Here is a 121,140-nt window from a genome sequence, read left to right as displayed (position 1 = left end):
ACACGGTATTATCCAAATCTAAATACTGTTTTGGTGTGCTGGAACCATTTGAGGTAGGTAGTGTGCTACTAAAACATTTGTAATGGAAGTTGACTGTCTGCACCTTTTGGTTTGGGCATCTCACATGGCTACATAAAAACAAATTTTACTCAAATGACATATATTATCTCAAAAATTACACTTACCTTTTATTGTCAGTGTGCTGAAAAAACTATACATTTATATCAGTAAACTGAATTAAATTAAATAACTCCATTAAAATAAAATTTAACAAAACAACACTAGCAAAAAAACATTAACAAACATTTTCTGTTTAGAAAAATACTGGGTCAGAGTTGTTTGCTTAATCACTTTCAGACTTACACATCACAAAATTGTCCAATTCCCACAAGCTCTTCCTCACACTATCTGGAACATTTCGGTATATACCAACCTTCATTTTTTTACACTTTGACGAATTACAAGTAGCCAAAAGTTGGTCCCGCTTCATAATGATTCTGTTCAAAATAGAAGGTGGCATCCCAAGTTTTTTTTGCCATACTTACTCTTGGTATCAAAGAATTCGCATCAACTTTCAATATTATTTTCAGTTTTTATTCAAACTATAACGCCTTTCGTTTAATTGGTCCTCTACTACTGGTAGATGCCATTATGCACAGTTTTTCACAACACTAAACGTTTATTATGCTTGATAACTTTGAAATCACCCCTAAAAAGATCGTAAACTAAAACCCCTTATTTGCGGATAATCAATTATTGTTTATTGAGCACGAAACAAATTGTAAAGTACTTGTAAAATATTTAAAAACTCAAACAGGTCAATGAATATTGGCTGGTGGTAACTTGGTTTGCTGTGGATTCGTTACATGGTATAACTGTAACAGGGAAAATGGAACAGCCTCTTAGTCTATACGAATGCAAGCAGATGATTGGTCAAAAAATACACTTGTGACAGCGTGTGGCACGGATTTCGATGGTCATGTGCAGTACAAATTATTTTATCGTAAACTTTTAAAAATTAACAATGTATAGAAATTTAAAGATAAAAATTATTACTTTATTTTTTTCCACAAACATTGAATGTTATATGCGAAGCATATATTAAAGCAAATGTTAAGAATGGGAAAAATTAACATAGAGATGTATGGAAGTTAGCAAGGGAATAATTTTGTGAACTTGATAAGCGGAAAAACTTATTATACGAGAACGTCTTAAGTGAGTTTTACTGTATGTCAGTCATTTAAAGATGTCAATTCGTTAGACTATTAAGCATGAGTAATAATGCTGCTAGAATTATTATCAGTTATCTGAGATCTACAATATGTGATTTGTAAGGATAACCTTTCTTGTTTATTGCATTTATATCGTTATGGCGTAAAATAATGGTGTAACTCTAGGAGCCAGTTATCTTATATATAAAATTCTCGTGTCACAGTTTTCGTTGCCATACTCCTCCGAAACGGCTTGACCGATTTTGATTAGGGATGGGGCGACCGAATCCAATATCCGCCGAATCCGCCGAATCCTAGGGATTCGAAGGTTCGGCGGGTCTGATATAGGATTCGTCAAAGGATTCGGTTTTTACTATTTACGGGGAAAAAAATACAGTAAAACTCGCTTACGAGGTCCCGCATGGTAGGTTTTTCCGTATAAAGCGTTTAAATTGCCCGAAGGCTCGTCATTTACGCCATTAAATGTGTGATATAATGTCCGTTAAAAATTTTTCTGAAACTTCTTGTCTCAAATAATGGCACACGTAAATATGAAGAAAAGACAAATGAACAACAACATACGAAGAAATATGGATGATGTACCATAACTACAGTACAAACCCAATAGTTATTTTAAGATAATTACCATAAAAAGAACTAAAGAATCTTTGTAGAATACCATAATTACTACAGAAGCATGTTAGCTACCATATTTGCACTATAGTTACCGTAACAACTGAGATGTATATTTACCGTGATAGTAATGTATTATTTATTTATGACATATTAAATTAAAGAACATTGTTAAAAAAAAAAAGGATGTTGTGCTGTTACTATTTTCATAATGCACAGAAAGTTATGACTTATTTTAATGATACTATTATTTATAAAGTCTTATTATTTTGATTGTTATTATTATTATTATGAAATTTTATTATTTAATTTGTATATTGTTCGCCCGCAAAAGTTATTTAAATATAGTTTTTATTAATTATGTATATCTACGAGAGCTATGCTCTATGACCTGAAATGGACTTATATGGACAGTCAATTGAGTATACCCCTCTAAGGACTAATGAACTTAACGAATAAACGATGATTTTATTCGGGGTATTACTTAAAGAAATTTTCATTGTTGGAAATTTTCGTTTTAAATTTACCGCATTTTTGTGTTTTCAATTGTATTAATAAGTGTTATTTACGGTATTTATATTGTAAATTACGCTAACCGATTTTGGTTTCGGCCAATGAGAGGCCGTGTTTTAGATGTGAGGCGTCTAGAACGTATTAATTAAGAGGTTGGTTGTATGAAGGCGTCTGATGCCGACGCAAAGGCGCGAGGCCTATTTTAAATTTGAAATATAGCTAGCTAGATTATGCCATCCGACACTCAGGATGAGCTTAAACGACGTATAAATAAATAATGTGTAAGATTATAAGGGCATATTCTGACGGATATGTTATTAGGAGTGAAAATCTGTAAGTAAAGATCTTGCATTTTGTATCGCCCATAGACATACCCAGCTGTATGTAATTTCGTCGTAAATAACTCCGATTTGACTACAAACTGATTAGTTTTCACGTAAAAGGTGTCAATTATCCTGAACTACGTCATGAATTATTAGTTCCAAGATTTAAATTATTATTTTATTTTGTGATACCCAGAGGTGAAATGGGAGTACAAGTTTCGTGTCTCTACCATATAAACTGAGTTAAGCCAAGGCAAATACGAACCCAAATATAAACATAAACAGTAATCATACTAATTATTAATTGTGCTATGATTTCAAACATTTTCTGGTATGTAAGAATGCGTCCGTAAAAACATCATTTGATTTATTTTCTGAACATACACTAACGAACTTTTCTGATCGATTCATGTGTGCTACGTATTTTCCTGATGTTTTAATTTACATAAGCGCATATCCACGAGTCATGTTCAGTATCGTTAGGATTGTTTTTCTGTGATTTTTTTTATCTAATTATATTAATATTGATTTTTATCTCTACACATATGTTAGTTGTCCCTGATGAATAGCAATTTTTATTATTAATAAAAACCTGAATTCTATCCCTATGTGTTGATATATGTTACCTAGCTACCTGTGTCCAAGAGTGTGTGTTTTATGATAAATAACATTTTTTTTTTGCATGTTTCTAAGGGTCAGAGTACAAGAGCATAACAGTACCATTGACACATATATATATGTCTATATATATATTTTGAAAAATAGATGACAGCCAGTGTATATCGTCCCGACAACACACACACAACAAAAGGGTCTATATATAAATAAACGAGTACTATTAATGGTACTGGCACCAGCAGTAAGAACACACCGAAGAAGTTTAGCAGCAGTATAGTATAATGTTAAACTTTGATATGTACGGTTGGCACATGTTGCTAAGAAATAATGCGATCCGAAAGAATGCAGTACTACTACGAAAAGTGAAAATGGTATTCGTGGATTTTTAGGTTATGGCAGTCTCTTTTCAGTAATATCGGCCGAAAATTAACGAGCGTACTGTATCGGAAGTCGGCAGAAATGCCGATTCAACTAAATATTGGCAAAATCGGCTTCTTCAATACAGCTCTACATTTAATGACTTGAGTAAACATACTTCAGACTTCAGGATATTGAAAAAGACTTTAATTTCCATGTAGGTTTATTGTGTGTATGTTTTTTTTGCAAGTGTAAATTGAAGTAAAATGTTTTTATTTTTATTACTTTCAATTGATTAAACTTTAATGACCAGTTACAGATATTTATGACACTAATTTTGAGGTTAAGCAATTTTACTAAAGCATTCCAGCCAAGCAGGTTGCCAGCGAGAGACGCTTCTCTTTTGCTGGAAACACTATCTCCAATCGTAGAGCTAATTTAACTCCTGAACGTGCAGAACAAATTATTGTTCTGAATGATAGATTAAAGAACAGAATTTAATACTCTGTGACAATCTCTCTCAGAATTATTGTGCTGAAAAGTTGAAATGTTGAAACAATGTGAATGTACTTTTCAAACAACATGATTTTTGGTGCTAAGTTTGTTGAAGCTCAGTAAGGACTCCAGAAAAATTGACAAGGGTGAAATTTTTCCAAAGATATGTTACATTTACACAAACATATACTTGGTTATGTTAGTTGGATGATATCAGTTACTAATGAACCAATGGAAACAGGTAAGATTCAATGAAAAAAAATGTTATTTTTTTTCTAGCAGTGCAAAATGTAAACACACTCTGTAAATAGTTACCCAAAATTAATAAGCCCACTTCATTTTAATACTTTATTCAAACATGATATTAAGTTTAAGATAAAAATAATTTCTCAAAAGTGTAACTGTACCACAAAAGTTCGAGCTCGGCTCGAAGTAAAATTCTTAGGCTCGCAGACCTCTAGCTTATTTATAGAAAAAATCCTAACCGCTAATCTGTACTAAAACTGAAATTTCTCAAGAAAAAATTGTTGTCTTTATATACACTTATACCAGAAATGTACCAATCTACATGTGATAAAGTTAAGGGACTTTTAGTGCAAGCAGAATACATCTCACTTACATTAGATATGTGGACATCATGTATTAAAAGATTCGGGTTTGGGTTCGAGATTCGGCAATTCCAGTCGAGGATTCGAGTTAGGATTCGGATTCGAGGAAATCAGGATTCGCCCCATCCCTAATTTTGATGAAATGTTTTGTGCTTATCCGGTATCTATGAGAATCGGCCAACATCTATTTTTCATCCCCCTAAATGTTAGGGGTAGTCCACCCCTAAATTTTTTTTTTTATTTCCAGTTTTTGGTAGGAAATCACCATGGCAACGGCTGTTGCTTTGTTGATGCTTCATTCGTCTCTATGGCAACGGCTATTTCATTGTTAGTGCAGTCCTCATCACCGTTGAAATTTTGCAAGTACTTTAAATATCAAAAATTGCCCTTTTTTTTCAAGTATATATATTTTACAGACTTGAAACTTCACAGTAATGTTCCTTATGTTACGCAGGATGACATTTTCCGAAAATTAGATCCCATATCATAGGTGGTTAAAACCAGGCAACAGTGGGTACTTTGTCTGCATGAGAACAGTATTTTGCATTGTTCATGCCTTCTGCGTCTCCATGGCAACAGGCATCGCGCGGCAGTGGCGTACCCACAACGAGGGGCATGTATTATGAGCGGCGCAAGAGTGATCCTGATCTGCCTGTAGACTGCCGTAGCGAAGTACGGGTACATTAGTTTTATGTTGCGTGCACGAGTCGGGAAACCATCGGTACATTATACAGCATTGTAATAAATTTTCACGGAATTTTTTATTATTTACCATTACTGTAAATGGGAGATGTGGCATAATTCTTTTTCCATTAGTATAGCCATGCGAAGCCGGGTCGGGCAGCTAGTTTTTAATATAATAATTAATTATACTATTTCTTCTTGTACATGAGATGTACATTCACATTCTTTCATTCGTATGCTGAATAGGTGATAAAAAATCTTAAAATGGTATTTTGGAGTACTGCTTATTCTTGATTAAATTGTTAAGGCTGTATTGCAATAATACATATTGTAATTTTACTCTGGAACGACTGATGTAATCATTTTTTACTTTTATAGGGAGGCAGGGGCAGCTTCAGGGCAGGGCAAGCCTAGCATGGCCCCTCGCCAGCTGCTTTACTACACCGACGCACCTTTAAAGTAAAATGCTACTCTTTAAATTGTAGAACCATGTTCATTAAATTAGGTACATAAACACAATGTATTTGGATTTTAATCACGTTAAATTCATTGTTATTGTTAAGTCTTTTTTGTACTTTTTAGATATAAATAAATTAGTAAAACCATTGTCAAAATTTAAGTTCCTGGTTGGTTTGAACATATTGATTTAAAAAGTTTATTGAAAATTTTCTAGCAACCCCTGTGTCTGGGAGTTATTCTAAAGCCCAAGGGGGCTCTCCCCTCAACACACAGTAAAGCCACTCGTCAAAATATAAAGGCCTCACAAAAGTAAATGGCCGAGGGACCTGCTAAGTCTGGGGCCGCCACTTGACCTGCTGCCAAATATTAACCAAAACTTGAAAAACCAATATTATTATTATTTTTTTTTAAAAGGAGATATCTGTGTTATTGTTTTTATTTTTTGTGAAATATGTTTATTAAACAAAGATAGCAGATTACTGAATAAATATGTTACTTAAATGTTCCATGATACTGATTTCTTCCAAAGTGTAATTTTGAGTGATACACGTTACACTTTTTCAGTATAATGATTTGGAATAAGCATTATAACTTTTCAGAACAAATAAAATAAACTTGTTAAATATTTATGCATTTGAAGATTGTTCTAAGTTGTAATATAATAACCTTATAGTTTAAAAAAAAAACCTGCTTTTATTGTTGAATTGACAAAAAATTAAAAAATAAAATTTAAATTTATATTTTTTGTCCAACAGCCAAATAATGCACCACAACTCTGTATAACTAAAAATGTGGGGTGCTTGACATCATTTGTCTTAATTTTCTATAACTAATTTTAGGATATAGTCATTATCCAAATGAAAGAAGAGAGCGTCCCACACTTTTAGTTATACAGATTTGTGGTGCATTATTTGACTGTTGGAATAAAAACATTAATTTTATTTTTTAATTATTAGTTCAATGATAAAAGCAGGTTTTTTAGTTTTTTAAACTATAGTATATGTTTATTTTTTTTTTAGTCTCAAAATAAAATAAAAGTTTTGAATATGAGTAATTGAAACAAATTAAAAATACTAAATATGGGTGATCAAAGTATTTATTTGTTACAATGAACTTAAAATTAGTTACATATTAATGATCACGTAATCTAGTCATTTCAGCTAATGCACCATGCATCTTAGAGCAATCAAGTTCTTCTACTTGGAGACTTAACGTGACTAAGAGCTACATAAGCCTGTCGGGCAGCAAAGAGAGATGATTCCAAATAAACAACTGCATAATCTACAGTGCAGTCTTGCATTTTATGCACAGTAGGTGCCCAACTCAGTATTATTGGCAACATTTGTCTTTCAACAGTACCATAGGGGTATTTGGCTGGAAACTGAATGGCTATTGGTTTAATTATATGTGCACCATCTGTGCCAAAATCAACATGGACTGATGAATTGTCCGTATCATTCACTTGATCATGCCGAAGAGTGACTAGATAATTTCAAATATAGTACACATATTGCCTTTAACAAATCCTGGGCACATTTCCCACCATAACCCAACCTCAGAAACACACTAAATCAAAACAAATATATTTTTGAAATTTTTGAATTTTAAGGGCATTAACCCCTCCCCCCTCGAGGGGGAGAAAGTTAAACCCCGGGCACATTTTCCACCATAACCTGACCTCGGAAACACTAAATTAAACGAACATATTTTTGAAATTTTGGAAAATTATGGGTGTTATGCCCCTCTTACCCGGGCACATTTTCCATCATAACCCAACCATTTGGATGCCAAATCAAAAAAGCACAGAGTTTTAAAATGTTGGGTCTTTAGCCACCCCCCTCCCCTAGGGTAACAGTCAACTCTCATTGATACACCAAAAGCCTGGTTATTACTCATAGCTCGAAATTAGTGGTTTTTTTATTCTGACCCCCCTCTCCCTTAAAATTAAGGTCTTAAGTTATCAAAATATTGTATTGATAGAGGTTCTTTATATGTATGCAAAGTTTCAACACATTCTGATGTCGAAAAGTGGGTAAAAATTGAAAGATTTTATTAGTACATAGTCCATTTATACATACATGTGAAGCTAACAAAAGCATGGTAAAAATGAGTAATAACTAAGCCTGTGCGAATATCAGTATTTTAGTTCGAATCGAATTCGAATACGAATACCAAATTATTCTCGAATACGAATATTGAGTTCGAATAATTGGAATGAGAATTGAAATCCCATAAAACATGTTATATCACATCACATTACAATATGATAACATGTACATATTTACTGATACAATGTACGTAGAATCAAAAAACTGACAGTACTTAAAATTTTAAGGTTCTCCAATTTTATAATTAGTTTGTATTAAAAAGAGTCTTGTCACATCACTACATATTAGCTTATTTAAATTTTTGTGGAAAAACACAAGCTGCTCTACATTTTCGGGGAGTAGACTCTCTCTTCTACACGTCACAATGTTGCCAGCTGTTGAGAAAAGTCTCTCACTGCACACTTGTGTGGCAGGTATAGGCAAGTACTTTCTTGCTACCACAGCTATGTTTCGGAAACAAGTGCGCCCCTTCTCTGACCAGAAACTGAAAGGATTTTCATTCTTTGGGATAGAGGGTGCTGCCAGATATTCGTTTACTTCTCCTTGGATAGTTTCTTCGTAGCTTGCAAGAGTAGACTGAGCTGCTGTTGAAGGTTTCACGTATGCCCACAGAGATGACTTCTTAATAGGAATTTCACTTGTAGCCTCACTTGTCTCAGTTATAGTTTCAGCTACTGTGTTCAGCTTACACAGCTTACATACCTCCCTGCACAAATTTTCAACCCATTTTTTTTTTTTAATTTTCATCCTCAATTAGTGAATCTTTGAACCGTGGATCTACCATCATAGAAAACACATTTACTTCACAATCTTGGTACACCATGTAACGTGATCGCAAGCTTTTAAGTAAGTTCTTGGCAAGAAATTTTTTTTTTTGATGCGCGGGACAGGATAATTGCCTGAGCTGTCACTACGCGAGGAATTTGGGAAGGGTGGGAGGGAATGATGGGGTGGGGGGTGGGGTTGCCGTCTGCATCCGGTCATTTACTGTGTATTATCCTATTGCAAAACATTGACGTAGCATGTTAGGCTTTTGGAGTCTTTGCTGTGAGTATGCGGCCAGATGTTTTCCACATGGTCTGTACAATTTTCTTTCTCTTCGCCGTCACGTTCGGAACGAAATTACAGTGCCGACAAACCATGTTTCACCCTCTAATCTGAAAACTGTCACCTATAACGTCCCGGTTGTATGGATTTTACAGACACGTATTTATCTTTAAAATAGATTTAAACTGTCAGCATACTGATAAACGACCTGACGACATGCTGCTACATAAAATACGTTAGTTATCGCTCCGAATTACTGTGTTCAAATGGGCTTTACGTGGCCAGATGTAGTGATCCCGCTCAGCCTTTATCGTAAATGACTGAATATTCGTTTTTTCAAAGTGTTAGTATTCGAAATCGAATCTAATACGAATAATAAACTATTCGTTTTGATATTCGAAAATTCGAATATTCGCACAGGCCTAGTAATAACCTAATAACAACTGGAAGATTAAAAAGAAATTAATCTTTTTTCAATATTATTTTTTATTACGTAAATTGTGCTACTAATTTCATGCTAAATAATTACTGTCATTGAATTTAATACTTAAAAGATTGGGTATTTGTTATTAGAGATAAATTTTGATTGAAAAGCTGCTTCAATATTTAATTTGCACTTTGGTGCTTTGTGGTGTATTAACCAGAATTTTAGTGTTATATGGTGTATTGACATGCTTTTCGGTGTTATTTTGGTTTTATCGTAATTCACCATATACCTAATGTTATCCCTACGCATACGACCATCTTCTCGAACATGAGTGGTGAAATTGTACATGGAAAGGTTTCGTTCCAGCATAACAACTCTGCCGAGGGTTGTCTCATGTGCGAGTTCATCGTTCTAGTCAAGCTCGTGGACAACTGGAAGCCTGAGGGTTTTAGACATAGGGCCCCTGGTGAATCTCTTGCATCATGCTGCGCTGAGACACGCTCTTCCACTGCCCCAGCTCCACTTGACGTACCAGGCGTTCTTCAGACCTATAGGAGATTGCAGTTTGAAAAAAAAAATTATCTCATGGATTCTGTGTCCACTAGTTAACCAACAACTGCATGGGTAAAGTGGGTACCTAGCTCTAAGGCAGCACATTTGGTTAGTCTGAAAACATACAGACTTGTACTTTTACAAGCATTTCTTTAAATTAAGATTTTTGCAATGCTGCTTCAGTGCAGTTATGTGATTGTGTAACATTTAATTTTTAGAAATAAAGGGTTTTAAATTCAGCTTTACTGAAGCATACAGTTTTTAGCCAACTATGTGAAAATAATTTTAATGTTCTACACTGAAAACTATCCACGAAGTCATTTAAGAGAAATATTCTTAAAACTGCACCTACATGCAGTTGAAAATTTTGTTCAATGTAGTTTTCTTGATCTTTTAATGTTAAAATTTTACCTAACCCCTACAGCCATGTAGTTTGATTGGTTGAATATGATATGAGTTATGACAACTTTTTATCTGCAGTGAGCAAAATTATGTATTTACAATTAAAAACAGTAATTCTAATACTTTCAAAACCAAAATAATATATGTGAACATAAATTTATAGGTGTTATATAAAATTTATTTTATGTCAGTATCACACCAAATGTGAAATATAATTATTTTTTATTTTTATTTTTTTTTACTTGAGCCTCTAAAGAATATTTCACAAAATATTTTAAAAAGCCATTAAAATTTTTACTCATCATTCTCAGCTCTCCAGCTTTTACTTTATCTCTCTCTCTCAAATTACTTTCAGACTGTTCCATAATATATAAATATAGTGATGGAAATTCGCACACTCTAATTTATTTATGGGCCCTGAGTATGAAAAATTTTGCATCAGTTTAGAGTCATTATACCTCCTAAAAGAAGTATCAAACCTTTTTTTGTTTTTTTCAGAAGGTTTTTGATAACACCAACCATTAGCTTAAAGACAGAAAAAAAAAAGAGAAAAAAAGGGGGGGGGGGGGGGGGGGGGGGGAATTCATCACTTCCTTAGTAGGCAAAGAATAAAATTAACCTTCTGAATACCATCCTAAACATTTTATGGAAACAAGTTTTGAAAAAACTAACCCTTTCTGCAAGTGGTGACAAAATGTCACAACAAAAAACTGATTACTCTCTTAGTAGACACAATATAGAGCTTGTTCAAAATATTTGTAATACTTAATATTAAAATTTTTTTTGTATCAAAAACATTTAATGCTAACTGCAAATGTTATTGCTAGGAGCAAAAAAATTTGTTCAGTGCTTAACTTAAAAGGATAAAATGGGTATGTTATTTCCATGGAAGTTTTTTGTTGGATACTGCCCATAACCATGGTCGTAACTATTCTAATACCAATTTATGGTTGTAACTGTAATAACTGATCCATTGTCTGTTCCCGCTCAAACGTACACATAGGCTGATTGCAATGTTGCCACATATGCACACTGCCTTGAATTTTTTACTTAGTACATACCTAACATTTGAGGTTTTTAGATAAAGAATTAGACTACAGATTTATGAAATGAACTATTTATTAGAATAGCAAAAATGAGATAATTAAGATTAATTAAGCTGCATTTATGTGCTATGTGGTGTATTGACTTCCATTTCTGTGTTTGGTGGTGTATTGAATTTATTTCATGGTTATTTCTGTTTTATTGCTATTCAACATATAATCTTGCTCTACCCTAAATCTAACAAGTATGGAGACCCCTTTTATTGAGAATGTTTTAGAAATTGTACCGATATTCTATTGCATTTGATATAATACAACCAAAACATTTTGGTTGCACGGAATGTGCGAAAATATACCAAAATTGGAATATTTAAGAACATTATAGGGTGCTTTGTACATAAAGTTTACAGAACATTTCAGAAGTATGACCTTGGACTATACTTTCGCCTGTAGGCCAAGTCAAAAGGGAATTTTGTACACACAGGTATTGGGTATTCTATGCTGTATGAAGATGCAAAATGTGAACACCTTCTCTGTTGATTCAATGAAAGATATAAACTACTCAAAATGCCAACACAGATGAAGTGATTGAAGGGAGTTATGTATGTTCACTAGCTGTGGACTAACCAGGCACTGCTCGCAAAGCTGCAATCATATTGCAATCTCAGATTCAAACTTTTCACGCAGGAAGTAGAAACTTGAATGATTCCACTGTTTGCTGAAAAAACTGTAGAGTGGTTATTTCTATTTCAAATGTCCTGTTCATTTTGAATGTTTGGCTGTGGAGAACTTTCATTCAAAATTTAATTTTAAAAATACTAAATTCAAAAAATTAATAAATGTAAATTTTACTAATGTGGGTAGTAAAAGGTGTCCACACAAAATGTAACCTAATATTTGACTATTAAATGTTATCTTCACCACATCTATAGATGTTTTGTAATCTTGAAATATTCCAAAGGTCCACCTTTTTATGGTTAGGAAAGAACAAATACATAGTACTATAAACTATATAGATTTATTTTACAAAACAATAAATATACATAATATTATAAATTTGTTGTACGTATTACTAATACATGTAGAGCTGTTCCAATACCAGATACTCGTGTCGGATATCGGCTGATACCAAGGTATATTCACATCTTTGATATTTTTTTAATACTTGCTATGTTTATTTGTATAAGTTTAGATAAATTTTTCATCTTTACTAAATTATTTGAAGTACGTACATGTTTACAGGCCAGTCATTAAAATTATTACTCGGGCACTGTTTAAATATAAATAAATAGAAAGATTTTTACTAGGGATGGGACGAATCCACATTTTGGTCGAATCCGAATCCTTGTTCGAATCCTCAGTGTTTGTCCTCGAATCTCGAATCCCTGTCCCACACTAAACTTCACCACATGTTATTAAAAAAAAAATCACACATTTATTTTAAAAAATTACATAGACCTATGTATTAAAAAAAATCACATGTGTATTCATAAAATTATAAAATAAGTGCATAATGTATACACCTGATATAAAATAGAGACAAATAACCTCAAAAACCACACACTTAAGTTTGCATCTGTCTAATTCTCTGTTAAATTAATCCTTCCTATGTTTTCAATAAAATACGTTTGTATAACAGACACCATTTAAAAAAAGACGTTTTTTCTGTAATGTTATATTATTGAAGGTTGGAAATGATTGAGTAGTTATGCTAATTGACAAAATGCAGCGTAGTTTATCTTATGTTTGTGCTATTTCCGTTACCTTAATAATATAGTTTAGGTATACAATTTTCAATTACTACCGTATTTACTTGTGTATAGCGCGCCCTCGTGTATAGTGCGCACCACAGAAAAAAAATTATAATATTTTTTTTCCCATAAATAAATTTTACTAACATTTTGTGGTACCTGTTAAGTAATTACTTATGAAACAAATGATTATTTACATTGATGTGTGGTGATGTGTCAGGAAAATACTTAAATTAAATACTCTTCCACCTAAAAGCGAAGCTTTTGTGGCAAACTGTACCATCTGAAACGGCACGAGCAAGCTAAACTCTGCTGTGTAGATGGAAGATGATAAAGCGCTGTATCGTCACAACTGGTACGAGGACGGGAGGGAGTGAGGGAGGGAGGGAGGGAGGGAGGCAGGCAGGCAGGAAGGGGACTATGACCATCAAGTAACCTTGACAGTTGACAGGACTAAACACCACCACTCCCGTCACGCTACAATGCTAAGCTGGCGCGGAGGACTAGATGACTCACAGGTAGCTGCTGGAACGAGGAAGCGAAGGAAGTGGGCGGGGGACTGGTGAAAACATGCTTTCTCTCTGTCTCTCTCTATCGCTGGAGGCGACAAGTGGCGAAGTGGCATTTTCCCACCTGGCCCTGTTACTAGCTGCTGCACTGGCTTTCTGTAGAGGGGGAGGTCTAAAAATAAACAAGAGAGACCTTGATGTGCGAGCTTGCGCGCGCACGTGTGTGTGTGTGTGTGTGTGTGTGTGAGCAGAGTGATTTACAGCAGAGGGGGAGGGCCATATTAAAAGGGAATGCAGAACGAGATAGAGAGAGAAAATGAAGAGTGATGGAAGAGTGAGCGTTGAGAAACGCACTCTCCTGCAATCTTTCCCTTTAAACATCACCCATCACCCGGCAGTTATGCCTCCCCCGCCTCCCCCCTCAACTTTTTTCCCCTGTGTATAGTGAGCATCCTTGATTTTTTTTCCTTTACTTGAGGAAATAAAGGGCGCGCTATACACGAGTATACACGGTAAAACTCTTAAAAACCCACCTCGAATCCTCGAATCCATAGGATTCGGTATATTCGACGAATCCAAGATTCGAATATCCCATCTCTAATATTTACCAAATAAATAAGTAATGCACAATTTTCAATAAACTTGCTTGAAAATTATTTAAAAATTGATGTTATTTTACATATTTATTTTAAAATTATTGTTACGATTTACCAGGTTCGTAAATGATAGTCCAATTAAATATTTTATTAAACACAGTTTTATTTATTCCCACTATTTACATTACTAGCAAATAATCTAAAAAATGCCAATTAATCAATTGTACTTAAAAAATGTTGCTTCCCCAGTCACTCGTTTTTACACACCACACACCTCGCTGGGCCGCACCTCTGGCGCAACTCTCGCCGCAGCACCCCTCACGGACCTCCGTTGCAGGACTCCGTCGCCGCACTCCACCGCCGCCGACGCACTTGCATTCGCCGAGGATTCGCTCGACGCCTCGCTCGGAACTTCGCTCGGGACTCCACCGTGCCCGCGACACTATTGCCTGGAACTGAACTCTCTGCCCTGGAACCTTCGTCCAGGGACTTCGCCGCTCTATCGCCCCGAAAATCTGCCACGGGAAAACTCCCGACTCCACTCACTCACTCCCTCCCTGCCCTGGAACCTTCATCCAAGGACTTTGCCACTATCGCCCCGGAAACTCCGCCGCAGGAAAGCTCCCGCCTGCACTCCCACTGACTCCTCTCCGAGGCCGCCATCCTCGTCTTATATATCAGCCGCCATTTCCAGAACTCACGAGCACTGCCGGGGCCAGTCGCGTCATTGTGCACCGACCCGACGGCAGAAATCTCTCGAAACACATGTCGGCGGCTCGCGTAACTCCGCAGCTGTGAAGTGTCAGGTGTCTTAGCTATCAGCGCTGCGCGGGGAGCGGAGGGAAGGAGGGGGGAAAGCGACAATCCTTGTAATCTTCTAGGCGTGTGTGGCGCGTCTGATGTTGCGATAGCCGCCAGCCAGCTCTGTACTTGCACGTGTGCCGGCCTTGCTCACGTTCGTAACATTATGTTACAATTATTTATTCATATAGTATGGCCAGTAAATGTTTATTGTTGTAACGGGTATCGGTGGTTGAATCAGGGTAACGGAAGTAGTATCGCAACAGCTCTACTTACATGTAAATTATTTTCCAAGCAAATCCGTGGAGTCCTGCGTCAGAACCCGGTGAGCATTCATGTCACGCTGCACATGCACACTCTCTGCAGATCAACAGTCGATCAGTGCTTGTGAAGTTGAGTCATTTGGGGTGTTGAGAGAGTACCCTGAGAGCGATGCATGTAAGGAACTCAAGAGGGGTGGAGATAACTGCAGCACTGTGATTGGTGGGCACTGAAGGGTGCAGCTGAAGGTGTCTTCGTGCCGGATCTCACCTACCAGCCACTCTCCAAAGGGCAGCGACCTTGGGTAGACACAAACCGGCGACCAATGCAGTCCTAAAGAACAGAATCACGACATGAATCCTCCAAAATAACCACAACTAAGTTACATTATGGCCAATTTCCTTCTGATTTATTTTTACATTTTCAAACAAATTCATCACAGCATAAAAAAAATCGCTATTTTCGGAGGTTGTATCATCAAAAAATGACTGTAAAAGGGTGACACAGATTCTATGTAAAATAAAGTTAATGTGTGCTTAAGTTGCAAAACTTACTAAATTCTTAACATAGAAAGATTTTTTCTTTAATAAATTAATACTGAACTCTTCTCATTTGATATTAATGATGTTTTTTTTTTTTTTTTTACTATCTTGTCTTTACAAATCCACACAACTTGAGCAGCATGGCAATGCCGAGGCCCACCTGTGCATGACAGACAGTCTGGGACGTGCTACTTGGGCAGTCTGCGAAGCTCGTGGGTCAGCCACACCATGAATGAGAGAACCAGCAGCGAGCCAGACTGGTGGCTGGCAGCCAGCGGCACAGGCACGTACGTCAGCAGTGTGGTGATGCCCAGGCCCACCTGCGCACGACAGAGTTAAGTACTTTCTTATTTATTTTTAGTGGTGCACCGATGCGGATACCGATGAATCGTAATCGGCGATTATGGGTACATACCGATTAATCGTAATCGGCGATTATCTTAACGATTACTTTGCCGATTATTTACGTCCCGGCGTAATTAAGTAGGTTTTTACCGTGTAATATTTTGTTACACATTTTAGGACGAAATACCGTAATATTTATATATATTACAAAATTCATGTAACTCCGTCATATCATAATTGCAGATATTTCGTTAAGTTTAATAAATCTCATTGCCTCGAACAATAAAAAATACATTTTTCCTGCACGTTTATTTACGTTTCGTCTTTTGTTTGTTTAGTGGCCTTGTTCATTACCTATAGCCAGAGACGTAAAATAGATGGCACACAATCAAAATACCACAAACAGTTGCAGTGGATTCTATGACAATCGATCTTTTCGAGTCGTAGTAGCGGTTCAAAATCGTGGTCCCGATACCTTCTAGAGTTTATCACTGCATTTTACCAGCTAGGTCATTTTACCAACTCGTTATAGGCGTCTTTGGTAACATTATCCGTTGTTGTGTTATTTGTATGTGACGTGAAAAGTGAAAAAGTATTTATAATTTTATATATTCAGTCAACATAAATAAAATAACATGTGCTAGAATTGGTTTTTAGTCATTTTTATATAATTATAGTGAGATGGCAAGTAGGGAGAAAAAAAGTGAAGTGTGGAAACATTTTTCTATAAACTCAAGTGAACAAAATAAAGCAGCATGTTTACATTGTTAAACGGTAATTTCTTGATGCAACCTTATGTGATAGTCGATAATAATCCTAGTTTTCCGCAACAAAAACTTACCCATTGTAAATTACAATTATTAGACTGTAGTTCAAGTTGTTTACAATAACAAATATTTAAATAGAAGTTAATTTAATTTACACTTTGCAAAGACTTAATAGTGTATTCTATATATTTTTATACTGTTATTATAACTGTATTCTCAATTTTACCTAATCTTGTTATTAAATTCACATGGGAATAAAAATTTTTGTGTGCATTATTACACTTAAAAAAATTTGTTCATTATAATCGGTAACTGAATCGGTATCTGCCGATTATTGCTCTCATAATCGGTAATCGAATCGGTAATCGGTAAAGTCATATCGGTGCACCACTATTTATTTTACCTATCTTTGCTTTAAGTGAAAATAGAGTAAGCAAATTTATATTAATATAGTTACTGGCTCAAACAAACTTATACAAAAAGGAGGTTTGTTTCGGAAGACTATATAAAAAAAATATTTTCACGGATACCAGTCTAATTTTCACTCTAGTACTAATATTACACAAACTATCTAGAATTTTTTAAATACAACTAATATTGAAATAAAATTAAAACTTGAAAAATTTAACATTCAATCTTGTTATATAGATATGGTTTCAAATATGCAATATTATGTGACGACACGATATGCAAAACTTTTCCAAGATACAAGTATTCCTCAATACACATGTATGGGTGACACACAGTTGCATTAGGTTATAAATAAATAAATATATATATACACACACACACACACACATATGTGTGTGTGTGTGTTTTTTCAATCAAATAAACAAAACCTTTAATAATACAAATGACAAATTAAATAAATATTACAAATCAAAACAACTACCTATATCAGACTAGTCAAAAATCAAAGATGAGAGACTCCACCTTCAGGAACCACTAGGAATTATTAGCAAGTTGGTACAAGAAAACGGTTAAATCAAAAATGTAAGCTGAAAGTAAATTAAGTATTCATTATCATGAAACTGAAGGTGTCAAGCAAATGGATAATTTTGGATACTAAAAATAAATACATAAAACACTTTATCTCAAAAACTAAAATATGGTACGAACCAGGATTTTACAATATTAATACTTGTACAATCTTTTGTCCATGGGAACCAAAGTTTTTCACTATATTGATGGTGTAGTCAACTGCAGAGACAGACTCAATTGATGTGTATATCAACACACAATCTTCTAACTGCTGAATCTGAGTTCACTGATCTCAGTCAATACACTGACACCTCGTGCTGGCAAAAAGTCTCTGGTTCAAACTCAAACTGTTGACACAAACTTCTGGTCACCGATGAAAAGTCTCTAGTTTATCCCTACAATTTATACTTACTCATGAAGTTATATTTATTAAAAACCAGCATAGGTTAGTTATTTATGCACATACTCAACCACACAGTACATTAATTTTTTTAACCCAAAATTCTCAAATAGGTTACAGTACATTTTTTAGAACTACAAATCGGCATAAAATAGGTGACCCACATTTATAAAACTAATTGTAACAATAAAATCTTAATAAACAAACATATTTTCTTATTTTAGCCCTTAAAAAATTTAATTATTAAGACACTTAAAGAAAAAAAAAGAATTATGGCACCATAAGCTAGTCTAGTTCCCTCCATGTTCAACATTATTTTAAAATTTTATCCTGCAATAGAGCCTCCAGTCATTCTTGTGACAAATTAAAGTAATAGCTTCTGATCGTGGCTTCTGTTTATTAATTATCACCATATCGGTTAAAATTTTCAGAACTTAAAGTAAAAAAAAGAGAGAAGAAATAAAATTAACTCAGTTGTGACTCCTACCCTTATTGCCAGCAACCCATATTATTAATTTATTATACTAACATGTGTCGTATTTCTCACATCCGCTGTAGATGTTTACATTAAACAATGCTCAAAAATGGTATGAGTGATGCTTTTTGTAGATACGGAGTGTAGTTTTTCAACTAAGTGTTAAACAGGCTCAAATAAATGGCATTAAGTGACGCAGTTTTCGTAGGCATGATGAGCAGTTTTTCAACTAAGCTCTTTTCAGCTTCCTAGGCTAACAAATAATTCCTGAAGGCTTTTAAAAATTCAAGAGTTTCTCAAGGTAATCCCAGCACCAAAAAAATTCCAGACCTATTCAAGGTTTCCCCGAAATTTCTGTCGGGTGGCCATCCTGACACTTAACTGTAGTTTGTCAGTTAAGTTATCATTTCTCCCTTCCTTTACCATATTTACCCGCGTATGGGTCTCAGATTTTAACTGATTTTTCTTTAATAAACTGTACTGTTACTAGAGTCATGCGAGTATAGGCTTTTTAGGTCGAGTCGAGTTCGAGCAAGTATTCAAGAAATGTTTCGAGTTCGAGTTAAATTCGAGTCGAGTAGTAAATTCCATAAATAATAAATAAATATCCATTATTTATATATAACTGTCATGTTTAAAGACCAGCAAATATCAAGGCCTTATACAAATCTCGGGTATGAGGATTCTCATTGCTGCAAATATTTTCATGGTCTTTAATAATTTCGTTTGTTTTGAAAATGCAGAGTATTATTTAAATTTACTTGTTAACCAAAAAAAAGTATAAAGGCATGTTTAATCACCAACACCGAGCAAAATGTTTTTCAAAACCATAGCATAAGTGCAAAAGTATATGTCAACATTCTTACCAGTCACCTAGCTGCAGGGTATATTAAAGATTTCCACTGTTCCAGGAAATTTTTGTAGCCATACAATAAATATCAACTTTTTTTTAGAATAGTTATACTGTATTACTGTATATGTATATTTTAATATACATGCCTAAGCCTGAACATAACTCAATATTTAAAAAATAAAAAAAAGACAGCAACATTTTACTATAGGAATGATCATAATCAACATTTTTGTAAAAGTCTTTCATGGAGAAACACAATTGTTCAATGTGCTCTGGAGCAAGGTTTTCTCGACGTGTGGATAAGAAGAATCTCGTTATAAAGTACATCAATAAAGCCTTAACTTTTATACTTAGTAATGAAAGTACTTTGAAAGTTACCGTATTTACTCGTGTATAGCGTGCCCTCGTGTATAGTGCGCACCACGATTTTTGCAACAAATTCCAAAGAAAAAAAAATTCCGTAAATAAATTTTACTAACATTTTGTGGTACCTGTTAAGTAATTACGTATGAAACAAATGATAATTTAAATTGATGTGTGGTGATGCGTCAGGAAAATACTTAAAATCTGCTGTGTAGACGGAAGATAATGAAGCGCTGTATCGTCACAACTGGTACTTGGGCGGAGGGAGGGAGGCAGGCAGTAACAGAGACGCGCGGAGGATTAGATGATTCACCGGTAGCAGCTGGGACGAGGAAGCGAAGGAAGTGGGAGGGAGAATGGCGACAACATTCTCTCTTTTTTATTTTACTAGCTGCACTGGCTTTCTGTAGAGGGGGAGGTCTAAAAATAAACAAGAGACCTGCGAGCTTGCGCGCGCACGTACGTACGTGTGTGTGTGTGTGTGTGCGTGTGTGTGCGTGCGTGTGTGTGTGTGCGAGAGACCAGGTTGTGTGCGTGTGTATGTATGTGTGTGTGTGTGTGTGTGTGTGTGTGTGTGAAAGAGAGGCCTTGTTGCTTGTGTGGGGGCTTGTCAGAAACGTCACCCGTCACCCGGCAGTTAACGACTTCCACTCCTCCCCGCCTCACCCCCTCAATTTTTTTTTCCCCCGTGTATAGCGCGCATCCTTATTTTTTTCCTTTACTTGAGGGGAAAAAAGTGTGCGCTATACACGAGTATATACGGTACCTTTAAAACGTAGTATTTTTGAATTATTAAAAATAAGGTATAAGGGGATCAAATGTTACTTTAGCTTGGAAGCAAATATTTGTAAAACAACAAGAATTTAAAAAAAAATTACGGAACTTAATACAGTAGCCTAAATTCTAGGCCTACACATACAAAATTATATCTCGAACACAATATGACAAATGGGTTAAACTATTTTGCAGATATGTACATTTATTGGGATAGAATTCCCTCGTCATCTTCTAGGCGAAGTCTCTTGCGACCAGCAGATAAAGATGACTGTTCCTACAGTTTATTAATTTTTTCGCGATCTTTTATTATTGTTGACAGTGCAGTGGGCACCAAACCAAACGACCGTGCCACATCTGCATTTTTCCTGCCTTTGTCAACTTCTTTTAAAATTTCCACTTTTTCCTTCAAATTAAACTGCTTGCGTTTCAAATTATCTTTTTGGCCATCCATCCTGATTAAAATACTGTTCAATCGTGCCACGTCAAACATAAACAAACCTCTCATCCATAGATAACCATAGCTCCGCACTAGTAGCGCGCGTCGCGAGCATGGCTATGCCAGACAACATTCCTATCTTCATGGCAAAACAAAGCGTGTCGGCCATGTCGTGACACCAAACAGTTCAAAAATTAACCTGCATAAATTAACATTATTAGATTTTCGATTTTGTATATAAGTTAAAATATAATTTTTTATTTAACGTTTGTATATGCGGTAATTGAAACTTTTAAAATGTGCTCTATAAATAACCAAAAGATGGCGCAGCTAAAAACATTTGTCTTGAAGAGGGGCGAGAGAGCAATTGATTGTTTAGATCGTCTCGTGCACTAAAGCGTGTGATCCATGGAGGAGGACGAATGGCGCATTATACTGTGTTTGTTTACGTTTTATACTTGTTAACGATTCTTGAAAGTGATAAAAATTAATCATAAAGTACATTTATATTAATGAACCCCTGCGCAAACACAGTAACTATTACGTAAAATTTTCCTGATAACTGGAAAAGAATAGTCGTTGTATTGAAAGGTAGGATATGTTTTTAATGTTAAAGTGAAATATTTTTACATTGTTTCCATTGGTGTTTTGAGCGGGAATTTAAAATGATATGTTGAACTGAAAGATACAATTGGTTTCTTTTATTTACATGCGCAAACAAGGTTAGTTAACACGTAATTTTAAATATTTTTATACTTAGGCCTAACCAAAAAAGTCTGAAAAGACATCATTAAACTCTAACTCGACTCGTGAGTCGTGAACGGCCATGCCGAGTCCGAGCACTAATTAAAAACTCGACTCGAACTCGAAATTTGAGTACTCGCAGGTCTCTTACTGTTACCAATATGCGAAAATTTCCATTTTCGGTAAAACAAATTAACACTGTATTGTTTGGTTGACTATGTGCTTAAATAACTAGCATGTGTTGGTTTTTAATAAAATTGTTACAAGTAAATGTAAATGGTTTAATTAAAATATCTCAGCAGTGAGTGTAAAGCATCAGGAACTGCACCATTAGGCTACGTCTGCCACCTATTGTGCGGCTACCGGCAGGCAAGTGACATGGCACAGCAAGAGGGGTTATCTAAAAATAAACCAACAGAGAGAGAGAGAGAGAGAGAGAGAGAGAGAGAGAGAGAGAGAGAGAGAGAGAGAGAGAGAGAGAGAGAGAGAGAGAGAGAGAGAGAGAGAGAGAGAGAGGAAGGGGAAGGGGAAGGGAGTGCATGCATAAGAGTTACAGAGTTTATGGTTCTCCCTCCCATTCTCATCGTTGGAACTGGCACTGTATACAAGTACGTATCACGCCTATCTCAACAAGTTTTTGTGATGCAAACATTGTCCAAACATTGTTTCGAGATTTTGTTTTCTACTGCAACATTTCATTCATGACAAAACTGCTGTAAAGGGTGTGCTTGTTTTTATTGAAGAAACTGACAAACAAATTGACAAGGAAATAGCCTGCAGTCTTTTCTCTCTTGAGGAAGATGAGAAGGGAAACATGGGTATAAAAAAAGCATTCTTTTCCTTTGTATTTTTTGTTAAGTGCTAGGATAAAGGGGGAGGGTGGAGGAAGGGCCATAAAAGACGAAGAGGGGAAAGGCGAAGGACAACAGTGCTGTTTCTTACTCATTAAGATGAGATACGGACCATAAAGACTTCACTTGTATTTTACTGGAGACAGTTAGGTATCTGGTGCAACTAATATTCAAGGGTGACACTTACGGTAAAAAGTGTTACTTTTTTTTTGCCCAAAAATAAGGGTGCGACCCTTCTGCCAGTAAATACGGTATTTACATTTGCATCACGTCTGCAGTAAATGTTGTATTAAGATAACACTATGCATTACACAGTTTCATCAGAGAAATCTTAACACTCGTAGAATCAACAAAACGGGTGATCGGCTAGCAAATGAGGATGAGACACAAGCGAATGGCTGTACATTTATGGTCATAAAATAAGGGTTCTCATAACTCGGGTAGTCTTCCAGTTTTCATAGTCTCAAGAGTGAATGATCAGTGTCACTGGAGAACTGACCTACCCAATCTCTAGTTCTAGTTGATGTGTTAAGTTACGGAATGTTTGATAGTGAAGCCCCAGGTAAAGCAACTCAACCCAAATGCACGAGAACAGGAAAAGGCGAAGGGAACTCTCACCTGGGTCCACATCATGACAGCGGCAGCAGTAGCTGCCAGGTGCGCGCGTGGGGGCAGGTTCAGACGCCGCGACCACGCCCACATGGTCGTCACCAGAGCCAGCGAGGTTGTGCCCTGCAACACGACACAAGACTACTGTAGACGAGTATACCAGCTCTCTCACCTGGGCATGAGCTGCAGGACATTTCCGGGCAAGCACGGTGGCTGCCAGTTTCTTCACTTTCCACCAATGTGCAAATGCCTTGTAGCAAGTGAAAACTAGGTACTGTACTCATTTTAAGTGAGTATATTTACCTTTGCATGTCTCATACTTCATACACTATACAAGATAACATTTCACATGGGGAAAAAAAATTATGTTAACCACATAATTTTTGCATCCGATGTTTTTGTGAGAAGAATTAGTGGACTGCAGCAGGGTGATACAAGTAACTACTCTCTCCCAAGTCTCCCAGGACAATGCTTGTGTGGAACGGCAGCCTGCTTCACCGCAGCAGTCAGGGTTCTGACCATCACCGTCACTCCTAAACCTCACAACCACGAGTCCAGCAAGGGACGAGACATGAGACACGCTCGCACTCACCAGCACGCGGTGGTCAAATTGCACGGTAGTTGGGTTCTCTGTGAAGTTGCGCAGGGCAGGCGAGAAGGCCAGGATGTCTTCAGGCACCCAGTGCTCCGCCATCTTGGGGAAGGAGTTGTAGATGAGGCCAGCATCCAGTCCTGCCACGAATGCTCCTGAAGGTATGCAACACATGCATGCTCTGCTGCACTCGCTCTGACATGGGCAGCGCCCGAGATTGAGATTGAGTATTGACACTAGTGGTGGACTAGGGCAAGCCTGGGAGTGGGTACCCATTATTCCATCGTCAATTGGGATGTAGGAGTCCAAATTATAATGGAATTGAGAAGTTTCTCAGAACTTCATACAGATTTATTAAAATTATTTTGAATAGTAAGAAATTTTTCTCTGTCAAAGTATAGGCAAGTCTAAATTAATATTTACATATTGAAGCTTTTAAAAGTAATTTAGGGATGGGTCGGGTGGGTTCCTTGGTTCCCCGGTTCTAGGCAACCCGGACCGGAACCGTTTTCGGGTACTGAAAAGAAAGGTTCTTTAAAGTTACGAGGTTAAGGTTCATTTTCAGTATTTCCACTACACTTCAAATTTAAAGCACAACCGTTCGGCATAATTATTGTTAAGACGTGTTACCATGATTTATTTAATGGTGTTTTCCATTACGTTGACGTCGTCCCAGGTGCTCCCGTGGCTCGCACAGGTCGTTATGCCACCTCGGTGCCTCACCGGTCGGCGTGTGTGGTCGGTGGTAGTGTCTCGAACGGGTGTAGGTCGATTGTCATGGAGAGCGGAGATCGACTCGAGCCCTAACGGGACCTGCCTGTACGCGCCAGTTGGCCTTCACCCCTCGGCGCGAGCAGATGTGTGCGACTCGCGGAGTTCGGCGATCAGTGTTCGTGTGGGTACCGAGAACGTGACAAGTTAGTCGTGTGTGTGGTCCAACCACTCCTGCCTGCCACGTGACGACGTCACGACCACCAAGAGACGGAGTCTTGTTCTGTGAACTAGCCCACAGCAACCACCCCTGTTAAAGGTTAGTTGGCGCCCTCAGACACCACCCAACCACGCATCAACATCGGCAGGACGACAAATGGCGCCCATCTAGGTGGCTCACCAAATTGCAAACAATTTAGGCAAAGAAAACCCGTCAAAACTACGGCAAAGCAGTCGAAAGGCGAGCCAGGACAAAGGGGAGGAAAACGCGCGCGCAGGACAAAGGGCGCGTCTGACCAGCGCCGTTAACGGGACCCAAGGGCAAACGAGGTCACCTCACCCCCACCCCAGCAACGTGCACGCTAGAAAGGAGCACCGGCCACCACTTTCACCTCTCCGGGCCGCCGAGCGCGCACGTGCACCGAAGAAGCCAACTTCGGCCGTTCGGCACCCGAGCCTAACCGAGTGGAACCGAAGGCAGCCGAATCGGCACACTCGACCGCGGACCGCGTTCACGGACACATCCCGTCTCCCGGGGCGGCCAGCCACGTTCCACGAGAAGCAGAGAGATCCGGACATAGCCATCGACATGGAGGGATTGTGTGAGGGCTGTTTTAGACCCTTTCCGGAGTCACTCGTAAATAACGAGAGTGCTCAGTGTCAGTGCGCGTGCGGCCGTGTCCGCGTCAAAGAGGAGCAGCCGGGAAGTGCCGCAAGGGATACAACAAACACGCTTTGCGCAGCAGCGCGCTGTCGCGCGCAGCCAGGCGAGACGGCCCGATGCCTACAGTGCGGGGTCACAAAACACCGCGCGTGCGCTGAAGTACGCGAGTTCGTGCATTTTCGTGATGGGTTGTTCCTCTGCGTCACCTGCGAGAGCACAATGATGCAAGCGTACCACGCACAGCTGACTCCCGCGCCGCGCGCCGCGAGTGGGCCGATCGCACTGCCGGAGTTCGCGGGTCACGCCCACGAGGACCCAGCCATGTTCTTGCGGGTATGCAAGGAAAAATTAGCACGCCATCACATCGCACCAGAGGAGTGGACAGAACGCGCCAGCAGCCAGTTGCGCGGCGACGCCCGAACCTGGTGGTCTCAGACAGGCGATTACGACACCGCGTGGACTGATTTTGCATGACGCCTGGAGGCACGCTTTGATGACTCGCGCGCACGGGCCTGTTGCATGAACGAGTTGTTCTGCCGAGCCCAGTCTAGCGGGGAAGGAGTAGAAGCATTTGTGGGAAGCTGCGGCTCTACCGACGTCTAACACCCCGCGGTAGGATACAGGATGTGCTACCGAACATTGTCGAGCTCTTGACGCCCGAGGTACGGCCTTTCGTGCGTACTGCAGTGGAGAAGGGACTAGACGCTTTCCTCGCCCTCGCAAGGGAAGTAGAACAGGACCTCAAGGCAGCACGAGACGCCCGGAGCGTCACGACGCCCCAAGTCCCACAGCCTGGAGGACACCCTGGCCGTGGTGCGATATGTGCAACCCCTCCCACCAAGGGAAGCTCAAACTCTGTCCAACTTGCTACAGGAGGGGGGAGGGGCATCGCGTCCGAATCAGGGCGGCCAGGCGCCGCGACAAGCACGGGCAGGCAGCCAACGTGGCGGCCCTTCCAGTGAACGTGACGATCATCCGCCACGCTGCCAATACTGCCCGACGCCCGAACACCACTGGCATAGAGAGTGCCCGACCAGAGAGGCGCGGTGGATGGCGTCAAGGGGAGGAACCGCGCCGTCGGGAAACTGCAACAAGGGGGCGACGACGCAGTTGGCCGCCGTCCCCGGACCTCACGCCCTGCCTCCGCCGACACACCGCCTCACCTACCACTCGCCAGTGGAGCGGCCCACAGCACCCGACAACGGACAGCCCCACGTCGCCAGCGAGCGACACCATTCACCAGGCGTCGCCGGTGACCCGACCCACAGCTGGGGGGGCGAGAGACGCACCGTCTCACCTACCACTCGCCAGTGGAGGCGGCCCACAGCACCCGATGACGGACAGCCCCACGTCGCCAGCGAGCAACACCATTCACCAGGCGTCGCCGGTGACCCGACCCACAGCTGGGGACCCCAGCCAAGCACCACCGCGCCTGGGGCGGATGGGACCGAAGGCTGGAAACCTCATCCGCATCCCTGTCTTGCTGGATGGGAGGCCGGTGGAGGCGTTGGTGGACACCGCGGCGACTCACACCTATGTTGCGGCCCACCTTGTCCCTGATGCTGAAGTGACACCTGAGGCAGACACCATTCAGCTCGCAACAAAGGGATCTAGCACGGTCACGACTGGGCGTGTGGAGGTGAGTGTCGGCATAAGGGACTATGTGACCAGTACGTGCGCACTCGTAGTGCAGGACCTCAGGGATGAGCTCATCCTAGGGTTACCCTGGCTAGTCCAGGAGGATGCTAACATAGAAGTCGGGGCAGGTAGGATGCATGTCGGGACCCAGGGGCGCTGGACCGTGTATGGGTTGTCACATCACCGCCCACCTACCTGGACGGATCCTACCCAGCTGATAGACCTACGCCACGGCGAACCACCAGACTATTGTGCCCTTCTAGACAAAGCCCTCAGACAGCAACCGCAGGTTTATACGTCAGCTGATCGGCTGGGCCGCACGAATATTACAGAACATTGTATACCCATGGTACCCCATGTTCCTCCATTCGCCAAGCCAGGGGGTTTCGGTCCCCGCGAGCTCACTGCCATCCAGGAACAAATCACAGAAATGCTGGGGGATGGGGTAATAGAGCCCAGCACGTCACCATACAACTGTCGCATAGTCATGGCCAGTAAGAAAGACGGCTCCCTGCGTTTCTGCATCAATTTTAAGCCAATTAATGACCTAACCATCCCGGCACCACCCCCACTCATAAATCTTACAGAAGCGCTCACCAGCATGGGCGATGCCCAGGTGTTTACGTCACTAGACCTGAAGTCCAGCTACTGGCAGGTGCCAGTTCGGCCTGAGGACCACCCCAAGACAGCCTTCACTGCACCCGATGGGCGCAGGTTTCAGTTTTGTGCCATGCCGTTCGGGCTGATGGATGCCCCTGCGACCTTCCAGACCATGATGGTCCGCGTCTTGGACGGCTACATTGGCAAGTTTGCAGCGGCCTACCTCGAAGACGTGATCATATGGTCACGATCGTGGGAGGATCATGCACATCACCTCGCATTGGTCCTCGAACGGCTAGCCACGCACGGACTGACGTGTGCGCCGCGGAAGTGCCATGTCGGCGCGAAGGAACTGGAGTTCTTGGGGCATATCGTGAGCGCGGACGGGTGTTGACCCCTGCCAGATCAGCTGGCCCTGATAGAGGGGAAAGAGCCTCCCCGTACCAGAAAACAATTGCAGAAGCTAATGGGACTTTTAAACTGGCTCAGGTCATTCATTCCAAACTTCGCCACCATCACCGCACCAATGACGGACCTCCCGTCACCCAAGAGCAGGTTTCGATGGACGGACGCGGCAGAGCAGGCCCTCGCCTGTGTCAAGCAGCAGTTCAGGGAGTGTCACACCCTGTCACGGCTAGTGCCCGATATTCCCCTATTCGTCCAGACAGACGCGAGCCAGGAGGGTATGGGGGCAGTAATCTACCAACAAAAAGCTGGAGAAGAGAGGCGGGTGATCGAGTACGCCAGTGCCAAGTTTGGCCCTGCAGAGCGGCGGTACCATGTCAACGAGCAGGAGTGTCTCGCGGTGGTGTGGGCACTCAGGCGATACCGACACTACCTCGAGGGGAGACGCTTCACGCTCCGCACTGACAGCCAGTGCCTGCAGTGGCTGAACTCCGCCCAGGGAGGCAAATCCAAGTTCACGCGATGGGCACTGATGCTCCAGAACTTCGCTTTTCGCGTGGAGCACGTCCCTGGGCGGGAGAACCAGCTGGCGGACGAGCTCTCCCGTCACCCGGATGCCAACACTGTGTTCAAGGATGATCAGGGATGGGACGACTTACTTCCCCCCTGCAACCCCCAGACGGGGTCTACAAGTGAGCCCCCGCCAGCAGCGCTATACGCCACTACGGCCGAGAGGCCCCGCGACCCTGCGCCAGCTACCCTAGGCAACCTCATGGAGATAGTCTGTCTCGCACAGAGCCAGGACTTGGTCAGTCAAGCAGACCTCGCTAAATGCAGAGAACACGAGCTTCCCCACCTACGTAGTCTTGACGGGGTACTCCAGAGCCGTGTGCCCGGAGACATGAGCTCGTGGCGCACGCACGTGCCGCCGGCAGGACGGAAGGCTGCCTTGCATTTTTATCATGATCACGACCTAGCGGGACACCCGGGGGCCGACCAGACCCAGCGGGCACTGCGGCAGTGGTTCCACTGGCTGGGCGTTGCAGGTGACATCCACGATTATTTGCGAGACTGCCAACCATGCCAACAGCGCAAGGCCCGTCGGCCTGACGGGGTAGAGCAACAGTGCCCCAGGAGGCCCCATGACCCATTTCACACCGTGGCTCTCGACGTAATGGGCCCATACCCCCGCACATCCCGCGGGAAGCGATTCTTGGTTGTAATCACGGATACTTTCACACGCTGGGCAGAAGCGTTCGCCGTCACCAATGTACGAGCTGAGACCATCGCCACTCTCCTCGATGCCGAAGTATTCCCACGATATGGGTTTCCCCGAGTGCTGCTCACAGATAATGGCACACAATTCAAAGGCCGGCGCTGGAAGGCCGATTGTAAGCGCTGGGAGGTGGAGCACCACACGACACCCACGTACCACCCAAGAGCAAACCCGACAGAACGCCGCAACCAGGACATCAAAGTCCAGTTGCGGCTACGTCTGGGGGACGACCACACCCAGTGGGATGTGCTCCTCCCCAAGATATTGTACTGCCTCCGTCGCCGCCGAAACGTGGTAACCGGCTACTCCCCTGCGGAGTTGCTTCAGGGACGGGATCTCGCCCTCCCAGGGGAACTCCGGGTAGCGGGCGCTGCTGAACGAGTGCTTCAAATGCCTTTCGCCGATAGACGGGAGGATGCACGCCGGAATCAGGCACAGTTTGGAGCCACTCATACCCCTCAGACCACTCACCCACCCCTGCCATTGGAGCCGGGGCAACAGGTGTACGTCCGATGTCACCACCTTTCCTCCAGAGGCAAGAAGTTTTGCGCAAGCCTGGCCCCTAAATGGTCCGAACCCCGTGAGGTAGTGAAGCGACTCGGGCCTACCACCTATGCGGTCACAACACGGAGTGGAAGAGCCGCCAAGGTTCACCGAGATGATCTCCGGTTAGTTCACCCTAAGGTTGGTCCGTGACACCTGCACAAAGGTCCACAGAGGACAAGAAGGACATCAGACAAACATCAATTCCCCCCATCACCTCTCGCAGCGACATCGGACACAGATCATGCAACCATAGTATCACCAAGCCCAATGACACCAGCCACAGGTCAACCCCTCCTGTCACAGGCCATGCAGACGGCGAATGTGCACCATACTTGCTCGTCGCCCGAGCCCCAGGCAAGCAGGGCCACGATGCCCGAGCCCCAGGCAAGCAGGGCCACGATGCCCGAGCTGGAGCATATGATGAGGCGCTTGGGTTACTGGGACTATCTGGGGTTAACGGCATCTACCGTTACCCAGGGCATGTCCCCCCCCCCCTAAATGGCCAGCGAATGTGAGTCTGGAGAGATCGACATTTTCGGTGCGGGTTGACAAGCCTGAGTCCACAGGGGCAGACCAGTGAGGCGACGGGCAACCCAGCCAGGACGGAGGAGTGACCATCGTCCCTCTCGATGAGGCCGACGACACAGGGAAAGCACCGCCTGTACCCAACCAAGCTGAGCCAGACGCCACGTCACAAACTCAGGTGGTGCGGCGATCGACCCGGCCTCATGTCCCCCCTGTCAGGTTCGGGATAAATGAGGGGTACCAACCACCACTAGGGGCCCGTGCTGGGGGCTGCACCAACCCTAGACAGAACCTTTTCCCGGATGCACACCACTGCTCAGTGATGAGGTTGCTACCGCATATCGCCCAGCCCAACTCCACTACATCTACCAACACCTCTTCGACACAGTGCACTCCAGAGAACTTACAGTGTACCTACGGAGGAAATGCCCCGAGGCAATGCATGTGATGGAGGCTTCGAGGGGCATAACGGCCTCGGTGAGGGGGGGGGGGGGGGGGCATTTGACGTCGTCCCAGGTGCTCCCGTGGCTCGCACAGGTCGTTATGCCACCTTGGTGCCTCACCGGTCGGCGTGTGTGGTCGGTGGTAGTGTCTCGAACGGGTGTAGGTCGATTGTCATGGAGAGGGGAGATCGACTCGAGCCCTAACCGGACCTGCCTGTACGCGCCAGTTGGCCTTCACCCCTCGGCGCGAGCAGTCGTGTGCGACTCGCGGAGTTCGGCGATCGGTGTTCGTGTGCGTACCGAGAACGTGACAAGTTAGTCGTGTGTGTGGTCCAACCACTCCTGCCTGCCACGTGGCGATGTCACGACCACCGAGAGACGGAGTCTCGTGCTGTGAACTAGCCCACAGCAACCACCCCTGTTAAAGGTTAGTTGGCGCCCTCAGACACCACCCAACCACGCATCAACATCGGCAGGATGACAACGTATAATCGTATAAATAATAAATAGGTAAATAAAACATTCCGCATATCTAAAACAGACGTTACCGTACGTACATATCTCAGGTGTGACTCAATGCGCTTAAGAAAATTGATGCATCACAGCGAACTATGTTCTATATTATATTTAGTGCCGGGATAGCTTTATTCTGTATGTAAATGTAGCACAATACTGATAATTGGAAAATTTTCCGAAATTTCCGTCTTGGTCATATTTATTTATTTATTTATTTATTTATTTATTAAATTTGTGACATGCACACCAACAGCCGAAGCTTTGGAGGTGTGCACAGAACAAGTAATAAAGACACGACACATACAAACGAATAAATACAACATAAACAGGATAATAAAAGACGACACATACAAGCGAATAAATACAACATACACAGGATTTTAAAAGACGACACAATAACAAACAAAACAAAACAAAACAAAACAGCAACTGAGATAATCTTAACTAAATGATCTAGAATGGGAAGAATAAACAGGATTATAAAATTACTCAAAATATTAGGGTAATCATAAAAATTAAAATTTAAAGTTTTTAATAAAATTTTCATATTTATTGAAATTTGAGATAAGTCTGTAAATTAAATCATTATTATTGTGTAAGTAACATAATAGAGATCGAAGGCGGCTTTTGAACTGCGGGACTCGAATACCAGAGTTATCAAGTAAGTATAAGCAATTAATTTTTGAACTATAGTACTTAAACACAAACAGGGCATCCAGATGGATGCGACGATTTGAAAGAGATTCTAATTTGGGTAATTGATGGTGTCTAGAACTAATTATTTTGAAAAATTTATTTTGTATGGATTCAATTTTGTCACTATCGGTGGTGTTAATACTGTTCCAGATAACTGAGCAATATTCGAGTTTACTTCTGACTAAGGACAAATAAAGAGTAAGAATGGATTCAATATTAGATGCATAGTAAGTTATATAATTTATTAAATATAAGGTTCTACGGGAAAAGGATACTAAAGAATTAACATGTTGATGAAAGAATAGTTTAGAGTCAAGAATAACACCAAGATCTTTTATACTAAGAGATTTGGAAATTTTTGAGTTGTCAAGAAAATAATCATATTTAACTGGATGAATTTTCCTTGTGAAAGAAATAATTTTTGTTTTATCTTTGTTAAGTGAAACTAAATTCATTTTACACCAATTATTAATTTCAGTAATATCAGATTGAAGAAGCAGACAGTCATTTAAGGAGGAAATTTCTCTGGATATTTTAAGATCGTCAGCAAACAGAAAACCAGTAGTATGATGAAGAACTTTAAAAATATCATTGATATAAATATTGAATAATAAGGGAGATAAAGTACCCCCTTGAGGCACACCAGAAGTAGCATGATATAAAGTCGAAGTTTTTTTATTAAGTGAAACAAAGAAACATCTATCTTTAAGGTAACTAGTAAACCAGGTTATATAATTATTACAGAGACCGAAGTTAGAAAGTTTAGCTAGTAAAATGGAGTGATTGACAGTATCAAAGGCTTTAGCCAGATCAAAATAACATGCATCAACCTGCCCCCTTGTTGTAACTTTATTGTATATAGGATTAATAAATGAGAGAAGATTAGTAGAAGTTGTCATACTATTTCTAAAGCCATGCTGATTAGGAGCTAATCTGTTGTTTATTGGGAAGTTAATATGTTTAAATATTATTTTTTCAAAGATTTTAGTAAAGCCATTTAATAATGATATAGGCCTATAATTAAATACACTGAGTTTACTACCCTTTTTATGTATGGGAATAACCTTAGCTATTTTCCATTTAGTGGGAAATACTTGTGATTTTAGACTTGTATTAAATAGATGCAACAATAGAGGCATTAGAATAAAAGAGCAGCCTTTAATAATGAAATTTGGTATACCGTCAGGACCAGTAGACATAGTTGGTTTTAATGATTTAATTCCCCATAAGACCTGGCTTTCTGATAAGAGTGATACAGGAATTGAATCGTGAATAATATCGGGATCAATGATACGAGGGTGGTTGGTGGATGGTACATATACACTAGCAAAGTACTTAGCAAAGACATTAGAAAGAATACCTGGATCATTACAGATATCACCATTGACATTAAGAGAATGAGATTCACTATAACCATTTTTCATAACATTGACATATCTCCAGAATTTTTTAGGGTTATTCTTAACCTTATTATTGATACTACGATTCCAATTACCGTATATACTCGTGTATAGCGCGCCCTTTTTTCCCCTCAAGTAAAGGAAAAAAATAAGGATGCGCGCTATACACGGGAAAAAAAATTTTTGGGGGGGGGGGGGGGGAGGCGGGGAGGAGTGGAAGTCGTTAACTGCCGGTGACGGGTGACGTTTCTGGCCAGCCCCCACACATACGCACAAGCAACAAGGCCTCTGTTTCACACACACACACACACGCACACGCGCGCGTGCAAGCTCGCACATCATGGTCTCTTGTTTATTTTTAGACCTCCCCCCTTTACAGAAAGCCAGCTCAGAAGCTAGTAAAAAGAGAGAGAGAGAAAGAGAGAATGTTGTCACCAGTTCCCCCCCCCCCCCACCCCCCGGCAACTTCTTTGCTTCCTCCATTCCTCACCGGTGAGTCATCAAGTTCTCCGCGCCAGCTTAGCAACGTAGCGCGGCACGCCTCCCTCCCTTCCTTCCTTCCACGTACCAGTTGTGACGATATAGCGCTTCATTATCTTCCGTTTAGACAGCAGAGTTTATGTATTTTCCTGACGCATCACCACACATCAATTTAAATAATCAGGTACCACAAAATGTTAGTAAAATTTATTTATGGGGGGAAAAAAAATTTCAATTTTTTCTTTCTTTGGAATTAGTTGCAAAAATCGTGGTGCGCGCTATACACGAGGGTGCGCTATACACGAGTAAATACGGTAGTTTTATCACGCTTAATAAGATTTTTAACTAGTGCTCTATATTTAGAGAAAAGAAGGTAATACTGAGCATTATTGTTTCTTTTATAGAGTTTATGAAAGTGTTTTTTAGATTTTAAGGCATGAATTAAATCACCAGAGAACCAATAAGGATGTTTAGAGGCCTTACGTGTGGATAATGGAATGTGAGTATTGATTTTATCACAGATACAAGATGTAAGTTGATCTACAAGAGCATCTACATCAGTGGTATTATAATATTCATCCCAATTGTGGGTTTTTAGAGAGTTATATAGGCTTAAGTAATCACCAGCTTTGTAGTTTCTGAAAATAGAATCTGGAGTAAAATTGTGTGAGGTCGCCTCAATAAGTAGTTTAATAAGTAGGGTAGGATGATAGATATCCTCTTTGACCAGAGATTCAACAGCTTTTTCAACCACACAATGGGATAGATTAGAAAGACAAAGATCTAGAAGATTATTGGAAGATTGTATTAGTTTGTGCTGAATTAAATCCAAATTAGATATGAAATCAAGTAGGCACTGAGCCTTGGATCTGACATGTGCACGAGCAATATTGAAATAGTGATTACCTTTCCAATCTATCCCAGGTACATTTAAGTCACCTAAGATAATCACATTATCATGAGAATTAACGAGTTTTTGTTCAAGAGCTTCAAAATACAATGTGAATAGATTAGGTGATGTAGTTGGAGGAAGATAAATATTACCCAATGTTAAGTACTTATTAAAAGCAATTTTAATATTAATCCATACGGCTTCTACTCCACGATAGTCATATAATTGTTATGTTTTTGTGAACATAGTGACTAACTTGCCATGGATTACACAACTTATCATACGTTTTAACTTATAAACGGTAAACGTTATTTTACCATTCCAGAATTAAACCATATGGTTTTAAATGTACAGTCAAACCTCTCTGAAACGACCCCTCATGGTTCCCAGGAATAGGGTCGCAATAGAGTGGGGGTCATAATAGATGTTTATAGAAATTTTCAGTTGATTTTAACCTCCCCCCCCCCCTTTCCCAAACCGCTACTCGCTAAGAAACCAGCTGTACAATGGCAGGATGCTGTCACTCACAATGCTAGACGGCTTTGCTTTAAAACCACTTCAACCTTCATGACAAGTCCGTCGCCCTACAGGCCACCTCTAAAGAAAATATGTCAATAGACATTTTATTTTTACTGGTTTGTTTACATGTACGTTTTCTGCTTGCCGTAGTTAAATACACTAGAACCCCGATGTCACGAACTCGTGATTTTACGAATACATTCTCGGGAACCGTCAAAAAATTTTAAATTTTGACCAAAATGTGAAACTCAGAAGAAATAAATTTAAAAAAAAAACGAAATGAAAGATCATTAAAATCTGTTAATTTTAACACACAGCACATTTTTGTGTCGGCTTTAATACTTCCAATAATGTTCATGTAAGAATAACAAAAAAATAATGGCACATTTCCTTTAAAAATACGGCAGCAGTAGCTTGTGCAACGTAAGTGGGAGCGCGGGAATATCGTCTAGACAGGCTGGCGGCAGCACAGGCGGCGGATGCATGACGTCATACGGCTTACTTCTCCTTCCCTTGTCCAGACTTCAAGGTTCATCCCTCCCAGGCATACAAACCATCGTGTCTCTCTCCCCCTCCTTCCTCAACTTCCTTTGGCATGTGAAACTGTCAACATCCTTCCTCCCCTTCTCCAAACTGCGTGCAACGAAAGCAAGGTTTGTATAGTCCATTTCTGGTAAAATGAAAAATATTTAAGGGCCCCCGCGACAGCCATTAACCGTTGATTGTTTTGATACAATTTGTTTGTTAGTTACACAACATTATTTCTGCTGGAAAATCACTGAAACTTCAAAATTTATTTAATGGAATAATTTAGCAGGGCCGCAAAAGTATTCATTTTTGCAGCAAATGAACTATACTCGCCCTTCCTGCCGGACAACATTCTCGGCGCGTGACGCATGGCAACTACAGTCGTGTGCCACGCACAGCCACGAAAAACCTACGCGTCTGTAAAAGCATTTAAGAATTTGTTAATGCCCAACTGGTTCTATTGAGATAAAATGACTAAAATGCATGTTTTCGAAGTTTTAGGTGTAAAAAACCAGTTACAAATTTCTTGAAAGTATCATAGGGAAATGCATTACACCTTTATCTTTATTTTTCCGCCATATAATGTTACTGTCACCACTCAAATTTCACAGTTATCTGACGGGAACGAGATGACTGCGCGCCAGTTCAGAGCCTTGCACTTAGAGGTTTTACCGCGCTAGAACTACCATTGAGCGTCGCTCTTATCATCCCGCTTCACTAACACACACGCTGACCAGACGGCGCCCTAAAGCTGATTAGAGGAAGCATGTAGAAATGCAAGGCAGGAAATTTTTCCAGCTTATCAACCAGGACCCGGGCAAGTCTTGACTATCAAGCTTTTCACATTAAAATATAAGAGACTTGTATTGTGTAATTTCGGTGTTATTTAGCGTTTTTTCTTAAAAATCACTTCTTTCGCATTTTCCATATAAATTCGCGGAAAATTTCGCAATTTCGCGATTCACCATACAATCGTGGCCCTAGTTATTGCTCGCGCGAGAGGCGAGAGGCGAGACGTGGAATGTTAGCAGAAAGATAAATGCGGGGTAGACAGACGGCAGCCAGTGGCGTAGCATTTTTTTTTATGCTGGGTGAAGCGACCTTTTTCTATCAACCCACGGGAAAAGATAATTGCTTGAGCTGTCAAAATAAACATCGCTGCGGCAGTTAAAACAAGTCGAGGCGGGCGTGCATCCAGTCGGTCGCTGTGTATTGTCAACCGATAGTAATCAAAATCAAGAGAAATCCAGCAGATAGCTTTGCCTTAACTGCGTACCACACTAGACACTCGCAAAAAGCTAAACGTAAACACGTTGCCACAAAAACCTTTATCTGCACCCTGCCGGCAAAGGGACGTGGAATGGGGGTTGTTAGGCGCTGACAGCGGTCGACAGGAAGCACTCGGCAAGAGAAACGCAGTAACACGCTACTCACCACAAGAAACTTATTTTCTGTCCAATTTTCTTCGGATTTTCGGCATTTTTTTCACGGTTCCTCGAAATGGTGTTGTAATAGAGAGGTGGTCGCAATAAATGGGGTCGCAACAAAAAGGTTTTACTGTATGTGAAAATTGAAGTAAACAATTAACAGTTTAACACCATTTTAGATGTTACTTTAACATGATACTTATTTTACCGTAATTTTTCAACACCATTGTGACCAATAATACCGGGAGGTAGCCAGAACTTCGACATTTTGTTTTGGCTACTGTCGTGGTTTAGGCGATAAATAATTTGTGTTATTGGCACGTAAATTAATAAAGGAAGTAATATTTTCAGCTTTGTGCATGAGGAGTTTGTTTCGCTGCAGTAATGTCGTCTGTGTGGGAACATTTTGTTCTTGATGCAGATGAGAAGTTTCCTATATGTGAACATTGTATAAAATACTACAGATGAGACAGTAATTTTTTTTTCTTTTCTTAAAGACTGATTATCCTCACAACTAATGAGACAGGAACCGGAACCGGAGAAGAACCGAACCAAATTCCAAGAACCGAAATGGAACCGGAACCGAAAATATTACAAAACCGACCCAACCCTAAAAAAATTGAATATATAATGTAGTAATTATTAGTTATCAACATTACATTCAGCAACTCTAAGTATATACAGTAGAACCTCGATGATACGTTCCCGTTTCATACATTTTCCCGTGTCATACGCCGATTAATTTTGGTCCCGCCGAAAGTTCTATATTTACAATGGTTTACTTTCCCGGAACATACACTTATAAAATCTTTAATTTCCCGTTTCATACATTTTTACGAAGCGGAAAAGTCCTAAAATTCACAAATTTTTTTGTTATATTCCTCCTGATAAACTACGTTTTAATGCTTTTATTTCGAAAAACATTCATTGTTTATCTTTGCAAACGTAAGAAAATAACTTTATCGCACCATAGATATGGATAGTATCGGGAAGACTGTGCACTTCGCTATTAGCATCTATGGCCAGCACCAAGCGAGACTAGTGGCGCGAATGATTATGAAAATGGTGCACGCGATTTACCAAGGCACGGATCTCATATTTTGTGCATTCATTAATCTTTGAACTGAATATACTTGTTTGTTATTGTTTTCTTACGATCGGATTGTTTTATATTTTACGTTTCTCAAGTTAAAATTTTATTGAAAATTGTTCTGTTGCATAAAGTTGTTTGTAAAATGAAACAAACCGGCAAAAATTTCTGTTTTTCTTTTTACAATAGCCTAATTTTTTTATTTCTAATTTAGGCTTGGTGACTTTTCCCCTCTCCAAGAAAGGACTGCTTTACTTGATTATGGACTGTATTTTACATTTCTGGTAGTTTTATTATATGTATATATAATGATGAATTCATATCTTTCATTAATATGATGCAATTATTTACACATTATGTATTTAAGTTTAATCTGACATTGGGCTGGTATGCTAGATTGAAATTTTTTTTTATTATTGCCATTCCCTTTTCATACACTTTCCCGCATCATACACCATTTTTGTGCCCTCCGTTGAAAAGTGTATGACAGGGGTTCTACTGTAATCTTTAACACATGAACAAGTGTACTTTTTGACTGAGTAACACAACATATTCTACTAAATAAAATAAACCCCTGTGATTTTAAGGCTGGGTTTATAAACTATGCAATAATTGCAATAATGCAACAAATGCAAGATGTATAAGTTCAATAACCACATTTTAAAATACTTGTTTATAAACTACGCAAAACGTAACAATCCAATGCAAGTATCACCCAACTTTTAACGTCTCGTGTTCCAGCTTGTATTTCCGCCTTCCATATTCGAAGTGAAGTGTTCCCAAAACATTATGTGCATGATAAACATGATGTTATCGCGTGGTGAACTTTTGCACAGTAAAAGAAAATAACACTTTTAAATAATATTGCAAATTTCATATGTTTTTATGATAAACATGAGTGAACAAAAGAAGCCCAGAGAAGAAATTTGTTTCTGCTGGTTTAAGATTTCAAGTTGTTGGGTTGGTAACGTCTTGCGACTTAGGTACTTATAAACGACCATGATTTTCTTGCCCTTATTGCTTGTTGCGTTACTGTGTACTTTCATTCCTTCTGTAGTACAAACCCGGCCTAAAGAACCAGTGTAGCTAGCCTGCCAGGAAAGTGCTGTGCGAAGACAAGAGAGAAGGAAGTACCAGAGACGGCGGTGAGGAAGACGGCCCCCTTGCAGGAATGCGCGAGCCATCGGAACCTGCGCGCTGCAGCACTCACGGGCCCGGACATGGTCTGCGCAGGCAGCACCAGCTCCAGACCGGACCACAGCAGTAGTGTGTACAGCACAAAGGCAAGGGAGAGGTGCGTGGCTAGGCGGTACTGCGACACGCGCGGCACTTCGCTGGGCGCCTGGAAGCGGTCCTCGAGGCCAGACTGCACCATGTACCACCCCATCAGGCCCTACGAGCAGAGATCGCACAAGTCTCTGGCACTGGTGTTTCCCAGCATCACGAGAGTGGCAGCATGTCACCCTGTGGTGTCGTACCTGCAGAAGGATGAGTGCACCAAAGGCCACGACTCTCTTCTTGAGGGGTGGAGTCAGCCAGCCCTTGGCCCAGAAGGCTGCGGCCGGCAGCAGGAAGGCAGCTCCGATGGCTCGTCCCCACATCCTGTGTATGTACTCCATCCACCAGATGCGTTGGAATTGCTCCAGGGTCATTTCCTGGTTCAACCTGCAACACAGCCACGTGCTCACAACCTGCACGCTGGCAACACGGCCATGTGCCAAACACACACTGCACATTCGTAACTAGTTGTGCAACATCACCAGCCCATACTGACTAACACTACAGAAGCACGCTACACCTCACAGATTAGATAAAGGAGTTGAGCTTATTTCGCCAAAGCAAATTTTACACAGCTGTAATTCACATGGCATTGAAGAGTTAAATTGCTAAACAAGTATTATTATTTTAGGATAAAAGTGTATTTTCTTTGGATAGCAGCATTAAAAATTTAAAATTGTAAAAATAAATAAATTTTAGGCATGTCAAAAATGCTGCTTGTAAATCCAATTCTTAACTAAAATTTCACAAGCCGAAACCAGGGCTTGCTTTGAAAAAACTCTTTCATCAGCTTCACTTTGTTGCGAGTGTTTAGGCCACAGCTTGTAGTATCTGTTCCATTGCAAGTATTTTTGCAGTGGCTTGTACTCTCCGCTCAGTTACAAATGTTTGTGCCATGTCTTGTTCGCTCTATGCACAACATACTGAAGCCAATTTCTCATCCATGTTGTTTGCTTTATTACTACAGTAGAACCTCTTTAAGTCAAACCTCAATAAGTCTAAAACCTCCCAAACTCGAAAAAAAATGTTGTGTTCCCTTCCATTCAAGCCCCAAAACCTTTTTGCTCGAAATCTCAACCCTCTATTAGTCGAAATAATCAGTGAGTCCCTCCAAGCCATTTTGGTACAGATTTTCCCTCCATAATTCGCAAAATTAAATTTGACCTCTGTATCTCGAACATAGCAATGTTTTATTTTACAACCTTTACAACTCGATTATTTGAAACTTATTACCTCTATAGTTCAAAGAAAAATAAGTTAGAGACTTTAAGAATTTGTCGACAATGTAAGTACACCATTGTTTCTTAGAAATCAATTTAGGAGTATACAATAAATAGGATTACCACAAATTTATTACTCACGTGTTTGCTTGCTTGGTGTCAGGTATTTAATTTTATTATTTTTGATTTCATTTGAACTTTAGCGAAGCAAGTCATTTGTTGTCGACTGTTACGACTGCTACACATTAATTTGTACAACAGTTTACAAATAAAATTGTTAAAACATGAGTGCTGTGAAACGTAAACTGAAAACTTTGAGTCTTGCAGAAAAATTGGAAGTTCTCAAAGCTGTGAAGAGCTGTCAAAAGAAGAAAGATGTTGCTGAACAATTTGGCCTGCCAATGGGTGTCTACCAGATCTAGTAAATGAAATTCCCTAATGTTTCCAGGTATAAAACGGAATTTTTCCAGGTTTTCTGTAACACAATTACGACATTCCACGAAACTGGAAAAAACTGCATAGTAGTACATTCACGGGTTTTCAACTCACTTAAATAAGTAAAAAAAAAAATTACCTTCTTTCAGACGAGGCCAAAGTGACTCATTTGATGACAAATAAAACATGCTGCTACAAATATTTCACACACTTACTTTTGCAAAAACATTAGTAAAAGGAAGCTCCCATCAATTTTGCAGTGAATCAACTTTTGCGTCTATTGCACTTTCTTCAGACCGAGCCAAATCCAACACTCGAGCCTTCTTCAACTGCAATGCCTTGATCTCCTCTTCAAGTCTTCTTTTTTCTGCCTTCTTCTTGTCTGTAGCTTCCTTTCCTTTTTGTTTTGTTTGCAGGGCTTCCTTACGCCTACAACTAGCATTTCTTACATACTGTAACATGGACTTGGTGATATCAACATGCTTTACACCTCCAGAACGTCGAACAAAGTCATACACTTGTCTTTGTGCAATCTATCAGTGTTTCTTCCTGCAAGTTTTCAGTTAGCAGATTAGAATTCACTGAAAATCCTCTATCCAATTATGCATTTCCATGGGAAAGTACCAACATCATCCTCACAAACTTTAGTAGGCCTGTTTTGGCAGCTACTGCATGTGCCTTAAGAATGAGCATCCACAAGAGATCAAGGCGCCCGTCTTCTCGAGAAAAAGACGAGAACAGTGCTTCAGAATCTTGCGAGGAACATACCAACTCATATGATTGCTCAATGTTATCAGCTATTTGTCCTGATAGCCACCTGTTTTGAAGACAACATTCTAAACTGTATTTCAAACGCTGTTTCCTCACATCCGAATTTAAAGCCACAGACGGACATAAGCAAGTAATTCCCTTGGTAAGTTTGTACTTCAGGGGACTTTTGCCTTGAAATTTTTTTACCATAATCTTTGGATAAGTCCAAACATCATTTTTCAGTAACAGGACAGACTTTTTTGGTACTTTCTCTTTCTTGATGGTATGGCATACTGCATAACCCAACTTGATATTGTTACAGTCAATAGATTTTCCTGGTTATCTACATCCAATCGAGATACAATGCGTTTCTCCTTAAAGCAATTCAGTACCTCTGCTTTCACAAAATTTCCTGCCAAAGCTAATAAAATGTCTACCAGTTAATCATAGAGAAAAGGTGCAATGGGTGCTTCACTTTGGAACATTGTAAGAAACAATTCCAGCTCTGATGCCAAAGAGTGGAAGAATGTCAATTTTACTTCTAGAAGATTATCTTCAAGAGCACTTTTCATTACACTGAAAGAGACAGATGAAATAGAAACTTCACTAACAAATTTCTTCAGGTGGGGTAACTTTTTCATGGCATGCTCAGCAACTGCAGTATTCATCTTATTGCACAAAATTTCTTGGGAAAAATCTCTGATCCAGTTATTCTAATGTAATCTGCCCTCCTTGCAGGTACATGCTTAAACAAATAGTAACTGTGCCTCAAAAAACTAACTACGTCCCATTGTGTAGCAGAAATTCCAGTTTTGAATGCACCATGGACCGTATGAAGCCCACAGCTACCAATTTCTAGCAATGATGGCGAATCTTCACCAAAAGTGTCTGTGATACGTATTTTCAAAGCTAACAAAAATACCCTGTTTACGTTGAGGGTATCCATAAATACTTAAAATGAAATGCACCTGTCGGTATAATCCGAACGTGGGAAGCACATGCTGCAGCACGTCACGTCAGCAGGATAACAGACCAGCTTGAACCAGTTTGTATCACGTGATTTAACGCCACTTTCGAATCCGATGGTAAATAAAAGAAAATGTACGTGGGAACTGTTCGATATTTGCCATTCAAAAATAAAAATGGGAGGGGATACACTTGATGCTACGTCAATGCAAGCTGATCAATAAACAATAAACGTATTGCCAACTACAACATGCCAAACAAAAATTCCCTGATTTTTTAAAAAAATCCCTGATTTTTCCAGGTTTTCCAGGGTCGGTAGACACCCCGAATCCAATATCTGCCCGCCAATACCACATCAAAATTACAGCCTATGGATCAAGGTATCATTAAAAACTTGAAATCATTATATCGGAAAGAAGTTGTCAGGAACATGTTGGATAATATGGAAGAAAAAAAGAATTCCACTATAGATGTATTGCAAGCCATGAGAATTGTTGATAAAGCTTGGTCAAATGTAACTGCGACTACTATAAAAAACTGTTATGTACACTGTGGTTTTTCATAGTCGTCAACAGAAGAAGCTGAAACCGAAGATTTTTCTATTTCACCTCCTGCAGAATCAGAATGGAATATAGTGGTGTCTGAATCAGGTATAACCTTTGAGAATTTTGTTAATGCGATGATGGAGTTATATCTGCTGGGACATTATCTAATGACGAAATTATTGATTCAATAGCTCAGAAAACAGACACTAATGATTTAGATGACATAGAAGACTCGAACAATACTACATACACTCCATGGGTTTCCATCAAAGAGGCAAGAACCGCATTGAATACTTTGTGGAATTTTATAGAGCAAACCAGTAACTCTGAAGAACAAGAATTTTCTGCTCTTTATACCTTAGACAATGCTATAGACAGAGAACAACAGAATTATCTAAAGCAAAAGAAAAAGAAGAAAAAAAAACTATTTTAATGCCATATTTTTTTCATTTTAAGGATGTTTTGAAATAATGTTGATTTATAATAAATAAAAATATGTTTGTCACTTCTGCAACTTGAATTTTTATTTATTTTACCTCTTTAACTCAAAATCTATAAGAATGAATCTCAACTTCTTTATGTCGAATCAAAATCCGCCTAAGTCGAAATCCTCCATAAGTTGAAAACTCTATAACTCAAATTTTTTGGCGTCTCCCTTCCAGTTAGACATACAGAGGTTCTACTGTAGTTGTCCCTAGTGCACCTTCCCTCCAATTAGAGGGTTTGTGAATTGCATCCGACTGCAGTGGACGATATTTATAATAAAACTGACAAGTCATAAACATTTAAAAATAAATATTAAGATTTTTGTTTCATAATTTTTTTGTAACTAGATATAATTAAATTTTTTCGTCAAAATAGAACTTTTTAAAAATCTAGATCCTGTTCATGACATTCTGTTGTCACTTGGAGAATTTGTAAATGTCTTAATAGTATAAATAAAAATTTACAAAAATTTCTCAATTTTTAAGTTTATGTTTTCCATGATTTATTACAAAACCATTTCATTAATTTAATACCCGTACTTCCCTATATGTTTTTGAGGTTATACAATAAAAAAATTTGCATTATGATGTGATGACATTGGGCACAATCTTGGTTGCTCCCTTAAGGCTCGGTCTCATAGCAGATATACAATGGGAAAAAGTGTTCATTTTGCTGCACTCTTAGCACAGATTAGAAACATCTTAAATCATCCAATTAATTATCTACAGAAAGTAGATATTGTTGACATTGGCTGCATAGTAAAAGTTAGCGGCTTAACTGTTTTTAATAAGTTTTAAAAAATATTATATTTGTTCATTTTTTAATTATCAAAAAATGGTTTTATTTTACAATACAGCTATAGGAAATATTACGACGATATTGAATATATATACATTTGTGTACATTCGATAGATAGTTTGCTTATAAACAGTATTTCAAATATTTATATTTAGTTCCGGCGTTTGCCTCAAGAATGCGCGACCCCGAGATCTGTTCCCCCACCACCGGTAATATCCTTCCCCTCCGCGCTCCGGCAGAGCGAGAGCTTGGACTTTCGCAAGGGATGATTAGGGGGTGGGGTACCACCCGCTGTGGCCACAACTTACCTGCGACCCTCTTTTTTTTTTGCTTCCGACAATACACGAAGATGTACGAAGTGGTCGGTCGGGTGGATGATGTCTTTCCCGCGTTCCAGGTATTTGTTTTATTTTTTAGGGCGCGGTTACACGGGACCCTGAACTACTTCAGGTGAACATGTTTAAGTAAACACGTTTACAAACGCGAAAGTGTACGGTTACACGGTAGTTGCTGAAAAGTGTGTTCAGCTCTAAAACCGATTGTCTACTGTCAGCGAATGACTGTGTTGTTGATCTTCCTATTTTGTATCCAGAAAACGCGGGATTTTCTCACTTGTTTATACAGCATTATCAGCAGAAATGGAATGTGTTTTCATATTGCTCAATATTTTTTTTTACAAATCGGGAATTCAAACAACATGCACAGTAAAATTTTTTAAACTTTTTTTTTATTATTTTTTGAGCGAGAGTAGGTACCTATCTCAGTTTGAAGAAAATTAAGGTCGGTATCAATTAAAAAAATATATATAATTACCGGTTGATTTTTTTTGTTGCATTCGGTAAAATATTACTCGAATTTGTGCCAGGAACACTTTCCATCTTGAATTTCTGCAAAGGACTGTTTATTCTAAACAGCCAATCAGAGGCTAATGTAGAAGATATGTCGATCTGAACTACTTTGCCAACCTGTTTAAGTTAAATGGGAAATGGCCTCGAACGAAATGTGTTCAGACTGTGTGTAACCGCACTCAACAGCTGAACATGTTCACCTGAAGTAGTTCAGACTCCTGTGTAACCGCGCCCTTAGCTTCGTCGGCGCGGGAGCGGGCCCTGTTTAACTCGAGACGACAAAGCACCACCGAGTTTCATTCTATACAAAGTACCAGTTTGACCCATTATCCTGATCAGAATCTTCAGGATTAGCGATTTTTTTATACCCGGATACACGGTATGAACTACTCGTATGAAATAAAGTTTCCAGAGGGAGCTTAATAAATTATCGTTTAAAATAAAAAACCACACATTAGTGATAAATTGATCTAAAATGTAAAAATAAATAAAAGTTTAAAAACTAAAAAAAAAAAAAAACACGCTATAATAAATAATAGTTTAAAAACTAAAAAAACACGCTTTGATAGAAAACCAAACTAAAAATTTTAAAAAAAACTAAAAAAACACGCTTTAATAGAAAACCAAACTAAAAAGTAGAAAATAATTTTCAATAAATTAAAATTAAGAATAGTGTGATAAACCAAAAAAAAAAAAAATTGTAAAAAACGTGAGGTGCTTGATGTCAATTGTTGTAATATTTTATTGACAGATATTGGTAAAAGTAGAGTCATTATGGAAATATCTTAAAAAGCACCCCACACATTTTTAAAATTAAATAACGTTTTTTGATAGTCACACTATTCATAATTTAAATTTATTAAAAATTATGTTATACTCTTTATTTTAGTTTGGTTTTCTATTAAAGCGTGTATTTGTAGTTTTTTAAACTAGGTATTTATTTTTACTTTTTAGTCTGTTTCTCTATCAAAGCGTGTTTTTTTAATTTCTTAAACTATTATTTATTTTAACAGAAGTACCATAATACAAACTAAGGTAATTACATAAATTAGATAATTTACACTTATCTATGGCGGTATTAGCTACTTTTAAAAATGTATAAAATTACACATACAGAATTTTGCGATTTTACAAATAAATTATAGGCAAATATTTAAAAAAATTATTTTCACTCGACAATTCGACAAGATATATATTATGCTGGTAGACCACACAAATTACTTGTAAAATTTATTGTAAATAATGTGTATTGTCACCATAAAATTCTTGCCAGCTAGTTTTGAATTTTTTTTAAAAGTATAAAACGTTTTTTACTGTATGTATTGTTTTACAGTGAAGGCTGTTCACGATAAGTTTAGGTCTTTAGAATTCAATATTTGAAAATTGTCCCTACCTGACTGTTTGTCCCTGAAATTAAACGTACTCGCCGACTGTTATAAACTGTGTTGTGTTAGTATTGACGAGGGGAAACTAGTTGCACTGTGTTGTGCATACTTTGGTAGACACACACAATTTAGAATTGAAGCAATGCCTTACAAAAGTTGTCTATTTGAACAGCCTCTCACAGTCCTTACCACTTTATTTTCCATTGTCCACTTGCCTTAGGATATAAATATTATTTTACTGGAACTTAGCCGTTTTACGCATAGGAAAAAAAAACTATTCCGGTTTCAGTTATGTTAAACTGTTGTGAATTATATGAAGATTTACAAATTGTACCAGCGTACAATATATATATATATATATATATATATATATATATATATATATATATATATTAGTATCGAATTTGTACTCCCGCTTTACTCCATGAAATGCAGAACATTTTCATGCTCCCTTGTTTACAGCATGACATTTAAGCAGATGAGTTTATAAGATGGTTCTTTGACTTTTTACATGTAATCGGACAACTTTTTTTTCATTTGGAGACTAACTTGCGTTGATGTTAACATTATTTTATTGTAAATTACTGTGTCTTAAAAATAATTATACAGAAAACTGAAAACGTTCCCATACATCTATTCAAGAGGACTGGGGAAGTAGTTTTTTTTTTTTATATAGTGTGACTCAGCTTGTATGCGTATGCGCGTATCTCAGGACGTAAACGGTGTGGGATTATGTTTTTTTTAAATAAAATTTAAACATTTATTATCTATGGATGATCCTTTAGTTTTTATCCTATTTAGTATATGAAAAGAAAAGAAAATTGTGAAAATTGTCAAAAAGCGCATATTTAAATCTTGCCTGCGTAGTTTCCTTTAATCATTTTTAATGGCCGAATTTGACGTGTTATGAAAATTACATGACAACGGTACAGTGTTTTCAAGAAATGCAGTGTGTTTATGTGTCGACTTGCTGTTTGGCATTGGTAAAAGTAAACCTGGTACTTACAGATTGTAATGTCTAGAGTAGGAATGCAGCGCAAGGCTAGACAAACAAGATCTTATAAACACCATAATTACTGAAAATAAATGTCTATCTTTTTTAATTTTTTATTATTTTTTCCCAATATGTTATTGGAAAACTATTTATACTGATACACTTATCCATAGCGCTAAGATATAAAAACAAACCAGCTATAAAACCATGTCTATACAAACTAATATCAAAGCAGATGACACGCAGACGACACCTTTTGACTGGCGCGGTGTGTTACCGATAGTGGCCGTGACAAATCACATGTCTGAAATGCGAGGCTACTGAGCCTAGGCCAGACGGAAGGATTTTCTCTCCAGGCCACCTGTGAGATAACAACTTACAGGAATTAAGAGGGGGAGGGGTGCAGTCCGTAAATACGGTTCAATGCGTAGGCGAGGGGTGAAGGGTAACCAAGGGGCGAAGGAAAACCTACCTCCCTCGCTGGTCTAGAGAGGGGGTAAGGCATTGTGTTGTGAATTCTGCTCATCTTTCCACCCCTCAACGGCCAGAGTGCCGCAAGGACAATTTCTCATGACTGAGACCGAGCCTTAAGATAGAAGTAAGTGAAAGATGCTGTCTTGTAACACTGGGCCATGTAGTGTCCCTCAGCTATGTTTACTTGTTACAAAATATTGCTTTGTTGAAGCCTGTTAGTTCACCTAAAAACTAGGCCTGTTTGATTATCAATTTTTTAGTTTTAATTGAATATGAATAGAATATCAATCATTCGCGAATACAAATATTGAATTCAAATAATAAGAAAGAGAATTAGAATCCCAATAAAAAATATTTTTCATGTCATATAACAACTTCTGTAGAATTAGGCAAATAATACTAAAGTGAAATGCTGTGTGATATAGTCAGATACAATAATTATATTAAAAAAGTTAAAATATTAAAATTTTAAATTTTTTTTTAATTATGAGCCAACCTAACTTAACCTAACCTAACCTAACTTAACCAATCAACTATTCAATTCAGTTCCTATTAGCCTTATTTTCCACCTGCTACTCCACATACTGATCCAGAATTTTTTTTGCAAAATACTGCAAAATACAGTGAAATCCACTGCAATCTATAAAAATTATTATTATAATTTTTTTTAATGCTGTATTTACAAATTAGTGAATCAATAAGCTCATACTTACAGTTTTAAACCCTAGTTATTCACGAGTTTTCATTATTTACGGCAACTAGGTAAAATGTATTTTAGTTAAGCAAATATTATAAACACAATTTTTGCTCATTTAATCTGGAATCTTAAACAATTATTTATGATTTTATATGTATACGTATATACATATATTAGTGATGGGTCGAATCACATTTTTCCCGAATTCAAATCTCGAATACAATCCCAAACAGTACCTCGAATCCACCCCTCGAATCCGAATCCAGATCTCAAGGGTTAATTATAAAATAATTTATAAGTTAAGAGAAAAAATTAAACATTATGCAGAATTATTTAATCCTTTAAATTTTTATTTAAAAAAATAAGGATTTTGTCACGGTCTGGATCAAGACGATTCCGTTTTTGGTCACATATGTTTCCTGCAGTGCTGAACAAACGTTCAGAGAACACTGTCGCAGGTGGTGAACACAAATATTTTTTGGACAGTTTATGTAGCCTGGGTGAACACGCAGACTGAGTTTTCCAGTATTCGAGGATGTTTATTTCTGGGTTAACTGTAGGATCACGTAAGAATCTGGTCACTTCATCAATTGCTGTAGAATCCGACTTGGTGGATTTAAGGCATTCAGGCATTATCTGTGAGTACAGTGATTCATGTATCCACAGAAATCGGAAAACGAAATTCAACATCTGACGGAACAATATTTTGTAGTTACGAACTTGACATTTGTTTAAAGTTCCAAATGAAGATAAACCCTTTCCTGAAATATTTAATGGAAACTGAAAGGCACTATCTTGGCTTCAATGGTTTTAGGCCATAAGAAATATTGTCGTGCATCTTTTAAAATTAGGCCTCACTAAAGCATAGTGATTAATATGCCCGAAGTTAAAAGTGACGGGGTGTTTTCTCTAGTTTACCCATTAAAATTCTTTATATTAATATTAGTTATTTTTTGTGTTGCTCAAAATGATTGGCTAACAAATTCATTGGTTGGCCATCATGTAATTCTCAGATAATACATATTTTAACATTGGTAGTCTACACAAACCAAACTTGGTCCTAAAATAATTCATAAAAATAGAACGTGTATCAGAATATTTAAAATTGAATCGCTATTAAAATAATAATGGTATAATGTATTAATTTTTGTCATTTATTATTTCATTGTTATTACTACATGTGCGACCGTAACTTGTGATGAAAGTCTGCATTATTGTTGTATTACTAAGTAACAGATTTCTCGGTAAAGTTATTAAAGAAACAAGATTCATATTACTAGTCTAGATCCTAAATGTGCTTAATTTTATTTTTTTAGCATATTCTGAGAATACATCTGTGATTTATGCCTTATGTAATGCCAATGTAGCAACAATGCATCCATGTTCATGAATATAAAGTAAGTTTCCCAAATCAGTACATGCTTCATAATTTTTTTATATAATAACGAATTAAAAGTACAATACAGTAGAACCTCGTTAATCCGTGATGCGCTAATTCGGGAATTGGATAATCCGGGACGATTTAAAAGAGCAGAAAAAAAAGAGAAGTAAAAATGGTCAGCGCTTAAAATTAACGTCACGCGGGCCCACCCTTTGTGTCGCCCCCCTTTTAGCTGTCACATTTGTCACTCTTTAAACTTGAGGGGGATGTCCTGACTTATGCTTCCCGTCTCCCTTTGTTTGTTTCCACCCGCCAACGCACGGCAGGCGCCTGGCGAGTGACGTGTCTGGCTGGCATTCGGTTGTACGAAGAGGGTGGAGGAGGGGGGGGTGGGCTACCCAAAATATATGTGTGCAAGGTCAGCACGATCTTATCTTTCTCTCTTCGGCTGTTGTAAATGACCCGTGAACTAATGGCTAGGCAGTGCTGTTTTTTTTTAAGCCGAGACATTAATTCGAAGACGGCCGGCCCTTACCGTGAACTGATTATCCGGGTTTATTATTTTTTTTACAGGATTTCAATTATCCGGGCATCGGCGGGACCCAATTAACACGAATAATGGGGAGTTTACTATTTTTTATCCATCTGCTGTCAAGGCGCAGTAAGCCTCGGGAGATGTTACGTCAAATGACCTTGGCCTTAACCCAGCTGCATGCCGGTATCTGAGAGGCTTGACAAGACCTTCCGGGCTTTTAATCGCTAGTCCGTGAAATTTGGTAATCCGTGATTATCTCGATCCCGACCATCACGTATTAACGAGGTTCTACTATACCTCAATAGGATGTGTTCCAAGGAAAACGTAAACAGGCCAAGTAAATTGTAAGCATTTAAGTTTTTAACGTACTACATTTACATCAATATATTTCCTCGAATCCCGAATCTTTTCCCTCGAATTTCGAATCTTTCGAATACTAGAGATTCGGATGGATTCGAGGTTTCAACCGGACCATCCCATCCCTAATATATATATGTATATACAGTAGAACCCGTTTATAGTGAACCCGCCTATAATGAATTCCCGTTTATTGTGAATTTCCGTCTCAGTCCCGGCAAAATGATTTGAGGTTATGTATTAATTTATTGGATATAGCGCACAACTTTTGTCAATGTTGATACGTTTTCCCGTGTACCACGAACAAATTTTGCCGACATAATGCATATTTATCTCAAATATTTTCATATAATTAAAAGTTTTTTCAACAAACGTCTATTCTGGATAACATTGAAGTTTTTCTCCGCAATACGCTACTCGATTGTCCACTGTTGATATTATAAACAAGCCGTATTCGAGTGGCCTCGGTAGGCTACATGTAGCCAAAAATGGTGATCAGTTTGGTGAAAATAAAAAATAGTTTTCTCTGCATAGTTAAAGAATGGGCGAACACGTGTACATTTATTATGTTATCACAATTATAAATAAATTACCGCCACACAAATACGTATGTACATTATAGCAGCAAATTCAATAAATTTTACGTCTCATTTTTATCGTTCACGTTTCGGACATTTTGATCGGGTAAGGTTCGTAAGACTACCACTAGATAGAACTCTGTGGACAAAATTTTTCCATAGAAAGTGAGAAAATTTCGTTCCAGCTTTAGCAACTGCGATACTAAATGATAAGTAGTAATCTTTGATGCACCAGACTCGTTATTTTTCGTTTATTTACTTTTGACGGTAAAAAGAATTAAGTGTTATTAAGCTGCAAATGTGCTTCAATAAGAAATACATACATAAAAAAAGATGAAAAATGCGGTAAAAAACGTAAGGCATTATCTGTGCGAGATAAACTGGACATTATTGAAAAGGGAGACTCCAACCCCACTGTCCCGCGCGTGTTAATAGCAAAGGAACTGGGAATTGCAACATCCACATTAAGTACAATATTAAACAAGCTGAACAATCTTCTTTCTCAAGCTGCAATAACGTCACAGAGTATTAAATGCCCGAAAAAAGGATAATACGCCGATTTCCAAGAACCATTAGGTAATAGAAAGTGTAGTTCATTAAAAATAATATCTGCATTTGCTCATAAAACTGTTGCTTTGAGTATTTTCATTCGTTCTTTTCTTGGCTTAGGCCTATTTGTAGTTAAGATTTTGCTTTTGAGTATGTATTGCCAATATAAAAGTTTTCCCAGATATAAAGTTTCCCCTCTATAGTGAACATATAAACTACTCCCTTCAGATTCGTTATAACAGGGTTCTACTGTGTATATATATGTGTGTGTGTGTGTGTATATATATATATATATATATATATATATATATATATATATATATATATATATATATATATATAGAAAGAGAGAGAGAGAGAGAGAGAGAGAGAGTCACAATGTCTGTTATGTCATAGATATACACTGCAAGTAAGCTGCTACTCTAGCACATGATGTTAGATTGATTGTTACTATTGATTTATATGCCGTTGAAAGTACAATGATTTCTTGACAGTAGCAAATAAAAAACATTGAATATTTGTCGCATGTTTAAAACATCACTTATTGTTGACATTTTTGATAATGAAGTCTCATTAATCATAAAAAAAAGTACATTTGTATCGCACAAATGACTTAATCTCAGCAGTAAATGTTGGTCTATGACCAACTCACGAGATATTCATAAGCAAACAAATAATTGCTATTTCGAAGTGTAAGTATTCGAGGTCAAATTGAATTACGAATTAGAATAGTTTATTATTCGTATTCACGTTCGAAAATTTGAATATTCGCACAGGCCTACTAATAATTCACATGAGTCATGATGGTACATTAAAAACAATTTCTTCCTGCCAGCATGACCTAATTTAAGCTGATTATACTTTTGATCAGAGATGTGGTGTGAGGTGGCGGGCTACGCTACCACTCACATCTTGAACTCAGGGAACTGCTGGTAGCGCTGGAACTCTTGGCGCCACTCGGCAGGCGTACGTGGCACGTGCTCCCCCAGCAGACGCCACGTCACCATGGACAGCCCCGACTCGGTTAGTCGTGTCACGCCCCCTGCACCGCCCAAACAGGACTAATCACTCAGTAACTGGTCCTTGCAGCACCAGCGCTCAAACGATAAAAAACATATACAACTACTTATATTACATAGATATGTAAATACTAACTTTAACTACAACATGAAAAATATATATTAAATAATATCTTATATTTTTTATTATTTTAAAAATGACCAGAACTTGTTAATAATTGATTTTCAAAATGTTTATTTCTAAGCACCCGTTTATGTTTAAAATATAAAAATCAGGTAAATGCAGACTGTATTGCTCACACACCTGGTACTAGCATTCGTTGACACGTGGTAGATAACACAAGCAACTAACTGTTGATACAATTAATTCCACATAATACTCTAAAAGCCTCATGACACGAATCTTTATATGTTGAGATCGGTGACCCTTGTGGCCGACATAGATTGCGTGTTAATTTCGAAGACCCTGTATTGGGTAAAATATTATTTATTAAAGCAGTCTGCCTTGAGAAGCAGGCCCGAAGAATTTTAAAAAAGCATTTTATACGATTTAGGACATGAAATCAGAATTACTTATTGGTAATGGGAACCAACTAAGACCTCAGGGTGTTGGGACGTCCTACCTCAGGCAATGATAGTTTCAGACTGGGCAGATATAAGATCTAACTTCCCGCCATTGCAGATGATTTTTATGTTACATGGGATCCGTGCCACTGCACATAATTAAAAAATAATGTGATCTCTTCACATAACTTTTGTAATAATTATATTTAAGGATGTAATGTTTGAAACTTTACTGCTGCTCAAGGGTGCGTTCAGGAATGCCGAAGTCCACCTGAAGACAGCAGAATTATTGAAAGTAATTTATTTAAAGGTCGAATAATGTAGCTGGACAGAATAAAACCTTGAGGAGTAAAAAATAAAACGAATAAAATATTATTGTTTACTATTCATGGGAATGTCACATTAAATTTAAAAGCATCTTCTCACCCCCTCTTCCAGGCTGTGTCACATGTAATTCAAAGACAGAAGTACTCGCGGCACACGTCACGCTGCGCAAGTAGCCAGAGCGAGGGAGGTTGTTGATGAGGGAGGTGGTAGCTTATCGGGCTTAAGTGGGCATTGCCCTAGACAATATAGGTATCTGGGTGTGTTGTGATTATTATTTAATGTTTTTTTTTTTTTTTTCAGTATAATCTCAAATAAAATATACTTAATGTTTGTTATTATTTTCAAAATGATAAATAAGTTTCAAAGTTTTTGTTGTTGCACAAGTAAGGTACGAACTGTTTCAATCACATCCAGCTAGGTACTTATCAGGCACAGACCAATCCAGTCGACCCATCGCTACTCACGTGCAACTAGGGCCTGGTGCGCTCACCTAGGACCACCGCTCCAAACACCATGCCACCGCAGCCAAGCAGCCACGCCCCGACTATCCTCCGTGGCATCGCTCCCGGGGGCGTGCTGGCTATGGAGACACTGCTGCGCGCCCCAGCCTGCAGCAGTTCACCTCTCAAGACTCAAGTCACGGCCCTCAGGCACGTGCACGTACTAAGACACCGAGCATCACACTCATGGAGCTCGGCCAGTAGCGCACACCTCACTTTTGCAGGGCCACTGCAAGCACTTAACTCAACTGACAAAGAGTTACATGCAATAAACCCCACTTAAATATACGAAAACAGTAGCACAGACAATGTATATAGTATCTGTATTATTGAAAAACTGGAGGGGAAAAGGTTTTAGAGTGAATTGCAACAAAACTCAAAACAACACCAAACTGAAATGTGTGTTAAAATAATAAATACAATTTTTAAACAAAACTTATTTAAGTATAATTTTTTTCATCTATTAGTATCCTAGATTCTGTAAATGTTATTAATTTAGCATGTAACCGTAGTCTGCACCAAAATGTTTTTAGCAAATAGACTGTAAAAATTAATTTTATTTTTGTTTGATTATCAATCCATAGGCCTATTAGTATGTTTTAAAAACCCACCAATGTTTGACATTTATTTTTTTTGTACTGAGTTGCAACAAGTCACCATCATTTCCATCTAGGACACGACTGTTCCTTGCACAAACATAATCATTTAAAGAATTTCTAGATGACTGTTTCACGTAGTGGGGTAAAATTCTGTTAGTGATTACGATTATTCGAAGGCTGTTACCTGATGAACATTAATAAAAGAGGTTACTACTGTTGACATTTATTCCTCTCACAACAAAAAAAAACATTTCTGTGGGACTTCGGCTTTGCCCTTGTACAACAACTGACGAAACAAAGCTTTTACAAAAAAATTAACTTTTCTGGGGACTTCCTCAAACTGCTGCTTTCCTATTTGCTACACATATTATTCTTACACTTACCAGATTCCCCTCTCCAAGGGCTTTCCCTGGTTCTCACACACATCTCTGTCTCTTTCTAACCTAACACAAAATTCTAAGAATCCCCAGTGGCTAGCCTTCCCACAGTCCAGGTGAACATCTGTCTCTCTCTTACACAGGATGCAATAAATTATCGTCTATCATTTCAGCGTCACTTTCTTTTTTTCATTCAAAAGAATACTTACTGTCTTATTTTATAAAAATGTCACCAACACACTATGAACCCACTACACAAAATTATCATCATAAATAAGAATATTTCAATGCAATAAAATACTGAAAATCATACTTATATACATAAAAATCAAGCCAGCACATTTAAAATCAGTAAAAATATAGTCTAAATATATATATAATAAATATCACTATTAATTACCCGAATATTACTGATGATAAAATATAAACACAAAACTAGATCATTGTGAACTTGAACTTACATAACCAGCTGATCCCTTTTGAATGACCAAATACAATATTTATTCCTTCAACAAATACTCGTAAAAGTTGGGAAGGGCAGGGTCTTGCAATGTTACAGAGTAAATAATTCACTTGTATGACAGTTCAGACCACCTTATTCTGGTGAAACAAGTTCTATGACTTATTTTATTGTTTCATCTGCTTTCCAAACAAACAACATTTTAAAGAGTAGTGAAAGCAGTTCCTGACCGCCCCTGTGACGCGACATGCTGCGGTGGGAAAGCAGCCGATCACTCACCAGAGCGAAATTTTGCCACGGTCGTCGGCCCCATCTCACCAGCCCGCCCCATCTCACCAGCCCCTGCAATACAACATTCATCTGCCAAACCCTTGTATGTATTGTATAAGTGTCATGTTACAGTATCAGCAAATTAAAAAACATGGGTGCAAGTACTTATGTACACACGTTAGAAGTTATACTTACTTGGCGTAGTAAAGAAACTATTTCAATTTAGTTATATATACAGTAGAACCCGTTTATAGTGAACCCGCCTATAATGAATTCCCGTTTATTGTGAATTTCCGTCTCAGTCCCGGCAAAATGATGTGAGGTTATGTATTAATTTATTGGATATAGCGCACAACTTTTGTCAATGTTGATACGTTTTCCCGTGTACTACGAACAAATTTTGCCGACATAATGCACATTTATCTCAAATATTTTCATATAATTACAAGTTTTTTCACAAAACGTCTATTATGATCACATTGAAGTTTTTCTCCGCAATACGCTACTCGATTGTCCACTGTTCATATTATAAACAAGACGTATTTGAGTGGCCTCGGTAGGCTACGTGTAGCCAAAAATGGTGATCAGTTTGGTGAAAATAAAAAATAGTTTTCCCTGCATAGTTAAAGAATGGGCAAACGCGTGTACATTTAATATGTTATCAAAATTAAACATAAATTACCACCACACAAATGCGTATGTACATTATAGCAGCAAATTCAATATTTTTTCGTCTCATTTTTATCGTTCACGTTTCGGACATTTTGATTGAGTAAGATTTGTAAGACTACCACTAGATAGAACTCTGTGGACTAAATTTTTCCATAGAAAGTGAGACATTTTCCTTCCAGCTTTAGCAACTGCGATACTAAATGATACGTAGTGATCTTTGATGCGCCAGACTCGTTATTTTTCGTTTATTTACTTTTGACGGTAAAAAGAATTTCGTGTTATTAAGCTGCAAATGTGCTTCAAAAAGAAATGCGTACATAAAAAAGGGGGAAAAGCGCGGTGAAAAACGTATGGCATTATCTGTTAGAGGTGTAAAAGTAACGAAAAAATGTGTACCCGTATGTATTCGTTACTATAACAATTAGTACTCGTTACTTTCGTATCGTTACTCGTTACTTCTGATACCGCATGACATGGCACATGCTATGTTTTGTAACAGCATCGAATCGAGTCGTATTTCGTACGCGTACAGTATGACGTCGCGTAAATAAAAATAAATCGAATATAAACAATTAAAAATATTTGATAATTAACAGCTTTTGTTAACCAAGAAACAATTAACTCTCATTAGAGCAGCTTCAATATAATATATCTTTTAAGATAAGAACATAAAACATGAAAATACGCGATTATAAAAAACAAAAACATACATATTTATAATTTTTTAAAAAGTACTTTCTTACGTTGTTATTATTCGAATCTAAAACTTTGTCTACACACACAATACCTTTAATAAACAGTAAAAAACTTGGACGACGAATTTCCAAATTATACTTTTATTAATAAACAAACATCGTTCTTTGTAACGAATACGCGCGCGCATGCGTGAAACATACGAAAGATGCGAGTAACGAAATGCATTCGTGTGTAACGTTTCGTTACTCGTTACTAGATGCCGCACCGTTACTCAGTAACGAATACATACGATTTGCTACAGCTCTATTATCTGTACGAGATAAACTGGACATTATTGAAAAGGTAGACTCCAACCCCACTGTCCCGCACGTGTTAATAGCAAAGGAACTGGGAATTGCAACATCCACATTAAGTACAATATTAAACAAGCTGAACAATCTTCTTTCTCAAGCTGCGAAAACACACAGAGTATTAAATGCCTGAAAAAAGGATAATACGCCGATGTCCAAGAACCATTAGGTAATAGAAAGTTTGTACACGTGTAGTTCATTAAAAATAATATCTGCATTTGCTCATAAAACTGTTGCTTTGAGTATTTTCATTCGTTCTTTTCTTGGCTTAGGCCTATGTGTAGTTAAGATTTTGCTTTTGAGTATGTATTGCCAATATAACAGTTTTCCCAGATATAAAGTTTCCCCTCTATAGTGAACATATAAACTACTCCCTTCAGATTCATTATAACAGGGTTCTACTGTATATATATATACACACACATACATATACATATATATATACATATATACACACATACACACACACAGAGAGAGAGAGAGAGTCAGTTTATATAAATACATTAGGTTAAGTATAAATTCAATCCAATGAAAAAAATCAAAATAAAAACTCAGCATTCATTATTAATATAAACTGACGCCGCCGTCGGTGCTCCCTCTGAGAGCACAGGCCGTTATGTGTCCTCAACTTCCTGAATTAGGGCCAGTGCTACGAACACGCCCGCGCGTGCAACATAGTGTAGGGGGGAGCAGTGCCTCGAACGGCGTGACGCAAGTCACGGCCGGCTGTGTATACGAAGCGCCCGGCTGGGTGTGGCAATGCGCAAAAGGGGAGGCAGTGCATATGCAATTTAAAGTACAAACACCAACTAAAACTTTTAATATGTCAAATCTTCCTTAATAATTAATTAATGGAATTGTAAAATCTTTTCGTTCACAAAACTGGCCGGCATCATCTTCCCGCGCTCTGTAGCTTCTCGCGGGTTTTTCTTCCCCTCCCTGGCCGGGTTGCCAGGGAGAATCATCAGTAGCCTTCCAGCACTCACCAGGGCCGGCAGCTCCGCGCACGTGGAGTCTTCACTTGTAGCGCCAGAAACAGCATGTAGCTTCAATAGGTAATATTTCCAAATCCGTTTTCATCTGCTCCACGGCCGGCCCTAAATCAGCCGCACGTTCGCGCCGGTTCATAATTAAATGTGTGTGACTCGACTACGAGTCGTTTGAGTACTACGTAATTTCTATCGTTCAAATGTTAGTGTTAGTTTTTCGCCATCAGCCATGTGTAAACGTTAATTTCAGTGTTTTGTCTAATTCCTTAATCAGTAACTAGTGAACTATCTTTGTAACTTACCGTCCGGACTACCACGTCCTAACCACTAAATCCGCCGCGTGCCCTAATCGTCGTCACCGTCACTCTCAGGATAGCCTGCGTCCCTTGGTGTGGTAGTCTCCCGGAATACCGCCAGACGCTAATCAGTACCGCCAATCGAGGGCCGTGTGAGCGGAGATGAGAAGGTAGACGATGATACGGCCAGTCACGTGAAGATTTACTGTACAAGGTGAAGTACTGTAACGTGTGACGCAGCAATAAAACCAGTTACGTTTACGTGTGTTTTTCAATAGTTACGGCGTCCTGGGTGGCCAAAACAGCCCGGGGGGCCCTTTGTAGACGCGTCCCTGCCTGCAGCCACAAGGCAAAGAACCCCGCCCTCGAGACCAAATTCTAGCTAACGTAATTTAATTATAATAATTTCAGGACAGGCAGCGGGGACGGCGTCAAATCATGTGTATTAACTTATTTATTTAATTTAGTAAAATAAATGAAATAAAATTTTAATAATCACAATAATCAATAAATATGCTGAATATTTATTCTAATTTATTCAGTTTATTATTTATTAAATATAAAGTGAATATTTATATTTTATAATGCAAATAAATTTTACATACAGGAACATAACCTTACTTAGATAACTACACTGGAAAAAGTTTATTAACACAATTTATATCACTAATGTTTACAATTAAAATGATTTTAATGATATGGAGCAGTATTCAATATCAATCACACAAGTATAATTTTTATTAGTACTATGTAATTTTTTTTGTATGCAGCCTTTTTTTAATCCTGTGAAAATTTCATTGTATGGTGCGCACGCATCGTAAAAATTTACTCCCATATTTTTTCATAATGCAAAAAAAAATTATATAAAATGAATTAAAACAATGGACAGCATGTAATTAAAAATGCAAAGGTAATACATGCCAGTAATTTAACACCTACTCTAATCCCTCCCCACACATTCATTTTTACTCTACCTTCTTTTGGGCACAAGACCTTTGAAGATTAATCTTTTAGTAAAGGAAATCTCTTTAATTTTGTCATTAAATAATCTCATAGCAAAACTCAGGCAACTTTTTTTTTGTAAAGCCCACGGCTTCTGTGGGAAGCAGTATTGGTTTTGACTGGTTTTTCCCACTGGCTTTCAGCTGGCGACACAGAGTCTCCTGCAGTGTAAGTTGTCGTCCATCGCTCAAGCGGGTGCGCTGAAGATACACTCAATGTGAGTGATCTGAATGATTCTGAAGTTTCTTAATCATAGCATGCAGTTAAAACATATACTTCTGAATTAATATTCAAATATATCACTAAATCTTGCAGAAGCCACATACAGGTTTTGCAGATCATAAAAAACAGTTTGTCATATGGCATGCATGAGAGAGATAAGTTAAACCTACATAGGATTCTTCCATTTAAATAGGATTGAAAACTGGACTTTATCTTAAATGTGTTATAATTAACAATTTAGTTAGAGAAATAGACAAATCTGAAGGAGTCATGTCCAATACCTGGCTAACGTAATGAAGCAACAGGGACTAAACATTGAACTTACATCCTGGACAAATGTAGAGATGACACTATGAACATAAGTGTGGTTGGATTCGCGCAGCGCTGCAGACTGTTCGCTGTTCTCATCCTCCGGTCCTGAGGCGAACACTCCCATGTTTAGCCTATAAGCAATCTGGTTTGCTGGAAGTACCTTATTGAAAATATGCCATAGATTCTTTTTCAAATTATACTACTATTTCACTCAAATTTTACAAGTAGCAATTGAAAGCAGCTGTAATAGTTGTATCATTTATAGTAGTTTGTAGACCTGGTTACTGTACTTGATTGTTTGAATACTCATTCTACGTTTTACATCTCCTTTGATTTTTATTATGTATGGGATCAATTTATTTTATGGGCATTTAAACTGGTGCTAGGCCCTGGTCCTACTACAGACTCTTCAAGATCTTCAGAATACACCTACTGGGGCACTGATTATTTATTTCCTTCACCCACTCTCCATATTGTGTGTCCTCTATGGCTCATCCCTTCCCCTCTTGTAAACTATGTGTGGCTCCGAGTATACCCACAGGACATTTAGCAAACCCGCAAGGCATTTAGAGGCTTGCAAAATCTGTCTCTCCTTCATTATCAGCAGGTTTTTGAATTTGTTAATGAGACAGGGTTGGGCAACATGAGTGACACAGGGCACATCATAGTTTAGAGTTGTTTTGTTTGTATGTTGTCCGGTATCAAGGTGGCAATGCCATTTATTCCCAGCTGTGACCTTATTTTGCTTGTTTCAATTGCCCCTGGCACAATGTATGTCTGGATTTAATCACAGTTTTCTTGTAGAGTCTGTTTGATTTTTATTATTAAAGTCTGTTAGTTAACACCATGACTAGGCTAGAGAGCTCATGCAAGTGTGATAACCTGTTCACTGCCTTCTGCTCGTTTCCCTATGTCAGGATCACAAACTTTGTTCACTATTGCAGTTGAAAACTTTGATGAGTCATGTAATTGATTTAATTTATTGACCTTGCATAGTGCAGGAGAGGAAGATCTCCACTGTCTCTAAGGCTTGGCCACGCCTCAGCGATCACGACAGCATGCGTACCTGAGCGGCCACAAGGGGAGCAGAGCACGGGCGAGGTGCACGCACACACAGCCGCGCCACACTCAGCATCTCTGCAGACGACTACACGCTCATGGACTGCAACCCTGCACACAGAGTAACAGATGACATCTAGTGAAGGAAGTTTCCATGCTTGAGGAAAGGCTTAACCATCTGTCAGCTGTGGAAAACAGAGAACGAGCTTCCAGCGAGTGAACATGACACCGTAAGTGCAGTAGTTATAAATACATGCCTGAATATCTGGTAACAATTTTCAAAACAAAGCATGGTGTGCAGTGATGTACAGCAGGATATATGTAAGAACTGCTCAAAACCAATACACAGTAATGACAAATAAAAGCATAATTCCAACATTGTGAGAGGTTGAGCAGAAGGTAAGATTTCATTTCGTCCCCATTACCAATATTCTGTATGCTTTCCTTGTGCTGATTGCCAGGGCAACCGACCAACAGACAGGTTAGTGTAATCAATGTTGTTGCACAATGTGGAACCGTATACTCAAACATAGTGATGGCAAACAACAACGCCCGCCGTCGCACCATGCTCCACGCCACAACAAATTGACGCATGTAGCTTGCTACACCGCGCATTCAGAAGGGGAAGAGCTTCTATGCTGGTGATTGCCACGAGATGCCTTCCCAGGGTGGCAGGATGGCCCTCCCCCTGTTCTAAGGAGCCAGTGCAAGCAACCATCAACCTGTCATTGTAAGGACTGTGACTTGCGGACAGTGTGAAGTGTGTATGTCCCGCAAGAAACAAGGAGAGAGAGGAGGAACAGACAATGAGTTAGCAGTGACTAGCAAAGTGGCAAATAGGTAGTTTTTGCTTGTATCCCCCTTGCGCTTGGTGTGTATGCAGACGAGCTGACATTCTTCCAGCTTCCCACCCACTGACACGCAGGATACTTAACTGCCGCGACTTCAGAGGCATTATCTTAAGTGTTCCAATGGTGAAATGTGGCATCACGACGCCACATGCCAGGTGACCCGATCCCGAATATTCGCACTGCTCATGAGAAGCGTCATCATGCATCACGGGACCTACCCAGCTTAGCATATGCGCCTGATGCCCAGAGTTTCACCGATGCCGTACTACTGCACACCGCTGATACGTCCTGATATGGGCTCGTCTTTTTAAGCCCTGGTCCTAGCCCTGTCTGCACCACCATCACTGTCAGAACGTGCCTCTAACACCAGCCGCCACCAGTGTTATGTGTTAATAATATTGTTTTGACAGTAATCAGCAAGACAGATGGCATATAAATTACAATATTAAATTTGTGTTTTTTTTTCAGGTATGTAAAAAAAGACTTACCACTTTCTATATATATTAAAATTTAGTCGTATTGTTGAAGCCAATTCGACTCCCGGGTCATTCCATGTCAAATCAACACACCCATTTTACATGACCACTTTGGAATCTCCTCAAATTTTGTATAATGGTAGTAGGTACTAAAAATAAGAAAAATATTTAATTTTAATTTTTTATCTCAAACGGTTTCCAAAATACAGCTATGTAAAGTTTTCAAAAAAGCGCCCAAAAACGCTGGACGAGCGTTTTTCAAATTCCTCTAGAACCTGTTCTAATTAAGCTAGAAAGGTGGGAGTGGTGTCATTTTACTCCATTTTTTATGGGCTTTCTTTTGACATATAACACACCATTGGTTGTAATAAAGTTTTTTTTTCTAAACTCAAAATCAAAATTTTGATTTTGAATATATCAAAAAGTGCGTCCCAAAAAATTTTGAAAAAATTCCTACAAGTAGGCTATATTAATGGTAAGCATAAGTTAAAATTTCAAAATGGGCAGATTATGGCTTCATGGTTAAATATTATCTGCAAAAAGGTGAGATTTTGGGAATTTTAATTTGGTAAAGATATTTTACTATGTTCTATTTTACCAACATCAGTAATGCTAATAATTTTACTATCTATAATAAATCTACACAAACATAGGTGTTGGTAGTTATGGCTATGGTTATGGTTATAATAAAACGTTTCAGAAGTTTTCTTTCACTTCGCACAGTTTGCAGAGTCTCTTCTTGAAAAATAACTACATGAAAACTGTAAACTGGAAACTAGAATTAGTTTAAAAATTAATAAACTTTGTTTACGCGGCAATGTAGCGATAATCGAGGGTCGCCATGATGGTATGGTCCAGTATGGTCGTATCTATCCCGACAACAACATCGTGTACCTTCGGGAAAGTTCGTATTGATATTAATTTATTATTGAGGTGACTGTTTATTAGTTAATGTCTTTATATAAGTGGATTTTAAAATATGTAGGTATCATTCAAGTAATTTTTAAAAAAACAGTAAAGAATAAGCTAGAAAGTTTTAAGACTAACATTCAGACTGTAATCAATCTGCTCCAGCAGGCAGGAAGGAGAGGGCCTGAGGGGGGAGGGGGCAAGCTTTGCTGACAAGTTGAGACCTGCACCTCACAAGAATAGCTCACATAGCAGTTCGTCTGAGTCTGGTGCTCTTGTCAGTAGAATCAGTAGTTATGCTGAGAACAGTGATGTGATAAAGTATTAGTGAGTGTAACTACTAGTAATGTGTGACAGTAGTGAGTACTAATGATAATACAGTTATGTAATGTACATTATACATGTCAATATTTTCATTCAATTAATTATTATTTAAAGACAATATTTTGTTGAAACTTGTAAATTGCAAAACGGTTTTAATCAATTTTAAATTTTAGACTTTAAAAAATGGAGAAAAAAGTTGTGTTTATTAGATTACAATGTTTTAATCCCTTAAAAAAAGAAAATCATACAGTCAGGGATAAAAAGACATTAAGAAATGTCACATCATGGATGTGCAGTTTATATCCTGAAATTCCAAAGGAAGCTAAAATTTGCAATAAATGTAGGAAAGAAATTACAGCTTTGAAGACAAACTTAAATGCCAATCAACCTGGCCCTTCAGCTAAGCCTTGCTTAGTGGCATTGAATGATGAAATGTCCAGTTCGGATTCAGACAGGGACCCTAACTTTTCTATTTCGAAAATAATAGTAGATCAAATGAATACTTCTCTTTTGGAGCTAGAAGAGTCTCCTATTGACAAAAGGAAAATCCAATCCAAGCAGTATGCAACAACCAAAGCAAGAAAAATTCACTCTGTAATGAAACGAAAACTTTTTGTAGCAGCAGATCCATCATCGTCCAGTCAAGAGGACGATCTTGACCAATCAGTTTTACAAAACCTCAAAGATCAATTTTCCGTTTCAAACAATCGTGTTAAGAAATTAATGATACTTACTTGCCTCCCAGAGGGTTGGGGGATAAGGAAGATTATGAGGGAATTTAATGCGCCAAACTATATGGTAAGACAAGCAAAAAAAAATTTAAAAGAGAAAGGTATATTAGAGACTCCCAATCCCAAGCCTGGTAAGACGCTCTCAGAAGATGTTGTAAATAATATTCATTCCTTTTATCTAAATGATGAAATCGCAAAGCAATGCCCGGCATAAAAGATTGTGTATCAGTTGTTGAGGCAAATGGAAATAAAACCAAAATATCAAAACGTCTTATCTTGTGTAATCTGAAGGAAGCTTATACTCTGTTCAAGGAGAAATCCCCCCACATTAAAGTAGGATTCTCTAAATTTGCTGAACTAAGACCAAAACAATGTATTTTAGCAGGCAAAAGTGGCACGCATGCAGTGTGCGTATGTACTATCCACCAAAATGTGAAGTTGATTATAGAAAATGCCCGATTAGGAACTCTAACTAATGGTGAATTGAAGTCGTACAAGCAGTGTATGGTCAAAATGCAATGCAATCCACCAGCAATAACATGTGTCATGGGTGAATGTGCCGATTGTCCTGGGGTTACACCTATACAAACAATTCTTGAAGATGCATTTGAAGAAAATTTGATAGAAAATGTCACCTTTCGTCAATGGGTATCTGTAGATCGTTGCACTCTTGAGACTTTAAACAAATCTTCAGAAGACTTTATCACTTTCTTTTTGGAAAAACTTTCACCTCTAATAAAACATGATTTTATTGCTAAAATGCAGTCTGCTTTCATCAATGATAAAAAAGAAAATTTAAATGAATCAGAGTTTGTGATAAACCTAGACTTTTCCGAAAACTACACAATTGTGGTACAAGACGAGGCTCAGAGCTACCACTGGGCTAATGAACATGTAACTCTTCACCCTTTTGTAATTTATTACAAAAGTGAAGACAAACTCAAACATGTCAGTTTTGTTGTGGTATCAGATTGCTTGGAGCACAATACCGTGTCTGTTTATACGTTTCAAAAGAAACTTATTGAATTCTTGACAAAACATTTCCAGGCATTACCAAAGAAGATTTTCTATTACTCTGACGGGTGTGCTGGGCAATATAAAAACAAAAAAAACTTCATAAACTTGTGCTACCATAAAGAGGATTTTGATGTTGAAGCTGAATGGCATTTCTCAGCTACGGCTCATGGAAAGGGCCCTTGTGATGGGATTGGTGGCACGGTCAAGAGACTAGCCGCTAAAGCTAGTCTACAGCGGCCATATGACAGTCAAATCCTGACAGCCATTCAACTTTATGAATGGGCAAAACAAAATATCAATGGAATACATTTTACCTTTTCAACCCAAGAAGATCATATTGAATCTGAAAAGTTTCTCGAGGAGCGTTTCAACCAGGCTATTACTATTAAGGATACTCAAAAATTCCACTGTTTTATACCTGAACCATTGAGTCTCTCAAAACTAAGAGTTAAAGTTTTTTCGGAAAGTCAAACTGAAGACACTGTAGCTGTTCAAAAATCACCAGATAAATTGCAAATAAGTGATGTAAATGGCTACATAACGGCAGTGTATGATGAAAAGTGGTGGGTTGCTTATGTTTTGGAGAAGAAGGAAGAAGATGATGAATTAAAAGTAACATTTTTACACCCTCCTGGACCGGCAGCTTCATTTTCATATCCAAGGAAGCCTGATGTGTTGTGGATATCAGTAACGGACGTCCTCTGCAAAGTTGATCCTACAACTCCTACTGGAAGGATTTATACACTTACAGCTGAAGAGACACTAAAAATAACTCAGGCAATGTCAAATAACAAGTGAATTTGTACTCAGTAAGTAAATGGAATGCCTATTTGTTCATGTACAAACAATTAATACTACCATACACTACATAAACCATACTGATTTTAGAAATCAACTCTCATTTCAAATATTTTTTACCTATTGAACCCATTGCATGCCCGTTTTGAAATTTTGACACATGCTTCCCATAAGTACAACCTACTTTTAAGATTTTTTTCAAAATTTTGATTTTAAGTTTAGAAAAAAAAATTTTATGACAACCTATGGTGTGTTATATTTCATAAGAAAGCTCATTAAAAATGGAGTAAAATGACACCACTCCCACCTTTCTAGCTTAATTAGAACAGCTTCTAGAGCAATTTCAAAAACGCTCGTCCAGCGTTTTTCAGCGCTTTTTTGAAAACTTTACATAGCTGTATTTTGGAAACCGTTAGAGATAAAAAATTAAAATTTAATATTTTTCTTATTCTTAGTACATACTACCACTATACAAAATTTGAAGAAGTTCTAAAATGGTGAGGTAAAATTTTAATTCAAAGTGTGTTGATCTGACGTATGGAATGTCCCTCCCTCGGAATGGAAGAGGTGCCCTCTTAGTCTCTGCAGGCAGCCCAGCTCAGGCCACCGTCGGGGTCTGATGCTGTAATGGGGAGCTCCAGCATCCTTGGATCCTCACTGATTTAACGGCATGGTTTCAATTTTTTTTTATCAACGTATCTTTTCTTAACAGAGCTCCCCACATACCTTGGCGGGTTCTTTGAGCGAGGGACCTAATTTTGCCTCCTTCAGCATCATACGTAACATGAGCAGGCTTCCTGAGCTCAGGACCGGCCGAATCCAGAGTATTTTTAGTAAAGTATCAGACACAGCAATGTGCCAAACCCTCTACCTTCCTTGCCCTGTCCAAGTATACGTGAGAGATGCGTAAAGGTGCATGCATGTCCACAAGCTTGAACATGTGGATCAATTTGGTAAAACTGTCAGCTTCCTGTTACTAGGGTCTCTCCCGAAGCAGTCATGTGTTCAGTGGTCACAAAGAGGATCCCTAGGGAGGCTGCTCTCTTAAGTGTTGGCACCGGGCAAACCAGAACACCACTGACCAATGGGCCACCTTCGCCATGTCTTCCTACTTTCTATGGAGACTAGACCGCGTCAATTAACGTAAATTTTTAATGTTTTATATTTTTACATGAAAGCTACATGTTTGTTTGATAATTAAGTTTAAGTTGACTGCATTATCAATGAAAAAACCATTAGCATGCTAAAAATATTAAGATGATAAGAAACTGAATTATTGCCAAATTAACCTATTTATACAAAGTTACATATGATGTTCAATTACATAAAATCAACTTAGATATTTTTAATTAAATTATTCTGCCTTCTGTATTTTTCGAAAACTAACATTGTCATTATTATCAGTATAAAGTCTTGCGAAATAATTGCACCATTAAATTAAATTAAATTGTAAAGCTGGAATCACAATGCCCCGACGGGTCCAACACGACAGGCCCGACAAACTGTCGTGCAGCATCTCAGCACGACAGATTTAAAAGCGTAGGGTCACAATACCACGACAAAAATAACCTGACGATTTTTAATTTGGCCTTCGGCAAATCGTGCCAAGCTAAATACTTCAATTAAAATGCATTATAGAATGTGCTAAAAACAAAGTAGGCTCTTTTATTTATTATTGACAGTTGAAGTGCAAAAAAACATTTAGTCCTCTGCGATACGAAGTAAGGTTAAGTTAATTCGTAAAACAAAGAGTAGTTTATTATAGTTACAAGGAACAAGATAAAGATATGTCAGTGAGGGACAGAAAAATAGGTACTCCTGATGTTAGCTGTGCAAAGAATTAAAAAGAATCGAAATGTTAAAAGATGGATTCAAAAATAACGTCTTTAACCATAAACACGATGATATCTGTTTATGTTTATACAAACAGACTAAGGCAAGCTACAAATTTTTCCATTCACCCACACGTAAAACGAAATTTTACTTTCAGCAAAAAGATTTACCAAGTAGGTAAATATTTTTGAAATATAGTTCTGTCCTGTTTCCTTTCCGTTGCCGTTTTCTTTTCTGTCGGGCAGCCCCACACGACGAAATTAGAAATAGAATCTATTCCTTGCGGGCCGTCGGGGTGCGTATTTTGTCGGGCTGATGTCACGGCGAGCTTGTATTTCCTTGGCTATTGAACTTGTCGGGCCTGTTGTGTCGGGGCCGTCGGGGCATTGTGATTCCAGCATAACACATATATGAAATAAAGCATCTGCACATTCAAATTGCGCGCGTTTAGCTTTGTAGTTTTTAGTTCCTTAACCGTGGAAAATTATATTCAAAATTATACCTATTCTATCGTTAAGTATTATATGAATAATATTGGGAATAATGTATTATTAACGAATTAAATATCTCAATGGCTATATGTATATATATATTTCAATTAAGTTAGCTTTATTATCTTTTTTCTTTGTATATGATTGCGCTAGTTATCGGTCCATTTACCAGAAGACCCCCCCCCCTTCCCTTCATGCTCTCTCTCTCTCTCTCTCTCTCTCTGTGTGTTTGTGTGCGTGTGGGTGGGTGTGCGCGTGTGTGTGTGTGTGTGTGTGTGCGCGTGTGTGTGTGTGTGTGAAAAAATGGGTACAGAAGTGCCCGGTGGTAAGCATTCTCCCTACTTTCCCCGCACTCTCCTTCTGAACTGGTCCACATTCCCAGCCGACACACACTCCTCCAGCCTATTCCATTCCCCTACCGTTCTCACGATCATCACATTTTCACCCATTTCTGTTCTCCTCCTCTCTTTGAAGACCTTCCTAGTATTTTCCATCATACTTCTAGGCATTCCCATTGTGACTCGTCCCCCCAGCTCTCCCCATCCTCCCACTCCACTCAGCACCTGGTACATCTTGACTAGTCTCTCCTTGTCTTCTGTCCTTTAAGCTCTCCCATCTCAATCCTATCATCATCTCTGTGGTACTGCACTCCCCCTTCCCTTCTCTGACCATTCTCCTCCACTTGCCCTTCACCCATCTAGCTGCTCTCCTCTGCACCCCCTCCAGCACCCTCTCAAGCACTGCCGTGTATGGGTCCCACACTGCTGCGGCATACTCCAGCATGGGGCGGACCATAGTTTTAAAGGCCTTATCACATAAGGTGCTGCTTCCACCCCTGAGCACTCGTCCCAGCATGCCCAGAGCCTGTCTGCTCTTCTTGACCACCTTGTCAACCTGCTCCCCCCACCACAGGTTACCCTGCAGCATCACCCTTATATTTATAACTGGTGGCCTCACTTATCACGTCTCCCCTCCAGCCATATTCCCTCCTTTCAATCTTCCTCTTCCCGGTAAACCTGACCACTTTTGTCTTACTCACATTTATTCTCATTCCATTATTTTCCACCCACTCTTCCAACCTTTTCAGATCATCCTGTAGCCCATTCCTCTCAGCATCCATGTATACAACACAGTCGTCTGCAAAAAGCCTAATATGCCCTTGTATCTCCTCTCCTATATCATTCATCATTATGGTGAAGAGCAGTGGGCCAAGCACACTGCCCTGCGGCACCCCTGACATAACCCTTCCTTCCTCCATCTCCTCCTCCACACGTACCCTCTGTGTCCTGTTGCTTAGGAAGTCACCAATCCAACCCACCACACCACCCTCGTGTCACTTATAGCCCCCCTTCTTCTTTTTCCTTTTTTTTTTTTTAACTTGTTTGCTAGAGTCCTGTGCCAACTCTCGTGTAGAGTGCCGCCCAGAGACTCGTGCATTTTTGATTTGGAGTACCTGGTCGACTGGACCTTTACCTCCTGCCTAAATCCACTTTTTTCATAATTTATATACATTTATATACATACACAAGTCTTTTATGTTCCTTATCCGTCACATTTCGTTCTTCCAACAAACTTTAGGTATAATAATTCTACACCAGGGAAATACTAATAAATAAAGACATACCTTAATTTACTATTAGTTCTCTAAGAACACAAAAGTATTATTCTTTTCTTATTTACGTGTATCTGTGTAAGTTAAAAAAAAATCACAACGGCCAAAATAAAAAATAAGATGCCAAACCATAGAACAAAAAACATTTATGACATAACAAACAGGAACGCAGCAACCATGTGAATAGATTCTAAATGCTCGTTGGATTCTAACAACGAGGATTCTAAATATATATTTTTTCAAATGGATAAACACGTTTAAAAATACTTAAAAAATCTAATTCCCTACGAAATTTATAACACATTTATAATTAAGTTTTAAGTATAGGAACCATACTTCATACTAGAGATTTTTTTCCCTTTTCTTTGACCTTTTAGTCATATTATCCTAAATATATGTACTTTTGCATTTTATAATCAATCGTAGTAATCTCATTTCGATTTAGGATAAAAAGAAGCAATAGGAAATCAAACACCTCATTTTTTATTTAACAGCTTATTGGCAATACAAATTTAATTTATAAAACTTGTCTTCATCAAAAGTTAGATTAAAGTTTTTTTTTTTTTTTTAACTGGAAGGTTAAATAGTTGACGCCACTCCCGCTGCCTGTTTTAGCTTTTTAATTAAATATTAACGTTGTAAAAGATCTCAGGGGTTTTAACGGGGGTTCGGCCTCGTGGCTGCAGGCAGGAGCGCGTCTCGGTTCGGAAATTACCTGGGCTGTTCAGGCCACCCAGGACGCCTTGTAAATGATTGGTAAACGAGTTACAGGACACTGCACTTTATTCAGTATTGATACACTGATTCGTCCCGATACTGGCCGCGTCCGTTGTCGGACCGCTGTGACACGCGTATCTCTGAACGTAACGGCGCGCACGACCAAGATAGATTGCAAAGTAATATCGACAAGCTGAAACGGTGGATACTCGTCCCTATGAAAGGTTTGGCAGATATTCACGGAACTGGTGTTGCCACAACTTGGGCTGACATGTAAACACGTAGAGAAATTCCTATGTTCAGGATTGTTTGCAGTCTAGCCTGCGACGAAATATTAAAGTCTCTAGAATTACGTGGATACGCCAGCTGGAGACGTACACGTTAAAGTCTCTTGGAAATGAAAGTTATTTAGTTAAAACACACGTTACAAATCACACATTTAGAATGATGATAATTAAAAGGCGAAAGTTAGTCAGTAGCATTCAACACTCTTTACAAAGAGCCTACGGTAATAACGATTAACTGGCTATGAAGCCGAAAACTGCGTAACACTATACGCTGTCCTTAACCTGGACATGATATTACGTAGAACATGAGAAAATTCCCTGTCGGGATAAAAATTAATAAGTTACGAGTCGCACGAAATATCGTGCGACTGAGGTGGGGTCGGCGCCGAGCAAGTTAAAAGATTTTAAAAGACTTACACTATTGCTGATATGGAGATGAAGCGCGAAAGTTGATGGCCCGACGTTCGCAGAGCGCCCGACCCCTTCGAGCTCCCGACGGTAACTGAGCGCGAGACCGCCCTGCGGCCTCGCGCCTAACCACGTGAAACGCGGGAAAACCGACCCGGCCAGTTTTGGACTTAAAGACAAGTTACACAATATATGCTTATAAGACAATTAGACATAATTTCCCTTACATGAATCTTCTTTTAAATTGTTATTAATTTAGTTGTTTCAATTTGACAAATTTATTATACAATTAATTAGGCGCATTGCCACACCCGGCCGGGCGCTGACGTCGCTTTGGTGTTCGTCGCGGCGCACTTTCACACACTCCGCGGTCATCACGCTCGGGCATGTTCAGCGCACTTAAGAGTAAGTGGTGTTGTGGCATAACGGCCTGTGCGAACCAGAGGGAGCACCGGCGGTTCGCGTCATAGTCTCTTCCATGATGGAATGACCAGCCGATCAATATTAAAATTTTCAACACCATTGTTTAAGATTTTTAACAAGGCTTAACACTTGTTTAGTAACGAAATGCATTTAACCACATATTTAATTTTGTTAAAGATTCATAGACAATGCTATACTTTAAGCAAACAATTTTTATCGCTTAAAATTCTAAATTATTTTAGCACACACCAAAATGGCCGTACATTCATTTTAAATGTTATTTAAAGAAGAAAACAAAAAACTTTAATAACCTCATTATTTTAGAAAGAAAAAATTAGTTAAATATTGCAGTCACCCGACCTCTGTGGAAGGCCCGGGAAGTACCTGACGGGCGCTACGGGCGTCGCGGTGCTGCTGATGTCAGGGGGGGGGGGGTGCCAGGCTAGTGAGACACTAGGTCGTTGATGGTGGGTTATGGTTACTCTCCCCCCACGCGCCCCGCCAGGTACGCGGCTAGAAGTCTACCCTGAAATCCACTGAGGCCGCTTGGCTATGTGGAGGAAGGGGTGGCGTGAAATAATTGTACGTGACACCGGTTACGTTGATTTACGTTTATGCTAATGCGCTATGCGGCGTCTGAGCCATTGTACAGTTACATGAACAAACTTTACTTACAGAACAAAACACGACACTAATATCACACCATGAACTCGCCGCGGCAGTCTCGCGGGACGCGGTTACGAGTGTTCTGGAGACTGCCAGTACCGAAAGTCTTAGGGTGGCTCAGTGAGCGTGACCTTAAATTACACTTACTTGTGGTTGCAACCAGCAGGTGTATGTGCAGAGGTTCATCGAAAGCGTGTTGGCTGGAGTCGGCCAGTGCCGTTCGTAGCGTGGTCCGCGACGCGGTGCAGAACCACTAAAGAAGGTGGTTGGGATAAGCCCGAGCCCGCAAAATACACACCGAGTCGACGTGAGTAGCAATGAAATGAAAGAAAAGGTTTAGGTATTGAAATGACTGCAGAATGACCGGTCGGTGAAACAAAGTGAAAGGCTGCTTACGGACAAACGTCTTGACCCGGCGCGTAGTGGTTGGAGACTACCGAACATGGCCGCATCGCAAGGGAGAGAAACTTTCCCTCCTTTAGAGTCGGCGCCAAAAAACTTATGTTCGAGCACATACATCAACATTCGAACTGACGCCATGATGATGCGTAACTGTCGGTTTAGTCCGAAGATCGCAGCACTGTCCCAAGGTTCGACGGGTGGTGCAAGAAGGCACCAAGTAGCACAATTAAAAAAAAGTACACAGCAACCCTCAACATTCCGCCCACCGAAAATAAGTATTTTCATAATCACCAGGTAAACATCTAAACAAAACAAAAACCACTCTACGGCATCCCTAACAAGAATGTGAACTAGCCAAGAACTAGTATGGTTAGTTTATGGGCAATGGGCAAACTTTAGCCACTGGTCTCACAAATGTCCCATGAGGAGTCTTCAGTGTGACAACACGCACTATCCCATCTTGGCCTGGATGGAGAGCTGTGACTCTCGCAGTCATCCATCTAAGTGGAGGAAGATTGGGTTCTTGGACCAAAACCAGCTGGTCTAGTTGTACGTTATGTGTTGGGGTGGTCCATTTAGCATGTTGTTGAAGTGTGTGGAGGTACTCCACACTCCACCGTTTCCACATTGTCTGTTGCAAGAGGGTAACAAGTTGCCATCTGTCCAACTTATTTAGGGAAAGATTCATCAAATCGTGGTCTGGCACAGCAGTCATTGGCTCGCCAACCAGAAAATGACCTGGAGTGAGTACATCATACTCTTCAGGGTCTGTTGACAGCGCACACAGTGGCCGAGAGTTCATCACCGCTGATATTTGTGCTAGCAGAGTGACAAATTCCTCTAGGGTAAGAAGCAGGTTTCCCACTACTCGCTTCATGTGTTGTTTTGCTATTTTAACAGCCGCCTCCCAGAGGCCCCCAAAGTGAGGGCTTGCGGGGGGGTTGAAGTGCCATTTGATACCTCGTTGAGCTGCTTCACACAGGATGTGCTGTCGAGGCTCGCCTGACCACAGAGTCTTGTATAGTTCCTTCAAGTGGTTACTGACACCCACAAAGTTTGTACCATTGTCAGAGTAGATTTCCGTGGGAGTTCCTCGGAGTGAGACAAACCGTTTCAAGGCTGCTAAGAATGCGTCTGCAGAACGATCAGTCACCATTTCAAGATGTACCGCCTTAGTGGCCATACAGACAAACAAACACATGTAGGTCTTATACATCACTCTTCTTCGTGTTCTGACTGGGGTAGTGAGAAATGGTCCTGCAAAATCAACTCCTACAGAGCGAAACGCTCTGACTTGAGTAAGTCTTGCGACTGGTAGTGCGCCCATGAGTGGTTTCAATGCCGTAGCTTTCACCTTGAAACAATTCATAAACTTGTGAAGCAGCTTGCGAACTAGACTTCTTCCAGAGACTATCCAGTATTGACGCCGTATCAGACACAAAGTCGTCTGTGGGCCCGCATGGAGGTAGCCAACATGAAAGTGAATCACAATTAACTCTGAAAGTTTGCTTTGCGCCAGTAACAGAATAGGGTACTTCGTCCTCTCAGGAATAGAGGCATGTTGTAACCTGCCGCCCACCCTGACGACTCCCTGTAAGTCAATGAAGGGTGCCAATGCCTGAATATTCTTGCTACATGGTTCCCCTTTCTTGATGGCAGTGATGGCATCCTTAAAGAAATATAATTGGGTCATTTTTATCAGGTAAGTTAAAGCAGCCTCCCTTTCCTTGAAGGTTAAAATGGTGTCCTGTAAGTACTGTTGTTTCTGAAATCCTGCTTTCGCCCGCATAACCCATGCTGTCACAGCCTGAAGTTTACTCAATGAAGATGCATTCTGGATAAGACCTGACTTATTTTCATGCTGAGCAACCAATATTGCAAATGAGGGTGGTTTCAGTTCGGGAATGCTCCCGTGGTGTTTCATCGCCTGTGATGGCCAATGTTCTTCCTTTTGCAACAGCCATCCAGGACCGCCAAACCAGCAAGACTTCTCCAGCAGTTGGACTGGCAAGCATCCACGAGAAGCTGCATCAGCTGGGTTTCATTCCGAGGGAACATGCTTCCAGGCACTTGGCGGCACAGCACTCTGAATTTCGGCCACTCTATTGGCTACAAATGTCTGCAGCTTGTGTGGAGACATTCTTAACCAAGGTAGGACAACAGTTGAGTCTGTCCAAGCATGCAACGCTGGAGTCTTAACCTTGGGCTGGAAAAGTGCCAAAACATGTAAGCATAGCTTACTCAACAAGTGTGCAGCACAGAGCTCAAGTTTTGGAATGGACAATGTCTTTAAGGGAGCGACCCTTGACTTTGCCATTAGCAGGCGCACAGTAACTTCACCGCTCCTTGTCACACACCTAACATACATGACTGCAGCATAGGCCTTCTCACTCGCGTCACAGAACCAGTGAAACTGAACGTCCAATTCTTGCAATGGAATAAATCGGGGTAATCGTACCCGAGACAACAATGGTAACGCTGCTGTAAAGCTCTCCCATTCAGACAAGATGTCTTCGTCAACTTGGTCATCCCAACCAAGACCCTTAGTCCACAACACTTGCAGCAGAATTTTACTGGCTGTAATCACTGGGGCCAACCAGCCACATGGGTCATACAATCGAGCTATGAAGGACAGAATACCACGTTTGGTATTAGGTACAGTGGGTACCTTTACCTTGTAGCAAAACTCATCCTTTGATGGCGTCCAATGTATTCCTAACACCTTCACCGACTCCGTAATGTCAAATTTCATATCAGCCTGAACAGTGTCATGGGTGCCGACTACATTTCCATTATTGGAGCACCATTTGTGAAGTTGGAAGCCACCTGCTCCGAGTAGCGCCACTAGCTGAGTTTTCAATTCCTGTGCATCACCTACAGTATCCGCTCCGGTCACAATATCATCGACAAACACATCATGTAACAGAGTGTGAGCAGCTAAAGGATAGTTAGCGCCTTCGTCTGTTGCCAACTGCTGCATGGTTCGGAGCACTTGGAAGGGTGAAGATGATAGTCCATACGTTACTGTGTTCAGCTCAAATATATGCATGGGGTCACTAACCGAATTACGCCACAAAATACACTGGAACTTCCTATCCTCAGGATCAATTACAATTTGACGATACATCTTGCATACATCAGCTGTTATCGCAATTGCTGATGTTCGGAAATTCAGCACTATGTCAGCAACCTCCTTGTGCAATTTATGACCAGACAACAGCAACTTGTTCAAGGAGGGTCCATATGTGTCGTCTCCGACGATGCATCAAATACTACGCATACCTTAGTCGTTAAACTATCTTCTTTGACCACAGCATGATGTGGTATAATGTACAGTGGTTGGTTACGCGCATCCGCCCTTAACGATACAGACACCTTGCTGTCGGCATCCTGTGTCAATGTCCCAATCTTTGACATATGACCCAGGCTTTCGTACTCCTCCATGAATTGCTGGTATTGCTGAAGCAACTGGGGGGATCGACATAGTTTACGCTCTAACCCCTGCAATCGCTTGAGGGCAGTTGTGAATGAGTCACCCAACATGTCCGCTGAACGTGCAAATGGAAGCCTCAACATGTACCTGCCTTGGTTGTCACGCCTGTGAGTCTCCTGGAAGTGCTGTTCACAGATCTGATCTTCCCTGGATGTGAAGGTCTTACTAGGGAGATTTTCAACCTCCCAGAACCGTTGAAGAGCGAGGTCTAGTGACATGTCAGTGCGTACCAGTAATGATGCTGATGTCGGCTGAGTGAACTGTGCACATGGAGCATTGCCTGCCAGTACCCATCCGAATAGGGTTTGGAAGGCATGAGGCGGTCCGTGAATCTTAGTACCTGTCATTACTTCTGCCACTATCTTCGCAGAGAGCAGCATGTCTATGGCACTGGGCACAGAGAACTGGGGATCTGCCAGCGGCAGGCCATCTAGATGCACTAAGCTCCCAGTGGCAATCTTAGTTGATGGTAGGTCCTTGGTTATTCTTTTAAGAATTAATGCCTTGCTGGTGATGTGAAGTTTTGGTGATTGGTGTGATCTAATCTCGCAAATAACTGATCCCTTGGCTTCCAGGATCAAAGTGTTGCCAACCCCAGCAATACTCACAGTTGTACGATGTAGCCTTAGTTCCAGCCGTTGTACACACGCCTCTGTGATGAAGGAAGACTGCGAAGCACTATCTAGTAACGCATGAACCACTTGGTATTGACCTGCACCGTCCTTGATGCGTATCAATGCCGTTATTAACAGCACTCTGGTGGGTGGATTGACCGGCCTCATTTCTTCTGATGCACACATGGTAATTGCTGGACTTTCTTCCTCACCCCGTCCATCGTCATCTGAGCTCGCTGCGTAGTTCCTAGGCCCCTGTCCCGTGACAATGTGGAGGAGTGTATGGTGACTGCCCTGGCAGAGTTGGCAGCGAAACTTAGACTTACACTTTGCTGCCACGTGTTGTCCCCGCAGACAGTTATAACAGAGCCTCTGCGCCTGCACTAAGTTCCGTCTATCCTCAACCGACCTTGAACGAAATTCCTGGCAGGTGTGCAATCCATGAAATCCGTCGCACGCACTACACTTCAGGTTGTCTTGAGTTGAAACAAGTGTAGTCTTTCTAAAACCAGGTATGTTTGAGTCTGACACATTCATCGGTCGCCACTTATTTATGTTAAGAACCCGGTTGCTTGAAGTGTTTTGTGAGAAGACTGGCCTGGTGCTCCTAACTGAAGACAGATGAACTTGCTCTGCTGCCTTTGCCCTCTTGTCCAGAAACTTCAAGAGATTGCGGTAGGAGGGAATGTCCTCTTCATTTGACATTTCAATCCCCTGTTTCAAAGGTGAATCAAGCTTCTCTAACAAAATGTTCAATAAGAGGAAGTCCCACTTTTCAACAGGGAATTCCAATGCCTTCAGGGCATTTACATTCTCTTCGACACAGGCTACAAACTTGCTAAGGGCATTCTCACTGCGACTGTCTACTTGAGCCAAATGCAATATTTTTTGCACATGGATGGTCGCTGTGATCCGAACACTCAAGAATTTCTTTTCCAAAAGGCCCCATATTACATCATAATTACCTTCCGTGACTGGTATGTTGCAAACTAAGTCCCGCGCCTCGCCCTTAAGGCATCCTAACAGATAGTGAGTTTTTTGCACTTTAGTCAAGTGCAAACATTGGCCAACCACAGAGTTAAATAGTTCCGCAAATCCCTTCCACTCAGCACGGTTACCGCCGAACACCGGTAGCGGTAATGCAGGCAACATTGACACGTGGGGACTTAACGTGGCTTGCGATCCCGTGTTAGGCACTGTGTCAACTGGTGCCTTAACCTCACTTTGGCTTGACGTCTGTTTATTGTATCATTTACGCAATTCCCGGAACACTACTTCATAAACCGCAAACTGTTGCTTGACTTCGCTCATATCGACCTTATCACTGGGGGGGTTAGTGCACATAGCAAAGAAATTTGCTAGTAATTCACTCCTTTTTTCTATAACTTCCTCAAATACAATTTTAAAATCCTCCAATTTGGATGCAACCTCCTCCGACGCTTCATATAAATCACGGGCTTCATCGGCTTTGCCCAATAAAAAGTTTAAAATTACGTGTTGCAATTCCGGTGTTTGTGCCACCATTGTGCTTATCTAGTAGGTAAGCGTTTCCCTTTGTTTTTGACTTAGTTATTTTTGTGTGCGTAACTTCACTAATCCCCGCGCAAGGACTCTTGTGTGCCCTTAATAACCGTAAACATAGATTCACTGCCGCATAATTTCACTCTTCTAATAATTATCAATTTCTACCTTCGCAATGTCCGTCATTAATTATAAGCCGTCGGCATTACAACCACGCGTCACCGATAGGTCCTTATACCGTTTCCCGTGCAAAATATTTTAAAAATCGTTCCCTAGATGTTATTATAACACTTTCACCGTCCGTTAATCTTGATTTGCGTTATAATCCGGCCCGGAGGACCAAAAATGTTGGAGCACATACATCAACATTCGAACCGACGCCATGATGATGCGTAACTGTCGGTTTAGTCCGAAGATCGCAGCACTGTCCCAAGGTCCGACGGGTGGTGCAAGAAGGCATCAAGTAGCACAATTAAAAAAAAGTACACAGCAACCCTCAACAACTTATATTAACTTAATTTACTCTATTATAAGTTAAAACACGTTCCAGGTTCACAATTAAAAGGTAGCGCCTTGTAATTGGGTGCTTAAGGCTTAACAATGGTTTTAATGTATTTAATTATTTAAATTGTGACATCAAGTTGGTGACTATATTTACTAACATATTGTCCCACTGTGAATTGTTTTAAAGGGATTTCTACTAGTCTGAGTCGATCATAGTCTCGGGCACTTTAATTAAGGCTAGTGGCCGCGGTGAATGTTAATGAGGTTTGTTGTCTGCTTAGTGCGTGCGGTGCTCGCACGGATTGGCTATGACGCACTTGTTTCATGTCGGGTAATTAGTAATTTTGTCCTAATGACTTTTCCCTTAATTGTTTTATGGGTTCGAGCCCCCGGGGTTCCGTGCCCTTAAGTTTCTTTCCGTCTATTGGGGTCACAGCCGAGACGCTCGCCTGACTCATTCCCGCTGGCCTGGGGGTGCGCTCCGAAAATGGGATCGGGTACTAACGGTGCGGAGCACGTGCTTAGAGGCCATAGTCGGTACGTCAAAATTAATGTAAAGATAATGTTTTACATGTGTGTTTTTAACTAAGGGCTGGTTTATGACCCCGGCTAAATCTCCAGGTTAGCTAGCCCTCAGGTTAGGCTAGCCTCCAGTTAACGAACGAGGGGTGTATTATGACCCATACTTAGCCTGCGGTTGGCTAACCGGAACCTGGCGAAGCGTGTGGTGTAATAATGGGTGCGTTGGTAATTAAATAAACCAGAATTTGGTAACTTTTGTTGCAAGACAGTTTTTTTTTCTGGTAGAATGTTAGTCAGCTGTTTGTATTGTGATTCGGAATGTTTACAGCTACAGTAAAGAACTATACCGCGAACTTTATTTTGCACAGGGGCGTAGGAACTGGGTGGACAGGCGTGACATGTCCCCCTGAACTTTTTGGGTGGAGGGGACTGCCCCCCCCCCCCCCCCCGGCCCAACTTTCTAGACTGTGATATTTTTATTTTATAATATTATTCTGCCCAATTTCTTCACTCATCAAATTTTATCTTAAGGAAACAATAATAATTTTAACATCGATGTATCCAATGGTTAGATACAAAAACTGCTTAAAAAGTGCTATTTTGCACTTTTAAAATCAAAATTTTCCTGTGGAGGACCCCCGGACCCCCCTTCTTTCTAAGAGGGGAATGGGTTTACATGACATCAAAATCATTGTTTGTCCCCCTCCAACATTATGAACATAGCTACGCCAATGATCTTGCAACAGATATATAATTAAATCAACCAAAAACTACTTCAATGTCAAACCTGCTTTTTATTAAACCATAAAATTACAATTTAAGATTCCAAACCGTATTTTTTCAACTTTACTCTTGTATTTAAACTCATGATTTTGTTAGGTTATATATTAAGCCTAAACTAACGAAGTAATTCTATACAAACAAATAAAAAATAGGGATGACATTTTTGCTAGAGAACACTTATTTCTTTCATAAATTTATTTCATAATCAAATAATATAGACACCGTTGCAGGAAAATACTTGTCGATTTTCATTTCACTGGTGTAGGTTTCATTTTTGTACTAATAGTTTTGTATCACATATACAAATTAATCCGATCCTGATGGAATTAGTTTGTGGTATATAGGATGCTTGCTGTTTTAATTTAGTAGGTCGAGAGATCCTAGACATATTCACTGGGGAAAAAATTATTATTGTAAAATGTATATGAAAGAAATACATTTTTTCAAGACCTGACACATTTTGTTTGTATCGGGATATGTTAGGTATTTTGAGTTATGTACAGGATTTTTCAACATTCTAAATTAAAACAGCAAGTATAATGTAAAACAAGACCATGATATTTACGCCGACCGCCAATGCTCCTCTATGTCGCATAGACCGCTATGCCTCATCAACGTCTCGTAAAAGCGTGTGCACCGAAGCGCTCGTGCGCGCAGCAAAGTGTAGTTCGTGCGACGAGGCGAACGCCATGCAACGAGTGCTGCGCCGGCAGGCGGATCCGGCCGGGTGTGGCATATCCTTCCGCCGCATTACAACAAATTATTTTATTTGTATTTTTCCACAGGGTTTTATTAAACATTATTTTTCATTAATTAATAATTCAGTCCTGTCAAAATTATGTCTCACTGTGCGTTTTGTCCCGAACCTGGCCGGTTCAGTTTCCCGCGAAATTCACACGTTTCTTCGGGGGGGGGGGTCGCGCGCGGCGACACCGGCAGTGTCCTTCGAGAGCTCAACCAGGCCGGCAGCCTGCGCGCAACGCGGAACCTTCAACCTTTGCTTTCACCGACATGTAGTTTTCAATAGTGTAATATCTTTTCAAACTTTTATGTACAGTTCCGCGGTCGGCCTCAATTTACCATGAGGTATTTAGCTTAATTAAATCAGTGCTCCAAGATGAGTGTTCTACGTCATACGTAAGTACTGTGGGAAGTTTACGTGAATTTACGTCGGCGCTTCACGCCCCAACTTAGCCTACAGGCTACTTAGTTTTGGCCCGCACGGGGCAGCCAGCAGGCGACGCGTGCCGTCGAACATAATAACGATTCAGTCCCTGGGACACATCTAGGTATCACGTAGAGTCGCCGGAGACACGGGCCTACGTGCCACTAGCCTAGTTTATTAAGTGTTAGGTAATAGTGAAGTGTATTGTTCGTCAATATATCGTGCGCCATGTCAGAGTGTATTTTTGTAACTATCGCATCACGTGTACAAGTCCGCCCTTCACGCACATCAAAATCGTGAGCCGCCACTGAGAAAGTGAGCTGCGTGTGTGACTAGTCGCGTCGGGCAAACCGTTACGGCCAGAATGGGCAGCACCATGTATTGGGCTGTGCTGTATTAAATTCACCAACTATCTTCCAGAAACTTTGTGTTATTCTTCAGGCGTCCCGAGTGGCCATAACAGCTCGGGGGGCCCTACTGCGTTGACCCCTACCTCTAGCCACAAGGCCGAACCTTCCCTGAGATCACGAACCCGAGCAAAAATCATGTCTAAATAGTCAGAGGTAGCGGGGACGGCGTCAATATAAAGGGTCATGCCGATAGGATCAAATTATAAACTTGGATACGGGAAACAGAATAATTCCAGTGCTGTTTTCGTTTTGCACTTGCGTGGCAGGTAGATAATAAGTACCGTACCTAAGGTTTGTAAGATAGGGAAGGGATAATTGGGTAACATTTATTTTCACATTCAATTGTATTCATTGAATTAGAACCACGTCTGAAGTCGTATGAAGTGCATTTCATTCCCGGCATATGTCCACTGTATTACGAATAAAAATTCACAGATACAACTTACACGAAAACACGCATTTTATAGGTAATAATAACCCTCGTTTTGCAATTTTAAAATTCACTTATTTACACATATTCTTAAGCAGGAACATTTAAGTTTATATACATTGCATACATTTATGTACTATGTGAACAATTAAAGTCAAATAATAATACAAGACTCGACGAGAATAGAAAAGCGTGACTACACCCTCATGTCATTAAATTTTTAATAAAACTTTGACGAATACGGCGAAGCATTTTATATTTAGTAAGCAGTTCATCATTGGTGTTGAAGCGTCGTCCTCCAAGCCACTTTTTCAACGTGGGGAAAAGGTGATAGTCACTCGGTGCCAAATCCGGACTGTAAGGAGGGTCATCAAACACAACTGAGGTGTGAATTGGCCGCTCCACATGGTTGGTGGAAGGGGGTAAACACTACGAGACGTGTCGATTCGTGTACGAGCGATTAGGGTATCGATTAATGGGCATGCCATGGAGAAATGAAACTGTAATCACACTTCAGGGCACTGTTAAAACGTTGCTGAATAGGCAGGAGGCATCAATTTATGCAGAGGGTATTGGAAAGCTGGTGCATCGGTACGACAAAAGTAGTATAGGATAGCCGGTCCGGGCGCAGGCTTCAGGCTGTGGTGCTTGGTGCCGACCGCCATCTTGGATTGTGACGTCACGGCGGCCATCTTGGATAAGCGTAACGTGACACTTTTTCGTGCGTGCAGCCAGCGTAACGGGTCACAGCGTAACGGGACACAGCGTAACGGGACACAGCGTAACGGGACATAACGTAACGGGACAAGTATATCACGGCGTCCATCTTGAATCCGCCATTTTGTATGACGTCATTGTGTGTTCTCGAAAATTCCGGTGATGTGTTTTCCGCCATTTTGAATTATGACGTCACCGTTGCAATTTTCGTTACGGCCGCCATCTTTAACTTTTTTATTTATTATCCGATTTTAACGATTTTTTTTTAAATTTATAAAAAAATTCACTTAATATAAATTTAATAAATTATTTATAAAAAAATTACATAAACGACACGGAGTTCGGAGTCCTCGGTTCGAACCCGACAGAGGCAAAAAATAAATAAAAATGGCGACCGATCCAACCCTCACAGTGGACGCAGGCAGACTGACCCCCACCACTTATGTCAATGCACATATACCATCAGGTAGTATGACATCATGTCCGCCATCTTGAAATTCGGACGCCATCTTGAAAATCTTTATTTATTATCCGATTTTAATGAAAAAAATTCCAAAATTCATCAAAAAATTAACGTATTTGAATTCTGTTTGATTATATCGATGCACGTCCTTGGTTCGATTCCCGACGAGAGTAAACAGTCGATCCTTCCTCCATGAAAGCTACCTAGACTGATCTACCACCACCAATACCAAAGTATATACCGTCAACTGGTATGACATCATGTCCGCCATCTTGTCTTCATCTGCTGGAGACCGCCATCTTGTTTTCGTATGCTAGAGTGTGCCGATACCATGTAGTATAATTATCTGGTCACCACACCTTTGACCTTGACCTTGAAATTTGACCTTGACCTTGAAATTTGACCTTGACCTTGAAATTTGACCTTGACCTTGAAATTTGACCTTGACCTTGAAATTTGACCTTGACCTTGAAATTTGACCTTGACCTTGAAATTTGACCTTGACCTTGAAATTTGACCTTGACCTTGAAATTTGACCTTGACCTTGAAATTTGACCTTGACCTTGAAATTTGACCTTGACCTTGAAATTTGACCTTTACCTTGAAATTTGACCTTGACCTTGAAATTTTACCTTCACCTTGAAATTTGACCTTGACCTTTAAATTTGACTTTGACCTTGAAATTTTACTTTGTCCTTGTCGACCATCATGGACCCGACATTTAATGTTCAGTACATGCTACCAGGAGCGACCAACTGCTGGAGTACGTCATCTTGTGTGTGTACTCATATTATAGAGTACATTTACATCTGGTTAATTTTATTTTAACCTGCTACAGTGCAGTAATCATTTATTACCGAGATGCCCACCGCCATCTTGAAATTCGGACGCCATCTTGAAATCATGTAATAATGTAGCTAGAAAAGCGGGAAAAAATCCAAAATTCATCAAAAAAATCACTCATTAACTTACAAATCGAATCGATGGATCCCTGTCCACGGTTCGATTCTTGACCAGAGACAGTTGTAACTAATTATTAAATAAATGTTAGGTTCTGTTTTCCATTACCTTTCGCGGAGTTTATTAATCATTCACTCTACGAAAATCAACTCAAGTCAATATACCGGACCAACGAATTAAATCAGTGCCGATTAGCCTATTATGAAAGTCTAATTTTTCATTAATCTGAATAACATATAAGCCGTTCATGTACAAAGCCACACATATAGATCAATTGCCTTCAGTCCATGAGACCGAGTCATGTCATTATCAGACGTATAGGCTAGTCATTTCAGGACCACATGACCTTCGTAATCCATCGTGACATTTTTATACATTCTAAAGGACCAAGTAACCTTGTAAAATATTTTAGTAACACCAAGAGGTGATAAACTAGTAAATATTCAATCACTACATTTTGTACTACGCGCAATCAACAAAAAAGGAAGCACCAACAACGAAAAGACAGCACCACCAACGAAAAGGCAGCACATTTGGAAGCACCGACAACGAAAAGGCAGCACCGCCAAAGAAAAGACAGCACATTTGGAAGCACCGACAACGAAAAGGAAGCACCATCAACGAAAAGGCCGCACCGCCAACGAAAAGGAAGCACATTTGGAAGCACCGGCAAAGAAAAGGCAGCACCGCCCACGAAAAGGAAGCACATTAGGAAGCACCGATAAAGAAAAGGCAGCACCGCCAACGAAAAGGAAGCACATTTGAAAGCACCGACAACGAAAAGGCAGCACCATCGACGAAAAGGAAGCACATTAATTTGTCATTGACTGCAATATTCATTGGTTCCAATATTCATTGGCTCCAATATTCATTGGCTCCAATATTCAATGGCTCCAATATTCATTGACTCCAATATTCATTGGCTCCATCAGTCATTGACACCTACAGTCTTTTGGTTCCAAAAGTCTTTTGGCCCCAAATATATTAGGCTAGAATTCTTCGAGTCTAAGAGACTATGAGACCACATGGCTACGAGTCTAAAATGATCTAGCTGGTTACGAGTTATACATGGCTTGCGAGGCTACAGAGCTACGAAGTTTCTAGTACACAGGTTTACATGACTGCGAGGATACAGGACTACAAGTCTGCAAGAGTACTTGACTACGAAGGTACTCGTCTACATGACTCCAGTTACCGCATCTGTCTTCGACAGAATTTTCTCTTTTGCTCCAACTGCTCCATCAGCATTATGTTATAAGATTACAAGGCCTCTTGCTTACGTAGCTTCAAGTCTACGAGCCTCCAATGCATCATGACTACGAGACTACGAGCCATGAGGTTACGAGTCTATGCGATTGCGAGTCTTCTAGGTTACGTGATCGCGAGGCTATAGGACTACGAAGCTTCCAGAACGCATGGTTACGAGACTGCGAGGCTACAATTCTACGAGGTCCCAAGACATCCTGGCTACGCGACTACGAGCCATGAGGTTACGAGACTACGTGACTACGAATCTTCAAGTTTACGAGACTGCGAGGCTACAGAGCTACGAAGCCTCTAGTACACAGGTTTACGTGACTGTGAGGATACAGGACTACCAGTCTGCATGAGTACTTGACTACGAAGCTACTCGTCTACAAGGCTACAATTACAGCATCTGTTTTCGTCAGAATTTTCTCTTTTGCTCCAACTGCACCACCAGCATTATGTTATAAGATTACAAGGCCGCTTGCTTATGTAGCTTCAAGTCTACGAGGATACTTGGATACGTAGCTTCAATTCTACGAGGTCCTAAGACTTCATGACTACGCGACTTCGAGCCATGAGGTTACGAGATTACGTGACTACGAATCTTCATGTTTACGAGACTGTGAGGCTACAGAGCTACGAAGCCTCTAGAAAACGAGTTTACGTGACTGCGTGGATACAGGAATACAAGTTTGCATGAGTTCTTGACTACGAAGCTACTCGTCTACAAGGCTCCAATTGACACATCTGTCTTCGATGGAATTTTCTCTTTTGCTACATCTACGCCATCAGCATTATGTTATAAGATTACAAAGCTACTTGCTTACGTAGCTTCAAGTCTACGAGGCTCCAATACATCATGACTAAGAGACTACGAGCCATGAGGTTACGAGACTATGCGATTGCAAGTCTTCAAGGTTACGTCATCGCGAGGCTATAGGACTACGAAGCTTCCAGAACGCATGGTTACGAGAATGCATGACTAATTGGCCGCATGGCTACGAAACTTTATGTTTCTAACTGACTACAATAGCACTATTCAGTGGTGAGAGTTAATTTATTTCATGCAAAGGTACTTGCTGCAAGCAGTTCCGCTTTTCAACATCAGATGACGTCACGTTTTGCTTGCAGGTAAAATAATATTTATTTATTTTATGCGGGATGCGGGTTGTTCACTATCGATCGCATAAGAAGAATGGCATCGATAGTCTTCAAGGAGAAGGAAGTTCGTCCTTCCTGCTAGTGCTTCTCAGATTTCTCACGGTCCGCCATATTGGATTGCGACGTCACGGCTGCCATCTTGGATGGGTGTGACTTTGACCTTTGACCGAAACCGCAGGAATGATCGCAAGCACTCGGATTAATCATCAAAATATTGATAAGAATAATCAGGAGCACACGGAGAAAACCATCATAATATTGGCAAGAATAATCAGGAGCACACAGAGAAAAACGACACACGTTTTCTTTGATATCATAAAATTACAGAAAAAAATATTTAAAAATAAAAATAAATTAATAAAAAATTCAAAATAAAAACAAAAAATACATAAAATTCTGGCTTGTACTAGAACTCTATCTTTGCTCAACAATGATAAGTTTACAAGCTAGCAGAATCTGTTTATGTATTTTCAGGGATCCATCGATTCGATTTGTAAGTTAATGAGTGATTTTTTTGATGAATTTTGGATTTTTTCCCGCTTTTCTAGCTACATTATTACATGATTTCAAGATGGCGTCCGAATTTCAAGATGGCGGTGGGCATCTCGGTAATAAATGATTACTGCACTGTAGCAGGTTAAAATAAAATTAACCAGATGTAAATGTACTCTATAATATGAGTACACACACAAGATGACGTACTCCAGCAGTTGGTCGCTCCTGGTAGCATGTACTGAACATTAAATGTCGGGTCCATGATGGTCGACAAGGACAAAGTAAAATTTCAAGGTCAAAGTCAAATTTAAAGGTCAAGGTCAAATTTCAAGGTGAAGGTAAAATTTCAAGGTCAAGGTCAAATTTCAAGGTAAAGGTCAAATTTCAAGGTCAAGGTCAAATTTCAAGGTCAAGGTCAAATTTCAAGGTCAAGGTCAAATTTCAAGGTCAAGGTCAAATTTCAAGGTCAAGGTCAAATTTCAAGGTCAAGGTCAAATTTCAAGGTCAAGGTCAAATTTCAAGGTCAAGGTCAAATTTCAAGGTCAAGGTCAAATTTCAAGGTCAAGGTCAAATTTCAAGGTCAAGGTCAAAGGTGTGGTGACCAGATAATTATACTACATGGTATCGGCACACTCTAGCATACGAAAACAAGATGGCGGTCTCCAGCAGATGAAGACAAGATGGCGGACATGATGTCATACCAGTTGACGGTATATACTTTGGTATTGGTGGTGGTAGATCAGTCTAGGTAGCTTTCATGGAGGAAGGATCGACTGTTTACTCTCGTCGGGAATCGAACCAAGGACGTGCATCGATATAATCAAACAGAATTCAAATACGTTAATTTTTTGATGAATTTTGGAATTTTTTTCATTAAAATCGGATAATAAATAAAGATTTTCAAGATGGCGTCCGAATTTCAAGATGGCGGACATGATGTCATACTACCTGATGGTATATGTGCATTGACATAAGTGGTGGGGGTCAGTCTGCCTGCGTCCACTGTGAGGGTTGGATCAGTCGCCATTTATATTTTTTTTTGCCTCTGTCGGGTTCGAACCGAGGACTCCGAACTCCGTGTCGTTTATGTAATTTTTTATAAATAATTTATTAAATTTATATTAAGTGAATTTTTTTATAAATTTAAAAAAAATCGTTAAAATCGGATAATAAATAAAAAAGTTAAAGATGGCGGCCGTAACGAAAATTGCAACGGTGACGTCATAATTCAAAATGGCGGAAAACACATCACCGGAATTTTCGAGAACACACAATGACGTCATACAAAATGGCGGATTCAAGATGGACGCCGTGATATACTTGTCCCGTTACGTTATGTCCCGTTACGCTGTGTCCCGTTACACTGTGTCCCGTTACGCTGTGCCCCGTTACGCTGGCTGCACGCACGAAAAAGTGTCACGTTACGCTTATCCAAGATGGCCGCCGTGACGTCACAATCCAAGATGGCGGTCGGCACCAAGCACCACAGCCTGAAGCCTGCGCCCGGACCGGCTATCCTATACTACTGACAAATGCCTCAATCTGCACGGTGATTATGTGGAAAAATAGAGTAAAGATGTACGTTTCTTTTGACATTAAAATAATTTCCCAATTCATTTCCGTTTTTTTATTACAGCCGATCGGAGGTTGAAAAAAAAATAACCCTCGTATAATTTTAATAACTTGTTATTGTGGTTTGAAATTTTTACGAATCATAATAGACTATGATTTTGATTTCCTAATTATGTTTAAGACAATTGTACACATCAGTATTGCAAGCCCCCTTTCTATTAAGTCCACAAAGATGAATAAAAATGCTTGGACATCGTTATAAGAGTTGAATATTTCGGTCATTTGTAACATATTTAATAACTACACATAAGAGCTATATATTTATCAAAAACAAGTTTGACATCGTACGGCCGAAGGCCACCTCAAAACCCGACCTGCACCCGCCAGTACTAGGCTCCGCTAACGGAAAGCACCCCTAGCCATCGCCCACCTGAGTCAAGTGAGTGGACCGCAGCCCAAGGTAGAGAATAGCGAACCATTTTAATTACACATACAACACACTCCCCGTGCGTACAAAATTCCCCACACAATAATAAATTAATCAGAAACAAACAAAAGCTCTAACTAATAGAGTGCGACGTAGGAGTGCCCGGGTCACTCATGTGTAGCTTTCTACTAAAACAGCTGTGAGTGCAACCCTTGCGGCCTTCAGCCTAAATTCAGTAGTGAAATGTGTGACGTAACGCAAACCGCCCCAAATTAGCATTATCATTCGCCACTGGAGTAGTTATCAAGAAACAGACAGTCTCCAGCTTGACTCTAATATTCAAACTTATTTTAAACAAACTTATTAAATGTCATTTCTAAAACATATATAGATATAAAATTAATCATTATGTTTTATTATGTGAATTTAGAGCCACTTTTTTTATTACTAATGTAATTTTTTACGAATAACGGAACTTTAGAAACTCTGGCGCGACAGGGAGCTCACCCCTCCCCTCGCGCCAGGGCCAGACGCCAGTACAGCATGACTCGCGGACCGGGACGGACGCACGTCCCACGGGGAGCCATCCTTTCTTTGTGTTCACCGAACGTCCATCTGGTAATTATAGTCACAACCGAAACCTTTTTTTTAAATACTCCCCGTGTGCGCCCGGTCCTTTTCCGGTGTAGGGCCTAACCCAGCCGCGTTAATTTAACTCGCCCCACACAAAGCATTACGAGGGGCCGTGCAGTATATGGTACGGACCGTCTCCCGCCACCCCAGAACTTTAATTAATCGCCCAGTGCACAGGCACAGGCTACATCCAATCGTAGACGTGTTTTTAATTTAGTAGCGAGCCGCGGTCCACACAGGTGGGCCCGCGCGTCGCAATTTACCAATTACGGGATTAGCCGACTCTAATCGAACGCTCTCCCTCAACTGCGACTAGCGTGAGGGCTTAATAAGTAAACACACGTAGAGGCACGCAGGTGTCCCTCTCAGATAACTTGTGGAGTGTAATCTTGTACGTAAGAGCACCACAGGGTGCCGTTTTGTCAAGTGTAATTGTAATAACAGTGTAACCAAAACTTCTACGTGTTCCGACGCCTCACTGGCAGTCATGTACCGCCGAGTAAACCTCACGCCCAGTGTAATGAACCAGTGTAAATCGTGAGCAATAAAACGTCCACACCGCACGTCCCGTGCGCGACGTGCGACCCGTAGAACTACCAGAACAGTGTATGTAAATTAACCTAAACAACCCAACCTAATCAGGAAACAAATTCCATCACCGCCGACGGTTCTAGCGGGCCACGCTGGGGCAACGAACCCACGACCATCACACGGTTATACACCGAGCTAGCCCGGCGCACCCCCCCCCCCCCCCCACGGAACAGAAATCTCTAAGAAAACCAACCACCCCGCTAGGACTTGCGCCCGACCTCGAACACGAGACCGCGGCGGACGACAAGTTTTTGCAATTTAACCTGAGCTAGAAAGTTCCGAGGATATAATTATATTTAATATATTTCTCATCAAATGCATCTAAATTTTACTTCCTCATATGAATAATTCATAAAAATATTTTCATAATTTTATTTCAGCAAGGTATACAATTTCATCTACCCAAAAAAACCTAACCTTGCCGTCGTCTGGGTCCTCGTGTTCGAGACCGGTCGTGTATTCTTAGTGAAAATGTGTCCGGGAGGGCGCCAGGCTAGCTCTGTGTCTAACCAAATTTGGGTTCTGTGGGTGCTTGGCCCGCTAGGACCTTCGGCGAAGTGTACGGTTGGAGGGATCCCTGGCTGTTAACACGTCACAGGCTCTGTGCAGCATAACATACTGATTCCTTGCTGGGGTAGGGAGACTCGACACAATAATAGACACGAATTCGAACTTTATACTGTCAATGACACGTCGCGCACGGAGTGTGTGGAGTGGACATTTAATCGGTCGAACAGTTATAATTACAGTTTACATTTACACTATGTACATTGAATTGAAAGCATATCTATAAGCGAAGAGGGGCCTTAGCATGGCATAGACTAAGGACATGTATCTGTGAATAGGGACTGCAAAGGGACAGATTATTTCAATTACATAAAGCATTTAAACAGTTATCATTTAATTAGGCGAGAAGCCTACAATACATAATACTGACGGTAATACAATAACAATAAGTTGTGCTGTATGTGAATATTCATACATATAAATTTGGTATACAGACTCCAGAAAATACGTTTTCCTTATGACGTCAATGGATACACACAAATTATTTAGGTAGACGAGCATTATAACTATCAAGGCCATGAACAACGCAAGTCACATCTGCATAACAGTGGTATGGTTACTATACTGACCATCAAAAGAGCCGTTGTGTCCACACAAGGCAGACACCACGAATACAGAAAATTACATTGAATCTTAAGGCAAAGAAAATATGTGAACCACAAATTAATACGCGCGAGAAAGTTTACATACTGTAACAAGTTTACAACGACGACGTCTCGGGGGAGAACAGTTACTACCTGTTAGAAATTACTGAACACACAAAAAGACAAACGGCAGAGAAGTTAATCGAAACATAATTTTCTAGGTGGCGACCGAAAGAGAATTTAAACAAGACAGCCAAAACGTTCAAGTTACATTAAGGTAAGGGCCACCGCCTCACTCACAAGAAAGAATATACTTACATGCTTCCCCCCCACCGCCCCCCTCCCGAGGTCGCTCTCACACATCGTTAAAAAAGAAGACTAGCGGACAACATGCTCGTGACTGACAAAAGAAGCTAATGAAGCTGGAGAATTAGGATTGACAAGACCGAATAAAACCCTGCAAGCTGCTTATATTACATTGGCGTGGCACAGCGCGCATGCGCAAACCCCAGGAGGGGAGGCAAGGAGAAACAATACATAATACTAGGAGGGGAAAGGAGGGAGGGGAAGATGCGCCGACGCCCGCGGCGAAGCGCGAAATTTGAAGGCAGTGGACCTGACCGCTGCAACTCCCCTGCCCTTGAACAACCGTGCCCGCCGGCATCGCAAGCATCACAAAAGTTTTTGAGGTTCATCAATTCAGTTTCAAACAATTTACAAAATACTTGAAGTGTCCATGAAAGGGTTTAACAGCAAGTCCAAATCAAAAATTTTCAAACAGCATACATCAAGTCCAAAAATACACGCGATTACATACGCCAAATACATACAAGTTTTCATCAGTGAATACAAAGGCCAGTTACATAGGCCAGGAGGCATCTTCAGCGCTGAAGACTAGTCTTGAAGTTGCGTGACGTCCCAAGAAAGTTCCAGTTCATAAGTGAGTTAATTCAAGCACCAAAGTCTGTAGAAGTCGACAGGCAGGCGCGTCACCATGCACGGCAGCAGCAGGCGTCACCGGGCGCCTGGCTGGCTCGACTCTTCACCTCGCACCCCTGTCAAGCGGAATGCCTGCTGTGCCACTATTTAGCATTTGCTGGGCATATGCTCAATTCTTATCATATATTTTTTTTTAAGGCAAACTGAAGAGCTGCTTAATTTTTTTTATCACTTATATTTACTAATATATTTGTTACTGTAGACAAATGAATATAACAATATAATAAAATAATAACATAATATGATTATAGTGGATTGATTGTAATCTTTTACTTTATCAAATATGAAATTTGTGATGTATTTCTGAACTTACAATATTGTAATGAAATTTAAAAAGCTAATTATTTAAGGTATTTCTTTGTAAGGCATTATGCCATAGATTAATTGGAACATAACTTTGGTTTTACACTGTTCTATACAGTGGTGACTCTTTGGTCACGGCTAAATTCCTAGCAATTTTCTGTCTCTGCCTTCTGTCGTGTCCAGTGTTTACTCCGTGTGCTCCTGATTGGGAATGTTAATATAACCATTACAGCATCCGTAATACACGCAGCATCTCGTGATGCTGTAGCTGCATCTTCTCTCACGTGACGATGATATCTTTGCCCAGGGGTCTTTTTGATCTTCGGAGCACCAGACTTGCTTATGGCTACAAACGGAAACGTAGGCCAGTACCAGTTGTTGAAGTTGTTGAAGAAGTTGTTGCCTTCTGTCGTGGCAGCAATCGTAAACATGCTTTAGTTGTAGCTTCTGGTGTATCGTAATATTATGGAGTAATTTAAGAGCATCTAACCGCCTGAAGGGGTGAGTTATTTCACGATTCCTTTGAGGATCGTGTTTAAAGTATTATTTTCATGATCCATTTATTATTTATGGACTTGCCATCTGTTGTTTAGCGGTGGGCGTCCTGGTGTGACCGAGCTGTGTCTGAACTGAAATGAATACCTGATTTTCAACTAGGAGTGGATTTCCCTCCTCTCTCCTACGGCCTCAGGATGTGCACCAGATAAGAGTTACTCTTGTGTTCTCCGCATGTAGCATGCATTCATCGGACAATTAAATTTCTCTTTTGGATACATTAACCTGCTAAAGTTAAAATCAAATTCGAATATAACAAAAATGTTTAAATGCATTGTACTCTATAATTAATTATTTTCCTGTTATAAACTAGTTGGGGCCCCAGAGATAAATTTATGATCAATTGAGAGATTTAAAAATACTCAAAAGGTCACTTGTTTTTTTTTTTAAAGAGTTTATATTTATTATTGTAATTTGTTTTTGTAATTCATAATATTTATATATAAAAAAAGAGAAAGTAAAGTGTAATATGGCTGCCCTCTGAAATATGTCTAATTATTTTTTTTATTTATTCATACCTTCTGACCCTTAAAATTTCTTTACAGCATAAAGTTTGTTTGATCTTTAATATATATACTTTATTAAGCACCTATTGTTCTTAGGCAGCATATTCAGTCGGCCCTCTTTGTGCTTAAACTTTCTATTACAGGAGGACACATTGCTGAACCCATGTTCCTCGGGCTTCCTCTGCTCACTTTGAACCAAGGGTTAACCTAAGGCGAATGGTAGAGTGGTAGACTGCTCACAGGGGCGAGGATTTCAAGGTGCAACCGCGTGCGTCCAGCTGACTTGTCACGCCCCAAATCGACTGGGACGAGAACCGCCACCGCCGACGCTGGCACGCCAGCACCACAGAGTAGCCGGCCGCTTGCTCTACCAATCACAGCATCGAGCGTACCACTGCGGGTTGGAGAAGGCTCCTCAGGGCCTTAAGGCTGTAAAAGGCCTCGTAGACGCAGCGGAGAGGGCGAGCACCAGCGACCACGGCGGAGCGGGCAGGCTGAGGAGCGTCAGGTCCTCAGTGGCGCGAAGTCCTCTTGTGGGCGTGGTGTCCGCGACGGGGAAAAGAGGGAGGGGGAGAATCAATAACCAACCAAACTAAAAAACAAAAAAAAAACGCACTAAAAACAGACATAATCCCGAACTGCAAACAATTAAGGCTGCACATTAAATTTCTTTAGCTGCCCAACATGGGCTTTTTTGAATTTTTTAGAACCAGCAGCACTATGAATCAAAACAGTATTGTTCCCCAAAAATCTATTAATAACATACGGACCAATGTACGGAGGAATTAATTTGGAATTAATATTATCGGCCAAACTAGGCAACAAAAATTATTTACTAACACCAGATCTCCAACTACAAAACCATGAGGTCTCCGCGAGGCGTTATTATACAAATTAGCCATGGCTTGATGAGCCTTCGTGAGATTACATGCCACACTATCAAGCACGGCCTCCAGTAACTCGTCATCAGAGGTGGGTTTCAGTGGCGGCAGTCCCCACAGGTTAAGGAGGGGGTGAGTCAACTCTCTACCCAGGAATGGGATCGAAGGAGGGAACCGAGTGGCTGAGTGCACCGCTGAATTAAGCCCTACATTTATGAAATCCAGATCACTATCCCATAGCGACTGATCATCCCTGTAAAAAGCAGTAAGAATACTTTTAAGCACTTTTTTTAACGTGCTCTGATTGATTTCCCTGTAGACAGTAAGGACTGCTGTAAATGAGCTTAATGATCCATTGGAAACACATGTCTTTAAACTGTACCGAACGGAAATAAAGTGCGTTATCACAAGTTATCATGGCAGAGGCACCAAAAAATTTCCACACCTGCTCTTGTAAGGCTCTAACAATACTAACGGCTTTCATATTTTTTAAGGGAATGAGCAGCACAAATTTAGAAAAAATATCCAAGATGACCAGAATACAATTATTACCTTTTTTTGATCATGTGAGGGGACCGAAGATGTCACTGTGAAGCACATGCCAAGGGGCGACGGGAGCATCAGCGCAATACAAGCCAACTTTGGCGCACTGCGGGGGCTTCGAGACTTGACAATCTCGACAAGATCGCACGTGTTTTTGAACATCAGCTCGCAATTCAGGCCAAACTAAATGCGCACTAATTCGACGAAAAGTTTTGTCGATGCCCAAGTGCGCACCCAACAAGGAGTCGTGAAAGTATTTAAACACCATAGAGCGGAGGGAGGCGGGAACAACTGCCTTCTTTTGCCTGCCGGACTTCCCGGTATAATAAACAACACTCTGTTCCTCAATGTATGGCACAACTGATCCTCCTGCTGACATTGACGAATGCTAAGAAAAGACTCGGGAAATACTTTACATACAGCGACGCAAATCGGCTTCGTTTCAGCCGCAGACAAAACACGTGTATCAAACTCATCCGGGGAGAACATTCACGAAAGAGTGTCAGCCACCACATTATCACTACCCTTAATATGATGTAATTTAAATTTAAAGCGAGACAACCTCAACACCCAGCGCCCGAGCTTACCGAGCTGGTTCGGGTGGTTAAAGAGCCAGCTGAGCGCCTGATTGTCCGTGTACAAATCAAATTCGTGACAATCAATATAGGACGCGAACTTCTCGACGCCAAACAAACACGCTAAGGCTTCCTTCTCGTAGGTTCCCAGACCTCGTTCCCCTTCAGTGAGTATTCTACTGGCATAGGCGATAGGGCGTAACCTATCGTTTTCAATATGCCCAAGTATATCACCTACAGCGATGCTTGAAGCATCAACCTGCAGGGTGAACCTGCATTGAATATCAGGAAGAACCAAGACAGGGGGAGAAGACACCAAGGCCTTAAGGCTGTCAAAGGCCTTTCTTTGAGTGTCGCCCCACTCGAAAACAACATTCTTTTTACGCAGCTTATCAAGCGGACTACAGACTGCAGCGTAATCGGGAATGAAGCGAGCGTAATATCCCGTCATGCCCAGAAATTTTGAACTCCTCTGACGTTCCTAGGAGGAGGGAAATTTACAATAGGGGAGACTTTATCAGGATCCATGATAAGTTTACCCTTAGAAATTATGTAACCTAAAAATTTAACATAGTCCTTTCCCAAATGAATCTTATCGGGATTTACTGTTAAATTAGCGGCTCTGAGGCGATCAAACACCTGACACAAATGTTGTTTACATTGCTCCATTAGCACTGTAGACGATAATATCGTCAATGTAATTAAAAACTGATTTATATTTCAAGTCACCGAGAATGTGATCTAGCACTCGGCTCATCGCCTGGCTACCAAAAGATTCATCCTTAGGCACTCGATTAAACTGAAATTGCCCCCAAGGAGTAAAAAATGCAGTGTATTTGCGACAGTCAGGATGCAAGAGACACTGGTGGAAGCTAGCATTTAAATCAATAACTGAAAATATGGCAGCATTCCCGAGGTGTTGGAGGGCGCTCTCTACTGTTGGCAACTCGTAGTCCTTTTTAATCTCATCGTTAAGCTCTTTGTAATTATGGACTTGCCTAAATTCCCCAGCCTCCTTTTTAGGAACTGAAAAGGAAGGCGAACAAAATCGGAAACAGAGGGAGTAATAACTCCTGCATCTAAGAGACGATCGATAATAGCTTTCAATTTTTGTAACTTAGGGGGTGAGATTTTATATCCCTTTGCCCTGACGGGAGTCGTGTCCTTAAGATAGAATCAGTGCCGTGCACAGCATTAAAAAGTGGGGGGGGGGGGTGAGGTTATAAAATTCCCCCCCCCCAACCCCGTCATTATTAGGCGATTAAAGAAAGAAAATCAATAATAGACAAAAAGTTTTATTTTTAATATCAATACTTCAGTAATTTGACCATGTTGTTTGGTGTAAATTTTAAACATACACGTGTTGACAATTTCCCAATTTCTCCAATTAATATATTTTACAATGTTTAACCCTTTTTCAATAGTGCTAATAGTCTCAAAAGCAGAAATAGAATACTTTTAGCATATAATAATATTCTTCAAGAAAATAAATTTATTTTAAACAAATCCAACTTAACATTCTTCACTGTACTTATTTTTAAATCTTACAATGAAAATATTTTATGGATCATACCACAAAATAAGATATAAATAAAAATTTCTTTTTGCAGAAGAACTTTATACATAAACTGAGAAATTTTTTCAGTGCAGGCGACGTGCCTTAATAGCGGAAAATTGCTCTATAACTGTATCAAAAGATAGGTTGTGAGCAATGTCACTTTCTATTGAGAGTATTGCCAGTCCAGATAACCGTTCTTGGGCAATGGTGGATCGCAAGTAGTTTTTGATGAGTTTCAGCTTGCTGAAACTTCTTTCGCATGAGGCTATTGAAACTGGAATAGTCAATAACAATTTATATGCCGTAAAGGATTATGTGAAAGCTTCCTGCAAGTCATTGTTTACAATTATTTGAATTACATCTTTGGGTTTAGATTTTGGTGGAAGTTTGTCAGCCAGGATGTTTCTTAAAGAAAGAAGCTCGGAATAGAGGCCACTGTCCAAGTCCCGCTCGTAATGTCTCGTCAGCTGTTCACAGGATTTCTGTAAATCATTGCTACTTTGTTTCATGAGTCGGCAGGGATACATGAATGAAAACATGTTCGCTACGTCTCTAAGGCCTTCAAATCTTTCGGAAAGGCTTGCAATGATCCTGTCCAACATTCTGTTGTAGATATTAACTTCGAAAGCTTTATTCTTGTCTGTAATTGGCTCATCTTTAGTTAACTCATCCGAAAATGATACCTTTCTTCTTTGTCGTTTTTCGGAGAGTTGCACGGATACTCCCAATTTACTTGCAAGTTGTATGGCTTCATCCATGAAACTGCTGAACTCATTTGCTCTCATATTCTGTATATTCTTGGTCGAAGACTGGAGAATATCAGCTGCAGTCAAAATATCACAATCTGCCTTTTGCAAGTATTTGCTTGTTATATTCAGCAACTTTAGGATTTTTTCCCATATAACAAGTATCATAATGAAATCAAATTTTGATATATGACTCAAAAGACCATCACAGTCACATTTCTCACTGCCATCTTTACTTTCTGACTTGATGCACTTGAGAACATCAATGATTTTTGGCAGGGCTTTTCGGAGATTGCGAATTGGAGCAAGTCGGCCTTCCCAACGTGTGGTGCAGACTTGATTAACTATGACTGACCTTTTTGGCAGGCTATTGTCTTGTTGATTTTCAGGTATTTCATCATTTGTGTTTTGCAGTATATCTTCAGTTGGGTCACATTCATGAATTCTTTCAGAAGCCATAGCTGGGTCTGAAGCTTTTATGAGCATTTCCCACCGACGGTTACTTGAAGAGAAGAATGTGTACAACTTCTGTACTACTCCAAAGAAAGTTACTATCTTAGGATCAACTTTAGCCGAATCTGCTATGACGAGATTAAGAGTGTGGGGTGAACAGTGAACATAAACAGCCAACGGATTTTGTTCTTTGATACGTGCTTGTACTCCAGAAGAATAGCCCTTCATTACTGATGCACCATCATAGCTTTGCCCTCTACAGTTAGCAATATCCAGTCCCAGATTTTCCAAGAAAGAGAGAATTTTAACCACGAAGTCAGTGGCTCTTGCTTCATCTCCTGGTATACAGATGAATCCAAGGAATGACTAGGTGACTTTAACTTGGTCATCAATTTGGACGTAACGAATTATGAAGGATAACTGATCAGTGTGGGAAGTGTCAGTGGTTGTATCTACCATAACAGAGTAATATCTTGCATTTTTGATAGCATCAATGATGGCCTGTTGCACTTGTTTGCCAAGAAGAACAATTTACTCAATCTGAATTCTGTTGCTGAGATATTTTACTCCTTCCTTCTTGTTTATGTGGTTATGTAAAACCGGATCATATTTAGCTAGCAAGTACACTAGAGCCAAGAAATTCCCACTGTGTCTATGGCCAATTTGTTCAACTGACCCACGAAATGCCATATTCTGTGCAGAAAGAAGCAGAATTACATCAATGATTCGTTTTAAAATATCTTTCCAATTAGCAACCTCGAGTTCATATTGTTGCTGTAGATCACGATCAATTAAGGTATTGCTACCGACCATTTTCCAAGAAATCAGAGCATTTCTATGCAAAGATGATTTTTCATGTTTTGCCACCTTGTCATGTATCTTACGCCAGTTACAAATACCTACTCTGATAAATGTTGGATCGTAGTTAGGACCACTAGTTTTGGAGAACAGCCAGCAACAGAAACAATAAAGTCTGTCATGTTTCACTGAGTAATGGATCCAGCTACGAGCTATTTCTTTGCCAGTTTTTGGATGCCTTTGTTGGTAAATAGCAGGGGTAAAATGGCCTCCATACTTATTTTTGGGAAACTGACATTGGTCCTTTGTTGGCTGACAAGGCCCTACTTTGAGTAGAAATTTCTTGGTCTCAAAATTAAGTTCGCTGCCAGATCTGCCACCATAATATATTGGATCACTTGGCCACTTTTGACTGAGCAGATTTTCAAGTTCTGTATCGTTGCCTATCTCATTAGTTTGGTTTGGTAGAAAGTCTATTAGTACTTTTGGAGATGAATTCAAATTCATCAGAGAGGTCAACGGTGTATCATCTTGAACTGCACAATTCCTTAATGAGTTATCTAGATTTTTTCAGGGTAAGTTGTTTCCCTGAAATAAAATCAAATTGATAAAAATTGAACGATTAACAATAAACATGTTTCATATAAACAAAAATCCTGAAACAATACTTACACAGAAATGAGCCCAGATTCCTCAGTAATTGAACTACTTGCTAGTTCTGGTATTGTAGATACTATTACTGCTTCAGAAAAACCTTTGGAACTCTTCAATGTTTTTATTTGTGGGAAGTCTGTTAAAGTTTGAGCTGGATCAAAATCCATCACAGAGTTCAAAGGAGTATAATCTTGAACTGCGCAATTCCTTAATGAGTGTTCAAATTTTTTTTCAAGGGAAGTTGATTCCCTGAAATAAATTCAAATTGATAAAAATTGAACAATTAACAATGAACATGTTTCGTATAAACAAAAATCCTGAAACAATACTTACACAGAAATGAGCCCAGATTGCCCAGTATTTGAACTGCTTGTTTTTTTCGGTATTGAAGTTGGAGATATTTCTTCAGATAAATTCTCAGAACTTCTTACATGACTTTGTAACAACTTTTTACTTACAATTTAACCTGAAGTTTCCACAGATGTAGATGTAGATGGAGCAGGGCCTGTGCCTGGATTTAAAAATTTTAGCAAAGAAGCTCGTTGTATTTTATCTTCTTCGCTTTTGCCGCTTTCGCTGAGCTCCAGAAGTTTAGCATATTTCCGCTTTGCAAGAGGGTGTGACACCATATCTGTAAAATTAGGTAATTTACTATACTGACGCAATCACTGTGTAACACATAGACTACATATACATACCTTCCGAGCCAATAAAAATAAGTTACTTTCTAAAATGTTTAGGCAACATAGATTTTTTAATATAAAAATATAAACTCATCAATTTATATTTTAATATCAAATTGTATAATCTTGATTGTTTGATTGAGATATTGAAGTGGGTCAGGTGGATGTTGTGATTTATTTAGTATTGAATTTTATAATTGAGCCACGAATACTTCAACTCTGATGGCCTAATCTTTTATTTTTTGGTACATTGATTTCGCATTTAAATAATTGACGCCGTCGTCGGTGCTCCCTCTGAGAGCACAGGCCGTTATGTGTCCTCAACACCTGATCAGTGCCGCGCCTCGAACGCGCCCGTGCGGGCAACATAGTGCAGTGCCCCAAACGGCGTGACGTCAGTCGCGACCCCCTACGTGTGCAAAGCGCCCGGCCGGGTGTGGCACTGCGCAACTAAATAATTTGTTCATGCATTTGATAAGATAAACAAAAACTAATACTTGTAAGATAACTAATAATTAATGTTAATTTAATAATCATTTTGTAAACTGGGATCATTCACAAAACTGGCCGAAATCATCATCCCGCGCTCCGCAGTTTCCCGCGGAATTTCCCCCCTCCCTGGTCCCGGCGGCCAGGGAGGTTAGTCAGTCGCCATCCAGCACTCGCCCGGGCCGGCAGCCCACGCACGGGGAGCCCTCAACTTTCGCGCCAACATCACCAGTCACTGCAATAGGTAATTATAGCCAAATCGTTTTAATTCAGCTCCCCGGTCGGCCCGAATCGACCGTTCGAGACTCCGCGCGGTCCTTTAATAAAATGTGCAGTCCGACGCCGGACTTTTTGTGTATTACGTAAATGATTAGGTGACCCATCGTGGCACCCGCGCCTCACGCTTGTGAAGTCCCACATCGGGAATTAGTTCATCGCCCCCGCAGGGCGGCACTGCGCCAAATGCGAATCTAAACTTTCAGACGAGTCATTAACTGGGACGTGCCACGGTCACGTGTGTGATATCCTGCAGGATTCCACCGCGCTTGTACCCAGCGTAACGTGACCCTCGCCACCCCGCGGAGTAGCCGCAATTAGTTAACCCACTGAGTGGAACACTTTATCTAGACCCGAACCCGGGATTAATCACAGTGACTATTGTGTAGTGTTTTATATTAAGTACTTTTGTGTGACCAACCTCCCCACGCATTTCACGTTGCGTTCCGCAGACTTTCACGTAGGTAGGAACAGACTTATCGTCCGCCAGAGCATCCCACTCGCAATTCGCCGGGGACAACCCCTATAAACGTACTTGCCACCGGGTTATCGTGTGGCCGTAACAAGTCCGCCAATAGAGGGTGGCGTGCGCGGAGCTTAGGTCGACGATGAAGCGGCCAGTTACGTGAGCGTGTAACGTGTAAAGTGTGCGACGGAATAAACCAGCTAAAAGTACGTGTGTGTTTTTATTAATAAGGCGTCCTGGGAGGCCAAAACAGCCCGGGGAGTCCTTTGTCGACGCGTCCCTGCCTGTAGCCACGAGGCCAGGAACCCCGCCCTTGAGAGTAAAATTCATCGAACATATCAAATTCACGTAAAATTCAGATCAGGCAACGGGTACGGCGTCATAATATTATGTACCTATCTCAAAAATGTATTTTTGCAAATTAGTAACCAACGTTTTTTAATGTTTAATGCAATCTCGATGCCATTAAGAAAATATTGTTCAATTTTAATGCATCTGTTTTTAAGATATGAAAATCAGCACTCGAACTGAAAAGTATTTTCAGTTTACGTGTTCCTATCTTATAGTCCTTGGTATTTCCTCGTAGGCAATAACCTTTCATATACCAATACTAATTCTGATCCTACGAATTCTACAGGCTTCGTGTTAAAACTCATCTATCTATTTGTCCTAACCTCTCGAAAGCCCCTCGTTGGTCGTACAAAAACTGAAGAGTCAGCTAGTGTAATTATGTAAATTATTAAATGTACTTAATAATTCCAGTTTCTCTAGCCTACCTCTATCAGTTTTAAGAATTGTTTCTAGAAGTTTGTGTCTGAAAGTCAAAATTACAGTGTGACAAAAGTATGTTAAATACTAATTTCATGACTAGACCTGGTAATGACGTGTAAACAAATTCAAATGTAATATTTATATTTGCGTGTAAGGTTTTGTGCAGACGGTGACAATATACTTCGACAGGCACAATATCACACTTTATATAAATAACTTGACTAAAATAATTTACGTTAAGATACAGATGGAATTTGTTATCATTAACAATTCTCTCATTTGAGTAAGTTATCTTTAAGATAAAATGTTAATCATTTGTGGGTTATTTATTTTAAACTAGCTTCAGTCCGCAGAGCGTGGACTACTGGGTACGTAACTTGCAGTACCCGTCAAACAAAATAGCAACATGTTCTTTCAATATCAAGTTCCATCTATACTATCTAATATTATTTAGTTCGGGGTCGCGATTCCGTAATTTAAATGATAAATCTAAAGATGAACAAGTACACGGTCTTTCTATACAAAGAATACGTTTGATAACATAAAAAAAAATTCTAGTTCGGTGAAAAATGTTCGTCTTGTTTAAATCGTCATTCGTGAGGATACTTGTTTAATCAGCGAGTCTTCGGGTGATGGGGTAAGGGACCAAACCTTGCTGCAGAATACACACGAGACGTGTAGGTACTCGAAGAATCCTTGGTTCGCCTCAATCAGGACTGCGAACTCGGTGTTGCTCCTCCGGTCTCTAGCGGGCGGCAGGAATAAGCGTCGTCACGACTCCATCCTTCGGCTGTGGACGGGAACTGGGCTACACGACGGTCAACCTTCCCGGGCTCGAACTGCGACTTTTCATTCTTCGACTGAATTCTTCTTTCTTCAGGATGATCAACGGCATCTATTCTTCGTAGTTTCAAAGCAATTTATATTCATTGGACGCTCTCTTGAATCTGGATATTCGTCGACCTCTCTTCTTAAATAATTGTTTGAATTCTTGACGTTTGAGTTTTATCTTCGTTGATTCAAATTAGTAGTTCCTTCGAAATCTCATTCAATATTAGCATTAATAAACATTTTCAATTCTTCTAGAAATAGTCAATTATCAATTAATGTCGAAATCGTTGCGTTTCTAGATGTTGCCTTCATCGAGTCTCAATTTGTTCTAAAGAATCTTTTTCCCATTACTAATAAACGACTCTCTTAAGGTTGTTGATAAAACACAACTAATAAAATTACTACCCGTTACTGCCGTTGTTCATCTTTAAATTAATATTAGTTTCAAAAAATACTGCTATACTAGCTTTGACAATTATTTAAAATAAAATTTAACATAGAGTAATACATAGACAAAACGCTAACTAAAGAAATTTAAATCTGAATTAATCATAGATTACAAATGTAAACATATAACAAAATAAATACTAAGGAAATTAAATATTTACTTTCTATAAAGGGTAACTATTGCCTTTATAGAATTGCCCCTTTCAGAAATGTTCATAATGGCAATTACTCATATAGACATGATGACATTTCTCATAAATTTACTTGAAGTGTCCTTTCACTTTCGTCTATCAAACGTTCGATACTTCCGAAAACTAATCACCAATTAGTTCGTTCATGTACACACACTAAACCATAATCTGACAATAACAAACGATACACCTATACGTTAATATTTACAACAAAATACCATTATCAACCAATAGTGTATTGTAAACGTCTGTGATGTATTAACATATTTATAGGAATTTACGTTACAACAGGTGTGTAATATTCCCTGAGCTGTGTGATATTGTAGCAACCTACTACTTGATTAGTAACTCTATCCGATATTTCATAACAATTGTTTCTAATTATTTTCGTGACAATATAAGGTCCTTCGAAAAGTAGAAATAATTTCTTTGTGACAAATCCCCAAAACTGACTGCTAGGGTTTGTTCTTTTGAGAACGAGATCTCCACATTTAAAATTCATGTTTCTAGATGTTTTCTGTTGATTCTTACGAATCCTGGTCGGCGATGTTTTGTTTTTACCATTTCTTCTGTTGCTTTACTTATTACATATACTTCCATCTGCTCTTCGTTGGAAATTTCAGTAGTTGTAGGTTTTTCTATTTCATCCATGGCTGTAACTATCCCTCCGTTGAAATCCAGTATTACCTTATATGCGGTAAGGAAATCTACTCCTAAAATAATAGGTTTTGCTAATCCTTTGACAATTAATACGGGTACATGTTTCTTATTTCCCAATCCTTCTATCTCCAATAAGGTCTGTTTGTTTATAATGGGACTAGCCCTAGAAGTTACTCCTAAAATTGTCAAACTGGGTACAGGCATTAGTGGTAGTTTGACTCCAGTAGATTCTATCATATCGACGCAATCTTCACTAATACACGATATTTCCGCACCACTGTCTAATAATATGGGTGTTTTAACTCCATTCACTGAAAGTGTAATTTCCGGACATAAAGCTGCTTTGCAATGTTCGGTGTTTTCGCTTGGTTCGCTAAGTAAAAATTCTCTTTCATTTTCTTTGAATAATATGGTATTAATTCTCCTCGTAACATGACTATTATACGTTGTGTTAGCCCCTTTCATTTCCTCATTATGGAATGACGTACGGAGCCGTTTTTCGTCATTCCTACTTAGTTTCCCACATTACCGACAAAACCCTTTCTTTGATTTGGTAACCATGTTGTCGCTAAAGTTTCGTTATTCTGAGGTGACGAAAACGCCTGCGTTTCTCCTTGCATTACTTCGGTTCCTCCATTTGCTTGTCTCGGCGTCCATTTTGTGTTATTACTCTCTTCCCTCGGTGTAACAGAATAATGTGTATTTCCTCCTTGTTTAATCTTATAGTTTACACTCGTAAACTCATTATCCCTCTGCGATGGTATAAAATTCCTAGCATCGACTCTATATGAATTAGGTGCTGTTTCCTCAGAACTTATAAATTGGTTATCTGCGTGTTCCGACTGAAATCGTTTGGATTTAAACCAAACTGCCCCTTCCTGACGTGGACTATGTGGTCGTTCCGGTTCTCGGCTATCTTGTCTCTTTCCGTTTTGATTTCCGTAACTTCGTCGGTTCCAATAATTGTTATACCGACGTCGCCCCTGATAACTATTATTGTTCCAGTTATCATTAGAGTATTTAACGTGTAATGAATTAACTTGCGGTGGTTTAGGTCCGTGGTTCTGGTCGTCTTTCCTATTTCTCCAATTCTGATATAACGGTGCTGACTGACTTGCGTTCTTACGTTCGCTAAATTCCTTTTGATTGTGAGAGCGATCTAATTTTTCCAGTCTATCGTAGGTTAACAGTTGTTCTTTAAAGTCAACTATCCCGTTATACTGACGTCCTGTCAATTGCAACTGATATTTTAACGGCAATTGAGATAATATCATGGCAATGAATTCCTCATCTTCCATATTACAGTCTAAATATCTGGTTCTTTCATACATATCACTGATATGGGATTCTAAATTGTGAAATTTCTTGTTCTCGAATTTCTCTGAGTGTAGTTGAATCCTGAGATTACTTTGAATTCTTGTACTCCAAAATTGCTGCAAGAATAAGTTCTCGAAATTACCAAAATTGGTGACGGTGTCTCTGAGTAATTCCCACCAAAAATATGCAGTGTTTTTTAAACAATGACTAACGCATTTCAACTTTTCTCCATCTGAAAGATTAAATACCATACAATATTCTTCAAATTGTTTCAAAAATCTTTTCGGATTTTCGGTACTCTTTCCAGTATATGTTGGCACATTATCTAACCATTTTCTGGCAGGATGGTGTAATGTTAAAATAGGGCCAGTGGTCATAGGTAAAATATTTCTATTGGAGGTGTTTGGTTCAGTGTTGATATCTGTAGAACTAGCTACACTAACGGTTTCCTTGTTGCTAATACGTAGTTCATTAGTGTTTTGTCCCATTTCCTTTTCTACGTCACTTAACCTAAGTTCTACCCTATTTACTTTACCTTCCAGATTCTTTTGTAACTGATCTAGTTCCTTTTGAATTATTGCAACTGTATTTTCCTTACATTTATTTTGATGTTCATGTAAAGTATCATTAATGTTAGCTTGTATGCGGGGTATGGTATTTTCTACTGTTTCTAATCGTGTTTCCACTACAGAAAAGTTTTGTTCCATTTGTTGTTGTGTTTGTGTTACTTCCGCTCGAATTTGATCGGTTTCTGCTGCAATCTTATTCAAAGCAGTATTTAAAATTTTGGCAATATTATCTAACCTATTACTCTGTTCTTGTTCTTTACGCTCGCGTTCTTGTTTCTCCTTATGCTCGCGTTCCTGTTCCTTACGTTCGCGTTCTTGTTCTTTACGTTCGCGTTCCTGTTTCTCGCGTTCGCGTTCTTGTTTCTCACGTTCATGTTCTTGTTTTTCCTTACGATCGCGTTCCTGCAAGAATTTGAACAATTGCTCTATGGTAGTGGTTTGCGATTCTTTTACCTCGGATGCTATTTCTTCCTCCTGTCGCGGCTGATGATCATTCGATGTGTTCACCTCGCTAGGGATTCCTGAACTAGTGCTCGCTTCCATTTCTTCGGTCACTAACCTCACTTCGTCAGCTACGTCTGAACTAGAACTGCTACCGATATTATCCTTGTTTCCTCTGAGGAAGTACGTTGTCCTATTTTCTTCTGCTGCCATGGCGTTAACTGCAAGTTTACCGTTACTCGAGCTTCAACTTTGGGCGCCAAAAACTGAAAAGTATTTTCAGTTTACGTGTTCCTATCTTATAGTCCTTGGTATTTCCTCGTAGGCAATAACCTTTCATATACCAATACTAATTCTGATCCTACAAATTCTACAGGCTTCAAGGCGCGGCAACACGTGTTGCTCCGCGCGCCGATCGCACGTTCCAAGAACACACGCACGCTGTTCAGAACGAAGCCTGACTTGAAACATTCACCACGTTATTAACAAAAACAACACTGATTCTTGTAGCTCCACACTAGCTTATTATTAGAGCCACGGAATTTTCGCGCATTCATTTAGTTGCAAGATAGAATGCAAACCTCCACACTGTCGCACTGTGTTCATGATTGGACCACAGTTATCTGGACACGCCCCTCTACGACCGTGAGCCAACGATGTCCAGCTAGGAGAGAAGTAAGCGAATCAGGTAGTGCCAAATAAGAAGGATAAAAATGTTCTCGCAGAGAAATCAACCAATGGGAAAGTTTTCAGTTTACGTGTTCCTATCTTATAGTCCTTGGTATTTCCTCGTAGGCAATAACCTTTCATATACCAATACTAATTCTGATCCTACAAATTCTACAGGCTTCGTGTTAAAACTTATCTATCTATTTGTCCTAACCTCTCGAAAGCCCCTCGTTGGTCGTACAAAAACTGAAGAGTCAGCTAGTGTAATTATGTAAATTATTAAATGTACTTAATAATTCCAGTTTCTCTAGCCTACCTCTATCAGTTTTAAGAATTGTTTCTAGAAGATTGTGTCTGAAAGTCAAAATTACAGTGTGACAAAAGTATGTTAAATACTAATTTCATGACTAGACCTGGTAATGATGTGTAAACAAATTCAAATGTAATATTTATATTTGCGTGTAAGGTTTTGTGCAGACGGTGACAATATACTTCGACAGGCACAATATCACACTTTATATAAATAACTTGACTAAAATAATTTACGTTAAGATACAGATGGAATTTGTTATCATTAACAATTCTCTCATTTGAGTAAGTTATCTTTAAGATAAAATGTTAATCATTTGTGGGTTATTTATTTTAAACTAGCTTCAGTCCGCAGAGCGTGGACTACTGGGTACGTAACTTGCAGTACCCGTCAAACAAAATAGCAACATGTTCTTTCAATATCAAGTTCCATCTATACTATCTAATATTATTTAGTTCGGGGTCGCGATTCCGTAATTTAAATGATAAATCTAAAGATGAACAAGTACACGGTCTTTCTATACAAAGAATACGTTTGATAACATAAAAAAAAATTCTAGTTCGGTGAAAAATGTTCGTCTTGTTTAAATCGTCATTCGTGAGGATACTTGTTTAATCAGCGAGTCTTCGGGTGATGGGGTAAGGGACCAAACCTTGCTGCAGAATACACACGAGACGTGTAGGTACTCGAAGAATCCTTGGTTCGCCTCAATCAGGACTGCGAACTCGGTGTTGCTCCTCCGGTCTCTAGCGGGCGGCAGGAATAAGCGCCGTCACGACTCCATCCTTCGGCTGTGGACGGGAACTGGGCTGGACTGCACGACGGTCATCCTTCCCGGGCTCGAACTGCGACTTTTCATTCTTCGACTGAATTCTTCTTTCTTCAGGATGATCAACGGCATCTATTCTTCGTAGTTTCAAAGCAATTTATATTCATTGGACGCTCTCTTGAATCTGGATATTCGTCGACCTCTCTTCTTAAATAATTGTTTGAATTCTTGACGTTTGAGTTTTATCTTCGTTGATTCAAATTAGTAGTTCCTTCGAAATCTCATTCAATATTAGCATTAATAAACATTTTCAATTCTTCTAGAAATAGTCAATTATCAATTAATGTCGAAATCGTTGCGTTTCTAGATGTTGCCTTCATCGAGTCTCAATTTGTTCTAAAGAATCTTTTTCCCGTTACTAATAAACGACTCTCTTAAGGTTGTTGATAAAACACAACTAATAAAATTACTACCCGTTACTGTCGTTGTTCATCTTTAAATTAATATTAGTTTCAAAAAATACTGCTATACTAGCTTTGACAATTATTTAAAATAAAATTTAACATAGAGTAATACATAGACAAAACGCTAACCAAAGAAATTTAAATCTGAATTAATCATAGATTACAAATGTAAACATATAACAAAATAAATACTAAGGAAATTAAATATTTACTTTCTATAAAAGGTAAATATTGCCTTTATAGAACAGTTAATTATAATACAAGTAACTAGAGCTGTACCTATTCACAAATTTTTGCCGATACGCCGATATGCCGATACACACATACATATGTTGCCGATACGCCTATTCCGAACCGATACAAGGGGAAACACTTTTTTTTTCCCGCCACATGATCGTACAGCACCATAAATTACACGTGCTTTACTTTAATTATCTTGCATAATTTCATACAGTTTTTTATTTTAAATTTTGTTTGGATGTATTTGTGGTAACTGAAGTTAGTGCATTGCCATCCTAATTTTGTTTACATTTGACGTCGTCTGGCCGACGACCACCCCAGAGCCCGACCTGCACCCGCCAGTATACGCTCCCGCTAACGGAACACACCCCTGGCCATGGCCCACCCGAGTCAGGCGACCCGAACAGCAATTAAAGGCAAAGCCGCGGAAACCTGAGTAGACAAGAGAAGAACCGTACCCATTCCTCCTGAAACATTTAATGAGGATTTTAGCGACAATAAAATCTCTTCCAGACACACCCGTTTGGAGTCTAGCGTAATGAGGTCACGCCTGGCGCGAGAGAGGCCGAGCCTCCCTCGGACGCCATGCCAGTTCGGCAGTTCAGCGCAGCTCATGGACCGGGGCGGACCTACGTCCCACGGAGAGGCAACATCCTTTGTCTACATTGAAAGTAACGTCCGGTAAATATAGTCACTAATTAACCAAACCCCTTTTATTACTTAACCTCTCCGTGAGTACCCGGTCCCTTTTTTCGGTCCCGGACCTAATCCGGCCGCATCAACTTAAGGACACCCCGCACCACACTTGGTCAGCGGGGCTGCTCTTCAGCATACGGCACGGGCCGTCTCCCGCAACGTACAGAACTTTGTTTAAGGTCACGCGCACGGCGCTGACCACAAACCCGCAAGGGAACTTGGACAAACTTAATTGCGGTGCGTGTTTCACCACAGTGGGCTGGGCACAATACCCGCGCCGAGACATTTGCATACGGGATTGGCCGTCTCCAATCGCCCGCCCCTTAATTCAGTGTATTTTTGTATCCCGTATTTTGTACTGCTAACTTACGTTACCCGAGTAACGAGTGCCACGTAACTTGTGCGCGCCCCCTTAATCCAGTGTATTTTTGTATCCCGTGTTTTGTATTGCTAACTTACGTTACCCGAGTAACGAGTGCCACGTAACTTGTGCGCACCCCCTTAATTCAGTGTATTTTTGTATCCCGTATTTTGTATTGCTAACTTACGTTACCCGAGTAACGAGTGCCACGTAACCTGTACGCGCCCCCTTAATTCAGTGTATTTTGTGTCCCGCCTTTGTGTTACGAAATTACGTTACCTGCGTACCCAGTGAGACGTCTGAGACATAACAGCATCCGAGGCCACGTAACGCGGAACACAAACAATACGGCGCCACGGAATAACAAGTAAAACCCCCCGGGGACCTCTGTAGCGTGTTGTATTGTGTACGACTCGCTCCTCTGAATAAAAGGTACGACACCGCCACCTCAACTCCACGTCTCTTATTTAAAATCATCTCACGCAACACCGCCGCCGGCCCTAGTGGGCCACGCAGGGGCACATACATCCACGACCCCAAATTCACGACTAGAAACGAGCTAGTCTGGCGCCCACCCGGACAACACAGATCAAGAACCGCCTTTTCCCACTAGGAGCCACACCGGGACTCGAGCCCGAGACCCCGGACGACGGCACATTAACCTTTGGCCTACTACAAACCAAAATTAGGTGTAACTTCTGTGCAAGCTCCATACTCTAATTTTGTAGAATAAGCAGTTTCTTAAAATACTTTTAAATATCCTCTCTCACATAAATAATATTCAAACCATGTATAACTGAGAAGCAATAATAAGAAACATCTGTCTATTTAACTGTCCAAAACAATAATGGTGCACGTAAATGTGAAGACAAATGAATAGCAACTTACGAAGAATTATAGAAGATTTACCATAACTACAGCACAAAACCCAATATTTACCTTAAGATAATTATCTTAAAAAGAACAATATTCTGTGAAAATACCGTAATTACTGCAGAAGCATGATAAGCTACCCTTTTGGCACTATAGTTACCGTGACACTGAGATGTATAATGGGTAAATTACACGTTGTATGTTCTTTGTTCTGTGTTAATTTCTACTTTTGGATTTCCATTATCTTTTTAATTTAAGTTTTAAACTTGAAATGAGTTATTAAAAAAACTTCCCGGTCAAGCATTTTTTTTCCGCAGCTATGATGTGAACAAATAATTATTTTTTATATCTATCTTTACCATGATGGTAGTTATTTATTTATGATGCATTAAAATTAAAAAAAAAAACATTACTGATAAAAAAATGTTATATTTTGATAAGAACGGCTGGCACATGTTTCTAAGAAATAATGCCAGTTGAAAGAATGCACTACTACTATGAAAAGTGAAAAGGGTACTCGTAGATTTTAAGGTTATGGCTGACACTTTCGTTTTTCAGTAATATCAGCCGAAAATTAGCAACCGTATCGGAAATCTTCAGAAACGCCGATTCAACTAAATATCGGCCAAATCGGCTTCTGCCGATTCGTATTGGTACAGTAACTACAATAATAAATTATGTTTCAGTATTCCATTATGCAGTTTGACCGAAGATGTCATGCAATTAACAGCAATAAAACACCACACAAAAGGACATTGTATAGAGGTACTTACTGGACATGATGCATAGAAGTAAAACAGAAATATAAATCTCTCATTAGAAATAGAAATACACCCATTCATACATTTTACACAACAACACACAATATTAACAAGTAAATGATTTTGATTTTATACTAAAAGAAAGGAGCACTTAAGTAAAAGTGCAATGAACAGTACCGATGCTGCGCTCTGTTGTTGTAAATGAGAGTTGTCAGTATGGTGAATTATGTATGTGACGTTGACGTAGAGAGACGTAATTAATATTAGTATTTGTTCTGTTAAGATGAGGTGGTTGTTGACTTTTAGTGCTTACAATGATTATTTTATCAGTTATTACATTAAATGAAACAGTTTTACAAAACTAATTAATTATCAAATTTATTATGAAAAGAAATTAAAAAGATAGCCGTATGTACATACCTCCTTGATTTTTCGCCTCCTGTAGAAAATTTCGCCCCCTCTGTCGATTTGTGTGGGGGGAGAAAACACCCCCCTTCCCCCCCCCCCCTTTAGCACAGCACTGGATATAATTTATAGAGCATGACATCACACCTGCCTATTCGGCTGGTAATTACGTCAGAATACGTATTCATGACGTCAGCAATAACAGCATCTCCATTGATCACGTCAGAATTGTCGGAGCACGACATGACAATAGGCGCGGAGTCCTGATGAATGAGTCTAATTTTCTTGGATGGATGTAAGCCGAATACAATTTCCTAATTAGCGACGTCTAACAAACATTGAGTTTTCCCCAGAAAATCTAATCCTAAAATGAGCGGGTGACTAACCCCGGAACTACATTATATCGCCAATTTCATGAAAAATCCGCGAGTTTTAATTGAAGTTCAACTTCAATGTCTGAATAAACAATCACGCCATTGGCGACACAAATTTTTACGTCAGAGCCAGTACACACACAACTTAACAAATGAGGATTTTTGATGCAACATGCATCGAACAATTCAGAGCTCATTAAGGAACGGGTAGCACCAGAATCTATTAAGGCCGGAATTATTTCGCTAAACAAACTAACGTGTACAAAATTATTAAACAAATGATGAGCGGCTTTCCTCAAGCGACGACCGTGGCGACCACTCGCGTGCCTGGCCGTGGCTCGTTTCCCGGACCCCGGACATTGGCTTCTGTAATGCCCCGTGCGATTACATTGGAAACATTTCCGCTGATCACGGCTCACAGCGGGCTGTGTGCACTCAGACACCGCGTGGCCGAAAGTACAGCAGTTGGCACACCTGGGACGATTAGAGTACGGGCCGGGCGCATTAGCAGACTCAGGCAAGACTCGCCCCGACAGAGGGATCACTAACACTAGCCGTGCACTCAACATGTAGCGTTGCGCGCATAGCGCGAGTGGGTTCAGAGCTGCCCTGCGAAGCGGACTGAACGTTAGGGAATTTGGTTTTAGAATTAAATGCAAAATTACCTGGCGTAGGCATGGTGTGAAAATCCTCCTGATAATTTTTAACTGCAAACAGTCTATTTTGCACGTCTGAGCTCCATTTGCGGAGAGCACTCAGACTGGAGGGTGGGCTTAACATAGCTCTATATTGTAACACCAGCGGTGACACGTTACCTACTATAGTTTGAGTTAATACAGTTTCCGGGAGGTTCAATTCCAGCACCTGAGCATAAGCCACAACAGAATTAATAATTTGTAATAAAGGTTCATTTGGCTTCTGAAACCTGAATACTAGCTCACGTTTACACATTTCCAAGACGCGTGGCGGAGAAGCGAACTGTAACACAGACGTCTTAAACTGCGCGAAAGTGAAATTTCGACTTACAGCGTCAGTGAGCAGTGGCAAAAACGCCGCTCCAAGGAAGCTTAAAAGAGCTTTCAAAAGCTCCGCCTCACAGACTAGTTTAAAGCCAGCTAAGCGTGCAGCGACAATTTAAAAATCCAGAACCGCACGCGGTTCACAGGGGTCAAGATAGGCAGAAGTTTTAAATTTACAAAAAAGATTTTCTCGTTAAATCTGGAGTTTGAATTAGCCGGACTAGCGGGAGTTGGGACTTGCAGAGACGGTACCTTTTCAGACGATTCCTAGGCGCCTCGCACGTGCTGAATGAGCAAACCATGAAGGGTAGCGACAGTAGCGTCGTCCTCGAACGAAACAGCTTCCTCGGTCTGGACCTGAATTAGGTCGTCTCTCCGCAAACGGTATATCCACCCGGTTGCCGGAGTCGCCATGATGCATGTAAAAAAACAAGAAACAAAATACACGTTAACACTCAGTCCACAGCAGAGTTGCGCAGTTGAAAGCTTATCTATAAGCGAAGAGGGGCCTTAGCATGGCATAGACTAAGGACATGTATCTGTGAATAGGGACTGCAAAGGGACAGATTATTTCGATTACATAAAGCATTTAAACAGTTATCATTTAATTAGGCGAGAAGCCTACTTAAGGTACACAATACATAATACTGATGGTAATACAATAACAATAAGTTGTGCTGTATGTGAATATTCATACATATAAATTTGGTATACAGATTCCAGAAAATACGTTTGCCTTATGACGTCAATGGATACACACAAATTATTTAGGTAGAAGAGCATTACAACTATCAAGGCCATGAACAACGCAAGTCACATCTGCATAACAGTGGTATGGTTCCTATACTGACCATCAAAAGGGCCGTTGTGTCCACACAAGGCAGACACCACGAATACAGAAAATTACATTGAATCTGAAGGCAAAGAAAATATGTGAACCACAAATTAATACGCGCGAGAAAATTTACATACTGTAACAAGTTTACAACGACGACGTCTCGGGGGAGAACAGTTACTACCTGTTAGAAATTACTGAACACACAAAAAGACAAACGGCAGAGAAGTTAATCGAAACATAATTTTCTAGGTGGCAACAGAAAGAGAATTTAAACAAGACAGCCAAAACGTTCAAGTTACATTAAGGCAAGGGTCACCGCCTCACTCACAAGAAAGAATATACTTACATGCTTCCCCCCCACCGCCCCCCTCCCGAGGTCGCTCTCACACATCGTTAAAAAAGAAGACTAGCGGACTACATGCTCGTGACTGACAAAAGAAGCTAATGAAGCTGGAGAAGTAGGATCGACAAGACCGAATAAAACCCTGCCAGCTGCTTATATTACATTGGCGTGGCACAGCGCGCATGCGCAAACCCCAGGAGGGGAGGCAAGGAGAAACAATACATAATACTAGGAGGGGAAAGGAGGGAGGGGAAGATGCGCCGACGCCCGCGGCGACGTTTAAAGGCAGCGGACCTGACCGCTGCAGAATTACCCTACGAAATTACAATAAATTAACACTGAGTGCTATGACGCACTGTTACTAATCTAAGCCCTCATACCAGTCGAGGTTAAGGGGGAGGTTGATTGGAGATGGCCAATCCCAAGAATTGCTAGTGTGGCGGCACCCTGGTCTACCTGTGTGGACCGTGGTCCGCAATTAAATTAGACGCAAGTTCTATGCGTAGCTGTCGCCGGTGACTGTGCACTCGACGTTTAACAAAAATTAGCTTGCAGCGGGAGACGGCCTGTGTCGTATGGTGAACTGCCCCGCATAATGTCTAGTGCAGGGAGTTTATCGTTAAGCGGCTGGGTTAGGCCCTACACCGTAAAAGGACCAGGGACGCACGGGGAGTTAACGCAACAAAAAAAGATTTGGTTTATTTGACTATAGTTACCAGCATTAATGTTCAGTGGAGACAAAGGGTGATGACTCCCCATGGAAAGTACGTTCGCCCCGGTCCACAAGTCCCTCGGTACTGGCGTTTGCCCTTGTCACGAAGGAAGGTCTCAGCGTTCTCTCGCGCCAAAGTTTCTAAAGTTCCGTTATTTGGAAATTATTTTAATAACTAGAAGCTGAGAGCAGTTATAAATTTACACATTAATTATTAATAACTAATCTGATTTACAGATACTTTTTAATAATTAAGGTTAGAAAAATTACGTAAATTAAGTTTAAATATATGAAAAGTCACACCAGAGACTGTTTGTCACTTGCTGACTGCTCTAGTGGCTAGTCACACATAAAAAATAGGGAGGTAATATTTACGTTACAAAACACTATACTTATTTCAGGCTGAAGGCCGCAAGGGAGACACTCACAAACGTATTAACGTAATTTCACATGTGAGTGATTCGGGCACTCCTGCATCGCACTTTCCTTGGGCGGGGGTTTTAATAAAATGTGGTGTTACTATTAAATTAGGTCTGATTTTTAATGAATTGGGGTCTAGGTGATTGATTAATGATGCATGGCCCTTGGTTCTACCTGGTCCTCAGGGGCTCGCCTGAATTGGGTGGGCCATGGCTAGGGGTGCGTTCCATTAGCGGGGTCGGATACTGGCGGTTGCAGGTCAGGCTTTGGGGTGGCCTTCGGCCCGACGACATTAACCTAAAAATATTTATTTTCTTAAAAAAAAATTGTTTGTAGAGTTAAAAATCTGGTAGAGTTATTAACATTAAAATAACTTCGATTGCTAGAATAAAATACAACGGTCAAGGAACATTAATTTTTTTATTTTGAAATGCCGTCAGCTGGGGTCTGGACCTCGATTGCCGCAGCGAGTCTAAGGGGCTGGTTGTGGATTATGTTTTGATTTTCCGGGAGGGCGCCAGGCTAGCTCGTGCGTCTAACGATTTGTGTGGGTCGATCGGCCCCAACATGCTTCCCTAAACTCGGTGGCTTGAATTTAATATTTTAATCTAGCTGCTAATGAAACATGATGGCACTCCCTATTCAGAATAGATGACTGGTGCCTAACTATGCAACAGAAACACTCATTAGCACTCTGAACAAGGGTTACATGTATTTATTGACGAACATGGATTGTACACGGCACTAGACTTGATTAGTTATTTGGACAGAAATGGATACACGTGAATTACATGACACTATACTCTTGATTGTGTTACGAAGATCTCTCCCTAGGGCAGTTCATCGTAGGAGAGGTTTAGTGGTCACTTGGAGTCGGCCAAGTCTGTATATTAAAGATAACAGGCGGTAAGCCTAATTCGCGTGTGCGATTTATTCACATTTAATTAATCCCGAGGGGAGGTAGTTAAGGCCGGCAGACGTTTGCTTGGCTGCGTTAACTAAAGCTCTGTCTCCTGGAGTCGGCCAGGTCCGGATAAAGGCTGTCCTTAAGGTGGCCCTGTGACCCATGGCCTTGGCAGAAATTTATGACAGCCGGGTTAATCCCTGCACCGTAAAAACCGACCCGTGGTCGTGTGGGGAGTTGATGTTAAAGAAGGTTTCAGACATGACAATAATTACCAGTGAGAAGAATCAGAGAATAGCATGTTGAAGGCTCCCCACGGAACAAACACTTTCGCCCCGGGCCGCGAGCTGATCAGAACTGGCCGATGGGTCTTGCGCGCGGGGGGGGGGGGGGGGATTTTTTGATAACTTACTCACTGAATGTACATGACCCTTGTGTGATTAATTATTCGGGTGATAATTTCATTTCTAAACATTGACTAAAGTATTAATTGCTAACATTGAATCTTTATTATTTGAAAAAATGAGTCAAAGGAAAGACTCGCAATTAAATGTTAAAAACCACTGGTTCTGTTTATGTTTGTGTTTTGTTCTGGATGTTGCTTCAGCACTTTACCTTACACTTAATTTAAGCCCTTGGGCCGTGATGAAACTTGCCGCGCCCGGGTTCTCGTGTTCAAGATCCAGCGTAGTTCCTAGCGAGAAGGCTGTTTATTTACGTGAAACATGTCCGGGAGGGCGCCAGGCTAACTCGGTGGTTAACCATGAGGTGGATTGTTGGGTACGAATGCCCCTGTGTGGCCCACTAGGAACGGCGGCGGTGGTCGTGGTGGTTACGGATCCCTGATTACTAATACACTACTGGCCCTACACAGCATAGCACACTGATCCCTAACTGGGTTGGGGAAATTCACAAATAACATACACGAGTCCGGTTTGCACTGTCGTATACACGTCGCGCACGGAAAGTGCGGAGTGGACGTTTCATTGAGTTGGCAGTTACAGTTACACTATTTTTCCCTACACAAATTACACTATGTTTACACTGGGCGCTCTGACGCGCCGTTACTATTATTAAGCCCTCACGCCAGTCGAGGTTGAGGGGGAGAGTTCTATTGTAGTCGGCCAATCCCGTAAATTGCGAACGGCGACACTCGGGCCCACCTGTGTGGAAGGCGGCCTGCTATGAAATTCGTTAAAAGCCTTTAACTCGATGTGGCAGGTGCCTGTGCACTTCGGCAATTAAACAAACGTCTGTGATTGCGGGAATCGGCCCGTGCTGTATGCTGCACTGCCCCGCGTAATGCATTGTGCGGTGAGTTTACGTTAGAGCGGCTGGGATAGGCCCTACACCATAAAAGTACTGGGCACACACGGGGAGTTAATTATAAAAATGTTTTGGAGAGTGACTATAATTACCAGAAATGAAATCGATGCAGACAATGGTTGATGGCTCCCCGTGGGACGGACGTCCGTCCCGGTCCATGAGTCGCTCGGTACATCCTCTCGCACCAAGAATTCTAAAGTTCCGTTTTTCGTAAAATATTATATTAATAAAAGATTGTAAGTGGCTCTATATTCACTCATTAAAAATTAACAATTAACCTAATACATAGATACGTTTTTGAAATTGGATTTAACAAGTTTACATTAATTAAGATTGAATAATGTGTGTCACGCTGGAGACTGTTAGTCGCTTGATGACTGCTCCAGTGGCGAATGATACAAAAAAATTTGGGACGGTTTTAATTAAGACACACTACTTTAT

General features: G+C 40.1%; 1 protein-coding gene across 2 annotated transcripts; it reads right to left on the bottom strand.

Moving 5' to 3' along the window:
- Positions 1 to 14,481: 14,481 nt before the first annotated feature.
- Positions 14,482 to 71,892, bottom strand: LOC134539192 (cytochrome c oxidase assembly protein COX15 homolog). Of its 2 annotated transcripts, none has more exons than XM_063380973.1 (11): positions 71,753 to 71,892; positions 62,706 to 62,809; positions 57,110 to 57,172; positions 55,385 to 55,502; positions 53,894 to 54,026; positions 40,187 to 40,373; positions 39,843 to 40,101; positions 24,134 to 24,288; positions 23,551 to 23,664; positions 16,101 to 16,260; positions 14,482 to 15,731 (listed from the first exon to the last, which is right to left on the bottom strand). In XM_063380973.1, exons 2-10 carry the CDS (start codon positions 62,772 to 62,774, stop codon positions 16,129 to 16,131), a joined length of 1,230 nt encoding a protein of 409 aa, XP_063237043.1. In that variant the 5' UTR covers positions 62,775 to 62,809; positions 71,753 to 71,892; the 3' UTR covers positions 14,482 to 15,731; positions 16,101 to 16,128. The 2 variants fall into 2 exon arrangements, with proteins under 2 accessions (XP_063237043.1, XP_063237033.1); XM_063380963.1 differs by having other exon boundaries at positions 71,653 to 71,886.
- Positions 71,893 to 121,140: the final 49,248 nt, after the last annotated feature.

This window comes from Bacillus rossius, chromosome 1, assembly GCF_032445375.1.
Source record: "Bacillus rossius redtenbacheri isolate Brsri chromosome 1, Brsri_v3, whole genome shotgun sequence".
Lineage (NCBI taxonomy): Eukaryota > Metazoa > Arthropoda > Insecta > Phasmatodea > Bacillidae > Bacillus > Bacillus rossius.
This window is presented reverse-complemented; position numbering and strand designations above follow the sequence as displayed.

Excerpts from the sequence above, each read along its gene's own strand:
- LOC134539192 (XM_063380973.1), bottom strand. The coding sequence starts at position 62,774 with ATGCTGAGTGTGGCGCGGCTGTGTGTGCGTGCACCTCGCCCGTGCTCT. Across the intron at positions 55,503-57,109 it reads CGTGGCAAAATTTCGCTCTG|GCTGGGGCGCGCAGCAGTGT; the intron begins GTGAGTGATCGG and ends GAACTGCTGCAG. Across the intron at positions 24,289-39,842 it reads CTTCCTCACCGCCGTCTCTG|GAGCATTCGTGGCAGGACTG; the intron begins GTACTTCCTTCT and ends GCATACCTTCAG.